The sequence below is a fragment of the Aquarana catesbeiana genome, linkage group LG10 (assembly GCF_042186555.1).
Source record: "Aquarana catesbeiana isolate 2022-GZ linkage group LG10, ASM4218655v1, whole genome shotgun sequence".
Taxonomy (NCBI): Eukaryota; Metazoa; Chordata; class Amphibia; order Anura; family Ranidae; genus Aquarana; species Aquarana catesbeiana.
In genome coordinates, this window is record NC_133333.1 from 175,998,621 (window position 1) to 176,142,799 (window position 144,179).

The following is a 144,179-nucleotide window of genomic DNA, read 5'->3' on the forward strand; positions in this document are numbered from 1 at the left end:
GTGTGTGCACCGCTGATCAAATTCAGCTGCTTAGCTTCACACTTCCCACAGTGCACACAGGAGGAGAGGGGTGGGAGGAGAAGGAGCAGATTGGCTCTCTTCTCTCCCATCTGTGCAAGGGAGGAGGGAGGGGGGGACTGTCAGTGCAGGCTCTGGGCTGTATGGGAGAGATGCTCTCAGGTCAGAGCCCTGTAGCCAGCAACCCCGCTGGGGCCCCCCCAGCAGCGGCGGAACACCAGGGCCCGTTTGCAAGTGTGGCCTTCGCCACCCTGATAGTTCCACCACTAGTTACAAGAATTTCTGGCAAGATCAACTTTTTTTTTGCCATTATTGAACTAATAATACAATTACAATGGTATTTTTTAACAGACCAAAAGGGAGCAGATAAAAAGCTTAATGTTACGGTTTTTATATACACTTTAAAGGATAAGTACACCTTTCATAACATGTTGTATCTTACACTCATATTCAGAGTATAACATGTAACATGTTACTGCTGCAGCTTCACACCCCTCCCCCGAGTCCCTGCTGTGAGGGTCATTCAAGTACCGACACCTGCTTGTAGTTCTCAATGTACTACCAGGGCGCTGTTGACTGCTCTTGGTAGTTAATTGATTTTCTGCAGGGTTAGCCCGGGTTCACACCTATGCAAATTAGATGTGCGTTTCCGCACATCTAATTCCCATAGCAGGAGAATGTGACTGGCTCCCTATGGAGCCGGTTCACATATCTCCAGGGCGGCTGCGGAGCGCACTGCACAAAAACGCTGTGCATCTTTGGCTGCGTTTCAGGGCCGAATTCAGGCATTGAATCGGCCCTGATTCGTCCCTGAAACGTGGAACAGGGACGCACAGCGCTCCTGTGCGATCCGCAGCCCGTTGTGGTGTGAACCTGAGCTAAAACTGCTTGCCTGTACGAGGTATGAGCAGACAGCTTACACACAGAGGGGGTTATTTACGAAAGGCAAATCCACTTTGTACTACAAGTGCAAACTACAAGTGCAAAGTGCACTTGAAATTGCATTGAAAGTGCACTTGGAAGTGCAGTCGCTGTAGATTTTAGCTTGCACATGACTGGATGATAAAATCTGCAGAGCTTCCCCTCATTTCAGATCTACCCCTCAGATTTACAGGGACTGCACTTCCAAGTGCAATTTCAGTGCAATTTCAAGTGCACTTTGCACTTGTAGTTTGCACTTGTAGTGCAAAGTGGATTTGCCTTTCGTAAATAACCCCCAGAGTCTGCAAGAGCTCTGCATTGCACCTTTGATCTTCTGATAGTGGGTGCAATGCTTTACAGGCTCCCAATAAAAAATAAATGCACATTGTTTTACCTGCAAAAAGATGTGCATTTTACCTTTTTTTAAAAAAGGTGAACTTATCTTTTAACTTTTGCACGTGTCAAATTTTTACTAATCAATGTTTTTTCACATGAAACAATATGCTAGATAGCAAACCTCAAATGGTTCAATTTTCTCTTCTCATAAACACCTCATAGGACATATTAATGGCAGTCAAAAGCTGGCGATATTACAAATAAACAATAACGAGCAAAAACAGTGTGGTAATTTTGTTGCACAGAATTTTCCTTATATGTGCTGCCAAAACTGATAATATAATGAGAAAGAATAACGCATGAGAATTGAAAATACTTTTTTTAATCAAAAGAGTTCATAAATAACTCAGAGGTGAAATTACTGCATGGGCTATCGTTTGGTGAAATAAAGCTAATATGTCTTATTCAAGAAGGCAATGAATGATACTGTGCAATGATCCATAGCAACCAATCAGAATAAATCATTATTGGTCTTACCTTAGAGAAAAGAAATCTGGTTGCTATCAGGTACTGCACTGTGAGCATTATTATTACTGATCTATTTTTGATTCATTAATATAGTGAAAACTAATTCTGTAGTGCTTTACAAATGACACGATCCTTTCCCTAAAAGTAGTTTATAGTCTTTAGTTCCTATTTCATTCATGCAGAAACATGTTCCCAATGGCCATGTGATTTTCCTATTCATCACAGCCAGGTAAAAGGTTGCAGAGAAGCCACTGTAGGATGGTCAAGGAGTTCAGTAGTCTTATTACTATGTAAGCAGGTTGAAGTAGTCATTAGGTGCTGCCCTGGCTGGGAGGGTTGTGGTTAATGTTTTGCTTGCATTCCTGACCATTTTGGTCAGTTTTCTGTCTGGGTCCGGCCCACTTGCCCTGTGCAATATAAATTGGGACAGTGGTCTGATTCAACAGCATTCCCCCAAGGGAGTTCAGGGAGCAGTCATTGATCCCATAAGAGAAACTTTGTGAGTACAGTACAGCCTTGAGTGTGAGACCCACAGGGGGTGGAGACGGAAGAAGAGACTCGCAGGAGTAGGAGAATGTCACCTGGCATGGCCTGCAACAAAGACTTTTAACTACAGAACGCTTTGAAGACAACATTGCTGGAGTATGCCTCTGAAGTACTTACACTTGCGTGATAGCGCCTCTAAAGGACTATGGACACTGGAATGTACTTTCCCAGATATGCTGGGGCAGCACACAAGCCTGTAGCCATAGTTAGGGAGCCAGTATCAGGTTTTGACTGTTGGACTATGAATGTCTATTTAAGGCACTTTTTCTAAGTACAGTATTGAAATATTGTCCCTGCCTGGTTTGAAGTTATTAAAGAGGTGTAGCGTAAGTAACCAGCACACACACACAGTTAACAAGTGGGTTTTCAACACATTGGGGTATGAAGACACCAATATGGAGTAGGCAACCTTCGAGAGATGGATATCTACTTGAATAACACTGATGAAGTCAAAGATAACCGGGCACAGTGTCTCATCTCCCCCCCCCCCCAAAAAAAAAGACAGTAAGACCGACCTTTTTTTCTTCTTTGATAAAATATTTTTACTTAGAACAAAAAAAGTATTACAAGAGAGTGCAGGGTTTAGGAGTGTAGTAGACAGAGAATGCAGGGATCACCGGTGCATTACGCTTAGAATGCAAGGTTCAGGAATGGGCTGCGTTTAGAATGCAGGGATCAGGAGTGCATTACGCTCAGAATGCAGGGTTCACGAGAGCGTTGCTCTCAGAATACAGGGTTCAGGAGAGCCTTGCACTCAGAATGCAGGGTTCAGGAGTGCTTTGTGTTTAGAATGTAGGGTTCAGGAGTGCATTATGCACAGAAAGCAGGGTTCAGGAGTGTGTTGCACTCAGAATGCAGGGATTAGGAGTGCGTTGCACTCAGAATGCAGGATTCAGGAGTGTGTTGCAACAAGGGGCGGGCTCCCTGGGTGATGTTATCAGATGGCCATGCCCCATGGCTATATAAGAGTCGGCAGAGAGCTGAAGACAACAAAACAGATGAAGACATCAACAGAACAAGCGCGGCTTTTAAAAAAATGTTAGCGGGTAAGCGGTAATGAGGAAGAAGACAGCAGCGGGAAGAGACAGCTCGAGGAGAAGACTGTGGGAAGGAGAAGACAGTGGGAAAAGACAGCTGAAGGAGGAGACAACAGGGAGGAGAAGATGACGGGAAAAGACAGCTAGAGAAGATAGAGCTATTAATAAAGGATTTGGCAAAAACACTCTCTTGTTTTTTTTTATATTTCTACTACATTTCACTGCTTTTTTTGGTGAATGGGTAGGGGTACGATGTACCCGAAACCCATTCACATGGGGGGATCTGGGGGCCCCCTTCTTAAAGGGGGGCTTCCAGATACCGATAAGCCACCCACTCGCAAACCCCAATAACCACTGGCTAGGGTTGTTGGAAAGAGGTTTTTGTCCTCCTCAACATGGGAGCAAGATGCTTTGGGGTGGGGGCGTAAAGTTCAGGAGTGGTGGGGATTCGCTTGTCCCCTCCCTTCCCTGACCTGCCGGGTGGCATGCTCGGATAAGGGTCTGGTATAGATTTTGGAGGGGACCCCACTCCATTTTTTTTTTAAATTTTGGCATGGGGGTCCCCTCCTAATCCATATTAGACCTGAAGGGCCTGGTATGGACCTGGGGGGAACCCCATGCTATTTTTTTCGCATTTTTTTTTTTACATTCAGCTTTCAGCAATGACAGCTGATGACTCATAGGTTGTTAAGGAATTCCCGGCCCCCTGCTTAGCAACCAGCTATATACAGTGGTAAAACAAGAACTGGAAACCGCAAAACACATCAAAAATTGCATAAAAAATGCACCACTTGCATTTCTGGTGCAGCTCCATTGAAGTCTATTAGCCGCAAATCATGGGAAAAAAGTCCCCGACCCTTTCCAAAGACGCACCAGCCGCAAAATGCATAGATGTGAACTAGTACCATAGGAAACCTTGTTAAATTGACTGTAGTGCATTTCTGCAAACTGCAAAACCCATAGGTGTGAACATAGGGTCAGTGATGATTTGGGGAGCCATGTCATCTGCTGGTGTTGGTCCACTGTATTTTATCAAGTCCAAATCAACACAGCCCTCTACCAGGAAATCCTAGAGCACTTCATGCTTCCCTCTGCTGACCAGCTTTATGGAGATGCAGATTTTTTTTTTGTATAATCACTTTTTATTTTCAGATCAACACATAACAGGACATGTCCAACAAATGTAAGTCATATAGTCATCGACCACGCAGGGTCATGTAGGTGACAATTATTAGGTACCTAGGTTGAACAAAAACAAATATTACCATGTAACAGAGAAAAGTGCTAATCATGGGAAGACTCTAGAAGGCCCACAAAAGGGGCAACAAAGAAGCATCTTAAGTGTTATGTGTCTGTGGGGTATATAAGTATTGCAAGACTAGCCCAAAGGTTCCCCAGGGGTAGACCCCAAGTGGGCTGCTTTCTGGAGTGTGTGAGGCGCGTGGTTCGTTGGCCCACAGTCGGAGCAAGAGGGGGGGCCCAAAGGCCTCCATCAGTCCGCCCCCAGCTCCCACACAAGCCACGAAGACCACAGAGCAGTATTTGTGCCCATATGGAGTCGGCTGAATTCCTAGAGAACCCAGGGTCCATCTCAGAGGGCATTGGAGCCATACTAGTCGACTTTTAACCAACTGTCCCACGTGACTTTCCCACGTAATTATTATAAGTGAACAAAAAGGAATGGTAAAACACAATAAAGAGGGAAAGAACAGTAAGATGAAGAAAGGAAGGAGAAAGGGAGAGAAAGGTGGAAAGGGAAGAAGGGTTGGATCAGGTTACCTGTAAGTAAAGTTGAGCGTCTTCTGCGTCTGCAACGGACCCGCCGTGACTAAGTTCTGGAGTCCATGAGTAGATTTAAATCCTAAGGATGGACCGGGAGGGTTGGGTCTTCACTGTCCTAAGGTCTCTAAGTGCGGGGTCTGCCAAGTCCAACAGTGCAACGTCTAAACTGGAAGGCACCTTGGTAGAGTCTGAAGTGTATTCGGTCCAGGGCGTCCAAGTGTTGTGAAATTGGTCTTTATGGCCTTTATTAGTCGCCACCCAATCCTCACCCTATTGATCCACTCATTTCTTGTAGGGATCGTGGGTTTCTTCCAATAAATTGGAATCAAGCGTCTTGCTGCATTCAACAAATGAGGCAGCACACTTTTCTTATATATTATATTGATTTCGTATGTCTTCCCAGAAGGGTTTAATCAGGGAGCAGTCCCACCATATGTGTTTTAACGTACCTCGCTGTTCGCAGCCTCTCCAGCACAACTCGGATGTGGAGGGGTAAAAGCGGGTCAGGTCCGCTGGTACTCTGTACCATCGGGACAGTAGCTTAAAGTTCGTCTCCTGGGTTTTGGACTCTATCGAGGATGAGTGGGTAAGATGATATAAATGTGTTAAGACCGTCTTTGTAAAAGTTAATCCTAAATCATTCTCCCAACGCCTTATATAGGCAGGTGTAGTATGAGGGAGCACTGATCCTAGTAATTTGTACAGTTTCGAGACCAAGTTCGGTATGGGTTCTTCTGCTATGAAGAGTTGCTCAATGTGGGTGAGAAGCGTAGGGTCTCTAATCTTATTGCCATGTAATTGAAAAAAATGGTGTAACTGCCTGTACTTCCAAAAGTTCATTGATGCGCCCTGTCGACCTATAGGCAAAGCATCGTAACTCAAGAGTCTACCTTCCTTCATGAGCTTACCACAGCTGGCGTCTCCATCTTCTACCCAAGAAGAAGCCCAATTGCTCCCCCGGGGGGAACCAAAGGAAGCCCCCCAGTGGAGCCAGTGGGGACACTGGGGGGGCCAGTTTCAGCAGTGGGTTAATCTTATCCCAGACCGACAGTACTTGAGTCGTCAAGGAGGAAGTCATCTCCGACAATCTCCTATGCTCCGGGACAACCGAGGAGCATATAAGTTTCTGCCCGCTAGACATTTCTCTAAGGACACCCACAGTTTCGAGCGAGTATGGAAACGCCAGTTAAGCATCCTCTGCAAAGCTATGGCTCTATAATATGATCTGACGTCTGGAAGACCCAGACCCCCATTCTGTTTTGAACGTCGTAGAACCCGAAGGGCTATTCTAGGTTTACGTGTGTTCCATATAAAATCTGACAGTAGGCTGGACAGTCTGTCGAAAAAAGGTCGAGGTAGGGGAATTGGCAGCATTTGTAAAAAGAACAGGATGCAGGGTAAAATATTCATCTTTATTATATTTACTCTACCTAGCCATGTAAAAGCTGTCTGCATCCATTGGGAGAGGTCCTTTTTGACCACAGCTAACAGTGGGAGATAATTGGTGATATATAGGCTGTTGAATCTGTGAGTTGCACACCCAGGTATAGTATAGACGACGTAGCCCAACTAAAGGGAAAGGCGGCTTTAAGGTTCGTGACTAGGTGGGGTGCCAGGCAGATGGGGAGAATTTCAGATTTAGAAAAATTTATTTTAAAATTTGAAAGAGACCCAAAGAGCTTCGGTTCCTTTATTAAATTGGGCAATGAGAACAGGGATCTGAAACATGAAACAGGATGTCGTTGGCATACGCCGAAAGTTTATGTTCTGTATTACCAACTTTAAGGCCTTTAATGTCAGGGCTAGCACGTACTGTGTGGAGAAATGGCTCCAGTACTAAAGCGAACAGGAGCGGTGAAAGAGGACACCCCTGTCGCGTGCCATTACCAATGGGGAAGCGAGCTGAAAGGGTCCCATTTACCTTGACCTGGGCACAGGGTGTGGAATATAGGGCCATAATGGAGGACAGCATTCGTGGACCTAGCCTCAGCGACCGGAGCACCTCCACCAAATAAGACCAGTCAACGCGGTCGAACGCTTTTTCAGCGTCTGTTGACAATATAAGATAAGGCTGTGGTTCTGGGCGGGTATGAGCCCAGTGAATGAGGTGCACTGCCCTGAGAGAGTTGTCTCTGGCCTCCCTACCCGTTATGAAACTCCTTTGATCTGGGTGGACAATTTCGGGGACAAGATGTTTAAGTCTATTTGCCAGTATTTTCGCTAAAATTTTATGTCCAGATTAAGGAGGGAGATTGGACGATAGCTTTGGGGGACGGTGGGATCCTTGCCCTCTTTCGGAATCATGATGATATGAGCCAGAAGGGCCTCCGGGGGGACAGTCCCACCTTCTGCTATAGGAGTCTCCAGATGAGTCAGGAAGGCCTTGTGATATGCCCTCGTGAACCCATCGGGTCCAGGGCTCTTCCCATTGGGCAAGGAGTCCACCGTAGCACGAAGCACATTAAGAGTAATTGGGAGATCTAGGTCCAAGGATTGTTCGTCTGTGAGCACTGGGAGGCCAGCCGCAGTCAGTTAGTCTCGGATTGCACGTTGTTTAGTGTCTCGTGAAGCGGGAGGAAGTCCAGAATCTAAGTTATATAGGGCGGCATAATAAGCTCGGAACTCCGCAGCAATTTTAGAGGAGTGTAAGAGCGGGGTCCCTGAAGCATCGTGTAATTTATGTATGTACATCTGTGCATGACGCTTCCGAAGGGCACGAGCTAGCATTCGACCGCGTTTGTTCCCGTGTTCGTAGTATTTATGTGCTATGAATCTAAACTGTTTGCGATTTTGACGGTCCAGTAGGTGCAGGAACAGTTCCCGTAGCTCTGTCAGTTCCTTCAACGCCTCAGGACTCCCATTAGCTTTGTGTCTAAGTTCTGCCTTCTGAAGTGCAGTGTGTACTCTCAAAAAATCTGCCTGACGTATCTTCTTGAGTCTGGAACCTTGAGAAATCAGTGTCCCCCTAACCACAGCCTTATGAGCTTCCCAGACCAACCCCTCATTATGCTCAGCAATTGGGTTTTCCTTAAAATAATGGGATAGGGTGTTTGCGACCTCCGCCATCACTACCGCGTCATCTAGTAAATTATCGTTAAGTCGCCATGTCCATGTTCTCTGCATGTCTGATGGCAAGGTAAAGGCCATCGTTACCTGGACATGGTCGGAAATAGAGATGGAGCCAATGGACGCAGACTCTAAGAGTTCAAGAATGTTATGGTCTACGTAGATGTGGTCAATGCGAGTATATACGTCATGCACTTTAGAATAGTAGCTAAAGTCACGGTCTAGTGGTTGAAGCGTCCGCCAGCTATCAGTCAGTAAATGGGACTGAATAGTCTTGCGGAAGTGTTTAAGAAATGCATAGGCGTGTGAGGGCCTCACATGGGATATGTCTAACAAAGGGTCAGGAGTTACGTTAAAGTCGCCTCCTAGAACTAGGAAGCCTTCTCTAAAATCTGCCAGGTGGTCCAATGTATTGTCAATGAAGGTGAGTTGGTCAGCGTTCGGGGCATAAATTGTCGCAAATGTGTATTTCTGACCAGCGATACTGCCCTTCAAAAAGACGTATCTGCCCAAGGGGTCTGCTACATGGTCCAAGGGTTGAAAGGGGCATGTCTTGTGTATGGCGATAGCTGTCCCTTTAGATTTGGAGGTCGTGCTGATAAACCACTGGTTGAGGTGGGTGGGTAATTTGGGAAGGGATTTCGGTGTGAAGTGAGTTTCCTGAAGGAAGATCACTTGGGTCTTCAGTCGTTTCAATTCCCCCCAGAGCTTATTTTATTTGTGTGGGGAGCAAAGGCCCCTGACATTATATGTACTTACCCATAATGTACCCATGGGGTGACACATAGGTGGTCAAGGTGTGTAGATTGACGGCGAGTCTGTTGCAGATGGCGAGATGAAGTAAACCTGTATTAAGGGGGGAGGGAGAAGAGAAGGCAAAGAAGAGAAGGGAGAGAAAGACAAAACATATACGAGGTAAAAAAAACAAAAGTACAACCATCAAAACATCGCAGATGGTAGCATTCACGCTCGTGTAACAACTAAGGGTCATGTTAAGGGGTCCCCCCCTAAAAAAAGGAGGGAGTCCAGACCATGACCCAAGATCCCAATGGGGAACAATACCCATAAAAATAGGGCGGCCTACGGGGGGTACGTGTGCCATCTTAGGGAGGGGGTGAGAGGGTCTCCGTCTCCGTCTACCGCATCTATCGTGGTGAGACAAGAGATGGAGAAAGTGGGGGAATCCTAGAGGTTCAAAAGCATTTAAGCCTATATATAGCCTAGTAGCTAATGTTGGGAGGAAGTTCCAAGTGCAATATGCAAAGAGACATAGAACTCGTTGTCAGTTTTTTAACCAGAAAGAGTGCTTCTATTAATTCCCAGATGGGGCTGGACCCAATGAGGACTCCGAGGGCTGTCGCCTGCGGTTTCTCCTGCAGTTTTGATTCTTGACGGGTTGCCACGGCTGATGAGTGGGCAGCTTATCAGACACAGAGTCTGAGGAGCACCTCCAATCAGGAAAGTCAACCGGATCCAGATCCAGGGAGGTCAAGAAATGCGGAAGGTCATCTTTGGTGCGAAGGGTCATGGTTCTGCCCTCTTTAGTGACTTGGAGGCAAAAAGGGAACCCCCATCGGTACATTAGGCCTGCGTCCTGGATAGCTGCCAGGAGAGGACGTAGTGATCTGCGCTGCATAAGTGTGCATCTCGAAATGTCTTGGTAAAAAGCCAAGTGTGCACCATCAAAATCAAAATAGGGTTACCCCCTCATCTTCTGCATGATACGGTCCTTAAGCGTATATTTGTGTAATTCACAAATGATGTCCCTTGGGTTGTTTGCATCTTGAGAAGGGGGTTTTAAAGCCCTGTGCGCACTGTCTATTTCAATCGTAGCAGTGGCAGGCAGACCCAGAATTTCTTTAAATACTCCTTCCAGAGTGGGGATAATGTCCCTAGCACCGGTGGCTTCAGGTAAGCCCCTTATCCTGATGTTCGCCCATCGGCTACAGTTCTCTGTGTCATCCAACTGACATAACAGGGCCTCAATCTGGTGGCCCTGCATAGTGCATTTATCTTGAAGCATGGAGATGACAGGGAGGGCATCCTCAAATTTTTGTTCCAGGGATTCAAGCCTGCCTCCCAGGTGAGTTGTATCAGCTTTAAGCTGTGCAATGTCCTCCTTAAGAGCTTTTTCTACTCTGTCAGCAAAGCGTTCAAAATCATCAAGGGACATGATGTGGCGTCTGATACCTGTATCAGCCAAGGTATCTAAGGGGTCTAAGTCAGCAAGATCGCCGTCCTGGAATGTGGGGGATCCCGGGGAGATTGGGGGGGCCGTGTCACTCACCGACCCTGGAGATGGTATGGGGGATTCATCCAGCTGCTGAGACTTGCCGGCGGTGGACATGGCCTTGTGTGCACGCTGTGTCTTCCCGGCCGGCACCATCTTAGAAGGCTCGCGGCCTCCCCGTTGTGCCCGGAGTAAAAGGAATCCAGCTGGGACTGCCGTGATCGGTCAGTCCTTTGTGGCTGGGAGGAAATATTAAGGGACATACTTCGCTGCTGGAGCGGGTAGTTTTCTCCGCTGTAGCGCTGTAAAAGTGTGGCGGTGAGACAGAGCTGGGAAAGCACACGTCTTCACTCCTCCATGGCCAGGACAGGCCCCCTCATGGAGATGCTGATTTCATCTTCCAGCAGGATTTGGCACCTGCCCACACTGCCAAACGTACCAATACCTGGTTTAATGATCACGTGCTCACAAGCAAATTCGTCTGACCTAAACCCCATAGAGAATCTGTGGGGTATTGCCAAGAGAAAGATGAGAGACACCAGACCCAACAATGCAGACGAGCTGAAGGCCACTATCAAAGCAACCTGGGCTTCCATAACACCTCAGCAGTGCCACAGGCAGATCGCCTCCATGCCACACCACATTAATGCATCCTTTTATGCAATGTGAGCCCCAACCAAGTATTGAGTGCATACTATCCTGTACATGGACATAGTTTTCAGTAAGCCAACATTTCGGTATTAAAAATCATTTTTTTTATTGGTCTTATGTAATATTCTAACTTTCTGAGATACTGACATTTGGGTTCTCACTAGCTGTAAGTCATAATCATCAAAATTAAAAGAAAGAAATGTTTGAAATATATCACTCTGTGTGTAATGAATTTATATAAAAAATATGTTTCACTTTTTGAATTGAATTACTGAAATAAATTAACTTTTTGATGATGTTCTAATGCACCTGTATATATACACACACACAGTATATAGACATAGGTGTAACTCTGCATAGAAACCAATCAGCTTCCAGGTTTTATTGCCAAAGCTTAATTGGACAAGCTAAAGTTAGAAGCTGATTGGCTACCATGCACAGCTGTACCAGATTTTGTACTCTACAGTTTTAGTAAATCAACCCCATAGCCAGATATAAACAGAAATACCTCAATTTCTAGAAGAAAGAAACATAAACTTACAAAATGTCTGAGCCCCAGAAATATATAAATATACATACATTATTTCTCAACATATGTACAATCGACATTGATTCCATTGATTAAAAACTAGACTTTTTACTAAACTTTTTATTTTTTTTGTAGCCATTATACCATTTTGGATGTTGAAATCACAGCAATTACAACTGGTTCTAGCTAATTACATCCCATCTTAAAGTCCAGACAAAATCTACATTCTTTTATGATTTAAAATCATGAGCACTGTGGAAAGAACTATTCTATCTAAAACCAAAGGGGAAAAAAGAGAGAGAAAAAGAAAATCCCTTTTTGGTTTCTTAAGCTTTCAAAGCAAACAGACTGTTTCATCTTTCCACTCAGGCAGCCACGGAACAGACAGGCTGGTCAAAATGCCTAATTAGATCAAACAGGATCTTGGCTCAGGGAGAATGTAAGAACGCAATGGGGAAGGTGGCCCAGATGGTTCTGTGATAAGGTTTGTGTATAATTTTTCTGTTACATAGAGTACTTCAGATTAGGATGGATTTAAAATTCCTGTTAAGTGCCCAAGACATGGAATTTTCTATGGCTGACACCCCTTTGTGCCTGCTGCTCATAATAGCACTGGAGTGAATGAACATTTCTGTAGCAGGAAAAAAAAAACGACACAACAGACTTTTACATATTAAGGATAAACAAGGATAAAGGATAAACATATTACATATTAAAGGGGAAGAATAACATTATCCTTTTAGATACACTTGTGATAATCAACTTAAAGTTTAACTGAAGGCAAAATGTTTATTTTTTGTTTTGGATAGAGCAGAGAGGGATTACAACCCCTGTCAGGTTTTTATTGCTCTCTGTGCTCCCTGTTAGGGAGCGTCGCCCTCTCTATTTGTCCTGTTTGCTCTCATCCCCAAGAGTTAAAGTTAAAGAGAATCCCAAATTTTGGGTTGTCACCAGAACAGAAATAGAGGGGAACCTTAGTTCTATAGTGGTATGTTTAATATGACCTTTTGAAATAGTTGGTTTGGGCTGTTTTTCACACTAACCAATTAAAGGAGACCTTGTAATCATTGATAAAAGTACAAGGCTTCTCTTGCATGGTGGAGAAGCATTTTGCCCAACTCTATTTAATTTCGGCAGTCGATAGGAAGTCGCCCATACTGCTTCCGGGATGTGGCGCTACTGACTGTATGTAGCTAAAGCTACTATAGTATATTACATCGCACACTGGATTCATGGTTATGAAATGCAAATAGTTTATTTGGGCCAGTTTGGCCCAAAAAAACTGTTTATAGTCAAATCATACATGGAATTCTGCTAATAATTATGCTAATTACACTTTTTTTTATAATGATTACCACTAGATGGGCAGACTACAGCTTGTTAGCACAATCACTTTAAGGGGACACAGACAGCAAAAGTAAAGTGGCGGTGGGTTTAAGCCTTCCCCACTCTATCAAAACAAAACAAAAAATTGTCCTCACATGTGGACTGGGAGTTTGTATCCTGCAATCTGAAACATTTAGCTTTCTGTCCGTATGATCTATTACCATCCTTAAAATTCTGTGGCATATTGGAATCTAGAATAGTGGTAGTGAGCAGTTTCTGACACAGATTTTTCAAAGTTTCTGTGTGTGCAAGGAGTGTGCAGTGCTTTTAGCCTAGGTTCACACTGATGCGGGTTTGAAATCACGCAAGTTCAGCTGAACTCGCACAATTTCAAACCGGTAATGCAGTCCGACTTGACTTGAAATTTGACAGACATCAGTGCGGGTTCCTGCACAGATGTCTATTCAAATTGCCCCCAAAGTCACCAAAAGTAGTATAGGAACTACTTTTGGGAATCGGTGCTTCGCCGCAAAGTTGGCGCTGCACCAATTCGGACGGTGCCAATGTGAACGTGGGCTTAGGAATATCTCTCCTACATTATGAACAGAAGAATTAAAATTGAACAGGATAGATGGGGAATCACGTGACTCATCAAACTCTCCCTCATTTATAGACTGTGTTACAACAGTGTAATCAATAAAAAAAAGCACCAGAAATTCAGAGATAAAAAGAGAACAGGCATCGCTGCACAGAAGATTTCCCCAGTATCCAGCTGCCTGCACAATGTGGGACATACTTAATTACAGGTAAGTGATGTAACTAAAGTCGTAGAGATTTTTTTTGTTGAAATTCAGCTTTAATATAGCAAAATACACAAACATAATATTTTAACTCCTTGTTTTCTCTGTAGTTGTAGTTGTAATTTGCCTCCTCTTCTTCACTGCCACTTTGGAAAAAAAAGATATCATCGGTGATTGACTCCTTCTTCCACATCTTTGGTGCTAGCCCACTAATGATGCCAGTGTTTGATGGACTAGCCACACTATTGGAAGAGTAACCATCAACCATAGTGATGGACCAGTAATGATGTACAAAAGTTTGGATAGGGCAGAACCAAAAAGTTTTATACTGGTTAGAAAATATTGGGTTCTCCAATATGCAGTGACTAATTGTACTTGACATATACTTAGTGAACTCATGTAGGTATATAGTTACATAGTTAACTATTACTGGTTGAAAAAAGACACACGTCCATATAGTACAACCAATAAAAGGGGAAAATAAGAAGAAATTTTACAATCCTTTATACACAATCCTATAACCACAGATGATCCGGAGGAAGGAAAAAAAAAAAACAACAAAGCATGATCCAATTTGCTCCAGCAGGGAAAAAAGTTCCTTCCTGCTCCACAAGAGGCAATCAAATATTCCCTGGATCAACTTTACCTACAAATATTGTTCTCTAATTATATTATGTACATTTAGGAAAGAATCCAGGCTTTTTTTTAAAGCAATCTACTGAGCTGCCCAGAACCAACTCTTGAGGGAGTCTATTCCACATTTTCACAGCTCTTACTGTGAAAAAGCCTTTCCATATTAGGAGATTACATCTCTTTTCCTCCAGACATAAAGAGTGCTCCCTTGTCCTCTGTGATGACCTTAAGAATAACTCAACGCCAAGTTCACTATATGGACCACTTATGTAATTATACATGGTGATCATATCCCCCTTAATCTCCTCTTCTCAAGAGAGAATAAATTCAGTTCCTTTAATATTTCCTCATAGCTTAGCTTATTCATGCCTTTTATCAGTTTTGTTGCCCTTCTTTGCACTTTCTCCAGTTCCCCGATGTCCTTTTTTGTGAACTGATGCCCAAAACTGAACTGCATATTCCAGATGAGGTCTTACTAATGATTTATACAGGGGCAAAATTATATCTCTCTCTCTGGAGATATGTTCCCTAGTTTAATGTAATCTACTTAAAGGCCAATTCCACCTTTCAAAGCATGTTTCATGTTACACCCATGTCACATGGTGCCATTCCCCAACCCCACATAGTTTAATAGCAGGGTTCTACTGTCCACTGGCTTTAGTCCGATATTGAATTTGCATGACTCTGCCTGCACATCCTGGGGAATGAAGAGGCTGCAATTCCCATCTGCTACCATGGACAAGGGACTAATAGTTCTCAATGGAAGACAAGTGTGTTGATTCCACCACACTCACAGTCCATTGATACTTCCCCCAGCTCCATAACTGGTGGTCCATTCCAAGGTACAGATCTGGGGCTGGAGGAAATGTCTGCAGCAGCCAATCATGGTTACAATGGTTTTTTTGCTCAAATGCAAAATAATAATGAATGCACATTTTTTTTTTCTTTTAACATATGCGCAAATATTCATTTTTTTAAAAGGTAGACTATGCCTTTAAGATCTTTAAATGTGTTTTTCATCATGTCAGGAAGGATGCTTATAAAATATGTATAGCTTAAAGCATCGTAATACTGGCAGAAGCCAAATACAGTACAGTAAGTATGATTGCTGTTTCCTGTATGTAACTCATAAATTCACAATTTCTAAAGTCTCTCAAGCCACAGTAGATTGTGAATCAGATGTTATTCAATGCGTTCACAAGTACATGCAGGAACAGACATTTAAATGGAAACAAATTCTTCATAACTAACAATACCCTGCACTGTCCCTTTCAGAGACCACATGATGACTTCCCTGATTTCCCAGTCAGAGCTCCGACTTCCTGTCATATGATATACTTTTCCAGTTTGTGTCCCGTCACCTTGTTCTCTCTATACTACTCTAACCTAGAGTCTGAAAAGCATAAATACTTCCTTGTCAAATACAGATCATAGTCTTCCATATGCCGTTATATTTTCCTCAAGTAACATTTGTGAAAGTACAGCCAGAAAAATGAAATCTGTATGTAAATACATTTTTTCAAAATGTCATTACCTATGTATTGCAAAATCGTAAAATGCCATTTTTTCTTTATTTATGGAATAGCATTGTGCAAAGGGCAACCAATCAGACTTCAGCTTTCAGCAGTGCAGTGTAATAAGATTATTGACATATAATTTCTGATTGGTCAGTTTGGGTTGCTGCTCTTGGCACATTGATGCCTACTTACCGCTGTGTGGTTTGCAAGATAACTGAAATACATCACAGGTGATATCATTTGCTGCTCAGTGATTGCAGTATTCTAGTCTGCATCTCCCCAAGGTAATACATAAAACCTGGCCTGTTAGTTAGTGGCCTGTTATATATATATATATATATATATATATATATATATACACATTATCTCACAAAAGTGAGTACACCCTTTCACTTTTTTGTAAATATTTTATTATATCTTTTCATGTGACAACACTACAGAAATGACACTTTGCTAAAATGTAAAGTAGTTAGTGTACAGTTTGTTTAACAGTGTAAATTTGCTGTCCCCTCAAAATAACTCAACACACAGTCATTAATGTCTAAACCACTGGCAAGAAAAGTGAGTACACCCCTAAGAGAAAATGTCCAAGTTGGGCCCAATTAGCCATATTCCCTCTCCGGTGTCATGTGACTCCTAGTGTTACAAGGTCTCAGGTGTAAATGGGGAGCAGGTGTGTTAAATTTGGTGTTATCGCTCTCACTCTCCCATACTGGTCACTGGAAGTTCAACATGGCACCTCATGGCAAATAACTCTCTGAGGATCTGAAAAAAAGAATTGTTGCTCTACATAAAGATGGCCTAGGCTATAAGAAGACTGCCAAGACCCTGAAACTGAGCTGCAGCACGTTAAGCCAAGACCATGCAGCGGTTTAACAGTACAGGTTCCACTCAGAACAGGCCTCACCATGGTCGACCAAAGAAGTTGAGTGCATGCGCTCAGCGTCATATTCAGAGGTTGTCTTTAAGAAATAGACGTATGAGAGCTGTCAGCATTGCTACAGAGGTAGAAGGGGTGGGGGGGGTCAGCCTGTCAGTGCATGGCTGTCATCCCAGAAGGAAGTCTCCTCTAAAGATGATGCACAAGAAAGCCTGCAAACAGTTTTCTGAAGACAAGCAGACTATGGACATGGATTACTGGAATCATGTCCTCTGGTCTGATGAGACCAAGATAAACTTATTTGGTTCAGATGGTGCCAAGCATGTGTGGCGGCAACCAGGTGAGGAGTATAAAGACAAGTGTGTCTTGCCTACAGTCAAGCATGGTGGTGGGAGTGTCATGGTCTGGGGCTGCATGAGTGCTGCCAGCAATGGGGAGCTACAGTTCATCGAGGGAACCATGAATGCTAACGTGTACTGTGACATACTGAAGCAGAGCACGATCCCCTCCCTTCAGAGACTGGGCCGCAGGGCAGTATTCCAACATGATAACGACCCAAAACACAGCTCTAAGATGACCACTGCCTTGCTAAAGAAGCTGAGAGTAGAGGTGATGGACTGGCCAAGCATGTCTCCCGGCCTAAACCCTATTGAGCATCTGTGGGGCATCCTCAAACGGAAGGTGGTGGAGCGCAAGATCTCTAACATTCCCCAGCTTCGTGATGTCGTCATGGAGGAGTGGAAGAGGACTCCAGTGGCAACCTGTGAAGCTCTGATGATCTCCATGCCCAAAAGGGTTAAGGCAGTGCTGGAAAATAATGGTGGCCACACAAAATATTGACACTTTGGGCCCAATTTGGACATTTTCACTTAGGGGTGTACTCACTTTTGTTGCCAGTGGTTTAGACATTAATGGCTGTGTGTTGAGGGGACATCAAAGTTACACTGTTATACAAGCTGTACACCATCTACTTTGTAGCAAAATGTCATTTGATGTGAGGGGTGTACAAAATTTTGTGAGATACTGTGTATATATATATATATATATATATATATATATATATATATATATATATATATATATATATACACAGTATAAATAATTATATATTTACAGTATATCCCTAAAGTTCTTTAAAAACAATAAATATAACAATAGAATTGTTTAGTCTTTGGTGATCTGAAGCCATCTGGTTTTCTTACATTTGTTTCAGGCCCAAATGTCATAAAGCTTTTATGGAACAGAGCTTTTCCTCAATTGCAGAAATTGATTCTCTTTATCTGCATTTCTCCTTTTTTTCAGCCAATATTTTCCAAATTCTGGAGACACTGTGCAGTCATTTCTTTCCTTCATCAGATCATAATCCTTTCTCCAAATTCTAATTCAAGAACATTTTTTTTTCATTTTCTGAATACTTTGAACCATCTGCATAACAATTTGTATTTCCTTCCAGCCTTCCCTACAACCCCCCTTGATTTGATATATACGGCGGCAGGAAAAACACAGCATCCAAGACTTTTACAGCTGCAATGCTCCCGCTTCGCCTTTTCATCCATCAAGTCTATTTTTGCTTTTTTGCCAGTAACAAATCTCTTTTACTGACAATATTATCTTGACGGGAGTGGAAAATGCTGCTTGCTAAAGCACGAATTCAACTTTGGGAGCGTGCGTCTGGGATCATTTCAATAATCTAGTAAAATTTATATATATTCAAAAATATCTTATTGTAGTATTCTGGCTTTTACCATAATGAAAATGAATGCTGGGATTTTTCTGGGTTGTGGGGAACTCTATTTACATCAACAGAAATACTTAAAAAATCACGAATTAAAGTGATATGCATCATTAAAGTGTATTTGTTATCAACTAAACAACATACCTGTTGTATAATGTACCGTATATACTCGAGTATAAGTCGACCCTAATATAAGCCGAGGCACCTAATTTTACCACAAAAAACTGGGAAAACGTATTGACTCGAGTATAAGCCTAGGATGAGAAATGCGCAGCTACTGTAAGTGGAAAAGAGGGTCAACAATGCCCATTTGCAGCCTCACTGTGCCCGTTTACAGCCTCACTGTGCCCATTTGCAGCCATAGGTCCCCCGAACTTCAAAGTTGGTAGTTAAGGGTTCCTAGATGCCCCCTAGCTGCAGCCAAAATTTGGGGTCTCTGGATCCAAAGGTTCCCAAAATGACATTGCTGCAGAAGGATACAGTTGACTGACTTTGTTGTGCAAACCCAGTGGAACTAGCACTACAACATATCGAAAGCTGGGGTTCCTAGCACCAAGTGGCCCCGAGATACGGGGCCCCAAAGTCGGTTCCGAAAATGTCAAGCACTTTTCTGCAGCAGAGAATGACATTTTCTGAACCGATTTTGGGGCCCCATATCTTGGGGCTACTTGGTGCTAGGAACCCCAGCTTTGGATATGTTGTAGTGCTAGTTCCACTGGGTTTGCACAACAAAGTCAGTCAACTGTGTCCTAGTGCTAGTTCCACTGGGTTTGCATACCAACTTTGGGATTCCTAGCACCAAGTGACCCCGAGATACGGAGCCCCAAATTCGGTTTGGAAAATGTCAAGCACTTTTCTGCAGCAGAGAATGACATTTTCCGAACTGATTTTGGGGCCCCATATCTCGGGGGCCGCTTGGTACTAGGAACCCCAGCTTTGGGTATGTTGTAGTGCTAGTTCCACTGGGTTTGCACACAAAAGCACCAAGCGGCCCCGACATACGGGGCCCCAAATTTGGTTCAGGAAATGTCATTCTTTGCATCAGAAAAGTGCTTGACTCGAGTATAAGCCACTTTCAGCACAAAAAAAAAGTGCTGAAAAACTCGGCTTATACTCGAGTATATACGGTATTTCTAAATCTAAATTCCAGGCAAACAGTTCAAATCAGTTAAAATATGGAAATTGTTTACCTATTATGATTACAGGATTTATCCTTCTGTTCAGCTGATCTTGTGATTTAGACACTCCCCCAACATAGGCAGACACCTAACCTGTAATGCAGCAGCAGTGCAGCTTTGTTAAAAATACACTCCAACTTGTTGACTAGACAAAGAAGAAAGAGTAGCACACCAATCACGCTACTCTCTTCTCTAGAATTAGGCGAACAGTTCAAGCCGAGCAAAAGTTCGGCCCAATCATCACCTGTTCACTCGTTCTGCGAACACCCTAATTTGCGGGGCGCTCTGTGAGATATTTGCATGCTCCATAATGCATTCTAAGCCCTGATTGGGCAAAACTTTGCCCAATCCGGGCACACTGAATAGCTGGTTCTTATGGAGCATTCTCAACATGGGGGGGTGCTTTGGGGCAGGGGAGGGGGCGCTGCGGGCAGGGGGCTTAACAACAAGGGGGCCCCCTGATCCTGGCCCCCCTATGTGAATGCGTATGGGGTACACTGTACCCCTACCGGATCAGTAAAAAAAAGTGTCAAAAAGGACAAAAGACACAAGGTAGTTTTTGACAATTCCTTTATTAACCATTTCAGCCCCGGAAAGGATTTACCCCCTTAATGACCAAGCCATTTTTTGCGATTTGACACTGCGTTACTTTAACTGATAATTGCACAGTCATGCGACGTACACAAACAAAATTTATGTATTTTTTTCCCCACAAATAGAGCTTTCTCTTGGTGGTATTTTATCACCTCTGGGGTTGTTTTTATTTTTTGCACTATAAACAAAAAAAAAGTGACAATTTTGAAAAAAAAAAACAATATTTTTCTTGATCAGTTTAGGAAAATATGTATTCTTCTACATATTTTTGGTAAAAAAAATTGCAATAAGCGTAAATTTAATTGGTTTGTGCAAAATTTCTAGTGTCTACAAAATAGGGGATATATTTATGCCATTTGTATTATTAATTTTTTTTACTAGTAATGCTTTTTAGTGGGACTGCGACACTGCGGCGACAGATCAGACACTTTTGACACTTTTTTGGGACCATTGACATTTATACAGCAATCAGAACAAAAAATAGCCACTGATTACTGTATAAATGTCACTGGCAAGGAAGGGGTTAACATAAGGGGTCGATCAAGGAGTAAATGTGTGCTGGGGAGGTGTTTCTAACTGTGGGGGGAGTGGACTGACTGGGAGTAGAGAGAGATCGCTGTTCCTGATTACTAGGAACAGCAGATCTCTCTGTACTTCCCTGACAGAATAGAGATCTGTCTGTTTACACTGACAGATCCCCGTTCTGGCTCTCTGATCCCCGTTCTGGCTCTCTGAGCGTTCGCAGGTTTGCCAGCGGACATCGTGGCATCGGCTCCGGGGTTGCACGCCCCCTATAGCTCTTAAAGCGGCCGCCGTACAGCTATGACGATTCATGCAGCCATGCCAACCTGCCACCGTATAATGATGGCAGCTGGTCAGCAAGCAGTTAAAAAACGCAAAAAAAAAATCTATGTCCCCACTGGTAGATCCATCGCCAATCAAGATGCCTGCCGTGCTGGCACCCGAAAAAATAAAAATATTTGGGCAGCGCCCCCCTGCCCCAAAGCACCCCCCTATGTTGAGGGCATGTAGCCTGGTATGGTCTACGGGGGGCACGCGCTCATCCCCCCCTTTCCTGACCTGCTGGGCTGCATGCTCGAATAAGGGTCTGATATGGATTTTGGGGGGACCCCATGCCATTTAAAAAAAAAAAAATTGGTGTGGGGTTCGCCTTAAAATCCATACGCCATTTTTTTTAATATTCAACAGGCCAGAGAGGAGAGGGCTCAGGACTGCCGGAGGTGGCGGAACGGAGTTCCATCACGTTCCAGCTGAAAAAAAAGCCCTGGTCATGTGTAAGTTGTCAATTTGTATTTTTTATTTTACTTTTTCACAGTTCTTTTATTGTGAAAACCCCCTAAAAGGTTAATTAAGGACCATTTTTGGGCACAAAAACAGGTCTAATTAGAATCTTCCACAACCCACAGGGGCCATTTAAAGCTCACTGCACCCTTAAAAACCACCTTTCTTTCATCTTTCCAATTTAACAATACATTAAAGTTGTAGAAAGTGTACAGATGCAAAATGGAATATACCTACTTTCCTGGCCATACCTCACGTCAGCACACAATGGGTTAACGTCTCATCTGACGCCCACAGGACCACCTCTTCTTAGCTAAATAAAAGACAGCCCCTCCCACTGACGTGTTCTTTTTTTTTTGGTCATGCTCCAGGCAACCTGTAGATTGCAGTGGTAAGTACTTTGTTTGCTGCAAGGATATCCCCCCTACCGCATCGCCCCTCCATGTTCGGCCTCTCTTGGAGTTGGTAAACCCTCCTGAAACTGGGTATCCCTTGTGGCGGGTCATGGGCAATGTTGGTTAGATAGCACAAATATTCTACAGGTGTGGTATTAGTGAGCTCTGCAAGGTTACCATTGGGATTTTTCCTGTCTTGTATAGGCAGCGTGCCGCACTGCTCTCCTGGCTTTGTCAGACGGGCGGTGCGGGGTAATGACCTCCAGTCTCCAAGCATTAGCTTAAACAGTCTTAGAGCCGGCAGAGGAACTGATTTCACTCTCTCTACAGTCCTGCCAGTTTTCACTTGTGAGGTAAGGACGTGTTGCTATTCATAGGTGTGCGCAGCCTATTGCATTAGGGTGTGCACCCCAAAGCTCAAATACATATGCATGTGTATATTACTGATGGTGTCAGTAGGGAAGTGGACAGTGTCAGTAGTTTTATTTTTATTCTTTAAAAATTATTTTATTTTGTAACATTTTTTATTTTGGATGAAATATCAGTGGTCTAAACAGGGGGGAATATGCACCACACAAGGCGATTAGGGTGTGCCCACGCCTATGTTGCTATTTACTCCCCTGCTGTGCTGTGTTCCTGGGGATTAGACAGTCTGACTGTTTTTTGTCTCAGATTCTGTGTCTCCTGCCTGCCTCTGGAAGGTTGCCTAGATTCACCTGCTGCTGCTTCTGAAGTAAATGGATGGAAACAGACGGGCCTTAAAGAGACAAGGTACCTGTTTTTTCTTGGTGACAGAATTATGTTTTTTTCCACCATTTTTTTGCAGATATGAACTCACCACACCTGTCAATGACACAGAAGACTAGCAAAGGTACGAGGGGGCGGCGTATGACATATCTTCAAAAGAGTGCTCAAGGAATGCAAAGTATGGTGTTTGGCATGATTTTAGGAGCAGAAGCCCTAAATGCAAACACTCCAGAAAACATAAAACCCGCCACTGGTCATCCCCTGACCAGGACAATCTGCATTCCTCACATTCCCACAGAGTCTTTCAAGCTCCTCAAGCACCTCATGTGGGAATGGCTCACATGCGTTTAAATAAGCGCAATAGAAAATGCCTTGCCCAGCCCTGCATGCATATTGGTCATTAATCGGCATGGATTGTCTCAAATGCCAATAGATAAGGAACAGGCAAGACGAAGGCCCAACCATCGCAAACGCAAGCAGATATTTCCAAATGTTTAAAAGGAAGGACTTCTTTTCCCATAATGAAGGAGTTAAAAGCTCATTGATGAAGAATGGGAGAGATCTGATAAGAAGATCAATTTACAATAAAGGTCTCCAAGCTTTATCCAATGAAGTTGGCTGATGCATGTTTAAGCAACGCACTTCCAGAAGTGGATGGGGCCTGCCAGCATCAGGTGTGCAAGTGTCTTTTAGTACATTAAGGAATCCCACGGATTGAAAAGTGGACTTAAGGCTAGTTCACACCGAATGCAGTCCAATGCGTTTTTATTAGAGTAAAAAATGCATGAACAGTGTATACCAAGGATTCCAATGGCCTGCATCACACCAGTGCAGTGTGTTCCAGTACAGTTAACTAAAGGAGAACATGTTGCATTTTTTCTCTATGGAACGCATCTATAACATGGCAAAATGCATTGAAAAAGCACCTGAACACCTCAAAAGTGTGCATGCAGAAAGACCTCTTCAACTCTTCAACTCTTCAACTCAGAAATTGTGTTGAAATGGCCTGCAGACTTGCAGAAAATGTATACTGTGGCAGGTTTTTGCCTGTGGACTAATGACAGCGCTGTGATTTTTAAAGCATTAAGAAATGGCCTTTGATTCAAGGGGAACCTGCAGGAGTGGGCATGGTTCTGGAGGACTTGAACCTGGTTGTTGACTTTTGGCTGAGGCTTCAATAGACCTAATTCTAGGGCTGGCGCATTCAGTCACAGCCATGAGAGCTTTGTAGATGCGCCACTGGAGGGCGGATGAAGCTTCCACACAAGCCCTTTGTAACATTCTCCATAATGGGAAGTTTTTGTTTGGCAAAGCACTGGACGAAGTGAGGGACAGAAGAAATGTCTAGAATGTGGCCACAGTCTAATAAGAGGAATTAACTGTCTTTTTGCTCATATCGGTCGATCTTCAGAAGGGTTCAGGTGCCAAATCTAATAGGCCAGGCTGAAATTTACCAGATCACAGTAAAGGGGGCTCAAACTTTCTCTTTACAATCCAGAGCAGGCTGCTAGACATTTGGAAAGTCTTTTGAAGGTGGGCCCATCCAGTGTCTTCCAGTGGGAGCCAGGATAGCCTTCTTTTTTGGAGTGTTTGGCTGACAAACATCAAAGACAATTAGCTGGGAGTACAATCACAAAATCCATTCATTCATGAAAAACAGATCTCAAGAAGAAAGAATTACTGCAAGATTACGTATAAGAATTATACTGCAACAAGCCCACAGTGCTTGCGCCACAAAAAGAACATCTCCTTATTCTTTCTAGTACCCAAGGCATCAGGAGCTTTCCCTACTGTCTGGGTTTGAAGAAATCAAATGGGTACATACACAACAAAAGGTTCAAGATAGAGTCCGTGCAAACAGTCATGGTGATAGTTCAGCATGAGGACCGGTTAGAGTCAATCAACCTGCTGGACGTATACTTCTATATACCAATCGGTGTTTAACACCTAGGGATGAGCCGAACACCCCCCCCGGTTCCGTTTGCATCAGAACCTGCGAACAGACCCCGAAAGTTAGCGCGAACTTTAGAACCCCGTTAAAGTCTATGGGACTCGAACGTTCAAAATCAAAAGTGCTAATTTTAAAGGCTAATATGCAAGTTATTGTCCTAAAAAGGGTTTGGGGACCCGGGTCCTGCCCCAGGGGACAATCAATGCAAAAAAAAGTTTTAAAAACGTCCGTTTTTCCGGGAGCAGTGATTTTAATGATGCTTAAAGTGAAAAAAAAAGTGAAATATTCCTTTAAATATCGTACCTGGTGGGGTAGTGTCTATAGTATGCCTGTAAAGTGGATCGTGTTTCCCGCCCGTGCTTAGAACAGTCCCTGCACAAAATGACATTTGTAAAGGAATAAAAGTCATTTAAAGCTGCTTGCGGCTTTAATGTAATGTCAGGTCCCGGCAATATGGATGAAAATCGGTGAGACAAACGGCATGGGTACCCCCCCCCCAGTCCATTACCAGGCCCTTTGGGTCTTGTATGGATATTAAGGGGAACCCCGCACCCAAATTAAAAAAAGGAAAGGCATGGGGCCCCCAGGCCCTATATACTCTGAACAGCAGTATACAAGCGGTGCAAACAAGACAGACACTGTAGGTTTGTTGTTAAGTAGAATCTGTTTGTAATTTTGAACTGGTACATTTTTAAAGTTTAGCTCCAGCCAAAAAATCTATTTTTAAGCTTTTTGGAAAACATAGGGAAGGGTTATCACCCCTGTAACATTTGTTTTGCTGTCTGTGCACCTCTTCAGAAGATTTCACCTCACTTTCTGTCCCAATAAAAAATGTTTTTTTGAAAATTTGGGTTTTTTAGTGAAACAGGGATTGGTGATAAAGCATCAGTGGAGAGGAGACATGTTTTTCCCATATTAACTCTTATGCCCCGTACACACGGTCGGATTTTCCGATGGAAAATGTCCGATCGGAGCGTGTTGTTGGAAATTTCCGACCGTGTGTGGGCTCCATCAGACATTTTCCATCGGATTTTCCGACACACAAAGTTGGAGAGCAGGAGATAAAATTTTCCGACCACAAAATCCGTTGTCGGAAATTCCGATCGTGTGTACACAAATCCGAAGGACAAAGTGCCACGCATGCTCAGAATAAATAAAGAGATGAAAGCTATTGGCCACTGCCCCGTTTATAGTCCCGACGTACGTGTTTTACGTCACCGCGTTTAGAACGATCGGATTTTCCGACAACTTTGTGTGACCGTGTGTATGCAAGACAAGTTTGAGCCAACATCCGTCGGAAAAAATCCTAGGATTTTGTTGTCGGAATGTCCGAACAAAGTCCGACCGTGTGTACGGGGCATTTCAGGAGAGAATTTCCCTTCCTAGGGGTAGCTTTCATCTCACTTCCTGTTGTCTCCTTCCGTTTGCAAGTAGGAGTCATTTGTAAGTTGGATGTTTGAAAGTAGGGGCCTGCCCTATATACTCTGCAGAAATTGGTGCCTTAGGTGTTGGTGTTGCCACAACACTGTAAGCCCTCACAGTTACTCTTGGTGGGTGCAGGAACGGGCCCTGCTGTGAAATATTAGATCAAGAATTGTAATTACATGCCATTGCTGAACAGTGGTAGAAAAATTGGGCCTTTGGTGGTGGTGGTACTGGTGCCACAACTCTGTAAGTCCTCACAGTTACTCTTGGTGAGCGCTGGAACGGGCCCTGCTGTGAAATATTATATCAAAAATTGTAATTACATGCACCTGTTGAACAGGGGCAGAAAAATTGGGCCTGTGGTGGTGGTGGTGTTGCTACAACACTGTAAGCCCTCACAGTTACTCTTGGTGGGTGCAGGAATGGGCCCTGCTGTGAAATATTAGATCAAGAATTGTAATTACATGTCCCTGTTGAACAGGCAGACAAATTGGGCCTTAGGCACTGGTGCCACAACACTGCAACCCCTCACAGATACTATAATTGAAGCGCAGGAATGAGCCCTGCTGCAAAGTATTGCATCAAAAATTGTAATTACACGCCCCTGTTAAACAAGGGTAGAAAAATTGGGCCTTGGGCACTGGTGCTGGTGCCACAACACTGGAACCCCTCACAAATACTCTAGTTGGAGCGCAGGAATGAGCCCTGCTGCAAAGTATTGCATCAAAAATTGTAATTACACGCCCCTGTTAAACAGGGGCTGAAAAATTGGGCCTTAGGCACTGGTGGCGGCACCCAGAACCAAAAATGTTCTTACAAGCTATCAACGTGATCATTGAGGAGGAAGAGGATAATTACTCAGGATAGTATAGGCAGTCTTTGAAGGGATCTGAGATTTCAAAAAAAATTATTCGGTTACATCAGCATCAGGTGCTTGGTGGCTGGTGATCGAAGACTGATTCATTTTTATGAAGGTCAGCTGATCGACCGATTCAGTGGACAGGTGCACCCTGTGATCAATTACAAAGCCTCCAGCAGCACTGAATGTGCATTCCGAAAGAACGCTGCATGCAGGACAGGCTAGTAGCTCAATTGCATACTCTGCAAGCTCTGGCCAGTGATCCATCCTCAAGACCCAGTAACCCAGAGGATTTTCGGGGGGAAAGGTGTCCAAGTCTGATCTTGCCCCTAGGTATTCCTGCACCATGTGAATCAGATGCTGGCGATGGTTGCTGGAACCGATCATACCTTGGGGCTGTGGACTAAAAAATTGTATGAACGCATCGGTCAGACGGCCACCTTCTCCACCGCTCCTTCTGTGACTGACCGAAGCCTCAGCAACATGTTGTCCAGGAGGACCAGGAAATTGTAACCTCCCAGGCTCTGCAAACGCGTTGCACAAACTTTTCTGCAAGGCCTCCTGAAGATGTTTCATCCCCCTCTGCTACCGCAAGATAAGGTCCGCAACCTTACCCTTGTAACGTGGATCAAGGACGACATGATCCGCAGCCACCTCATCCCAGCCACGTAAAAGTCCATGGGTTTCTTCTGACTGTAAGTGATCCCTTAAAGACTGCTGCTGATGCTGAGTGCCAGGCTCCACCTCCATGCTGATACAATCCTCCTCCTCCTCCTTGTCCTCTTCCTGTGTGATCGGCGGGCACGCAGGAACACTGTCTGGATAAAGGCCTTGAGAGGTAAAGAAGTCCTTCTTCCTCCCTCTGTTCTGCCTCAAGTGCCCTGTCCATTATTCCACGCAGAGTGTGCTCCAACAGGTGGACAAGAGGGACAGTGTCACTGATGCATGCACTGTCACTGCTCACCATCCTCGTGGCCTCCTCAGATGGTGACAGGACAGTGCATGCATCCCTGATCATAGCCCACTGGCGTGGGGAAAAAAAAACAAGCTCCCCTGACCCTGTCCTGGTGCCATAGTCACATAGGTACTCATTGATGGCCCTCTGCTGCGTGTGCAGCCGCTGCAGCATGGCCAATGTTGAGTTGCACCTGGTGGGCATGTCACAGATTAGGCGGTTCTTGGGCAGGTTAAATTCCTTTTGGAGGTCAGCCAGCCGAGCACTGGCATTATATGACCTGCAGAAATGCACACAGACTTTCCTGGCCTGCCTCAGGACATCCCGTAAGCCCGGGTACCTGCCCAAGAACCGCTGCACCACCAAGTTAAGGACGTGAGCCAAACAGGGCACATGGGTCAGTTGTCCCTGTCAGAGGGTGGAGAGGAGGTTGGCGCCATTGTCGCAAACCAACATTCCTGGCTTAAGCTGGCGTGGCATCAACCACCTCTGAACCTGCCCCTGCAGAGCTGACAGAATCTCTGCCCCAGTGTGGCTCCTGTCCCCCAAGAACACCAGCTCAAGCACCGCATGGCATCTTTTTGCCTGCGTGCTTGCGTAGCCCCTTGAACGCCTATGGAGCACCGCTGGTTCTGAGGACAAATCAGCACAGGAAGAGGCCATGGAGGAAGAAGAAGAGGAGGGGGTGGAGGAGAGAGGTGTGGCAGAATCACCACTAGTAGAATTTTGTAGGCGTGGTGGCGGAACAACCTCCAACACTACTGCACCCTGTCCTGTATCCTTCCCAGCTGCCAGAAGAGTAACCCAGTGCGTGGTGAAAGATAGGTAACGTCCCTGTCCATGCCTGCTGGACCATGAGTCAGCGGTAATATGCACCTTACCGCTGACTGCCCTGTCCAGCGAGGCCAAGACATTGCCTTCCACATGCCGGTAGAGAGCCGGAATGGCCTTCCGTGAGAAAAAGTGGCACTTGGGAACCTGCCACTGAGGAACCGCACATTCCACAAACTCACGGAAGGGGGCAGAGTCTACCAACTGAAAAGGCAGCAGTTGAAGTGCTAGCAATTTAGCCAAGCTAGCATTCAACCGCTGGGCATGTGGATGGCTGGGAGCGAACTTCTGCAGCAGCTGGGGCAGGGAAATTTGCCTGGTACAATCTGACTTCAGTGTACCGATAGCAGATTGCCCACAAGTACTTGGCTGTGACACACCTAATTCTACACCTTCATTCCTCTCAGTGCAGGTTTCAGAGAGGACTGAAGGTATAGTGGGGTTGGAGATCCCAGCTGATGAGGAGCAAGGAGAGGTCCGCTTTGTTCTTTGGTGTGGGTCTTTTAGGTACGATTGCCAATGAACTGCATGGCCGGTTGACATATGTCTGGTCAAGAATGTGGTGCCCAAGCGGGTGATGTTTATACTGTAGATACTGTGTAAATACTGCAGCTGCCTGCCTGTGGTATTAATAGGATCAGAACAGCAATTGTCTTCAGGTAGCTTTAGGTGCACGCTGTGCAGAGGACACAGTACACTAACTGTAAATGCTGCAGCTGCCTGCCTGTGGTATTAATAGGATCAGAGCACCAGCAATTGTCTTCAGGTAGCTTTAGATGCACACTGTGCAGAAGACACAGTACACTAACTGTAAATACTGCAGCTGCCTGCCTGTGGTATTAATAGGATCAGAACAACAGCAATTGTCTTCAGGTAGCTTTAGGTGCACACTGTGCAGAGGACACAGTACACTAACTGCAAATACTGCAGCTGCCTGCGTGTGGTATTAATAGGATCAGAACACCAGCAATTGTCTTCAGGTAGCTTTAGGCGCACACTGTGCAGAGGACACAGTACACTAACTGTAAATGCTGCAGGTGCCTGCCTGTGGTACTAATAGGATCAGAAGAACACCAGCAATTGTCTTCAGGTAGCTTTAGGTGCACACTGTGCAGAGGAAACAGTAAAGTAACTGTAAATACTGCTGCTGCCTGCCTGTGGTATTAATAGGATCAGAACAACAGCAATTGTCTTCAGGTAGCTTTAGGTGCACACTGTGCAGAGGACACAGTACACTAACTGCAAATACTGCAGCTCCTGCCTGTGGTATTAATAGGATCAGAACAACAGTGATTGTCTTCAGGTAGCTTTAGGTTCACACTGTGCAGAGGACACAGTACACTAACTGTAAATACTGCAGCTGCCTGCCTGTGGTATTGATAGGATCAGAACACCAGCAATTGTCTTCAGGTATCTTTAGGTGCACACTGTGCAGAGGACACAGTACACTAACTGTAAATACTGCAGCTGCCTGCCTGTGGTATTAATAGGATCAGAACAACAGAAATTGTCTTCAGGTAGCTTTAGGTGCACACTGTGCAGAGGACAAAGTACACTAACTGTAAATGCTGCAGCTGCCTGCCTGTGGTACTAATAGGATCAGAAGAACACCAGCAATTGTCTTCAGGTAGCTTTAGGTGCACACTGTGCAGAGGACACAGTACACTAACTGTAAATACTGCAGCTGCCTGCCTGTGGTATTAATAGGATCAGAACACCAGCAATTGTCTTCAGGTAGCTTTAGGTTCACACTGTGCAGAGGACACAGTACACTAACTGTAAATACTGCAGCTGCCTGCCTGTGGTATTAATAGGATCAGAACAACAGCAATTGTCTTCAGGTAGCTTTAGGTGCATGCTGTGCAGAGGTCACAGTACACTAACTGTAAATACTGCAGTTGCCTGCCTGTGGTACTAATAGGATCAGAAGAACACCAGCAATTGTCTTCAGGTAGCTTTAGGTGCACACTGTGCAGAGGACACAGTACACTAACTGTAAATGCTGCAGCTGCCTGCCTGTGGTATTAATAGGATCAGAGCACCAGCAATTGTCTACAGGTAGCTTTAGGTGCACATTGTGCAGAAGACACAGTACACTAACTGTAAATACTGCAGCTGCCTGCCTGTGGTACTAATAGGATCAGAAGAACACCAGCAATTGTCTTCAGGTAGCTTTAGATGCACACTGTGCAGAGGACACAGTGCACTAACTGTAAATACTACAGCTGCCTGCCTGTGGTATTAATAGGATCAGAACAACAGCAATTGTCTTCAGGTAGCTTTAGGTGCACACTGTGCAGAGGACACAGTACACTAACTATAAATACTGCAGCTGCCTGCCTGTGGTATTAATAGGATCAGAGCACCAGCAATTGTCTTCAGGTAGCTTTAGGTGCACACTGTGCAGAAGACACAGTACACTAACTGTAAATACTGCAGCTGCCTGCCTGTGGTACTAATAGGATCAGAAGAACACCAGCAATTGTCTTCAGGTAGCTTTAGATGCACACTGTGCAGAGAACACAGTACACTAACTGTAAATACTACAGCTGCCTGCCTGTGGTATTAATAGGATCAGAACAACAGCAATTGTCTTCAGGTAGCTTTAGGTGCACACTGTGCAGAGGACACAGTACACTAACTATAAATACTGCAGCTGCCTGCCTGTGGTATTAGTAGGATCAGAACACCAGCAATTGTCTTCAGGTAGCTTTAGGTGCACACTGTGCAGAGGACACAGTACACTAACTGTAAATACTGCAGCTGCCTGCCTGTGGTATTAATAGGATCAGAACACCAGCAATTGTCTTCAGGTATCTTTAGGTGCACACTGTGCAGAGGACACAGTACACTAACTGCAAATACTGCAGCTGCCTGCCTGTGGTATTAATAGGATCAGAGCACCAGCAATTGTCTACAGGTAGCTTTAGGTGCACACTGTGCAGAGGACACAGTACACTAACTGTAAATGCTGCAGCTGCCTGCCTGTGGTATTAATAGGATCAGAGCACCAGCAATTGTCTTCAGGTAGCTTTAGGTGCACACTGTGCAGAGGACACAATACACTAACTGTAAATACTGCAGCTGTCTGCCTGTGGTATTAATAGGATCAGAGGAACACCAGCAATTTCCTTCAGGTAGCTTTAGGTGCATACTGTGCAAAGGACACAGTACACTAACTATAAATACTGTAACTACACCTGCCTGCCTGTCAGTATATTAGGAAGAGAATAACAGGAACGGATCTAGCGAAACTGAATACAGTATATATATATATATATATATATATATATATATATATATATATATATATATATATATATATATATATACACAACACCTAGGATGCATATATATATATATATATATATATATGCACAATACACTGTAAGTGCAGCTAACTGACTCGCCTGCCTACTCTATCTAACTTAAATCAAATTACACTGTCTCTCTGTCTATCTCGTTTGCAATTCAATGAACAATCCAACATGCGATGTTCGAGTCTAACATGGGTTCGACTCGAAATCGAAGCTCATTCCTAGTAACACCAGAGACATTTAAGATTTGCAAGGACTGGCTGACACTTCCAGTTTAGGTGTTTGCCATTTTTAGAATTGGCACGGCAGCAAGAAACTTTTTGAACATTTTGTTGGCAGTAGTGGCAATAATTCATCGTTGGGGATAAGGCTCTGCCATTACTTGGACAATGTTTTGATTGTCCAAGGTGTAAGCCAGGAGCTGACAAAGCATCACAACCTTGTCCTAGAAATCCTTTTTCATGTTCAGTCAACTAGTGAACAAACAGGAAAAGCAGTTAACCCCTTCTTAAGCTATGAAGGATCTTGGAGTAGTTTTTCATGCCCAAATATGTCAAGTGGTTTTCCAAAATGGCAAAATTTAAATCTGCGTATGAAGAGTCATGGAGACAGCATTTATGTCAGTGAGGGATTGCATTGTTCCCATTCCAGTGCTGCCTTGGGCCAGGTGGCACATGGGGGCTTTTCAATTTGCCTTTCTCAGTCAATAGGATGGGCTGCCTATAGATCAGAAAGTCTTTGTGTCTGCACAAATTAGCAAGAACTGGAGTTTTCGATAGCAGTGTGCCTCTTTTGTGGCGTGCCTCTCAGCCCAGGAGATGGAATAATTCTGACGTCGGATGCCAATCTGCCTCCAGTCTGAAGAGACAAGTGCAAGGCCATTGGAGCTTAGTGGAATGCAGTTGCTCTGACTGACTTAAATGTAAGGCAGTTTTTTTCTAGCATTGCAAACCTTTCAGGATCTTTCTACAAAGGGGTGGAGTGAAGTTGATGATTGACAACAAGACAGCAGTAGCTTACCTTGCCCACCAAGGGGACACCAAGTGTCTGTCTTTTCCTGTTACTTTTCGTAACATACATTTTTTGCTGGACGGAGAGCCACTTACAGGCAGTTAAAGGCAATCTACTTACTGGGAAAGCAGGACCCACTAACGGATCAGTTAGGCTAATTATTTTCCAACAATAAGTACCTCAACTAGTATTGGCTTTTTTTAATACATTCCAGCGGTAGTTCTCATAGAGAGTCCACTGAACGCACAGCTACTGGTATTTGCAACTATGGATGGGCCGAACGGACCCCTGTTCAGTTCGCACCAGAACTTTCGAATACCACGAAAGTTCGGACCCGAATAAGGAACCCCATTAAAGTCAATGGGACCCGAGCGTCAAAAATCAAAAGTGTCCATTTTGAAGGCTTACATGCAAGTAATTGGGCATACAATGGTTGTAGGGGTCTGGGTCCTGCCCTGGGGGACATGTATCAATAAAAAGAAAGTTTGTGAAAAAATGTAATTTTTAAATGAGCAGTAATTTTTTTATTTTTAAAGTGAAAGCATAAATGAAAAATTCCTTCCAATATAGTGACTTGGGGGGTCCCCTTAGTCTACCTGTAAAGTGGCAGATCTGTACCATCTCTAGAATCTGCTGCAGCATTAATTGCATTAATAAAGCCAAAAAAATGGCATTTTGTTTTTCCCTGCAAGCTGCCTTAATTTTGCTCAGCAACAGCTGGGGAGCCAGTGTGTATGATGAGGCCACAATGTAGTTCACTGGGAACAAGTTTAGAGATTTCTTGGATACATTCTGGTGTCACTTTGACTTTGGATAGAAGTAACGGGTGCGTAAAAATTGGTCTTTGGGTGTCAGTGGCACCTTCCCACCGTAACCCTATAGAGGTAATCTTGATGAAAGCAAGAATTGGCCTTGCTGTAGAAAATTGCAATGATATGCACCTGTCAAACAGGTGCAGAAAAATTACTCTTTGGGTGTTGGGGGCGCCTTCCCACTGTAACTCTATAGAGGTACTCTTGATGAAAGCAAGAATTGGCCTTGCTGTAAAAAATTGAAATGATATGCACCTGTCAAACAGGTGCTGAAAAATTGGTCTTTGGGTGTTAATTGTGTCCATGAAACCTATACCAAAAACATTCTTCCAGATGAAATGATTAAACACCCTCAAAGCTAGGCAGCCTCGAAGTCCTGCAGAGATTCCACATCCCAAAAAGACTTAATCAGTGATATCAGCATCAGGGGCTTCATAGCTGGTAATCCAGGACTGATTCATTATTATAAAAGTCAAATGGCCCACAGAGTCTGTGGACAGACGCATTCTATAATCAGTAACATAACCTCCTGCAGCACTGAATGCCCATTCTGAAAGCACACTGGATGCAGGGCAGCCCAACAACTCAATAGCATACTGGGCAAGTTCTGGCTAGTGGTTTATTCTTATGACCCAGTAAGTCAGTGGATCCTCAGCTGGAAAGCTCTCCATCTGTGTTTTGGCCCCGAGGTAATTGTCCACCATGTGATGCAGACACTGCCGATGGGATGTGGAAACTGACAGCCCTGGGCGGCGAGGAATAAAAAAATTCCAAAATGCCTCACTTAGGCGGACGCCTTCTCCAACGCTCCTCTCTTGACCAACAGAAGACTCAAAATGATGTTTTCCACCACACTGTAACCTACTGGAGTCAGGAAAAACGTTCAATAAAATCCTCTTTAATGTGTCCTCAAGATATTTTATCTTATTCACTCTCTGTGGGGACGGGATGAGTTCTGAGACCTTCCCCTTATAAAGGTGGTCAAGGAGGGTTGCCAACCAGTAATCATCCTTCTCCTTTATGCCACATATTCTTGGGTCCTTTTGCAGGCTTTGAAGCATGAGGTTGCCCATGCTGCACCTCAAATTTGCCGAGGCTTGAGAAGCAGACTCCTCGGGGTCACTCAGGATGACAGCGTATGGAACTTCCTCCTCCCAGCCACGTACTACTCCCAAGGGTCCTGGGGTTGGAAAGCCATCGATTACAGATTGACACATGTCTTCCTCTTCTTCGAAGCCTATAAAAGTGCCAGAATCCTCCTCCTCATCCTCCTCCCCTCTCTCCTCCTGTGTGTTCTGTGACATAGGAATGATGGTGTCTGGATAAAGTGGACCTTGAGAGGAAAGGAAGTCCTCCTCTTCCTCCTGCTGCTCTGCCTCCAGTGCCCTGTCCATAATGCCATGCAGAGTCTGCTCCAGCAGGAACACAACAGGGATTGTGTCACTGATGCATGCACTGTCACTGCTCACCATCCTTGTGGCCTCCTCAAATGGTTACAATACAGTGCATGCATCCTTAATGATCAGCCATTGGCGTGGAAAAAAAATCCAAGGCAGCCTGAGCCTGTCGTCGTGCCGTACTGGCACAGATACTCATTGATGGCCTTCTGCTGCATGTATAGCTGCTGCAGCATTCCCAAAGTTGAGTTCCACCTGGTGGGCATGTCACAAATCAGGCAGTTTATGGGCAGGTGGAATTCCCACTGAATGTGAGCCAACCGAGCACTGGCTGTGTATGACCACCTAAAATGGCTACAGACTCTTCTGGCCTGTTTTAGTACATCTTGCAACCCTGGGTATGTACTTAGGAAACACTGCACCACCAAATTGAGGACATGTGCCAGACATGGCACATGTGTCAACTTTCCCTGTCTAAGGGCGGACAGGAGGTTTGAGCCATTATAAGACACCACCATTCCTGGCTCCAGCTGGCGTGGTGTGAACCACCTCTGGGCCTGTCCCTGCAGAACTGCAAGAATCTATGCTCCGGTGTGGTTCCTGTCCCCTATACACACCAGCTGAAGCACTGCATGGCACCTTTTAGCCTGGCTCTGGGAATAGCCCTTAGATACGCTTAGGGGGTACCCGATGTTCATAGGACAATTCTGCAGAGGAGAGCATGGAGGTGGCGGAGGAGGAGCAAGAGGAGGAGGGGGGAGAGCTCACAGGTCTGGCATCATCACCACCAGCCATATGGAGATGTGGGGGCACAACAAGCTGCAGCACCGAGCCCTGTCTTGTATCCTTTCGAGTTGCAAGTTACCCAGTGTGCTGTGAACTAAACATATCGTCCCTGCCCATGCTTGCTGGACCATGTGTCATCAGTAAGCTGGATTTTACGGCTTACTGCCTTGACCAAGGATGCCAGAACATTCCCTTCCACATGAAGGTATGATGTGCCTGAGACACAGTTTGCAGATAGCAACAGTGCGATCTGCTGCAGATGTGCTGAAAAATGCCCAGACAGCTGAGCTTTGGGGAGTGGGTCGGGAGATAACAGGTGCAGAATGTGATTGAATAGGGTGGCTGCTCTCTACTCTTTCTTGATGTCGGCCTCCTTGGGGTTGTGCCGCCTCACCTTCAGTTTTCTCCTCTGCTCTATCTGGCACCTAAGTCACATCAGTGACCTCATCATCATCATCATTATCATCATCATCTCCATCATCATCTCCATCTTCATAATTACCACTGGAGACAACTTGGCAATACGCTGCGGCTTGGGGAACATGAATGCCAATTTGTCTACCAGCGTTCCCCCCTCTCTCTGGGCTCATGTTCCTATCATCCTCAACCTCAGAACCGACATCTGAATCCAGTAATGGCTGGTCATCATCAAGGAGCATGTGGCTTACGCTGTGGTCAAATAACTCAGCTGACTCCTAAATGGCTGATGTTGGGGATATGGCAGGAATAGATGTGGACAAGGAGACCGGTTTATCCACTCTGGCAACTGCAGGGGACTGCACACTTGTCTCTACTTGCGTGACAGAGAATGAGGAGGATGAGGAAGGTTTAGTAAGCCAGTCCACCACCTCCTCTGCATGCTGTGGCTGGATAGCATGGGCAAACTCACTAAACAGAGGAAATGATGCCCTGCCTGAGAACTGACCACCATGTCCACCTTTGCCTGTGGACACATTTGTTGCTGGTCCCCTTACAGTGCCAAAGGAACGTCTGCCTCTCCTTGTTGTCCTCTCAGACATTATTGGGAGGGAGGGGGCAGTGCTTATAAGCAAATGTAAAGAAGAAGTTGAAATCTGTGCGTATATGCACTTTAATCAATGTAAAGAGGTGTTTGGTACACTTTAATTTGAGTACTCACACTACACAGACACACTCCACGGATACACTATATTAAAACTGCAATATATTGCGCCAAACATACAGTGACGCACAGAACTATATGGCGTTAAACTTGCAGTAACGCACGCAACTATATGGCGTTAAACTGGCAGTAACGCACGCAAAACTATATGGCGTTAAACTGGCAGTAACGCACACAGAACTATATGGCGTTAAACTGGCAGTAACGCACACAGAACTATATGGTGTTAAACTGGCAGTACGCACGCAAAACTATTTGGCGTTAAACTGGCAGTAACGCACACAAAACTATATGGCGTTAAACTGGCTGTAACGCACGCTAAACGATATGGCGTTAAACTGGCAGTAACGAACCCAGGACTATATGGCGTTAAACTGGCACGCAAAACTATATGGCATTAAACTGGCAGTAACGCACACATAAGTAAATGGCGTTAAACTGGCAGTAATGCACACAGAAGTAAATGGCATTAAACTGGCAGTATCGCAATCAAATAGACGGAGTTCAACCGTCACTACACTGATGCTATCTTAACTGTCCCTACTCTAGCTATACACTAATGTCAAGATTACTGACACAGTCTAACTACACTACACTGAAACTATATGAGCTGTCCCTACTCCACACTAATGTATGTATGAATGACATGGTCTCACTACACTACAGTGAAACTATCCGAGCTGTCCCTTCTATAGCTGCACACTATGCAAAGCGGAATGATAGTCCTCCTCACTACACTCACACTATCCCTAGATTGACACTAAACTAATATTCTACACTGACAATTGAAGCAAAATAGCACAGTATAGCACACTAACTAACTGATAGCACTGAACAGAGCCCTGTTCTATCTCTCTCCACGCCAAAATCACACTGAAAATGGCTGCCATCGAATGAATACTTTTATACTGTGGGGCGGGAATGAGACATGATTGGATAAAGTCATAATGACAGTGTCCAATAATGACTTTGACAGTGCTCTGTGCCCTGATTGGCTGAAGTTTTCACTGCTTTAGCCAATCAGGGCTTGCAATGCACTGTTCAGCACAGAAATGCAATGTGGTCGGTTCAGAGGGGCGAACAAATGGTTGAACATCACGTTTGTTCTGCTGTTCGCCGAACAACCAAACAAAAAAAGTTTGGCCCGAACTTATGCTTGGCCCGAACCGTTTGCCCATCCCTATTTGCAACAAGGTGAAGTGATAGAAAGTGGATTCAGTGCCATGGGTTTTTTCCATTGGTGTTTGTCTTCCTCCAGTGTCCTTGATTATGAAGATTGGGACTGAATACGTTTATGTCAACAGGTGCTTTCCACCTGCCGAAGAGACCTTGGTTTTCATTGCTCCCCCAGATGTCATTCAGCACCACCAATCCTGTTTCCGGTCACACAAGATCTTTTATGTCAATGTCAATGGCAGCAACCCCAAACCAGTGAGACTCTTAATAGCCTGGCTATTGAATCGGCCAGACTAGAGGTGCAGGGATTCTCATCCGAGATGAGGATATGAAGGAAATTTGTTTTTGTTTGCTCAGCAAAGTTTTCTCTCCTGTGTCCCCAGCTCTAGATATTTTTACAATCGCCACTTGAGATTGGTCTGACATACAACTCCATTGAATAAATGCTTGATGAAGGCCATAATCCATATATGACCACCAATGAAATTCTTGTTCCCTTCATGGGACTTAGGCTTGGTTCTGAAAGCACTCGTACAGGTATCCTTTGCTCAAATAGCTTCATTTCCATTCCGGTTCCTAGTGGTAAAACTAGTTTCTCCGACAGAAGTTGCTTCAGACAGAAGGGTGTTGGAGGTTGCTGCACTTTCCTGCAAAGATCCCTTTTGTGTCTTTTTACCAGGAATAGTGATACTACGTCTATCTCCGGGTGGTATCCAGTTTCCAGAAAAACCTGGGGGCAGTCCCTCCAAGCATTCACATGGAGTCACTGAGTAAACAGGAGGAAGACTTCAGGTCCTTACACAAGTTGTTAACAGTGTACATGCAAAGATCAAAGATGTGAGGAAAGCGGACAATCCTCTTCATTTTGCCATAAGGTTCTTGAGTCATCTTCTATTGGTTCACCAGGGTGATTAGATTGGTATGCAGGAAGTGGACCTTTCTGCATAGGAACAAGGGCAAGCTCCTTTGACCTGAGAGATGGCAGCCTTTCGGGCAGTTATGCCAGGATGTCAGTGAAGGATATATGAGAGATGGCTAGCCCTTCATTTACCTTTACAAGCTAGGTGTGCAGTCGGCAAGTTCTGCAAAGTTTGGGCTGAGACATATAAATTATTTTTGTCTTTGGCAGCTTTACTTTGATTGTCAATGTTTCTTTTCATGTGTTCTCTCCTGCCCATTTATTCAGCTAGTTAAATCCATTTGTGTGCTGATGTGAGGTATGGCCAGAAATATGGAAAATTGTTATCAAATGCTTACCGTAATTTTCCTTTCCTAGCCTGTCTTCACATGAGCACAAGACTCCCTCCCAAGTGGCCTGTCGCAGGCTAGATTATAGAACACGTCAGTGGGGGAGGGGCTGTCTTTTATTCAGCTAGGAGGTGTTCCTGTGGGCACCAGATGAGGCATTAACCCATTGTATGCTGACATGAGGACAGGCCAAGAAAGGAAAAATATGGTATTTGATAACGATTTTCCATAATCTCCCTCAAAATATATCATCAAAACGCAAATAAATTAATTTGTGTTGACTTGCCAATTCATATATATATACACTACTAGGGCCAATTTACCTACCAGCATGTCTTTGGAGTGTGGCAGGAAACCCACACAGGTACAGGGAGAACATGAAAACTCTCATAATACTTCCCAGCGTTGCCTTACCTGTATATAAATATGTTAATTGCTTAGCAAGGTCTAGTCTGGACTAAAGTTTGACTTTTCCATCAATTCTCACCCAGAATCATTCTTCTAATCAATGAAACCACGAACCTACAATCTATAAGAAAATCCATTATCCATGTGTAAAACAAGAAATCGTTTGTGTTACAAATCACAGTCACAATATGGGTTCATGTGATTGTAGAGCTGATAAATGGGACCTCAAGGGGATAGCCACATTTTTAAGCAGAATCATAGGAAGTTGTTTCAATCCATGGATGTATGGCTGTAGTCCTGGGAACTGTATTTATGTGTATTTGTTGTAAGATAGATTGTTGCCTAAGGATTTAAGTTACATTACTATCAGCCTCAGCTGTACACTGCATTATTGGGTTAAAGTGTAGCTAAACCCAAAAACAAAAATGTTATACCATATAGTAACAGCTTACTGGTCCTTAGATGTCATGGCTACATTATCTTTCTTTTTTATTTTTGCCTGGTGATCCTTTAACTAACATGCTTTTTTTTTTGTCCTATACCTCATTCACATGGCAAACTAAAGCGTATGCCCGTGGAGGGTTGTGATTAGTGTAGGGGTGTACAGATGTGCTGTGCATCCCTGTGCAGGCAGTCCCATTGATGTCAATTGGGAGGCAGTGGCTACATGGATATGGGCCCTGCTTCCAATCTGACTTCTGTGGAGTGTGGGTGCACGGCCCTGAATACATACTGTCTGTGCCTGGGGCCATGCGCCCGCATGCGAATGGATGTCAAATTGGGAGCAGCATCAGTGTCCATGCAGCTGCTGCTTGCACAGGGGTGCACAAAACATCTTTGCATCCCAGTGTGGCAAAACACGGCCCTCTATGGGCATACACATTAGTACACCCGCATGAATGAGGCTTTGAGCTGGCCATACATTATACAATGTTGTTGTTCTTTTGTTAGATTTACTTTCAACTATGTAGTGCAAGGGCCTGCTTGATTGCATACACATTGAAATTGTTTAGGTTTAACCTCATATTATATGGCTTTGGTAAAGTTCACTGTTGGCGCTTACTGCATGTTAAATTATGTGTGGGTAAGAGACTGCATTTACCATAATAGCACTCATGGACCATTACCCTAGGCAGGAGATTAAGGAGAACAGCAGCAAAATGTGGTAACACTTTTCATATTTTGTCTCCTCCTTTTGACCACCACTGGACATCTGTGGCTAAATTCAGCAATGGAACCCAAGGGAAAGCGGTTGTAGGGGATGCTGAGGAGAATCAGAAGTCTCTTTATATTTTAGGAAACATGAATACATCGCTTTTTTCTCTTGTTTGCTCATCTGTACAGTTGAAATGTACCATAAAAGTAGACCCCATGGTGCCTCCAACAGTGTATTTTGACAATAGTATTTACTAAAAATATCCATATGATGCAAGAGGAGGAGCTTTTGCAAAAGTATACGGGAGATTCAAGGGTGGCCAGGGCAGCATAATGTCTAAATACAATCCTGCCAAGGAGACTTTATTCTCATGATGGTGAACAGCTCAACCACTTGCTGACAATTGCCTTACTTGCAATCTATTGAAATAATCTCACTGAAATCAGTTGATTGGCAGCCCTTGGTTAAATTGCTCAGTAGAATAAGTGTTGCTTTGTCCAGGTAGTGTAGCCAATTGTATCTGATGTTACTATAATTGCAGCTGTCATCGTGAACAAACAGTTTCGGTTAAACAGTAGACATAAAACACTTCCATGTCATACAAGCCTTTTGATTTAGAAATGTTTACAGTATGAACAAGATGATTTTATTTTTCATTTTTCTTCATCTCTTTTCTTTTATGCTCTTGTCATTGCATATAAATTAGGTGTAGGAAAAGATTTAGAGAATGTTTTGATTTATGTTTTAAATAAAAATGAGCCATTGTTCTTTTACATAAAGTGACTCTGTCACTTTAACACTATAGGGAGAGCTGCTAGAAGTGTAAAGAGCTGGCATCTCGAGGTACATGCACATATTTGAAGCGGCTTTCATTCACTACTACTATGACCCAATACCATCCATTCTAAATGAGAAAAGACTTGACATTTCCTAGTAATGATGGACTGGGCCCACACCACCACCTCTTCACACACATTTCTGTTAACCAAGGAGGAAGTTCATCACAGTGATTGGCCAATAGGAATGTGGAAGGGCAACAGGAAGTAGGAAAACTCCTGCGCTGCCTAGAAGTGTTGGGGCTTTGCCAATTCAGACTGGTTGATATTTGGCCATAGCAGAGGTAGAATGAGAGCTGCTGAAGGTACATGTAGTTATTTCTACATGTCTGCACCTTTTGCTTGTTTTTAAACAGTGACAGAGTTACTTTAAAGGTATATTACAGTCCAACCTGATATACAAACCCATTACATTTGAACAAGGACTACACCCTACTTTCACAGGGTTTTGGTATTCAAAGATTAATTCCAGGTATAGCTATTTTTGAATAACTACAATGGTCCAGTTTGAAGGAATATAACTATCCATGTGCCATATCTGGTCTTTCTCCATGGATGTTGGAAATTACCGTAGTAGGTAGCAGGTAATAGCAGGTAGTAGTAGGCCAAATAATTAAATTTTAGTCTCATCTGACACAACACCTTTTTCCATCTCACCTCAGAATCTTCAAGGTGCGTTTAAGGTGGTCAGATGAGACTAAACACCAAACAAATCCAATATAACTTACGATCCAAATACCACCATTCCTACAGTAAAGCATGGGGGTGGTAATATCCTGTTATGGGGGTGTTTCTCTGCAGCAGGAACTGGAATGGGGCAAAATCCGTCAAATTCTTGAGGAAAATCTGCTGTCCTCTGCCAGAGAGTTGTCAATGGGAAGAAGGTTTACCTTCCAACATGACAATGACCCAAAGCACACGGGAAAAATGAGCACACAGTGGTTGAAGGAGAAAAAGGTGAATGTCCATGGATGGCTTAGTCAGAGACCCAGACTTAAACCCCATTGAAAATCTGTGGAATGACTTGAAGATTGCAGTCCAAAATTGGTCACCATCAAATTTAAAGCATAAGTTAACCCAAAAAAAAAAAGAAAAAAAGGATCCTGCTCCTTTAAAATATGTTATATAACACAGTGCTTGTCCTGTGTCATTTGACCACCTGCAACATCTAAAAATCCTGGCTGATCCTTCCAGTTTCTCACCTTCCCTCTTTAAAATGACCATGGTAATCATGGCTGCTGGGCCCTGACACCATGATCAGTTTGTGTGCCTCCATCATCCGCAGCCCTGCTGTCTCTCCTCTCTGCTCCTGTGTCCTCCTCCCCCCTCCCCTCCCTGCATGTCAGCTACTGTGTTAGGGTCCGCCCACCCACTCCCCTTGCTGCTGCTGTAATAACATTATGTACTTTATATAATCTGCTCTGCCTTATAATTATGTGTCCCACTGTATGTGTGTTGTATAAAAATAAGCCGTATATACCTTATCTGTGAGCGCTGATCAGCGGTCACGTGATGCGTCGGCTCTCTCTTCTTCTCTCCTCATCCCCTCCTCCTCCCCTCCAGAATGACGTCAGTGGGGGAATTCGGCCCCTCCCGCTGCATCTGTCAAACAGGAAGAGTAGAGACGTGACCACTGATCAGCGCTCACAGATAAGGTGTATATATAGCTTTTTTTTATACAAAACGCACACAGGGGGACATATCATTATAAGGCAGAGCAGATTATATAAAGTACATGATGTGGGTTAACAAACCCTTTAACTGAACTTAAGCAGTTCTGCAAAGAAGAGTGGGTAAATATTGCAAAGTCTAGATGTGCAAAGTCAGTAGAGACATATCACAACAGACTAAAGGCTGTAATTAAAGCAAAAGTCGGTTCAACAAAATACTGACATAAGGGGGGTGATCCTTTTTCCAAATCAGTGATTTTGTTTTTGAATTATTCTTTTTTTCCCCTAACAGGTTGGTGTTATATCTTTCACTTAAATGCTATAAGTTGCACTAGTAAATACAGCTGGATAAAACAAAAGCTGTCTCTGTATTCATTTCAAGCTGCAAAGCAACAAAATGTGATTATTTTAAAGGGGGTGATTCTTTTCTATACCCATTGTAAATGCCATAGTTTTTGGACTCTATAACATTCCTACAGACTAAATGTTATACACTGATTTGGGTTATTTTCACCAAAGAAATGTAGCAGTATACATTTTGGTCTAAATTTATTTTAAAAAAAGATTATTTATTTGCACAATGTTATCACAAAAAAAATGAAGAAAAACGCATAAACAAAAAAAATCTGTATTTTTTCGGTTATTTAGCAAAAAATATAAAAACCCAATGGTGATATAATAACACAGATAGAAAGCTCTATTTGTGTGAAAAAAAAAAAAAAAATGTCGCATGGGTACAGTGTTGCATGGCCACGCAATTGTGACAGTGCTGAAAGCTGAAAATTGGCCTGGGCAGGAAGGGGGTGAAGGTGCTTTAAAGCGGAGTTCCGCCCAAAGGTGGATCTTCCGCTCGTTGTACTCCTCCCCCCCTCCGATGCCACATTTGGCACCTTTTGGGGGGACGGGACGGGATACCTGTCTAATACAGGTATCCTGATCCGAATTCTGGGAGCCTCAGTCGCGGGTATTGACGCCACCGCCCGAGCTCCCTCCTCCTCCCTTCTCATTTCCTGGCCACCGGGCCAGTAGGAGAGAGGAGCAGAGCCGCGCGCATGCACAGTAGGGTTCCCGGCGTAAGGCTTCACTGCCGGGTTCCCTTACTCGCAATAGAGGTGGCATGCACCCAACATCTGATGGAAACATCAGCTGTGGTGCCGACATCGCTGGGCTCCAGGACAGGTAAGTGTCCGATTATTAAAACTCAGCAGCTGCAGTATGTGCAGCTGATGGCTTTTAATTTTTGCAGCGGTGGGCGGACCTCCACTTTAAGAAAGTGGTTAAAGACAATTTAAAGCCTGACTCCAAGATCCTGGTTCCCCAGGTTCTTGTCTTGGTGCTATTTGAATAAAACTTGAGGGGAACAAAAGCTGATAGACACTCTAATTTAGTTTTTCTCAACCTTCTTAAAGCGCAATATAAGTCTCCAAATAAAAAATTGTGAGCAGGCAGACTCTTTATTGCAAAAGAGATGTGCAATTTGTCTTCTCTAATACAAGAAACCTACCCTTCCTCTTTAGAATGAACACTGACTTGCGCAGATACAGGAGTGGTGTCATCTTGTGGAGGCCAATGAAGACAGCCACATGCCAACACTTGAAGAAACCAGGCAGAAGATGTCAGTGGGGGCATCAAAGGGGAGGTAAGTGTTGCAGGCTTTAATTTCACTTTATTCCTTCTTTCATGTAGGAACCCTTACAATAATTTTCTGGTCTCAGAGAACCCCTGATAATAAATATTGTATCTAGAACTCACTGCACATTAGCGTAGTGGTCAGAGGGAAGAATGTTCCTTTTGTGGCCATTGGAAAAAAATACTTTCTTACAGATAGGGACGCCATTGACTATATATGCTATGTGGCCATATTAGGTCAATGATGTCATGAGCATCACCAATCCTTTGTGTACATGCAACTGAGGGGGGGGGGGTGGAAATCCTGGCTGCAGCTGTTTGGGCGGCAGTGTGTGTGATTGGCAGCTTCCTCCTGGGTTCAGTCTGTACCCGAGTTCGGACCAAACCCATGCTTATCACTACTTACAAATAGCTGAAAAGATCATTGGTGCCAGTGGTTGCTTTTTTGAGAGGCAGAAATTGCTAATTGCTCAAGGAACCCCTGTCAAACCTCTGGAGGAACCCTAGTTGAGACAGGCTGCTCTAAATGTGTCTGCTCTCTACCCAAAACTGAAAAAAGGTTTGGGCTGGAGTAGAACTTTATTATAAAAAAAATGTTTACTCAATAATTTCAATCATAGTATTTTTTTTGCTCTTACAATCATTTTATTACTTTGTACAATAGATATATTGTTGTCATACTGCTCATAAAAATAACAACCGCATACGGACCGTTTTTCATCCATCCGTTGACAGATGAAAAACAGAGATCAATGCATTCCAATGGAAAAACGGATGACAACGGATGGTCATCCATATTCATTCGCTTCCATCAACATCCGTTTTTATGAACGTATGAAAGCCCTATTTTTCATCCGTTAAAAAACGAATCGGACGAAAATCAGATGTAAACTGACAAATGGTCATCCATTTTTGCATTGGTTGTTAAGGGCAACCAGTCCCTTTTGGAGGAGGGGGGGGGGGGTTGTGGCAGAGAAAGGCAGGAGAGCAGTATAGCAGTATACACAGTGAGGGGGCAGTCTGTACAGACAGGCTCCCTCAATTGCCGATGCTGACTGTCATTGTCAGCTTTTAAATCTAATTGTCGGCTCTTTTTCTCTATAAACAGTGCAGAGACAAAGCTGTCAACGAAAAAAAAGACATTCCTCAGCGCAGAGAGATAATGAAGAGATACATTGTATCTCTCGGTTCTTAGATCAAAGGGATGAACTTTGGTCTGTAGATGAGGGCAGTTTAACCACCTAAAGACTAAACCTTTTTCTGACACTTGTTGGTTACAAGTTAAAATTAGTATTTTTTTGCTAGAAAATTACTTAGAACCCCCAAACATTATATATATTTTTTTAGCAGAGACCTCAGAAAATAAAATGGCGGTTGTTTCAATACTTTATGTCACACGGTATTTGCGCAGCGGTCTTTCAAACACAATTTTTTTGGGAAAAAATACACTTCCATGAGTTTAAAAAAACAAAACAGTAAAGTTAGCCCAATTTTGTTTTTTTTGTATAATGTGAAAGATGATGTTATGCCGCAAGAATTGTGATCTTTATTCTAAGCAAAAAAATCGTGATTCTCATTTTATCCAGAATTGTGCAGCTCTAATGTATACCAAAAATTTGATTCAAGTGGTTAGGCGGATGTAAAGAACTGATCTAAAAACTGATGTAAAAACTTATCAAAACTGATTTTAATTTGAAAAAACGTGACTGAACTGATGAAACAAACTGAAGGCATGTGTGAAATGGGCTTAAGAAGAACAATGCAAATATTATTCATGTCTTTAACCTTCAGGTTTGAATGAAGTGGCCTTCTGCCAATGGCAAGAATATAAACACACCATTGAAACTGGTGAAGTACATCTTCTGTATTAAATAAAGATAACACACAAATAGACAACAGCAACAGAATATAATAGACTAAAGTAGTGGAATAAACAGTTCTATGAAAGCCCCCAACAAAACAAAGTATTATACCTTTTGACCAAGATTCATACCACAATCAAGGCAAGGTGTTAGATTTGAAGGTTATAATATTAGATTCGCTTTTGTTTTAAAAAGACATACACTAAGAACAATTTTTATCCAACTATAGGAATCAAATTATGATTATGATAATTGATGATGATCATGATTATGATGATTGAGTAAGGCATGACAGGTTTTTTGAAGTTGTAATTTTTTGTCATAATTTTTGGAAAAATTAAGAAATGAAAAAAAAAAAAAAAAAAAATTTTTTTTTACACACTGTCACCAGTGCAGTACAGCATCATCATATAACTGGTGTGGCAGTGATCGGGTACACTCACTGATGACAGTACAAAAAAAAGTTATAATTTTTTTATTTAATTTTTTTAGCACATTTTCTTAATTTTTTTTAACACACTGTGACCAGAGCAATATAATGTTACCATAGTAACATTGTATTACTCTGGGGAAGTGATCAGGATTTTTTTTTTTACACACATCATATTTGCTTATAGCATTGAATCACTTTGCTATAAGAAAGCATTTTATCGAATGAAACAAAATCATTTCGTGCATTTTGTTGCAATTAGCTGTGATTGGACAAAGCTAATCACATGGTGCAGATGGACTGTGATTGACCCTGACTGTACCATGTGATAAAATTGACCAATCACAGCTAGCAACACAAATTGTACACAAAGAATGGCATGAAAAGAAGCCATCCATTGTGTACAACTGTCATGTGATTTGCTGTGATTCGTTATAGCGGTCACATATTACCGACAGCGAGTCGGTACTCTGATCAGTCATCGGCTGTGTCCTTTGGACGCGGCTGGTGACAGATCTCGCCATTAAGTGATTGGCACTTCCTGAGAGGACGTCATTTGATGTCCACTCAGGATAAGAAAGCCACCACCTGATTGTAATTTGTCTATAGGCCAGGCGGAAAGTGGTTAACAGTATTTTCAAGCAAATGGTTTAAAGTTGTTGTAAAACCTTACACACAACTTTTACCTACAGGTAAGCCCATTAATAAGGCTTACCTGTAGGTACTGTAAATATCTCCGAAATGTGCACCGTTTAGGAGATATTTACTATATATGCTTGCGCGGACGTCATCGGCGCATGTGCAACAAAGAAAAGGCACGATTGTGCCGTTTCTATAGGGCCCGTGCCGTGACCATCAGCTGCCGCGCATATGCGTGGGAATGATGTCACGCGACTCCGGCCAGTCACAGAGCCGGAGTCCACGGCCCCAGGAGGAAGAGGAGTGAAGGTGGACGCAGCCTCCAGCGGGGACCTCTGGGACATTGCGGGCTTCGTTTGCAGGTAAATGCAACATAATGGGCTAAAGTATGCTATGCATACTAGCCCATTATGCTTTTACTTTGCAGGCGAATAAAGAGGAAGTAAAATCCATCAGGGTTTACTTCCTCTTTAACTAATCCTAAAATGCAGGGTATAAAAGATAAAAGAGCTTCGACACTTCAGTTCATCTTTTTGCTCTCCAGCATCTGCTCAGCATTGAAATATCAGTTTTGAGTTGACATACCCTTTAAGCTAGTTTTATGAAAAATATATTTGATAATTATGTTTTTATATGTGCCTGGAGTCCAGCTTTAAACATACATCTGCCTTCATAACATGATGCAGTATATGACTCAGTTGCCTGCCTGGGTATGGTGTGCGCAGTCTGTGCAGGCTTCTACTAATGATTCTCTCTGCTGATCCTTGATGACTCCTGGCTCTGTTCATACCTGGAGGAGTGTTAGAAGACATTGTGGGAAAGATGATAACAGGAAATAGCCATAGCAATGTGGAAGACATATTAGGGGAGCTCTTCACAAGCTCTATGGAACATTAACTGCCACCGACTCTAATGATTCCCCAGCAGATCTCTCCTGCCATTCCTAGCACATTACATTATTTTTGCCCACCTTCTGCTTAACTTCCAGGCTTCTATAAATATAATTGTCAGATGAACCAACAAAAGCCATTTATTTTGCATTCGCTAATTATTCGCTGCTCAGTGTTTTTTTGCCTCCTGCAGTTATATTTCAGATTTCACTTGATTGCTAATTTGAGATGTAATATTTATGGACAGTGATAAATTATATTTTAAATTATAATTCCGTGTTAATGCTTCAGAATCATATGTTTTTTGTCAATATAACAAAATTGAAAGATGGAAAAATTTTAAGTTAACTTAAAGTGATCCTTAAAGTGAGAAGCACAGGGCTGCTATTTTTGTCCTCTTTTTTTAAAAAAAGCTGGTGGTTGTCTGACTTAAATACTTTTTGAGTCACAGATTTGGAAAAGTATGCTGCAAATGAACGTCAAAAAAGTAAAAAAAATCTATACTAGTTATTGAATCAGGAAGCATTGAAGCCAATTTATCAGCATGACAGTCAGGTATTTAGTATTTCCAGAAAAAATGGAGGCACCTCATGACAGCTCTCCCTAAAAGTCCCCCCTTGCAGTGGGACTGCAAGGGATAACTGCTTGTTTCTATTTAGGTGATGGGAAAAGCACTTTTCCTTATCCAATCCAGCAGATGATGCTCCCCTATGCTCTGGTGGTGAACTGTCCCTCAGCATGCTCTCATCCATTACAGAGCTATAGGACCTGCATGGGTCTTGATGACATAAGAAGATCGAGACTGCTGAAGTGTAGGGGAAAAGAGACAGCAGGGATCGGTCTAGCAGTGCAGAGAAACCTGCGGAGGCAGAGGATCAGGAAAGTAAAAGTGCCTAACCTGGTCCACAAGGCTTAAACAAGTAGTTAACCCTTGCAGTGCAGCCCCACTTTTATGACTTTTGTTCAGCTTTAGGCTGCTAGGTGTAAATCTATACGGTTGCAGACGATGCGGTTTTTCGGCACGTTTTGTGTTTTTTGAACCCACGTTTTTGATGCGATTTGCGTTTATTCAAACTGTGAATAGCTAATTGCTATAAGGACAGTTGAGTCATCAGCTGTCGGCGGGGTTCCCGGCTGACAGCTGAATGTTTAAAAAAAAAAGGATTCCAGGCACAAAAAAAAAATGGGTGGTGGTTTAAAAGGAATCCAATGGCAAAAAATGTTTAAAGAATGGCGTAGGGTCCCCCCTAAAACCATATCAGACCCCTATCTAAGAATGCAGCCCGGCAGGCCAGGAAAGGGGGGGACAAATGAGTGCCCCCCTCCTGAATCATACCAGCCCACATGCCCTCAACAGGGGGGGTGCTTTGGGGCAGGGGGGTCTCCACCCCCCCGCACCCCAAAGCACATTGTCCCCATGTTGATGGGGAAAAGGGCCTCTTCCCCACATCCCTGGCCGGTGGTTGTGGGGGTCTGCGGGTGAGGGGCGTAACGGAATCTGGTAGCTGCCTTTAACAAGGGTGCTCCTATATTCCGGGCCCCCCCTCATGTGAATGAGTATGGGGTACATTTGTACCCCTACCCATTCTAAAAAAAAAGACTGTGTGGAGACTGTGTAGATCCAGCGTCAATCACAATGAACGCGGCTGCCACCCCTGACCTGAAAAGAAAAAAAAACAGCTCTGCATCTGTCACCAGGTGGCCTCTGCTCCTTGTGACATCATCGACCGGGGCATGCATTTTTTTTCAGGTCGGTAGTGACGGCAGTGTTCATCGTGATTGACGCTGGCTCTGCACAGACCAGCATTCGGGTCACCTTGATAAGTGCCTTTCACATTTGATATCTTCAAGGATCCTCACCTTTACAAGCCTGATTGACACAGTGGGTGTACACCCATCTGTGTCCAATTGTTCTGGTAAGCCCCCCTCTAAGAACGGTGGTGGATCTTCTATCAACACTATACTACTTTTCTACACTTCCTGGTGTTATATATTTATTTTTAAACGTGTCACAAAATACTTTCCGAGTATTATGGTCACAATGTATATCACTTAGTATGCCTACCATTATGATATTGCATACCTATTGAATTTATGTACCAACATCGTATGATATGAACTAACGTCATTCATTACCCATTTAATTTTTTAGCACTGCACTTCCCTTTACACTATATTATTTACAGGTTTAGATCACTTGTTTGTGCTAGCTGCTCACATTTCCATGACAGTGCGATATTAACACTTATACTTTCTATACTGTATTTTATATTTTATATAATATTGTACATGCAATGACAATTTTTATACTGTATGTAGCATCTCATCAGCTAGGCATTCATTCGTGCTGTTATGTATGTATGACATTTTTGAATAAATCCTGCGACTGTATTTATTCTTGTTATGTTCATTGGCTAACCGTATTCACCTCATTTATAGTCCCAGGGTGACCTTTCTGGGTTTTTTTGTACATTATTGGGATGGAGGCCATTTCTCTCTTTTGTCATTTACTGGAGGAGGAGGGCAGAGCTGTCATTAACTGGAGGAGGAGGGCAAAGCTGTCCTGCACTGGAGCCAGAGGCTGGGGCAGAGCTGTCCTACACTAACAAAGATACTACACGGCTCCTCTTACCTGGCAGGACCTGCTGACAGGCAGGAAACCGTAGGCCGCAGCAGAGCTGTGAGTAGCTTGAATCCGGGACTCCAGCTCAGATCTGCGGGACCCCAGGACTTACTTTAAATCACGGGACAGTCTCGCAGAATCCGGGACAATTGGGAGGTATGCAATATGCTGTCTCCTTTATCTCCTCCATTTCTTGCTTGATATGCAGCCGTGACTTGTGCAGTGTTATCACAACAGTGAAAAGTTGGAGGCTTGTCATGCTATTAAGAAGCAGGCACTTACAGAAGCAGGAAGCTAGCTTGGTGATGAACATGGGTCACTAGACTTAGGAACGCTTGGATTTTTCTCACCCAAACGTTGATTTTTCTTCCTACGTTGAAGTGCTAATCTGTCTTAAGAATTTTGCTGTATTCATTTTTCAAAATGGACTTCTTCTTAATTATTTAATTTCTTATTCAACTTTTCAAAAATGTTATATTTGTAGCCAGGTGCTGGCATATCATTCCTCGAGTAGAGACAATTGTTTGCATCGCTCGCAGAACTCCACGGAAACTGCCTTACTAAAACTCACTAACGATTTACTAACTGCTAAAACCAACAGCCAGTACTCCATACTCCTACTACTTGACCTCTCTGCGGCCTTTGATACAGTTGACCACCCGCTCCTTCTCAATAAACTACATTCCCTTGGCCTCCAAGATTCTTCTCTATCCTGGTTCTCTGCCTATTTATCACAGCACTCCTTCAGTGTCACCTACAACTCTGTCTCCTCCTCTCCATTGCCCCTTTCTCTGGGGGTCCCCCAAGGCTCTGTTCTTGGACCCCTTCTCTTCTCTATCTACACCTCCTCCCTTGGTCACTTGATAACCGCCCACGGCTTCCAATACCAATTATACGCTGATGACACCCAAATCTATCTGTCTACTCCTCACCTCACTCCTTCAGTCTCCTCTCGCATTACTAACTTACTAACTGACATATCAGCATGGATGTCACACCACTTCCTTAAACTAAATCTCTCTAAAACTGAGCTAATAATATTCCCCCCCGCCCGTGCCCCCCTCCATGACTTTTCCATCAAAATCAACATGCAATCATCAGTCCCTCCCCTCACGCCAGGGTACTAGGTGTAATCCTAGACTCTGACTTGTCATTTCAGCCTCAAATCCAATTGTTGTCAAAAGTTTGTAGAATTCACCGCCGTAACATCTTTAAAATTCGCAAATTCGCCCCTTTTTAACAAATGAAACCACCAAGCTCCTCATTCACTCCCTTGTTATCTCTCGCCTTGACTATTGCGACTCCCTTCTCATTGGCCTACCTCTCCATAGGCTATTCCCTCTTCAGTCTATCATAAATGCTGCTGCCAGACTTATCCACCTTACCAACCGCTCAGTGTCTCTACTCCAATCCCTACACTGGCTCCCAATCACCCAGCGAATTAAATTCAAAATACTAACCACAACATACAAAGCCATTCACAACTTTGCCCCGAGCTACATCACCAATCTTGTCTCCAAATATCACCCAAATCGACCTCTCCGCTCTTCTCAAGACCTCCTGCTTTCAAGCTCTCTCATCTCCTCCTCCCATGCTCGTCTCCAGAATTTCTCCAGAGCCTCTCCCATCCTCTGGAACTTGCTACCTCCATCTATCCGGCTATCCCCTACACTTGCTACCTTCAGGTGATCCCTGAAAACTCATCTCTTCAGGAAAGCCTATCACATCTCCAACTAATCTCCTACCACTTCGAACAGCTCATTCCGTACAACCTTTTGTACCACCTGCCCCACCCTATTAGATTGTAAGCTCTTCTGAGCAGGGCCCTCTTAATCCTCTTGTATTTTATTGTATTATAACTGTATTGTCTCCCTTTTATATTGTAAAGCTCTGCGTAAACTGTTGGCGCTATATAAATCCTGTATAATAATAATAACTGTGGGACAGCAAGTCCCAGTATGTCTGCACATTAAGTTCTCATTGACTTACATTATCCCCTCCTGATTTGCTCAGACCAGATGCCAAGGGGAGGAGAGTGTTAAAGGTAAGAATCACGGGATATGTTGTTGCATCAGATCTCAGTGGGACTGTTCTGCTAGGAAAATCACTACAGCTCCCAAAGGCTTTTGCAACCAAAGAGAGGGAGAAAGGAGACTTTTATAAAGCCACCCAAGAAAACTAGGGGTACTTGGCGCCAGATCAGAGACAGAGATAGAGAGGAAAGCAGAAAGTGGAGTCTGCCGCACCTGCTTCCTGCACAGCCAGTCCCTAACCTGTCCAGTGATACAGGGAGGCATTGCGCATTTGTTTGCAGTTGCATCCATAGCACGCAGTGTAGCCGCTGGTTCAGTGTTCCAGAATAGCACAGCAGAGTCACCGGTCTACCTGCAGTGTTCTGAAATTGCACAGCAGAGTGGCCTGTCTGTCCCCATTGAGGTATAAGGACACCAATCGAGTTGTGGAATCATTCTGAGTATGCGTATAAGGGACCCCTTCACCGACAGGACCTACTACCCTTCCATTGTTTAACATATTGACATTTTAGTTTACCACAATTTGCTTCTACCATCCCTTCAAGAACCCAACCAGCCAATCACACCACTTGCAGATAATTTAATTGACTTTGCTAGTCCACCACCTGAACCTTCATATTGATACATGGATAATCTCCCTTCCTCCTCGCACCTGTTTTTGTTTCCTTTCACACTGAACTTGCTATACTACTGAAACTGACTTTAGTCATCTGCATAAGTACCCAACAGTTTAATCTGTTTAAAGGCCTACTGATTTTGACTAGAAGAGAACCAGTAACCATCATCAGACATGCACCGCCGTAAAGGGCCCCAGACAAGCCGGCAAATTATCCTTTTTGTCCTCTGTCACAATAGTTTTTTTTTCTTGTTTATTTAAGGACATTATTAAATTCTGGTATCCCTACATGGAGAATCTGTTATCAATTGCATTGCAAATACCCATAGGCAGACTAGGGCTTGTTGGGGTCATGTTAGGGGGACTTGGTAACCAATCCAGCTGTCACCAATGTGCCCTCAGTGTCACTGCTACAGTTTAAGCTGATTTAATAATTGGTAGAAATTTGCGGTCCCAGTTGTTCATTATCTATCCTGTTACTAGTAGCGCAGTAGATCTTTGTATAGAGTTAAGGGTTTTGCTATTTCCTGCTGGATTGTTACCTTTGTGTAAGCTGCCTTTTGTGAATATAATCACAGCTTCACTTAAAGCAAAACATCTTGGGACGTGTAGTCCAGAGAGCCAAGATTTGCATTCAAATGGACTGTTTTGAACTACGAATACCAACCGGCTGAGAGAAACAAACAGGATGCTGGGAGAGGAGAAAAAAGGATTGTGAGTGGGCCGGATCTTCCTCTTGGAACCCCGCCCTAGATCTGAAAGAAAGGACTCATTGTGTGTGCATAGAAGAGCATCCATTGCCAGCCTCTTCTGGAGGCCATTTCTACTCCATTCACACCAGATCCAGCTTGGCAGCGCCATGGCGCCACGTCAGGTCGGGCGCCTTTCCTGAGCCAGGACCCTGAGGGGGTCACTGCAGAGCCTTTACACCTTGTCACCAACACCACCAGTCACAGGGATCAGTGAGTGGGCACCTGCCCATCCTCTTCTGATAAGAGACACTGCATGCAGACAACGTTGTCTTTCTTTCTACTTACATTTGTAGGACTCTGTGCCACACTTACACCTTGTCAAGCAGCTACAGTGTTCATCTTGTGTCAGGATATCGCAGGCACACTCTGCATCCCCCGCTTGCCAGGATACACCAGCCTAATTTGCTTTACTCTGCTGTTCAGGACATCTTCAGACAAAAATCACCTAAGTGCTAGCTAAAGATTCAAGGGCTTCTTCTCTTCAAAGGGACTACATCTAACCTCCCCCTCTCCCCACCAGGTATTGATATTTGTAGTGCCAGAAAGGCCTTGTTTTTACCTGGGACTCTATTTCTTAAAGGAGCAGGTTAAGGTTCTATAGGTTAAAGTGTTTGTTAAGGCACAAGTAGAAATCACTGGCAGCCCCCTATTATACTCAAGTATACTCGCGGCCACTTTTCAGCTCCGATACATGGCTTCTGCAGGAGGGGCCAGGATCTCCCACTCAGCCCCTCTTGCACAAGCCCTGTCTCGGAGATGTAACGTGTTACATGACTGGCCTGAAGATATCTCTAGATAGGTATTTACAAGCCTTGTTTTTAGAAAAGACATATACAGTGTGGTATGCCTGATTATCCTAGAGGGGCTGGCAGTGACCATTTAAAAGTTTTGGATTTCTACTAATAGCGGCGGGGGGGGGGGGGGGCGGAGACAGAGAAACAAAACACAGAGCTGACAGGCAGGGAGGAGGGGGTGAGGGGGAGAGAGGAGAGCTCTGACCATTGTGGTCAGGGTTTAGCAGCCCTGATTATTGTGGTCATTACAGAGAGGGGGATACAGGAAGTGGCAGGTTCAGCCAGGTTTTTTTACAGTTTAGAGGGGGGCAGATTAGACAGCACAAGCATGGTACTGTTTAATCTGCTTTAAGTGGCCAGGATATCTATAATTTTTTTTGTGGGTTAACAAACACTTTAAGCTATTTGTGTTAGATTGCATACAATATTATATTTAATCTGGACCTGTGGAGTTGAGGTACAGAAGGGGGTGGTCTGACATAGTTAAAGGTCATTCCTCTGCCCTCCTTCTGCCTGTTCTCATAGGTTCTTTGTCTAAACAGGGTTTTGACTGTGTCTAATTGCTCTAAATATTCTGCCATCAGTTATTATCTGTTGCCATTATTGTCTCTGTCATCAGCAGTACTTTTCAAGAGGTTCTACTGTAAGAAACAAGTTTAGGTCATTAAATTTTAATGTCTTTATTACTTCAGTAAACACAGTTCAACTGTTTTACCCAAGTTGAGTGTGTGCTTCCAATTGTCTTGATTACTGCTAAAAACATTTCTGAACCCATTGTGTCAGAGGTGTTGGAGGACATGCAAGGTCAGGGCAACCTATGGGGTACAGATTCAATAAGCGGCCCTCACGGGGGTAGCGCTATAATAGGGTGCACATGCAGGGCAGCCATCAGACATTTTGGGACCCTTTACATAGATTTAGGCCTGCTCCCCCCCCCCCGGGCTGACCACTAACATTCACCAGTGCCCACCCACTAGCCATCTCATCAGTGCACCTATCAACCTCTACATAAGACCCCTGGACACCTACCAACCTCTATATAAGACCTCCCCAACACCTACCAACCTCTATATAGGACTCCAGAAACATATTGACCTCTATATAAGACTTCCAAATACCTACCAAACTCTATATAGACACCCTAAAATTTACCAACCTCTATATAAGACCCCTGACATCTACCTACCTCTATATAAGACCCCTAAAACCTACCTACCTCTACATAAGACTCCAGACACCTACCTACCTCTATATAAGACCCCCTGACACCCGAATGGTCAGTCAGCCCCTGTATAACACTGATATCTGTACACTGAGTGCCACTCAGTGTACAGATATCAGTGTTATATATAGGGAATAGCACTCAGTGAACAGATATCAGTGTAATCAGTGTGCACTCAGTGTATAGAAATCAAGGTTGTTAGATAGGGAATAGCACTTGGTATATGGGCACTGGGCAGGAACACATAGCCTGGCTGGTGAAGATTTAAACAGAGTGACACACTATGCTGCTGGGCTGGTGATCACTGTCACTGCTTTACACAATTGAGGTTCCACTCTGCAGTGCACTCTGTCTGCCACCTCCAGCTCTCTTCAGCGCTGAGTCTGACTTGCTGCCCCCATGGCCGTAATGTGGATTGTGGCCCCGCCCCTCTGCTAAAACCCCCAGCAGGAGAAGTGCCCAGAGCGGCTGCTGCTGCACTCGTCCCAATGGGTCCACTATCCTTATCTCATCCCGGCCAACATCAGAGTCCTCTCCCAGCGCTGCATCAACCACAGGCAGGGATGCCATGTTCTACTACCTCCTCCAGACTTAACCCTCCTCTTATCTGCATCATAATCTGTGGACACCTCCAGGGGCAGACTGAGCCTCCCATGGGGCCCCCTACAGACCAAATCTGAATGGCCCCCTACATGTGTATGAGCTGTCCCCCTCATGTGGCCCTGTGCACATAGAATGTATTTAGCTCATTTAAACTGAGGGTTCAATTAAGGTTTAACAAGTAGATTTCATAAACCCTGACTTAAGTTTTACACCTGGGCCCAGAGAAGAACCCAACACTGCAAGCTCAGTTTACTTAGTGCTTTGCCAAACTTCTAACCTTGGAACCATATTTTTACTGTTGCCCCATACCTGAAATGTATACCAGAGCTGCATAAAACATTGGATGGAGTGTTACCAGAGTCTTCAGTAAGGACTTGTAGGCCCACACACATACCAGGACCAATTTAGACAATAGATAATTAACCTACCAGCGTGTCTTTAGAATGTGGAAAGAAACTGAAGTACCTGGAGCAAACCTACACAAGGACAGGGAGATCATTTTCTGGCTGGGACTTAAACCAAGGAACGCATTGCTGCAAGGCTGTACTTGCTCCTATCTCATATCTGTAAACTTAAAAAAAACACATTCTCAGTGTGTCATGTTTGTAGTCCAAATCAGGGAGCAACCTAGGGTAAAAACATTATTCCTCCATAGCTACAATACAGTGAGGGAGTGTTGTCAGCTTATGAAAGGAAGTGCTAAACTGGTTGAATCACCAGTAGGAATGAGCTTAGGTTTAGCCTGAACCAGGTTTTGTCTGCGCTTGGCATTTGGTCAATGAACTGTGGGCAAGAGATTCCCCTCCTTGCAGCTGCACATACACAAAAGGACAGGGATGCTTGTGACATCATTGACTTATTATGGTGGCATAGCCATATTAAAAATGACATTGACCTAATAAGGCTATGTGCCTTTATTCAGTCAATGGTGTCATGAGCATCCCTACCCTTTTGTGTACCTCAGCTGTGGGGTGGGAAATCTCAAACCAGTAGCTCATTGACCTAGCACTCACAGCTTCTAAGTTCGGATGAACTTGGGTTTGGAGTGAACCCAAGCTCACCACAAATCATTCAGTGAAAATAGAGAAAAATAGGGAAAAAAATCGAATGCAGCTACCACATGTAATCAATAATACGTTGCATTGTAATACCTTTTTGTTTGTGAGTTTCTATACGGTTTAAAAAGAAATCCTGTGAGCATTAATAGGCTATCATAACAGATGTTTTTTTCTACACCAAAAAAAAAAAAACCTTTTAATGGTTAAAATGTTATAAATTTGATCATTCTGCATGTTTTACGCATTGAATTCAGAATCCAGGCTATTCACAATAAACAGCCTTGTGGAAGCAGGAACAGGTAAGCACGTACACAAGGTATTATTCATCAAGATGATTAAGATGCTTCTCCCTACAGTGGCATACGGCAGTGTTCATAATTCATCCAGCTCCACTTGTGTGTTTCCCATGAAATCTGTTTTATACCATGAGTGTTCTGAATACCTCCTTCCTGCCATGGCGTACATTGTGTGCGGCAGATGGGGAAAGGCATTATAAATCAAGATTACAGGTGTGTTATTGCTCTGCAGCTAGGCTGGCATGTCGACTCACCTCTATCTTTCTGCAAACTCTGCTTACTAACTGGAACATGTCCCTTTAAAACGAGCCTATTTAGAGCACAGATGCTCAATGAATTCAGCAGACAGACGGTATAATGGAATGTCAGTGTTCTAGTCTGCTGCCTGCAAGCTATGGCACTCTCTTTTTTTATTATTATTAATTTCTTGACAGTGTTTCCAGGGCTGCCTCCAGGCTCCAAGCTTTAGATTTCATATCCTTGACAGTTTCTTCATCTGTGTTTGGGCAGCAATTAAAAATCTAGGGACGGGGAAGAAAGATGGATGAGACGTACGGCATTAATACAATTACGACATGTGTTTTACAGACAAAGGCAACAATATAGCCAGGTGTAGGTAAAGGAGCATATAGCAGATAGAGATCTTATAAGTCTTCCAGTAAGGGTGATTACTTTTTATATAGAAATCTGATGGATGGCTGGCTATTAACTGATCTCTTTTGTATGTCATGAGGCACATGTCCATCATTTATTCTCTCTGGATGAATGGAAAACTGCAAGCTGCTAATCCAATTCAGAAGTCTGCATGGAATAAAAAACAAAACAAAGCACCAAATAATCATCTTAAGAGTCTAATTCTTTATTGTTGATTACAATGTGACAAAAAGAAGAATACATTATCCAACTCGTTTTGGGGGTCAAGAGATTACCCTTCATCAGAGCTTGGGCAAAATAGCAAGGTTTCTTAAATGGACTTTATATGTTGAACCGCCTGAGGAACAATCTCTATTAGAAGAGGAATCCTTTACATCTCAAACATCTACAGTAGGTGACCGCGATATTGTGTCAATCTCGCCGCAGTTATCGGCGAGATTTGACACCTGCGAGCCCCGTCGCGGGAGCCAGCGCCGAGATGGCTCACTCATCGGGAAAGGAAAACTTTTTTTCCTTTCGCGATGAGCGACAGGCAGTGCTGACAGCTGTCTGGTATGAATCCTGAGGTGGAACGCCGCGCCAAATTTTAAATGAAAAAGCCGGCGTGGGTTCCCCCCCAGGGGCATACCAGGCCCTTAGGTCTGGTATGGATTGTAAGGGGAACCCCCTATGCCGAAAAATCGGCGTGGGGGTCCCCCCCAAAGTCCATACCAGACCCTGACCTGGTCAGGACAGGGGGTGGGGATGATCGAGCGCCCCCCTCCTGAGCCATACCAGGCCGCATGCCCTCAACAAGGGGGTAGGTGCCTTGGGGGAGGGGGGCGCCCTGAGGGCCCCCCCACCCCAGAGCACCTTGTCCCCATGTTGATGAGGACAAGGGCCTCTTCCCGACAACCCTGGCTGTTGGTTGTCGGGGTCTGCGGGCGGGGAGCTTATCGGAATCTAGGAGCCCCCTTTAATAAGGGGGCCCCCAGATCCCGGCCCCCCACCCTATGTGAATGAGTATGGGGTACATCGTACCCCTACCCATTCACCTAGGGAAAAAAGTGTCAATTAAAAAAAACACAGTACACAGGTTTTAAGAGTAATTTATTAGGCAGCTCCGGGGTCTTCTTCCGACTTCGGGGGGGGGTCTTCTTGCGACTTCTCCCGGTGTTCTGCCTAGCGGAGGGGCCCGGGAGATGAGACGGAACACCAGGAGAAGTCGGAAGAAGACCCCCCCGAAGTCGGAAGAAGACCCCAAAGCTGCCTAATAAATTACTCTTAAAACCTGTGTACTGTGTTTTTTTTTTTATTGACACTTTTTTCCCTAGGTGAATGGGTAAGGGTACGATGTACCCCATACTCATTCACATAGGGTGGGGGACTGGGATCTGGGGGCCCCCTTATTAAAGGGGGCTCCCGGATTACGATAAGCCCTCCGCCCGCAGACCCCGACAACCAACGGCCAGGGTTGTTGGGAAGAGGCCCTTGTCCTCATCAACATGGGGACAAGGTGCTTTGGGGTGCATGTTGAGGGCATGCGGCCTGGTACGGCTCAGGAGGGGGGCGCTCGCTCGTCCCCACACCCTTTCCTGACCGGCCGGGTTGTGTGCTCGGATAAGGGTCTGGTATGGATTTTGGAGGGACACCCACACCGATTTTTCGGCGTAGGGGGTTCCCCTTACAATCCATACCAGACCTAAGGGCCTGGTATGCCCCTGGGGGGAACCCATGCCGGATTTTTCATTTAAAATTTTGCGTGGCGTTCTCCCTTTCCCGATGTGAGCCAGCGCGACATGCACAGTACCCCGTCGCCGAGAACCAGCGTGATGGGATCACACTGGAAACACAATCTCGCGGTCAGTACTGTAGTAATGAGAGTCCTGGAATCCAATGCAGAAAGAATGGACTCTGTTACTGTTGAAGTTATAAAGCCCACTTCATTGACTGATAATTTTGGTTTAATAGCTTGACCTCTGGAAGATTTCCCCCCGTCATGACCAGGCCATTTTTTTGTGGTATGGCACTGTGTTACTTTAACTGAAAATTTCACTGTCTTACAAGGCTGTACATAAATGAAATTATTTTCCTTTTTTTCCCACAAATAGAGCTTTCTTTTTGTATCACCATCAAAGCAGCTTCATTATTATCCCATTAAAGAAGAAGAGAATGTGCGGTACATTTCGACATTTCATAATTTGCCATGTCACGAATGTTAATTCTCCGTTACTAGCGCTAGTTTACAAGACCGACCGCTTCTGGCTCGTCCTTGCTTCCGAGCATGCATGTTTGTACTTTGGACTTTTGTCCGACAGACTTGTGTACACATGTTCGGAAAATCTGACAACAGACCATTGTCTGCGGAAAATTTATAAACCTGCTATCCAAAATTTGTCCATGGAAAGTTGGCCAACAATTGTCTGATGGAGCGTACAACCGGTCGGATTTTCCGCCAACAGCCTGTCATCACACAATTCCCGTTGGAAAATCAGATCGTGTGTACGAGGCTTTAGTCTGGAATTGCTTCACTTCTCTCTTCTGTTGCTGGGTGGCCGGGTACCTGGTGACATTAGATAAGATAAGGGCGATTCAAGGACAGATTAGGACTATAAGGAGTGTCTCAGCAAATAGGCAGGGGTTTTCTTGGCACCTTGACAAAAAGAAATTTTTACTCAGTGCTGCCTCTCTAAATCATAAATGTACATCTACCCACATCAAATGTGTATCATAAAACAACATATACAACAAAGTGCCGATATAGTGCCAACAATTGCATACAATCAAGTTCAATAAAGTGCAATAATAAGGTGCAATCAATAAAGTTCATCTATTGTGAGGTATGGGGCTGGTGACACGTTGATGCAATCTTGGTGACTTCCTGTGCTCCCCTCCTGGGTCCCCACTCACCAGATAGAGATGATAAATACGCCTGTAGATATTAGGATGGTGTCTCCTGTCCAACAGATATGTAGATATTTGTACCTCAGAGAATTGGATATCCTCTCCTTCACCATTTATTGTAGGTCCTACTTGCTTTACTCGGTCAGAGGTGATCGAAGTAGTGACATTTTGGACAAGTGAAGAGAGAAGGGACATATAGTGTAATACTGCAAGGTTTATTAAAAGGGTTTAAAATCATTATACTTACAACAGAAATCTTTAAATGTGCAAAAATTGCTGCCTTGGCATCCAAACAGCCTTCACAGATTATCCTTAGCTTGACATGTTTCGCCCCTCCCACTGGGCGTCATCAGAAGCTTTCTTGGCACCTTAGCCTGCTGGAAGAACCTATATATTTGGGTGGGGTCAGGTGATCACTGTTCGGTGCCACCTAGATGGCTGTCTGGGTGGACGTGTGTTGAGGTGCCTGGGCTGCTAGGCCGGAGTTTGGGCCTATCTCGGATACATATGGCTACTAAGCTGTCCAGGGGCCTACCCAGAAGCAAGAGAGCAGTGTAGGGTTGGGACTGCGGCTTGCAGTCCAACCAGAAGTGACGGTTCTGCCGGTTGGAGAACCTGTCGTGGTCAGAGGTAGAGGGGAAGTTGTCGTCACTAAGGGACCAACCACCTTATTACCAGGGACCACAGTGAGTAGCTGAAGCAAGTACCATTTAATAAAAGTATGGTCCTCATCAACTGGAAGCCTACTTGTTAAATATTGCATTTTAGCACTTGCTCACTCTATTCTGCAGTTTAGCAATCATCCTCCCTGCTGGTCCTAGGCGGCCCGATGAACCCACCCTGCATTTTAGTTTTTGACCTCTCCTCTCTTATAAATCATCATGCACTAAAATCAATGCAGGATTAGTGTTCATGACAAATTTCTCTTCATTTCCTGTTCTGCAGACACAACAGGAAGTATGAGGATTATCACAAAAAATCCCTTCTTGGTTGTCAACTCAGCAAGTGTCCTCCTTGGAAGGCTTCTCCATGAGGGACACTGATATCCAAGGACTGGCAAGTTCTACAAAATGCACATATACAGTAATGTGCAAAAGTTTTAGGCATGCTTGAAGAAATGCTGTAAAGAAAAAATGCAAAGTGAGGGAACAGAAGAAAAATCGAAATCAAATTAATATTTGATGTGACTACCCTTTGGCTTAAAACCAGCATCAATTCTTCTAGGTACACTTGCACACATATTTTGAAGGAACTTGGCAGGTAGGTTTTTCCAAACATCTTGGAGAACTAAATACAGATCTTCCATGGATGTAGACTACCTCAAATCCTTCTGTCTCTTCATGTAATCCCAATGGAACTAGATGATGTTCAGATCAGGGCTCTGTGTGGGTAAAATTAAATTGTGAAATAGTTGGCTGTAGCAGGAGGCAGTTAAGTTTACCAAAGGGCTGGAGAGAGGTACAATAATGAGTGTCTACAGGCAACAGTGAAGCATTGTGGAGGTTCCTTGCAAGTTTGGGGCTGCATTTCTGCAGCTGGAGTTGGACATTTGGTCAGGATCAGTGGTGACCTTAATGCTGATAAGTACAGGCGGATACTTAACCTACATGCTATACCATCAGGGAAGCATGCAATTGGCCCCAAATGTATTCAGCAGAAGGACAATGACTCCAAACATACAGAAAATGTCATTAAGAACTATCTTCAGTGTAAAAGAAGAACAATGAATCCTGGAAGTGATAGCTTGGCCCTCCCAGAGCCCTGATCTCACCATCATCGAGTCTGTCTGGGACTACATGAAGAGACAAAAATATTCAAGGCAGCTTACACCCACAGCAGATCTGTGGTTAGTTCTCCAAGATGACTGGAACAACTTACCTGCCAAGTTCCTTTAAAAACTGTGGGGTTTAATTACTAAAACTGGAGAGAGAAAAGTCTGGTGCAGCTTTGCGTGGTAGCCAATCAGCTTCTAACTCCTGCTTGTTCAATTAAGCTTTGACAAAAACCCTGGAAGGTGATTGGTTGCTATGCAGAGCTGCAAGAGATTTTGCTCTCTCCAGTTTTATAAATCAACCCCAGTGTGCAAGTGTACCTAGAACTAATCAACTGGTAAAGCCAAATATTGATTTGATTTGGATTTCTCTTCTGTTCATTTACTTTCCATTTTGTTAATTGATAAAAATATGTGGAAAATGAGTGGAAAATGAGGGCTGACAAGCGTGGGCTGCCTGAGAGTGGGGGGGCGAGCACCTCTGGCAGGCGGGGTTGAATGGGAGCTCTTCTCCCAGTGATCGCCCATAGAATGAGAGAAGAGAGAGCCAGCCGGATCATCAGAGCGCGGAACATCGCTGTAAAAGCTTTCATTTTAATTTCAGTGTTCAGTGTTCCCCGCACCTGCTGTCACATACAACCCAGCTGCCTGGCCCGGGTACTTTTGATAGACAGAACACCCGTCCAATCCCGTGTGTATATCAAAGTCCCCGGGCCAGTAGGCAGGGCTGTATGTGACAGTGAGCGCACGACAATTGAAATGAAAGCTGTTAAAGAGATGTTCCTCGGCGCTCTGATGATCTGGCCGGCAATCCCCTTCCTCTCCTCTCTTTCCCTGCACAGGTAGGCTGCATTGATGGGCACAGGTAGGCTGCATTGATGGACACAGGTATGCTGCCATGTTGGGCACAGGTAGGTTGCATTGATGAACACAGGTAGGCTGCATTGTTGGGCACAGGTGAAGCTGCATTGTTGGGCACAGGTGAAGCGGCATTGATGGACACAGGTGAGGCTGCATTGCTGAACAGAGGTGAAGCAGCATTGATGGACACAGGTGAGGATGCATTGCTGAACACAGGTGAAGCTTCATTGATGGAATCAGGTAGGCTGCATTGTTGGGCACAGGTGAGGCAGTATTGATGGACACAGGTGAGGCAGCATTGATGGACACAGGTGAGGTTGCATTGCTGAACACAGGTGAAGCAGCATTGATGGACATAGGTAGGCTGCATTGTTGGGCACAGGTGAAGCGGTATTGATGGACACAGGTAGGCTGCATTGTTGGGCACAGGTGAGGCTGCACTGATGGGCACTGATAAAGTTGTTGTTAATATTTATTTTATTACTTAATTCTGCATAAAACATTTAAAGGAGAAGTCCAGCCTGATCTTTTTAGGCTGGGCTTCTCCTAAGGGTCACAGGAGTTCAATTCGTTTTGCACTCCTGTGACCCGTTTTCATCCTGACTTCCCAAGTCTGGATCTGCCAGCTGCCTTGACTGATGGCAGTCTCAGTGTCTTAGCGAGCCGCTGAAACAGCTGCTCCCCACCCCTCTACAGCTCAGCGCGCCAATGAGCGCGGAGAAGCAGAGCAGGAGTGATGCTGACTGAAAGTCGGCATCGCTCTGCTTGGGGAGGAGTGAGAACCGAGCCATGGGGGGTGTTCGTTGGCTCGGTTCTCAGTGCAGAGACGCCGGAGGACAGCTGCAGCATCAGTCTGATTCTGCATTCACCTAGGTAAGTATGATTAGCAAAAAAACAAACAAACCCATACTTCTCTTTTAAGTGTCATTTCATAAGATAATTTATGAGGGCGTGTTTAGGAACGAAATTAGGGGTGGAGCAGGGCAGGGGTTGAGTGGGGCAACTGGTTGCGAGTAACCCTTGAGGCCTGGCTAATAGCTCAGGACTTGAAATTTTAAGCTCTGTATATATACTGTATATATAAAACATAGCCAGACACATCACATAATTTACATACACGCACATAGAGGAAATAGACACTACATATTCGATTTATGAATTACCTTCCGGATGAGAACAGATTATGTCTGGAGTAGGGAATTAAAAGAAAAAAGAAACAATCCTGAAATAAGCCAAAGGAAAGAAGGAAGAAGCCAGTGTTCTCTAATTCTAATATGACGAATAAGCAGAGTGGATGGGTCAATTGGTTCTTATCAGCCATCAAATTCCCTGTCTTGTGTAAGACAGATTAAAGGATAAGAGGCACAATGAGAAAAACGCCATTAACAATGCAGCGACTGGATGTATTATTTGGAGGATGAAACATATCAGAAGGAGACTTCCAGTAAATTCATAATTGCTTGATCTATTAATAGACAAAAAGAGCAATAACGGTCTTCAAATACATAAGGCTGTATCACTGCACTTATCCACTAATACCTTATGGGACGTGCACACAAAGGCTATTTCAGTCTAATAATGGTATTTCCAGCAAGTGTCCCCTTTTATAAAACTCTTTGTTTGAGTCACCACTGGAGCAAATAGGTTCGGCCCCAATTTCAATCACCTACAATTAGGTCACACAATCCAAAGGTGCTAAAATGTTAGGGGATGGCAGTTTGCCCCTGCTTCATGATTCAATAGACCAAAAACTGCCATTTTTTTTTTTTTTTGCCCAATGGAATTTTTTATATTTCATGGATTCTGATGGTGTGACCTCGTACAGTACGTGGGTTCCCAGGTTTCACTACCTGCAAATTATCCAATACAAAACATGTTCTTTGTTGTAGTTGGATTTTCCAATTACTATTACTGGAAATTTTAATATCTTGAGCAGCTAAACAGTTCTAACCTTACCAATACATAAATACGCATATACAGTATTGCATATAAATTATATTCAAATAAGGAATATTCAAATAAAGAAAAAGTATGGGTCCATGTGTCAAAAAGCCCTCTTAGTAAGTGTTCATATCAAATTCACAGCCTCAAAGTGGTTCTCCACCACCAATGCGTTGGAAAATCCGTGCACCAAAGGCCACCACCTCAGTGGTAAAAATACAAGCTTACCAGCAATACATGATTAGAGAAAGGTCACAAAGAGCCCATTAAAATTGTGTTGGAGTCACCACACATCCGTTGGCACTCTCCCAGAGTAACAAGGATTCTTATAGAGATCGTCTACACATCGCTATTCCAGCAACGTTCAAATGGAAACATGGAAGTAAACACTCCACATACTCCAGTGTAAAAAAAAGCTTCTTACCAAATTTATTGAGATTAAAAATGTAGTTGCACAAAGATTAAAATATTGGACAATGTAACTCACCTTTTCCCTGGCAGATACTGCAAAACACCCACGCTTCTGGGACTGTAGGAAAGTTATGATGTTAGCGCGTAGTTCCGCCCTATGCGTTTTGTCATCGGTGACATCTTCCAGGACATGTACACCATGCTGCATCATCACCTTATATACTAAAATGGCTTCAACCAAGCCACGTTCTGAGCTACAATATACCCACAATATTCTAATAACCAAGCTCAAATTGAATAATTACTCCAAAAATCACTAGTCATATCAAACTCTTAATAGGATGGTAGTTGTTTCTTTGACATTAAGGCTGCAGAGATGACTAATGTGCCATCTAGTGGAAAATAATTATATTAACTGTAAAGTATTGATTCTATAGACACTCAGGCAGGCAAGGAGGAAAGAAATGGCCAATAAATACATGATTATATAAAACAACTGCTAAATGCATGATTACATATACAGTATATAAACAGATATAAAAATACATATAAAATAACACAAATAAATGGAAATAAGTTAAAAATGAATTAAAAGTAAACTCACCCAATCTACTAACTCAATGATTCTGAATTCTTAAATGGACCAATTAGTAAATCCAAGGTTACATAAACTAGCCTCATTAAATGTTTTAAGAATAATTCCTAAAAAATTATAGAGACATAACCCAGAAATATCTAGGCATTCTCAAAAAAAAATTCACATTCCAATTGACATTCAGGCTAAATCAGGTGTATAATTTAATACTATGAATCCATTTGGTTTCCAATTTAGAAATGTATCTTTTAGTTGCACTCCCTCTACAATGTGGGGTGAACTTATCTATACCCAAAAAGGTGGTACCTGAAGGGTCATTATTATGCACAGCTGTATAGTGTCTGGTTACCGAATGGCCTTTGTAATCCCTTCTAATGTTGCTAATTAGGGATGGGCCAAACAACCCCCTGTTCGGTTCACAGCAGAACAGGCAAAAAATTTGTTCGAACACGTGAACACCGTTAAAGCCTATGGGACACGAACGTAAAAAATCAAAAGTGCTAATTTCTTTCTCGGACATCACGGGACACAGAGCCACAGTAATAACTAATGGGTTATGTAGGTACCACTAGGTATTGGACACTGGTCACACCCTAATCAGGAAGTTCAACCCCCTATTTAATCCCTCCCCTTACAGGGATACCTCAGTTTTTACGCCAGTGTCTTAGGTGTTGGACGTGTAAAGATGTCCTGTGCTGAAGCTCCAAAGGGAATATCCTGATATCCTATACTGGGGTAAGCTAGGCGAACTGGATCCATTCAAAGTGTCTTTTCATGGCCGAATTGGATGGTACCCGGGCCTCGTGTCCGAAGAAACGAGGTTTTACCTGTAACGCTTCTCTTTTTAGAGAGCTGGACCCCGCATATCAGAAAAGGGTCTTTAACACCTTATTTCTGGCTGGGTGCTTTACAGGGCCAGAGCTGTGGATAGGGGGCCCCAGTCTCTGAAGGTTTTTTCAAACGGAGCCCACCGTGAGAGTTGAAGATTGGGTCTGTATATACAGAATCCTGCAGCTGGATAAGGTAAGAGGAGATTCCACAGAATTTTTGAATTCTAGTAGGTTTTCTCCTTTAAGGTAAATGCATGCTATGCCTATTGTGACCACCGGGGGCTGCCAAGAGCACATACCTTTTTATGCTGATTTCTGTCCCAGCGTTCGACACTACACAGGCTCCTCCGACCGGCTCCAGGTAGGATGGGATGGGGGGATTTCTCCTCTTGGATATTCCCCCCAGGCTAGGGGGAGGCCGCGGGAGGACTGTAAGGCGGTTTTACACAGTACTGTCACCGCCGCTGCCGCCGCCGCCACCAGGCCGCCATTGCTTCATGCAGGCTCCATCTCTGCCAGCCTCTCTCCTTCCTCCTCCGCCCCCAGCCTTCCTCCATGCTTGTCCCGGAAGCGGCTCGCCCGGGAAGCACACATTTTTCGAAAAAGACGAGGGGGGCGGTAGGGGGGGGGGGCGGGACGTCAGCACACTGTCAGCATGCTCAGACGCCCACATTGCCTGAAACAGGGCTATTTAAAGCACACTTTACAGGTGCTCTGAGCCTTTGGAGGGACACAGAGCTGACAGTCGCATGTAAGGTGGGACACAGGCATTCTCTTAGGCTGCATTTACTAAGGTATCACCAGACTGGGCATTTGGTAGCAAGGCTTTTGCCAGACTACATCGCTCAGCAGTCAGTGTTCATTTTGGATACCTCCACCTTGTTGCTTTGCACTATGGGTAGAAGAGGTTCAAATACCCCCAGAACCAGATAGGGGATAGACACTAGGGGATCTCAGTTGGGTTCTGAGGACCCCCTGTCTGCAACATCCTCCCCCACTGAGGGGCCAGGGACGGCTAGCCAGGGAGAACCGTTGGGGTCAGGGGCTGTACCCGCTTCTGGCACTTCAGCCCCTGTATACATTACACAAGAGGTTTTTTCCTCAACCATTATTGGTTTAGAGGAAAGATTAATGGCCGTGATCACATCTTCACTCAGTGGAAGAAAACGCACTAGGCCTTCCTCTGCTCCCCAAGACCCTCAGGCAGAGGAGCTCTGGGATAAAGGAGAAGAATCCCTTTCAGAGGATCAGGACGGGATGGATTATTCCTCTTCGGAGGAATCAGGTGGAGAGGGACCCTCTTCGACTTCCCAAGAGGAGAAAGTCTTCGTACAGATCCTTACTGGATTGGTCCGCTCCACATTTAAGTTGCCCGTATCTGAATCTGTTAGGGAACCATCTTCTTCTTTGGGGTCGCTGAAACCTTCTCAAACAGCACATGCTTTTCCTGTTCATAATTTGCTTGAAAAGCTCCTTTATTCTGAGTGGGATCACCCAGATAAGCGTTTTCTTCCGCCGAAAAAGTTTTCAACACTTTATTAAGATGTGGGGAATGCCGGCCATTGATGCGGCCATTTCCTCTATAAATAGTAGTCTGACTTGTCCTATAGACAACGCTCAGATGCTCAGGGATCCTGTGGATAAAAAGATGGAATCCTTATTGAAGGATGTTTTTTCCCTAGCAGGATCAGTGGCTCAACCTGCAGTAGCAGCGATTGGAATCTGTCAATACTTAAGAGACCATGTTAAGCAGGTCATCAAGGTTCTACCTGAACAGCAGGCCCAGGGGTTAGCTAAACTTCCAGCGGCCTTATGTTATGTTGTTGACACCATCAGAGATTCTATCATGCAAACCTCTCGTCTTTGACTTGGGTTGGTGCATATGCGTAGGATCTTATGGTTGAAAAATTGGTCAGCCGAAGCACTATGTAAGAAGCTCTTGGCTGGGTTTCCTTTTCGTGGTGCAAGGTTGTTTGGAGAAGACTTGGATAACTATATCAAGAGAATCTCTTGTGGGAAAAGCACTCTCTTACCTGTTAAGAAGAAGAGTAAGCATCCCTCTTTCAAACGGACTCTATCCCCAGCGCCAGGGGCATCAGCCTCCAGGCAGTCACGACGGCCTCCTCCGTCTGGGGCAAGAAACAAGAGTCAACCCCCGGGACAAAAGAAGTCCTGGGGGAAGAAGTCTTCTAGACAAGACACTAAGGCCTCTTCCTGAAGGGGCGCCCCCGCTCGCTCGAGTGGGGGGAAGACTGCTGCAGTTCTCAAGGCTCTGGCAGGAGGACTTCCAGGACAGATGGGTAATCTCCACGGTAACCTTAGGGTACAAGCTGGAGTTCCAAGAATTTCCCTCTCCTCGTTCCCTCAGATCAAGTGTTCCCAGAGACCCAGAGAAGAAGCAGTCACTCCTTCTAGCGTTAGAGCGACTTTTGTCGCAAGAGGTCATTATGGTGGTTCCCACAAAGGATCAGGGATTGGGCTTCTATTCCAACCTTTTTACGGTTCAAAATCCAAATGGGGATGTCAGACCCATTCTGGATTTAAGAGATCTGAATCGATTCCTAAGGATTCAGTCCTTCCGCATGGAATCAGTTCGGACAGTAGTCTCCATCCTGCAGGGAGGAGAATTTTTAGCATCGATAGACATCAGAGATGCATATCTACCTGTGTCCATTTTTCCTGCTCATCAGAAGTTTCTACGCTTCGAGATAGGAGGGCGCCATTTCCAGTTTGTGGCTCTTCCCTTTGGGATAGCCACTGCACCTCGAGTGTCCACAAAGATCTTGGCTCCTCCTCTGGCCAGATTAAGGGCTCAGGGTATAACTGTCATAGCATACCTAGATGACCTGTTCTTGATAGACCAGTCAGTAGCCTCCTTGAACGGGAGCTTGAGGACCACGGTCAAGTATCTGGAACACCTAGGTTGGATCCTTAACCTAGAAAGGTCTTTCCTAAGGCCAGTAAGAAGACTGGAGTATTTGGGTCTGATCATAGATACAAGCCAGGAGAATGTATTTCTTCCTCAGGCAAAGATTACTGCTTTAAGGGAACTGATTCTAGCAGTCGGGACCAAGAAGGGTCCTTCTGTCCGTCTTTGTATGAGGCTGCTAGGAAAGATGGTGTCTTCATTCGAAGCAGTTCCCTATGCTCAGTTTCATTTGAGACTGCTGCTGGAACAAGAGGGTTCAGGCATTAGACTTTCCGATGCACCTGTCTCATGCGGTGCGTCAGAGCCTCAATTCGTTACTAATACCCGAAAACCTGCAGAAGGGGAAATCCTTTCTACCGGTTACCTGGACGGGGGTAACAACAGATGCCAGTCTGTCAGGTTGGGGAGCAGTTCTGGAACAGTCTGCGATCCAGGGGCTATGGTCCAAGACCGAGAGGACTTTACCCATCAACATTCTGGAGATCCAGGCGGTATATCTAGCCCTAAAAGCCTGGACTATCAGGCTACAGGGTTGCCCGGTCAGGATTCAGTCCGACAAGCAGTGGCTTATGTCAATCATCAGGGAGGCACCCGAAGCCGGGCTGCTCAAAAGGAGGTGAACCAGATCTTAATCTGGGCAGAGATGCATGAGCCATGCATATCGGCAGTTTTCATTCCAGGGATAGAGAACTGGCAGGCAGACTATCTAAGTCGCCAGCAGTTACTTCCAGAGGAATGGTCTCTGCATCCCAACGTCTTTTTGGCCATATGCCAAAGATGGGGGGTTCCAGATGTAGTTTTCTTTGCTTCCCGATTCAACAAAAAGATAGACAGATTTGTGGCAAGGACAAGGGATCCTCTTGCATGCGGGACGGGTGCGTTGGTGATTCCGTGGCATCGGTTCTCACTGATTTATGCATTCCCGCCTACTCTGCTACTGCCACGACTCCTTCGCAGGATCAGGTAGGAAAGGAAGTCAGTACTTCTGGTGGCCCCCGCCTGGCCCAGAAGGACTTGTTATGCAGAAATAGTAAGGATGACGGTGGGTTCCCCGTGGACCCTACCGGTACGCCCAGACCTGTTATCTCAAGGTCCAGTGTTCCATCCTGCCTTACAAACGCTAAATTTGACGGTTTGGCTATTGAGACCCACGTTCTGAAGAGTGGTGGGCTTTCAGGTCCTGTGATATCTACCTTGATCAATGCAAGGAAGCCAGCTTCCAGAATGATTTATCATAGAATCTAGAAGGCTTATATATCCTGGTGTGAATCCAGGGGTTGGCATCCCAGAAGATAGGTAGAATTCTTGATTTTCTACAATTAGGATTAGAGATGAAGCTGGCCTTGAGTACCATCAAGGGCCAGGTCTCGGCCTTATCAGTATTGTTTCAACGGCCACTTGCTTCGCATTCTTTGGTCTGAAACTTTATGCAGGGGGTGATGCGTCTTAATCCTCCGGTTCAGGCGCCCCTAAACCCCTGGGACTTGAACTTGGTTCTGTCGGTGTTACAGAAACAGCCTTTTGAACCAATACTTGCTGACAAGGAAACTAATTTTTCTGGTAGCCATCTCTTCTGCTAGAAGAGTATCAGAATTAGCATTTCCCGTAAAGAGCCTTATTTGATTGTACACAAGGATAGAGTGGTACTGCGCCCTCATCCTAGTTTTTTACCGAAGGTGGTTTCAGATTTTCATCTAAACCAAGACATTGTTCTGCCTTCCTTTTTTCCAGATCCCTGTTCTCCGGAAGAAAGAGTGCTACATTCTTTGGATGTAGTAAGAGCAGTCAAGGCCTATCTGGAAGTAAATGCTCAAATTCGCAAAACGGACGTTTTGTTCGTGCTGCCAGAGGGTCCCAGTAGAGGACAGGCAGCATCAAAAGCTATCATTTCTAAATGGATTAGACAATTGATTATTCAGGCTTACGGTTTGAAACAGAAGATTCCTCCGTTTCAGGTCAAGGCACATTCCACAAGGGCTATTGGTGCTTCTTGGGCAGTGCATCACCAGGCCTCTATAGCTCAGATCTGCAAGGCCGCAACCTGGTCTTCAGTCCATACAATCACCAGATTTCAGGTGGATGTGAAAAGGCATGAGGATATCGCCTTTGGGCGTAGTGTGCTGCAGACAGCGGTACAAGGTCCTCAGGTCTGATTGCGCCCTACTTGGTTGTGATTTCCCCCCCCTCAGTTGGCATTGCTTTGGGACATCCCATCAGTTATTACTGTGGCTCTGTGTCCCGTGATGTCCGAGAAAGAAAATAGGATTTTTTATAACAGCTTACCTGTAAAATCCTTTTCTTTCGATGGACATCACGGGACACAGAGGTCACGCCCCTCTTCTAATACACTTATATTGCTTTGCTACAAAACTGAGGTATCCCTGTAAGGGGAGGGATTGTATAGGGGGTTGAACTTCCTGATTAGGGTGTGACCAGTGTCCAATACCTAGTGGTACCTACATAACCCATCAGTTATTACTGTGGCTCTGTGTCCCGTTATGTCCATCGAAAGAAAAGGATTTTACAGGTAAGCTGTTATAAAAAATCCTATTTTTAAGGGTTAATATGCAAGTTATTGTCATAAAAAGTGTTTGGGGACCTGGGTCCGTTTTTTCGGGAGCAGTGATTTAAAAAACGCTTAAAGTGAAACAATAAAAGTGAAATATTCCTTTAAATTTCTTACCTGGGGGGTGTCTATAGTATGCCTGTAAAGTGGCGCATGTTTCCCGTGTTTACAACAGTCCGAGAGCAAAATGACATTTCTAAAGGAAAAAAAAGTCATTTAAAAGTACTAGCGGTAGCGCCAGCAGCTATAATGAATTGTCGGGTCTCTGCAATACTCATAAAAGTCATTGAAGAAAACGGCCTGGGGTTCCCCCACAGTGCATTACCAGGCCCTTTGGGTCTGGTATGAATATTAAGGGGAACCCCGAACCAAAATTTAAAAAGAAAATGCATAGGGGTCCCCCCAAATTCCATACCAGGCCCTTCAGGTCTGGTATGGATATTAAGGGGAACCCCACGCCAAAATAAAAAAAATGGCGTGGGGGTCCCCCTCAAAATCCATACCAGACCTGAATTTAAAGGGGAAACCCCTTGCCAAATTTTTTTTTAAAAATGGCATGGTTTTTGACAATTCCTTTATTAATGTCTTTTTCTTCCATCTGCTTCTGGTCTTCATTTGGTTTTCTTCCTCCATCTTGTTCTTCCCCACTTCTTCCTCTTCTTCCTCTGATCCTCTGCTTCTTCCTTCGGTCTTCTCGTTCGCACCTTCCTCCGGCTTCTTTTTCCCCACTTCGTTCTCCGGATGATCCGCATCCATGGGAGGTTCCCACTGTGTGATGCTTCTGTTCTTCTGACAGTTATTATATAACTGAGGGTGACCCCGCCCCCCTCTGAGGCACGGGGACATGTGGCTGGTATAGTTCAGGAGGGGGGCGCTCTTTCGTCCCCCCTCTTTTCCTGCGGCCTGTCAGGTTGCGTGCTCGGATAAGGGTCTGGTATGGATTTTTAGGGGGGACCCCCACGCCATTTTTTAAAAAATTTTGGCACGGGGTTCCCCTTAATATCCATATCAGACATAAGGACCTGGTAATGCACTGTGGGGGAATCCCAGGCCGTTTTCTTCAATGACTTTTATGAGTATTACAGAGACCCGACAATTCATTATAGCTGCCGGCGCTACCGCTAGTACTTTTAAATGACTTTTTTTCCTTTAGAAATGTAATTTTGCTCTCGGATTGTTGTAAACAAGGGAAGCGCCACTTTACAGACATACTATAGACACCCCCCAGGTACGAAATTTAAAGGAATATTTCACTTTTATTGTTTCACTTTAAGCATTATTAAAATCACTGCTCCATTTTTTAAAACTTTTTTTGCATTGATACATGTCTCCTGGGGCAGGACCCAGGTCCCCAAACACTTTTTATGACAATAGCTTGCATATTAACCTTTAAAATGAGAACTGCGATATGGAACTGTTCACCACTGCGGCTGGTTCTGGCGGTTTTGGGGCCTTTTACTAGGGAAAGTGGAGCGCCGGGGAGTGGTCGGCAGCCTGGAAGGAGGCTGGTTTAGTACGCAATCTGGCAGCGTTGGAATTATTCCCCATAGTGCTAGCAGTGGAGCTATGGGGGGAAGAATATAGGAATCTATGCGTGCGTTTTCATTGTGATAATCTGGTGGTTGTACAGGCCATCAATAATAACACATGAGACTTTTAAAGGGTGTTCTGCGGCTTTCGAATTTGCTGCGAACACCCCAAATTGTTCGCTATTCGGCGAATGGGCGAACAGCCAATGTTCGAGACAAACTCATGTTCGACCCGAACAGACAACCCATCCCTATTGCCAATATGTTCACCTAACTGAACACTTAGGGCCCATGTGGTCCTCCCCATATATTAAAGATCACACAGACACTGCAACAACAGCATTTGTAGTAATGAAAGGTTTAAAAGACTGTGTTTGAGATAGAGTCTCATAGAGACAAAGGAATCAGTCCGTCTGTCTCTATAGCCATTGATAGTACAAACCAGACATCTTCTACATGGATAGTATCCTGTCAGATTGTGCCAATAAGAGGCTCTCTTAGGGGGATCAAGTATATTAGAAGCGATCTGATCCCGCAAAGATGGAACCCCTCTATATACAGCTTGGGGCCTGACAAGTAGCAATGGCACCAGAATCCTATTGTTCTGTAAAATATGCCAATGCTTATAAATCAATTTCTTAATCGAGTAATCTTTAGTGGAATACGTAGTAATAAATGGCAGCGTGAAGTCATTAGTATTTCTGCCACTTACTTTAGGTTTTTCCACAAGCAATTGGCTCCTATCCATTCTTTGAACAGAAGAAACAATGTCCTCCAAAGATTCAGCACTATAGTCTTTTTCCATAAATCTAAATCTTCATAACCCCAGCCTAAACTTTAAACTCATCCAATCTGGTACAGTTGCATCTTTAGTGCATACATTAACTTGGAGGTACTGACTTAAACCACGATTGGTAGCGGCAACTATCAAGGGAAATAAAAGAGTTGCGGACTGTAGAGTTGAAGTAGGTGGAAGTAAAGAAATGTCCCTCCTCTACAGAGATCTTAAGGATTTTTAAAGGATCTCAAGTTTTTTTAGTTTATTACTGGGAATGCAGAAGAAGGAGTGAGATTTCGCTTCTTGATAATATACAGTATTTTCCATTTTTGTACAGTACAAGAATGGTGATGAAAAGCTCAATAGGATTCATGCAAGAAGCACAACTTTGAAAACAAATGGCCCAAATGCATGTGAAGAGTTAAAACAAAACAAAAAAATGAAAATCAGAAGCCAGCCCTCGAAAACCCATAGGTCCAAACGGATGATGTTACCAGCTTTCAGGGGACAGAACCCTCTTCCTCAGAGCAAAACCCCTTTTGTTTTTTTTTGTTTATACAGTTAAAGATTCCCCCAACTTACGAGGGTTGCAACGTCTTAACCATCCAGTCCTGGTTGCATAGTGGTCATTACATTTAGATATTTTATGTTCAGCTTCTCTGGGAATTCCTACCGCTAAGCTGTCAAGTTTTCACTGTTATAACTCATGCGAAGAGTTGAGAGTGATTCAGGAATCTATAAAGAGGCAGCAGTTGACCCTGTACTGACACATTTAGTCTAACTAGACATCATCAACCCCGGATGATGTCTAGTTAGACGAAACGCGTCGGTACAAGCTCCACTGCTGCCATTATACATGTACCAAAAGCGCTGTTTATCTTCCTAAATCATTTTGTTCTCCTCTCCAACTATAAATATGAATGCATGAGAGAATCTATCCATCTTGCTTCATAAATACCTATCTTGGAGGTCACTACCCTTGAGAGCCGTTTGAGGACTTGTGGGATTACCTGATTTGTTTGTTAAAGGTCGCCAGATCTGAAGCCTCCATCTTTGGTGTACGTCACCACAACCCTGTTTGACTCATAGGGCATATGCCCTTTTGGGTTCAAACATTCTGTTAAGCCTTGATCTAATTAGTGGTGGATTATCTAAAATGTTCTTCACAAGTTCTTTTCACTTTTGATGTCAAATGGATGTTATGAGCCACTGGCTTCTATTCATTAGATTTTTGGCTCACTACGCATTGGGCTTCTACAACTTATGGATTTCATATTTGTTTATTTGCTTTTCATTATTGATGTATTATCACTGTGAACATATTTAATAAAGGTTCCACACATTCCTTATTTTTGAATGTGAGATTCACAACATGGTCTTAGTTCATTTTGAGGTGTGTTTTTAGCGCTGCACCTCTATCTTTATGTTATTATCTTTGCAATTGTCTATTTTGCCGTGCTAGCGGCTGTTTACCATTTATAGGAACAGCGCTGTATTACACTTCCACAGTACATGGACCACAAAGAATAAAATCATATCTGTGGTTAAAATGTAAAATTAAATATTAATTTCCATATTGTATTTCAATCATTTCTAGCCTACTCTTATTAATCTTAATGATCTTGGAACTTGTAAACTTATTTTGTGAAGATCCTCACACATTTACATCCTTGAATTTTGTCACACCTATTCATTATGCACTGTGAGTAGGCGCCGCTGTGTCACGCATTTCACGGAGCCTGCCTTCTGGTTAATGGGAAGAGGATTTAAAGGAGGCAGAGTCAGTACAGGAATCACTGCTTGCAGCAGCAAGGTACCATGGGATATGTAGTCATTAGAAATTGAAACTAAACAGCCTAGCAGAAGCTGAAAAGCATACAGGAAAATGTGGAAAGAGAATGACAGCAGACAGGCATCACTGTGATGAAAGGAGATTCTTCAAGTAAGCGTATATTGGATTGTTAAATATAACTATTGGTTATGTTACTAATATAATGCTGATGTTAGAAATTGGAAGTTTAACCTGTGTCCATAGATCTTCTATAAAGTGTAGGCAAACTTCAAATTTTCTTTCATTTTGGATAGTGTAGGGATGGAAGAGAACACCTTTTATCTTTGTTGTCTGTGTCCCGTTCATTTTCTGTACCGGAGGTATGAAAAAAAGTCACAGGAAATTCCTTAGAAAATTGTGTCTGGAACAGATGTCCCTATTGGAACATTTATTCTCAATTCTTGTTTTAGTCACAACTCTAACATTTTGGTTTTTCCATCACTTTCTGTCTTGATGACAATGGTCAACAGGACAAATAAAGAGGATGACTCTAATTTATGGGGACACAGTCCATTGCAATTTGAAGACTAGTGTATAAAGATTAGGGATGAGCTTCGTGCTCGAATCAAACGCATGTTCGACTCGAACATTGCCTGTTTGGTCGTCCGCCGAATTACGAACGATATGGGCCATGCCTGCCTGTAGTATTATTAGTATGAGAACACCAGCAATTGTCTTCAGTAGGGATGAGCTTCGCATTCAAGTGGAACCCATTTTCGACTCGAATGTCGGCTGTTTGATCATTCGCCGAATTGCGAACGATATGGGCCGTTCGCCCAAATTCGAGTGGCGCATCACGGCCCATAATTCACTGCGGCATCGCAGTGCATTGCTGGCTGATGATTGGCCAAGCATGCACTATGACCCACATGCTTGGCCAATCACAGCGCCGTCTGTACAGAGAGCTGTAATTGGCCAAAGCCAGGGTGGCTTTGGCCAATTATGGCTCAGGGGGTTTAGTACATGCCCCACACTATATAAGGCCGCCTGCACGGCGGCCCTGTGTAGTGTGTTCCGGCGTTGAGAGAGAGATAGATAGAAAGAGAGACAGTGTCATTTGATTTAAGTTAGATAGAGTAAGCAGGCGAGTCAGTTAGCTGCACTTACAGTGCATTGTGATTATATATATATCCTAGGTGTTGTGTATGTGTGTATATATATATATATATATATATATATATATACACTGTATTCAGTTTATCTAGATCCGTTCCTGTTATTCTCTTCCTACTACTGACAGGCAGGCAGGTGTTTTTACAGTATTTACAGCTACCTGAAGAAAATTGCTGGTGTTTTCTGATCCTATTAGTCCTATCCTATTAGCTACAGTATTTACAGTTAGTGTAGTGCGTCCTCTGCACAGTGTGCACCAAAAGCTACCTGAAGAAAATTAGTGGTGTTCTTCTGATCCTATTTGTACAGTACCGCAGGCAGCTGCAGTATTTACAAGTTAGTGTAGTGTGTCCTCTGCAAGGTGTGCACCTAAAGCTACCTGAAGAAAGTTAGTGGTGTTCTTCTGATCCTATTAGTACAGTACCGCAGGCAGCTGCAGTATTTACAATTTAGTGTAGTGCATACACTGCACAGTGTGCACCTAAAGCTACCTGAAGAAAATTAGTGGTGTTCTTCTGATCCTATTAATACCACAGGCAGGCAGCTACAGTATTTACAGTTAGTGTAGTGCGCCCTCTGCACAGTGTGCACCTAAAGCTACCTGGAGACAATTGATGTTGTTCTGCTCCTATTAATACCACAGGCAGGCAGCTACAGTATTTACAGTTAGTGAATTGTGTCCTCTGCACAGTGTGCACCTAAAGCTACCTGAAGAAAATTAGTGGTGTTCTTCTGATCCTATTAATATCACAGGCAAGCAGCTACAGCATTTACAGTTAGTGTAGTGCGTCCTCTGCACAGTGTGCACCTAAAGCTACCTAGAGACAATTGCTGTTGTTCTGCTCCTACTAATACCACAGTCAGGCAGCTACAGTATTTACAGTTAGTGCACTGTGTCCTCTGCACAGTGTGCACCTAAAGCTACCTGAAGAAAATTAGTGGTGTTCTTCTAATCCTATTAATACCACAGGCAGGCAGCTACAACATTTACAGTTTGTGTAGTGCATCCTCTGCACAGTGTGCACCTAAAGCTACCTGGAGACAATTGCTGTTGTTCTGCTCTTATTAATACCACAGGCAGGCAGCTACAGTATTTACAGTTAGTGCACTGTGTCCTCTACACAGTGTGCATCTAAAGCTACCTGAAGAAAATCGGTGGTGTTCTATTCCTATATTAATACCATAGGCAGGCAGCTACAGTATTTACAGTTAGTGTACTGTGTCCTCTGCACAGTGTGCACCTAAAGCTACCTGAATAAAATTGCTGTTGTTCTGCTCCTATTAATACCACAGGCAGGCAGCTACAGTATTTACAGTTAGTATACTGTGTCCTCTGCACAGTGTGCACCTAAAGCTACCTGAATAAAATTGGTGGTGTTCTTCTGATCCTATTAATACCACAGGCAGGCAGCTACGGTATTTACAGTTAGTGTACTGCGTCCTCTGCATAGTGTGCACCTAAAGCTACCTGAAGACAATTGCTGTTGTTCTGCTCCTATTAATACCACAGGCAGGCAGTTACAGTATTTACAGTTAGTGTACTGCATCCTCTGCACGTCCTAAAGCTACCTGAAGACTAGGGATGAGCCGAACACCCCCCCCCCCCGGTTCGGTTCGCACCAGAACCTGCAAACGGACCGAAAATTTGCACAAACGTTAGAACTCCATTGACGTCTATGGGACTCGAACGTTCGAAATCAAAAGTGCTCATTTTAAAGGCTAATTTGCATGGTATTGTCCTAAAAAGGGTTTGGGGACCCGGGTCCTGCCCCAGGAGACATGTATCAATGCAAAAAAAAACTTTTAAAAGCTGCCATTTTTTCGGGAGCAGTGATTTTAATGATGCTTAAAGTTAAAAAAAAAGTGAAATATTCCTTTAAATATCGTACCTGGGGTGTGTCTATAGTATGCCTGTAAAGTGACGCGTGTTTCCCGCGCTTAGAACAGTCCCTGCACAAAATGTCATTTTTAAAGGAAAAAAAGTCATTTAGCTTGCGGCTTTAATGTAATGTCGGGTCCTGGCAATATGGATGAAAATCAGTGAGACAAACGGCATGGGTACCCCCCAATCCATTACCAGGCCCTTTGGGTCTTGTATGGATATTAAGGGAAACCCCGCACCCAAATTAAAAAAGGAAAGAGCAGTATACAGGCTCTGTACTCTGAACAGCAGTATACAGGTGGTGCAAACAAGATAGGGACTGTAGGTTTGTTGTTAAGTAGAATCTGTTTGTAATTTTGAACTGGTACATTTTTAACGTGTTTAGCTCCAGCCAAAAAATCTATTTTAAGCTTTTTGAAAAACATAGGGAAGGGTTATCACCCCTGTGACATTTGTTTTGCTACCTGTGCTCCTCTTCAGAAGATTTCACCTCACTATTTGTCCCAATGACAAATGTTTTTTGAAAATGTGGGTTTTTTTGTGAAACAAGGATTGGTGATAAAGCATCAGTGGAAAGGAGAAATGTTTTTCCCATATTAACTCTTACAGTAGAGAATTTCCCTTCCTAGGGGTAGATTTCATATCACTTCCTGTTGTCTCCTTCTGTTTGCAAGTAGGAGTCGTTTGTAAGTTGGATGTTTGAAAGTAGGGGCCTGCCCTATATACTCAACAGAAATTTGGGCCTTAGGTGTTGTTGTGGCCACAACACTGTAAGCCCTCACAGGGCCCTGCTGTGAAATATTAGATCAAGAAATGTAATTACATGCCCAACAGGGGCAGAAAAATTGGGCCTTTGGTGGTGGTGGTGGTGGTGCTGGTGCCACAACACTGTCCTCACTCGCTCTTGGTGGGCGCAGAAATGGTATTGCATCAAAAATTGTAATTACACGCCCCTGTTAAACAGGGGCTGAAAAATTGGGCCTTAGGCACTGGTGGCGGCGCCCAGAACCAAAAATGTTCTTACAAGCTATCAGCGTGATCATTGAGGAGGAAGAGGAAAATTACTCAGGATAGTCACTCAGCATCAGCATAGGCAGTCTTTGAAGGGTGCTTAGTAGCTGGTGGTGATCCACGACTAATTCATTTTTATGAAGGTCAGTCGATCGACCGAGTCGGTGGACAGACGCAATCGTAATCGGTTACAAAGCCTCCAGCAGCACTGAATGTGCTTTCCGAAAGAACGCTGGACGCAGGACAAGCCAGTAGCTCAATTGCATACTGTGCAAGCTCTGGCCAGTGATCCATCCTCAAGACCCAGTAACCCAGAGGATTTTCGGTGGGAAAGGTGTCCAAGTCAGATCTAGCCCCTAGGTATTCCTGCACCATGTAAAACAGACGCTGGCGATGGTTGCTGGAACTGATCATACCTTGGGGCTGCGGACTAAAAAATCGTCTGAACGCATCGGTCAGATGGCCACCTTCTCCACGGCTCCTTCTTTGACTGACCGAAGCCTCAGCAACACGTTGTCTAGAAACAGGAGTTTGTAACCTCCCAGTCTCTGGGAACGCGTTGCACAGACCTTTCTGCAAGGCCTCCCGAAGATGTTTCATTCTCTGCTCCCTCTGCGATGGCAAGATAAGGTCCACAACCTTACCCTTGTAATGTGGATCAAGGAGGGTTGCCAGCCAGTGTTGGTCCTTCTCCTTGATACCACGAATACGAGGATCCTTACGCAGGCTTTGCAGGATCAGGGAGGCCATGCAGCATAAGTTTGCTGAGGCATTCGGTCCGGAGTCCTCTGGGTCACTAAGGACCACATGGTCCGCAGCCACCTCCTCCCAGCCACGTACAAGTCCATGTGTTTCTTGGGACTGATCCCTTAAAGAGTGCTGCTGATGCTGAGTGCCAGGCTCCACCTCCATACTGACACAATCCTCCTCCTCCTCTTCCTGTGTGATCGGCGGGCACGCAGGGATACTGTCTGGATAAAGGGGGCCTTGAGAGCTAAGGAAGTCCTCCTCTTCCCGCCTCTGTTCTGCCTCAAGTGCCCTGTCCATTATTGCACGCAGCGTGTGCTCCAACAGGTGGACAAGGGGGACAGTGTCACTGATGCATGCACTGTCACTGCTCACCATCCTCGTGGCCTCCTCAAATGGTGACAGGACAGTGCATGCATCCCTGATCATGGCCCACTGGCGTGGGGAAAAAAAACAAGGTCCCCTGACCCTGTCCTGGTGCCATAGTCGCACAGGTACTCATTGATGGCCCTCTGCTGCGTGTGCAGCCGCTGCAGCATGGTCAACGTTGAGTTCCACCTGGTGAGCATGTCACAAATTAGGCAGTTCTTGGGCAGGTTAAACTCCTTTTGGAGGTCTGCCAGCCGAGCACTGGCATTATATGACTGGTGGAAATGCACACAGACTTTCCTGGCCTGCCTCAGGACATCCTGTAAGCCCGGGTACCTGCCCAAGAACCGCTGCACCACCAAGTTAAGGACGTGAGCCAAACAGGGCACATGGTCAGTTGTCCCTGTCGGAGGGCAGAGAGGAGGTTGGTGCCATTGTCGCAAACCACCATTCCTGGCTTAAGTTGGCATAGCATCAACCACCTCTGAACCTGCCCGGGCAGAGCTGACAGAACCTCTGCCCCAGTGTGGCTCCTGTCCCCCAAGCACACCAGCTCAAGTACCGCATGGCATCTTTTGGCCTGCATACTTGCGTAGCCCCTTGAACGGGTACGGAGCACCGCTGGTTCCGAGGACAAAGCACAGGAAGAGGCCATGGAGGTAGAAGAAGAGGATGGGGTGGAGGAGAGAGGTGTTTCACAATCAGTAGTGGCATTTTGGAGGCGTGGTGGTGGAACAAGCTCAACCACTACTGCACCTTGTCCTGCATCCTTCCCAGCTGCCAGCAGAGTCACCCAATGCGTGGTGAAACTTAGGTAATGTCCCTGTCCATGCCTGCTGGACCATGAGTCAGCGGTAATATGCACCTTACCACTGACCGCCCTGTCCAGCGAGGCATGGACATTGCCTTCCACATGCCGGTAGAGAGCCGGAATCGCCTTCCGTGAGAAAAAGTGCCATTTGGGTACCTGCCACTGAGGAACCACACATTTCACAAACTCATGGAAGAGGCAGAGTCTACCAACTGAAAAGGCAGCAGTTGAAGTGCTAGCAATTTTGCCAAGCTAGCATTCAACCGCTGGGCATGTGGATGGCTGGGAGCGAACTTCTTTCGGCGGTGCAGCAGCTGGGGCAGGGAAATTTGCCTGGTACAATCTGACGTCGGTGTACTGAAAGCAGATTGCCCACAAGTACTTGGCTGTGACACACCTAATTCTACACCTTCATTCCTCTCAGTGCAGGTCTCAGAGAGGACTGAAGGTATAGTGGGGTTTGAGATCTCAGCTGATGAGGAGCAAGGAGAGGTCCTCTTTGTTCTTTGGTGTGGGTCTTTTAGATATGCTTGCCAATGAACTGCATGGCAGGTCCACATATGTCTGGTCAAGCATGTGGTGCCCAAGCGGGAGATGTTTTGGCCACACGAGATACGCTTGAGACATATGTTGCAAATAGCAATGGTGCGATCTGATGCACTCGTCTCAAAAAAGGCCCACACCAAAGAACTTTTGGAATAACGCGCGGAGACAGCAGCGCCCTGCACATGCGGAGCTTTGGGGTGTGATGCAGTCAGTGTGCTGCCCTTAGGCTGGCCCCTGAAGGGCATCCTGCCTCATTGGTGATGTGCCTCCTCCTCCTCCTCCTCTCTCCTATCAGGCACCCACGTTGAGTCAGTGACCTCATCATCCCCTCCCTCCTCATCACTGGAGCAAACCTGGCAGTATGCTGCAGCAGGGGGAGCATGACTGCCAGATTGCTGTCCTTCTTGGGCACCCCCTCTGTCCGTGCTCACGTTACTGGCTTCATCTAGCTCAGTATCATCATCAGAGCCTTCTAAACGCTTGGCATCCTCCTGGAGCATGCACCCAACACTGTGGTCAAACAGTTTGAGGGACTCCTCAGGAGGACATGGTGGGGCTAGGGAAGGAGTCACTGATGCCATTGAGCTGAGGGAAGAGGCTGCGTTGGCAGCTGCTTTGCCAGACAAAGTATCCTGAACATGGGTGAGAGAGGATGAGGAGGATGAGGATGGCTTGGTCATCCACTCGACCAAGTCTTCCGCATGTTGCGGCTCAACACGGCCAGCTGCCGAAAAAAAGGCCAAGCGTGTCCCACGGCCAAGTGCTGATGAGGATGCACCGTCTCCACGACCAGCACTGTTGCCTCTAGACAAAGAGCCTGCTTGCTCTCTTTTATTGGCTTGTGACTGTCTGCCTCTCCAGACATACTAATGGCCTGTAGCTGCACTAAGCTGGGATATATATATATATATATATATATATATATATATATATATATTGTAACATCGGGGGTTCATTTAGCTTAAAGGTAGAGCTTACCAGTGAGCTGAGTCCACGCCAGATATGCAGTTTCAAGGGCTTGTCAGCCCACTTTTATTAAAGAAAGAAAATGTCCGATAACAGAAGTGTTGCCCACACAGGGGTTTCAGCTTTCCACAGCAACAATGTAAGTTCAATCAGAAATACCAAGCCACCTGGCTCTCTTTAGCAGCACTGCTGCTCAAACTTATGCTTCAGCCCTCTCGGCTCTATAACAGATTTCCTGTACACATGCTTCAGCCCTCTCGGCTCTATAACAGATTTCCTGTACACATGCTTCAGCCCTCTCGGCTCTATAACAGATTTCCTGTACACCCAGTACCTCAGCACTCTTTTCCAGCCCACAGGCTTAGACCCTCTGTCTGCTCTGACAGACAGACCTGTGCAGACATGCACACTTCTCCCTTGCTTGCCTGGACTCCTCGGGAGGGTGGAGCCCAGAACTATGGTCAGGTGTCTACAAATAGCCCAACACACACCTGACCAGTCAATCTGCTGGTGGATCTCAAAACCTGGAGAAAGCTGCAAAAGCAGTTTTCTCCAGTCCACATTCATGCTCTGAAGCCCTGCCCCAAGCAAACGTGCATACCCCATGTCCACCTCAACCCCATTTTCACAGTGACAGGGACTCTCACTATTACATATCCCCCCCCTTTGTTTCGATCCGGAGGGAGGAACACCAGCACCCGTCATGGTTGGGACACCTCTGCGCTGGCTGTCAGCCACGTAGGCCCAACCTTTTTTTCGGGTGCGCTTCCAGGTACGTCCCACCCTGGATCTTAACAGGGTCCTACATTTCCCTATACTCAGCCTACTCCCTCTGTCCTTGGGGTTCCTGAGCTCACATTTCTTTTCTGTTGGCCCCCTGCCTTTCCTGCTACTTCCTTCCAACTCAGTTTCCTGATTCTGTAGAGAACCTCCTCCAGACACTACGCCTGATGAGTAACCACCTTTTCCCTCACTGGTACCCGTTTTCCCCATCACAATAGGTCTCTTGGGTTTACCAACTCTTTTGCCTCCCTGCTTCAAGTTTCCTGGTTTCCCAAAACCTCTCTCAGCATTACTGTTCTGAGACTGTAGGGGGCCTATTTTTATGGTGTTTTTAACGGGACTCCTCCTCTTATTTCTGGTACCTGACTCAGCAGTCACTAATTGTTTACCAGGTTTACCTGTACCTTTGGACACCACATTATAATGTACCATTAACACATTACTTGATTCATCATTGACAGACATTTTCAAACCAACATTACACCTCTCAATGTTGCACATGTCACCAATGCCTTTTTTTTCAGCATTTGCTAGGGCAGAGTCTGCAGAGGGCACACATACCGGAGGGCCGCCATCACCCACAGGAACCTCACAGGATGTCACCTCCCCTGGGTTCACCCACTCTGCAGACAGCTGTCCTACCACTTGACCTTTAATACCACCTGGATTTCTATCCAAAACCAGAACAGGCGAGCTCTCGTCTGATCTGCGTACCAACCTTATTGCACTTTTTACCCATTTCCCTGTCTCAGGGACCATATCAGGTTTGTCACATAAACCTATTATTGGACTGGTGACCCCAGTCTCTTTAACCACCTCTGTCTGAGCCCCGGTCAGGATTTCTGCTGTTTTCTGGTCCATGCTCGGCCCTTCCATCTCACGTGGTTTTTCCACCGGTGCAGTATACGCGCCCTTCACCGACAACTGACCAGCACCACCCTGGACCATAACCGCAGAAATGCTTCCCATCGGGCTGTTAGGAGGTGAAACCTCAGACATTGACTCATTTTTAGTTTCTCCAAAGCATCTCCCATATACCATTTTTTCAGGAATTAACCCAGCAGCATACCCAGAAGCAACTTTTAACAAGAGTAATACTTTCAAGAATAAACCATTCCTGTCTTGTTCTCCTTTGTTCTGTACAGCCTGCCATTTAGTGCTCCACCTAGTGGTACTCCACAGTACCAGGCCATCTGACTGTGGAGGAGACACCCCAATATAGATTGGCTGTACATCCCAAAGTTTAAGCAGCTCCTTTAATGCTTTGGTTACAGACCAGACCCTTAATCCCAGACCCAAGTCCGTTCTGGGGACTTTCATTACATTGGGAATGCAGAGAGACTCATTGGCTGAGACTTGAGAAGTTGCAATTGTCAAACCAACATCCTCCCAGCTGGAGGTAACCACAGCCTGGTGCTCACCCAGAGCGCTGCCAGGTGCTGGACTCATACCCAACTTCTCAGGTTCAGCATCAGTGAACGGCTCCAGAACATTACCAGTGACAACGTCACTTTGACACTCCATGACAACCTCAGTTTTGTGCATAAAAACCTCATCTATCAGGGAGATAAGATTTTTACTCCAACTATCCCAATCCATTGTTTGTGCGCTCCATTCACCTGTACTCCTCAGAACCGATCCATCCGCCCAAGGGGACACATAACAGATGGGCTCAGGCTCATTACACAAATCATTATGAATCATGTCAGACTGTGGTAATACATGTTTTAACACAGAAGGTTGCAATATACCATGTTCACCACCTTGCTCGGCTGGTGCTTCATAAACCTCACACACCTTTGCATTTTTCACAGGTTGTGTTAACCCACCATTTACCTGCACATTTTTAGTACTAGCAGTTTGCACTAACACATTACCATTACACGGTACAGTTCCACACTGTCCCACCAGAGTGACATCGCAGTTGTCCAGGGCAACCTCCGGCTCCAATAAATGAAGTTCCCTGGAGATGTCTAGGGACAACTGTGATGTCTTACTACCAGTTGCTATGGGCAATGGCCCATTTTTGACTACAGCTTTTGCTCTGCAAGAACCTGGGGGTTTCCCAACAGCAATACATTTTCCATAATCATCAACATTGACAGCATTTGTACCTCTTGCAGGCTGTCCTAGCCCACCGCCAACTTGAGACTGGCAGACATTAGACACATCACTATTTTCCTCTTGAGATGCACACACAGGTGCAGGTTTGACTTTAACCCCTGCCTCCCCACGGCACAGGGTACTGCACAGGGACAAGTCACCCTCAAGAACACATTCAGTGGCCCCACTAACTGGGGTCACTCTCACATCATAAGGGACAGTCTTGTAACCAGTCCTTTTATACCGGAAATCAACAGTTCCAGCCACCATTTCATTAAAGACAGTCTTACCCACCGCAGTAGTTGGGGTCACCATCTTCATTTGAGTACGTTGTCTTATGAACCAATCCTCTGCTGCACTTTTACTGGCCAACTCCCCCTGGTGGCCACGGGATGAAACTACAGCAGGCATCTCCCACTGTTTAGCACCACCTGCCGACACAACAGGAAACTCCTTCTTGTTGCTAGGGGTGACTGCAAACATATTTTTACAGGAATCTGGGCCCGCAGATAAAGACCTTTTCTCAGCAATATTATCTCCAGCTGAATTCCAGAACCTAGGACAAGAAAACATGCCACGCCCCAGCTGGCCACATTCCAGGCATGGTACTGGACGACTTTTTCCCAGAGCGCTTCTCTCCTGGCGATTCCCAGCTGGCTGGAACGCACAAGCCTCGTTGCGGGGGCGCTGAGCCAAATCTCCTCTGCAGCTTCTCCTGTCCGGCACCACTTTCACTCTCATCGCCATGGGAGATCGCGCTCTCCCAGCAGAACTTTGCTGGCTCTCTCCAACATGATGTCTCGGCTTCTCCTGAAGCCACTTACCACGATCCTGGTTAGACATACCCAATGGTACACAGACAGCCCGACTGGCTTCCTCTCTGTTGCTACGGGCAACCACTCTTGGTCTCAGCCTTTGATCAGCCTCTCTCTTTGTAAATAGCATGGGCTTCTCTCTGCTGGATCCTGACACGTTGACATTTTTCACAATAGCTACTGTTTTAACTGCAGCAGCGTTACCAGGGGCAACAACACCCCTCTTCCAGTTATGGACATCCAGCCGCTCTCCCCTTACACTGGGGGTTGGCTTTCTTTCCTCTGTAGCTTTGTCCAGCGCTGCCAGGTGCCGTTTGCACCAGTCCACAGCCGATTCAAACACTGGTGGACTTTCCATATTCGCAGTCATTCCACTGCACTTTTGCGGCCTCCAGCAAAAAATGAAGTACTGTCACTTTAGAGCAAGTTGCTTTTCACTTCATGCAAGCTTTCCTCACCTGCACAGTGCACACACAGATTGTGCTGTCTCATGCACACAAACACAGTTCATAGCAGAGAAAAAAAAAAATTTGACTTTTCATTCACAGGTACACCACCTGCAACACGCAATGCCTTTTGCCTGGCTGCACTTCCACACACAGCCAATAGTTCCTGACTTGAACTCACTGTGGAGCAAGGACCCGGATTCCACCGTCTTCTGCCCGCATTCTCCACCACTTGTAACATCGGGGGTTCATTTAGCTTAAAGGTAGAGCTTACCAGTGAGCTGAGTCCACGCCAGATATGCAGTTTCAAGGGCTTGTCAGCCCACTTTTATTAAAGAAAGAAAATGTCCGATAACAGAAGTGTTGCCCACACAGGGGTTTCAGCTTTCCACAGCAACAATGTAAGTTCAATCAGAAATACCAAGCCACCTGGCTCTCTTTAGCAGCACTGCTGCTCAAACTTATGCTTCAGCCCTCTCGGCTCTATAACAGATTTCCTGTACACATGCTTCAGCCCTCTCGGCTCTATAACAGATTTCCTGTACACATGCTTCAGCCCTCTCGGCTATATAACAGATTTCCTGTACACCCAGTACCTCAGCACTCTTTTCCAGCCCACAGGCTTAGACCCTCTGTCTGCTCTGACAGACAGACCTGTGCAGACATGCACACTTCTCCCTTGCTTGCCTGGACTCCTCGGGAGGGTGGAGCCCAGAACTATGGTCAGGTGTCTACAAATAGCCCAACACACACCTGACCAGTCAATCTGCTGGTGGATCTCAAAACCTGGAGAAAGCTGCAAAAGCAGTTTTCTCCAGTCCACATTCATGCTCTGAAGCCCTGCCCCAAGCAAACGTGCATACCCCATGTCCACCTCAACCCCATTTTCACAGTGACAGGGACTCTCACTATTACAATATATATATATATATATATATGTACTGATACTGCAGCTAGCAAAATCAACTGCCTGCCTGTAGTATGAGAACACCACCAACCTTCTACAGGTAGCTTTAGCTGAACACTGTGCACAGCTCGCAAAAAACTAACTTGTAGCTTATTTAGCTGCCTGCGGTAGTGATAGGATCAGGGGAAAACACCACCAACCTTCGACAGGTAGCTTTAGGTGAACACTGTGCAGAGCTCGCAAAAAACTAACTTGTAGCTTATTTAGCTGCCTGCGGTAGTGATAGGATCAGGAAAACACCACCAACCTTCAATAGGTAGCTTTAGGTGAACACTGTGCAGAGCTCGCAAAAAACTAACTTGTAGCTTATTTAGCTGCCTGCAGTAGTGATATGATCAGGAAAACACCAACAACCTTCGACAGGTAGCTTTAGGTGAACACTGTTCAGAGCTCGCAAAAAACTAACTTGTAGCTCATTTAGCTGCCTGCGGTAGTGATAGGATCAGGAAAACATCACCAACCTTCTACAGGTAGCTTTAGCTGAACACTGTGCAGAGCTCGCACTACACTAACTTGTAGTTTTAGCTGAACACACTGAGGAGGTTGCACTACAGTAACTTGTAGTTTTAGCTGACCAATGTGCACAGGTCGCACTACACTAACTTGTAGTTTTAGCTGAATACTGTGAGGAGGACACACTACACTAACTTGTAGCTTTAGCTGAACACTGGGCAGAGGTCGCACTACACTTACTTGTAGTTTTAGCTGAACACTGTGAGGAGGACGCACTACACCAACTTCTAGCTTTAGCTGAACACTGTGAGGAGGACGCACTACCCTAACTTGTAGCTTTAGCTGAACACTGTGCAGAGGTCACACTAAACTAACTTGTAGCTTTAGCTGAACACTGTGAGGAGGAGGCACTACACTAACTTGTAGCTTTAGCTGAACACTGGGCAGAGGTCGCACTACAATAACGTGTAGTTTTAGCTGAACACTGTGAGGAGGACGCACTTCACCAACTTGTAGCTTTAGCTGAACACTGTGGGGAGGACGCCCTACCCTAACTTGTAGCTTTAGCTGAACACTGTGCAGAGGTCACACTAAACTAACTTGTAGCTTTAGCTGAACACTGTGAGGAGGACGCACTACCCTAACTTGTAGCTTTAGCTGAACACTGTGCAGAGGTCACACTAAACTAACTTGTAGCTTTAGCTGAACACTGTGAGGAGGAAGCACTACCCTAACTTGTAGCTTTAGCTGAACATTGTGCAGAGGTCACACTAAACTAACTTGTAGCTTTAGCTGAACACTGTGAGGAGGACGCACTACACTGACTTGTAGTTTTAGCTGATTACTGTGAGGAGGACGCACTACACTAACTTGTAGCTTTAGCTGAACACTGGGCAGAGGTCGCACTACACTAACTTGTAGTTTTCTGCTGAACACTGTGAGGAGGACGCACTACACCAACTTCTAGCTTTAGCTGAACACTGTGAGGAGGTCACACTAAACTAACTTGTAGCTTTAGCTGAACACTGTGCAGAGGTCGCACTACACTAACTTGTAGTTTTAGCTGAATACTGTGAGGAGGACACACTACACTAACTTGTAGCTTTAGCTGAACACTGGGCAGAGGTCGCGCTACACTAACTTGTAGTTTTAGCTGAACACTGTGAGGAGGACGCACTACACCAACTTCTAGCTTTAGCTGAACACTGTGAGGAGGACGCACTACCCTAACTTTTAGCTTTAGCTGAACACTGTGCAGAGGTCACACTAAACTAACTTGTAGCTTTAGCTGAACACTGTGAGGAGGACGCACTACACTAACTTGTAGCTTTAGCTGAACACTGGGCAGAGGTCGCACTACAATAACGTGTAGTTTTAGCTGAACACTGTGAGGAGGACGCACTACACCAACTTGTAGCTTTAGCTGAGCACTGTGGGGAGGACGCACTACCCTAACTTGTAGCTTTAGCTGAACACTGTGCAGAGGTCACACTAAACTAACTTGTAGCTTTAGCTGAACACTGTGAGGAGGACGCACTACCCTAACTTGTAGCTTTAGCTGAACACTGTGCAGAGGTCACACTAAACTAACTTGTAGCTTTAGCTGAACACTGTGAGGAGGAAGCACTACCCTAACTTGTAGCTTTAGCTGAACATTGTGCAGAGGTCACACTAAACTAACTTGTAGCTTTAGCTGAACACTGTGAGGAGGACACACTACGCTAACTTGTAGTTTTAGCTGAACACTGTGAGGAGGACGCACTACACTAACTTGTAGCTTTAGCTGAACACTGTGCAGAGGTCGCACTACACTAACTTGTAGTTTTAGCTGAACACTGTGAGGAGGACGCACTACACTAACTTTTAGCTTTAGCTGAACACTGTGCAGAGGTCGCACTACACTAACTTGTAGTTTTAGCTGAACACTGTGAGGAGGACGCACTACACTAACTTGTAGCTTTAACTGAACACTGTGCCGAGGTCGCACTACACTAACTTGTAGTTTTAGCTGAACACTGTGAGGAGGACGCACTACACTAACTTGTAGCTTTAGCTGAACACTGCAGAGGGCGCACTACACTAACTTGTAGTTTTAGCTGAACAGTGTGAGGAGGACGCACTACACCAACTTGTAGTTTTAGCTGAACACTGTGAGGAGGACGCACTACCCTAACTTGTAGCTTTAGCTGAACACTGTGCAGAGGTCACACTAAACTAACTTTTAGCTTTAACTGAACACTGTGAGAAGGACGCGCTACACTAACTGTAAATAGTCTAGCTGCCTGACTGTGGTACTAATAGGATCAAAAGAACAGCAGCAATTTTCTTCAGGTAGCTGTAAATACTGTAACAAGACAAGCCTGCCTGTCAGTAGGAAGATAACAGGAACGGATCTAGCTAAACTGAATACAGTGTATGTATATATATATATATATATATATATATATATATATATATATATATATATATATACAACACCTGGGATGCATACATATATACACAATACACTGTAAGTGCAGCTAACTCACTGACTGTCCTGCCTAATCTAGCTAGCTCAAATGAAATGACACTGTCTCTCTGTCTATCTAAGCATGCTGGAACATACTACACAGGGCCACCGTGCAGGCGGCTGTATATAGTGTGGGGCGTGTTCTAAACCCCCTGAGCCATAATTGGCCAAAGCCACCCTGGCTTTGGCCAATTACAGCTCTCTCTACTGATGGCGCTGTGATTGGCCAAGCATGTGGGTCATAGTGCATGCTTGGCCAATCATCAGCCAGCAATGCACTGCGATGCCGCAGTGAATTATGGGCCGTGACGCGCCACACGAATTTGGGCGAACGGCCCATATCGTTCGCAATTCGGCGAATGATCAAACAGCCGACATTCGAGTCGAAAATGGGTTCCACTTGAACGCGAAGCTCATCCCTACTGAAGACAATTGCTGGTGTTCTCATACTAATAATACTACAGGCAGGCAGTTGATTCTGCTAGCTGCAGTATCACTATATATATATATACATCCCAGCTTTGTGCAGCTACATCTCACTGCAGGCCATTAGTATGTCTGGAAGGCCAACAAGGAGAGGCAGACAGTCACAAGCCAATAAAAGAGGGCAAGCAGGCTCTGTGTCTAGAGACAACAGTGCTGGTCATGGACACGGTGCACATGGCCGTGGGACACGCTTGTCCTTTTTTTCGGCAGCTCACCGCGTTGAGCCGCAACGTGCGGAAGACTTGGTAGAGTGGATGACCAAGCCGTCCTCATCATCCTCATCCTCTCTCACCCAGGCTCAGGGTACTTTGTCTGGCAAAGCAGCTGCCAACGCGGCCTCTTCCCTCAGCTCAATGGCATCAGTCACTCCTTCCCTAGCCCCACCATGTCCTCCTGAGGAGTCCCCGAACTGTTTGCCAACAGTATTGGCTACATGCTCCAGAAGGATGCCCAGCATTTTGAAGGCTCTGATGGTGGTACCCAGCTAGAGGAAGGCAGTAACGTGAGCCCAGAGAGAGGGTGTGCCCAAGAAGGACAGCAATCTGGCAGTCATGTTCCCCCATCTGCAGCATACTGCCAGCTTTGTTCCAGTGATGAGGACGGAGGGGATGATGAGGTCACTGACTCCACGTGGGTGCCTGATAGGAGAGAGGAGGAGGAGCAGGAGAAGGCACATCACCAACGGGGCAGGATGCCCTCCAGGGGCCAGCTTAAGGGCAGCACACCAACTGCATCACACCGCAGAGCTCCACATGTGCAGGGCGCTGCTGTCTCTGCGCGTTATTACAAAAGTTCTTCGGTGTGGGCCTTTTTTGAGAAGAGTGCATCAGATCCCACCGCTGCTAGTTGCAACATATGTCTCAAGCGTATCTCTCGTGGCCAAAACATCTCCTGCTTGGGCACCACATGCTTGACCAGACATATGTTGACCTGTCATGCAGTTCGTTGGCAAGTGTACCTAAAAGACCCACTCCAAAGAACAAAGAGGACCTCTCCTTCCTCCTCATCAGCTGGGATCTCCAACCCCACTATACCTTCAGTCCTCCCTGAGACCTGCACTGAGAGGAATGAAGGTGTAGAATTAGGTGTGTCACAGCCAAGTACTTGTGGGCAATCTGCTATCGGTACACCGATGTCAGATTGTACCAGGCAAATTTCCCTGCCCCAACTGCTGCACCGTTGAAAGAAGTTTGCTCCCAGCCATCCACATGTCCAGCGGTTGAATGCTAGCTTGGGTAAATTGCTAGCACTTCAACTGCTGCCTTTTCAGTTGGTAGACTCTGCCCCCTTCCATGAGTTTGTGGAATGTGCGGTTCCTCAGTGGCAGGTTCCCAAACGCCACTTTTTCTCATGGAAGACGATTCCGGCTCTCTACTGGCATGTGGAAGGCAATGTCTTGACCTCTCTGGACAGGGCGGTCAGCGGTAAGGTGCATATTACCGCTGACTCATGGTCCAGCAGGCATGGACAGGAACATTACCTATCTTTCACCGTGCACTGGGTGACTCTTCTGGCAGCTGGGATGGATGCAGGACAGGGTGCAGTAGTGCTGGAGGTTGTTCTGCCACCACGCCTCCAAAATACTACTAGTGGTGATTCTGCCACACCTCTCTCCTCCACCCCCTCCTCTTCTTCTTCCTTCATGGCCTCTTCCTGTGCTGATTTGACTTCAGAACCAGCTGTGCTCCGTAGGCATTCAAGGGGCTACGCAAGCACACAGGCCAAAAGATGCCATGCAGTGCTTGAGCTGGTGTGCTTGGGGGACAGGAGCCACACTGGGGCAGAGATTCTGTCAGCTCTGCAGGGGCAGGTTCAGAGGTGGTTGACGCAACACCAGCTTAAGGCAGGTATGGTGGTTTGCAACAATGGCACCAACCTCCTCTCCGCCCTCCGACAGGGACAACTGACCCATGTGCCCTGTTTGGCTCACGTCCTTAACTTGGTGGTGCAGCGGTTCTTGGGCAGGTACCCGGGCTTACAGGATGTCCTGAGGCAGGCCAGGAAAGTCTGTGTGCATTTCTGCAGGTCATATAATGCCAGTGCTTGGCTGGCTGACCTCCAAAAGGAATTTAACCTCCCCAAGAACCGCCTAATCTGTGACATGCCCACCAGGTGGACCTCAATGTTGGCCATGCTGCAGCGGCTGCACACGCAGCAGAGGGCCATCAATGAGTACCTATGTGACTATGGCACCAGGACAGGGTCAGGGGAGCTTCTTTTTTTTTCCCCACGCCAGTGGGCCATGATCAGGGATGCATGCACTGTCCTGTCACCATTTGAGGAGGCCACGAGGATGGTGAGCAGTGACAGTGCTTGCATCAGTGACACTGTCCCCATTGTCCACCTGTTGGAGCACACGCTGCGTGGAATAATGGACAGGGCACTTGAGGCAGAACAGAGGCAGGAAGAGGAGGGCTTCCTTAGCTCTCAAGGCCCCCTTTATCCAGACAGTGTTTCTGCATGCCCGCCGATCACACAGGAAGAGGACAAGGAGGAGGAGGAGGATTGTGTCAGCATGGAGGTGGAGCCTGGCACTCAGCAGCAGTCTTTAAGGGATCATTTACAGTCCCAAGAAACCCATGGACTTGTACGTGACTGGGAGGAGGTGGCTGCGGATCATGTTGTCCTTAGTGACCCAGAGGACTCCGGACCGAATGCCTCAGCAAACCTACGCTGCATGGCCTCCCTGATCCTGCAAAACCGGCGGAAGGATCCTCATATTCGTGGTATCAAGGAGAGGGATCAATACTGGCTGGCAACCCTCCTTGATCCACATTACAAGGGTAAGGTTGCGAACCTTATCTTGCCGTCGCAGAGGGAGCAGAGGATGAAACATCTTCGGGAGGCCTTGCAGAAAGGTCTGTGCAATGCTTTCCCAGAGACTGGGAAGGTACAAACTCCTGTTCCTGGACAATGTGTTGCTGAGGCTTCGGTCAGTCAAAGAAGGAGCAGTGGAGAAGGTGGCCATCTGACCGTCAGACAATTTTTTAGTCTGCAGCCCCAAGGTATGATTGGTTCCAGCAACCATCGCCAGCGTCTGTTTTACATGGTGCAGGAATACCTAGGGGCAAGATCTGACTTGGACACCTTTCCCACCGAAAATCCTCTGGGTTACTGGGTCTTGAGAATGGATCACTGGCCAGAGCTTGCACAGTATGCAATTGAACTACTGGCCTGACCTGCATCCAGCGTTCTTTCGGAACGCACATTCAGTGCTGCTGGAGGTTTTGTAACCAATCACAGGGTGCGCCTGTCCACCGACTCAGTCGATTGCCTGACCTTCATAAAAATGAATTAGTCTTGGATCACCACCAGCTACCAAGCACCTGATGCTGATGTAACCGAATCATTTTTTTTAAAATGTCAGATCCCTTCAAGACTGCCTATGCTGATGCTGAGTGACTATCCTGTTATGCTGAGTGACTATCCTCTTCCTCCTCAATGATCATGCTGATAGCTTGTAAGAATATTTTTGGTTCTGCGCACCGCCACCAGTGCCTAAGGCCCAATTTTTCATCCCCTGTTTAACAGGGGCATGTAATTACAATTTTTGATGCAATATTTTGCAAGGAGGGTTCGTTGCTGCACTCAACTAGAGTATTTGTGAGGGGTTGCAGTGTTGTGGCACCAACACCAGTGCCTAAGGCCCAATTTGTCAGCCCCTGTTTAACAGGGGAGTGTAATTACAATTTTTGATGCAATATTTTGCAGGAGGGCTCATTCCTGTGCTCCAACTAGAGTATCTGTGAGGGGTTGCAGTGTTGTGGCACCAGTGCCTAAGGCCCAATTTTTCTGCCCCTGTTCAACAGGGATATGTAATTACAATTCTTGATTTAATATTTCACAGCAGGGCCCGTTTCTGCGCCCACCAAGAGTAACTGTGAGGACTTACAGTGTTGTGGCACCAGCACCACCACCACCAAAGGCCCAATTTTTCTGCCCCTGTTCAACAGGTGCATGTAATTACAATTCTTGATCTAATATTTCACAGCAGGGCCCGTTTCTGCGCCCACCAAGAGTAACTGTGAGGACTTACAGTGTTGTGGCACCAGCACCACCACCACCAAAGGCCCAATTTTTCTGACCCTGTTCAACAGGGGCATGTAATTACAATTCTTGATCTAATATTACACAGCAGAGCCCGTTCCTGCGCCCACCAAGAGTAACTGTGAGGGCTTACAGTGTTGTGGCAACACCAACACCTAAGGCCCCAATTTCTGCAGAGTATATAGGGCAGGCCCCTACTTTCAAACATCCAACTTACAAACGACTCCTACTTGCAAACGGAATGAGACAACAGGTAGTGAGATGAAATCTACCGCTAGGAAGGGAAATTCTCTCCTGTAAGAGTTAATATGGGAAAAACGTGTCTCCTCGCCACTGATGCTTTATCACCATTTCTTGTTTCACTAAAAACCCCAAATTGTCAAAAAACATTTGTCATTGGGACAGAAAGTGAGGTAAAATCTTCTGAAGAGGTGCACAGACAGCAAAACAAATGTCACAGGGGTGATAAGCCTTCCCTATGTTTTCCAAAAAGCTTAAAAATAGATTTTTTGGCTGGAGCTACACTTTAAAAATGTACCAGTTCAAAATTACAAACAGATTCTACTTAACAACAAACCTACAGTCCCTGTCTTGTTTGCACCGCCTGTATACTGTTGTTCAGAGGGCCTGGGGCCCCTCGCCTTTCCTTTTTTTAATTTGGGCCTGGTAATGGACTGGGGGGGAGGGTACCCATGCCGTTTGTCTCACTGATTTTCATCCATATTACCGGGACCGGACATTACATTAGAGCCGTAAGCAGTTTTATATGACTTTTATTACTTTAAAAATGTCATTTTGTGCAGGGACTGTTCTAAGCACGGGAAACACGTGCCACTTTACAGGCATACTATAGACACCCCCAGGTACGATATTTAAAGGAATATTTCACTTTTTTTTTCACTTTAAGCATCATTAAAATCACTGCTCCCGAAAAAACGGACGTTTTTAAAACTTTTATTTGCATTGATACATGTCCCCTGAGGCAGGACCCAGATCTCCAAACCCTTTTTAGGACAATACCATGCAAATTAGCCTTTAAAATGAGCACTTTTGATTTCGAACATTCGAGTCCCATAGACTTCAATAGGGTTCTAACGTTCGTGCAAATTTTCGGTCCGTTCGCAGGTTCTGGTGCGAACCGAACCGGGGGGTGTTCGGCTCATCCCTAATAAAGACCCCAAGGGTTACCTGCAGATCAACAACGCACAAAACCAGTTACCTTTTGCGTAGGTGATAAAGATAAGAAAGTAACAAATACTAAAATTCACAACAGAATGACAAAAATCAATGCTTTGAATTAAGTGAATGGGTAGCCCAAATACTAAATAGCAAATAACCCATCTGACTAAATGAATGATGCAGCTAAAGAAAGGGCACTCCATCTAGATTAAAAAAAGGAGAGTATAAACTCGATGGTGTATTAAGTGATAAAACCTGAAGTTTAATAAATCAATATGAAAGCACTCACAAAAGTGACAAAGAGCAGGCAGATAATTGTGAATAGGTTAGGATCAGGAAGCCGGTGCCCTCAGATTAAACACATACAACCTTGGCAACAGGCATGAGAAGGGAGAGTAGAATGGGGTGCCAGTGCCATTGCTGGATCCCCTGTACAGTGTCCAGTCCTGGAAGTGCAGCCACCACCCTTGAGACCTCCTCCACCTCAGAGGCTGACCAAGAGATGTGTATGCCTCGAAATGTGTTCCTGACTTCTCATTTGCGAGGAGTCATGTCAGACAGAGGAGGTCCTCAGGCTGGTGGCTGCACATCTGGGCTTGGACGCTGTACAGAGGATCCCACAGTGGCACTGGCGCCCATTTCCACTCTTCCTTCCCATGTCTGTGGCCAAAGCTGGATGCATTTCATCTGAGCGTTCCGGGTTCCCGATCCTACCAGAGTCACATTTATCCGCTTGCTCCATGTCACTTTTGTAAAAGCATTTATATTGATTTAATACATTTTATGTTTTTATTACTTATTTTGCCATGGAGTGTTTTTGCTGTGTCCCCCTCTTCTGCTATCAATTGCAGGGGGTTCTAATCCTTCCCTACTCTATCAAAAACAAATAAAAAAACTTTAGAAAATCATAAAAAATTAAATAATTTAGAGTTTGGGTAAAAGGTTTAGTATGTAATAATTCTTTTGGTAGTGGAATAGTAATTTTCATAGAGGTCCATATTACAGATCAAACAGAGGAAAACTGAGTGGTATAGAGGGACAGACGGATTTGGTTCCAAAATAGGGACATTCTGGAAACTATGTAGTTAGCATGGGGTAACCTGTAGCCATCTGCTATCAAAGGTAGGCATTAGGGTCATAGTTTGAACCTAGTGTTAGTAGCAAGTACAATTCCATCTCCTCATTGGCTGAAAACTATGCCACCAGCTCTCCTTTTCCTATTTGATACATAGTCATGCTGGGCTAAACTTGTACATAATGTGCACTTTTTCCATTGTGTGCAAAATCCTTAACAGGGAACCCCAGGCTGATATAATAAATGCAATGTATTACACTTATGAATTTTTTAAAGATCTCCACATGTATTTTTCATAAAAACTAGTATACAGTGCATATGGAAAGTATTCACTTTTTCCACATTTTGTTATGTTACAGCTTTATTCCAAAATGGATTACATTCATTATTTTACTCAATATTCTACAAACAATACCCCATAATGACAATGTGAAATAAGTTTGTTTGAAATCTTTGCAAATTTATTAAAAATAAAAAACAACAAAAATTCCATGTACTTAAGTAGTCACAGCTTTTGCCATGACACTCAAAATTGAGCTCAGGTGCATCCTGTTTCCACTGATCATCCTTGAGATGTTTCTACAACTTGATTGGAGTCCACCTGTGGTAAATTCATTTGTGTGGACATGATTTGAAAAGGCACACACCTGTCTATAATAGGCCCCACAGTTAACAGTGCATGTCAGAGCACAAACCAAACAACGAAGTCCAAGGAATTGTCTTTAGACCTCTGAGACAGGATTGTATCGAGGCACCGATCTGGGGAAGGGTACAGAAAAATGTCTGCAGGAGTGAAGGTCACAATAAGCACAGTGGCCTCCATTATCTATAAATGGAAGAAGTTTGGAACCACCAGGACTCTTCCTAGAGCAGACCGCCTGGTCAAATTGATTGATGAGGGGAGACGGGCCTTAGTCAGGGAGGTATCCAAGAACCCAATGGTCACGCCGACAGACTTCCAGCATTTCTCTGTGGAGAGAGGAGAACCTTCCAGAGGAATAACCATCTATGCAGCACTCCACCAATCAGCCCTCTATGGTAAAGTGGCCAGACAAAAGCCACTCCTCAATAAAAGGCACATGGCAGCCTGTCTGGAGTTTGCTAAAAGGCACCTGAAGGACTCTCAGACCTTGAGAAACAAAATTCTCTGGTCTGATGAAACAAAGATTGAACTCTTTAGCCTGAATGGCAAGCGTCATGTCTGGAGAAAACCAGGCACCGCTCATCACCTGGCCAATACTATCCCTACAGTGAAGCATGGTGGTGGCAGCATCATGCTGTGGGGATGTTTTTCAGTGTCAGGAACTGGGAGATCAGTCAGGTTCGAGGCATCCTTGATGAAAACCTGCTCCAGAGCACTCTGAACCTCGGACTGGGGTGAAGGTTCATTTTCCAACAGGACAACAACCCTAAGCACACAGCCAAAATAATAAAGGAGTGGCTACCGGACAACTCTGTGAATGTCCTTGAGTGGCCCAGCCAGAGCCCAGACTTGAACCCGATTGAACTTTCCTAGAGAGATCTGCAAATGGCTATGCACTGACGCTCCCCATCCAACCTGATGGAGCTTGAGAGGTCCTGCAAAAAAGAATGGGAGAAACTGTCCAAAAATAGGTGTGCCAAGCTTGTAGCATCATGCTCAAAAAGACTTGAGGCTGTGATTGGTGCCAAAGGTGCTTCAACAAAGTATTGAGCAAAGGCTGTGAATACTTATGCACATGGGATTTTTTCATAATTATTTTGCAAGGATTTCAAACAAACTTCTTTCATGTTGTCATTATGGGGTATTGTTTGTAAAATTTGGGGAAAATAATGAATTGAATCCATTTTGGAATAAGGCAGTAACATAACAAAATGTGGAAAAAGTGAAGCGCTGTGAATACTTTACGCATGTACTGTATGTACCTGAATCATTCTTGATATCAGCCTTCTGTAATCCAATAAACACATGACTTACATGTACATGAACAGGGCCGGACTGGCCTACCAGGATACCGGAAAATTTCCCAGTAGGCCGCCTGCAATGGGGCCACTTTGAGATGCTGCTGCAGCAGCACCCAGGGCTGATCCAAGTGTGGCCTTAGACCCCAGCTCCATGACACTGTGGGAGATACCCGATGTGTGTAACCAAGGTACTGGCGAGGCTGCAGATGAGCACAGGTGAGGCTGCATTGCTGGAACAGTGAGGCTGCAGATGGGTACAGTGAGGCTGCAGATGGGCACAGTGATGCTGCTTAGATGGGCACAGTGAGGCTGCAAATGGGCACAGTGATGCTGCTTAGATGGGCACAGTGATGCTACATTGATGGGCACAGTGATGCTACATTGATGGGCACAAAGAGGCTGAAGATGGGTACAGTGAGAGTGAGGCTGCTTAGATGGGCACAGCAATGCTGCTTAGATGAGCACAGTGATGCTGCATTGATGGACACAGTGAGGCTGCAGATTGGCACAGTGAGGCTGCTTAGATGGACACAGTGAGGCTGCAGATGGGCACAGTGATTCTGCATAGATGGGCACAGTGAGGCTGCAGATGGACACAGTGAGGCTGCAGATTGGCACAGTTATGCTGCTTAGATAGGCACAGTGAACCTGCTTAGATGGGCACAATGATACTGTTTAGATGGGCACAGTGAGGCTGCATTGATGGGCACTTACTAGGCTGCAGATGGGCACAGTGAGGCTGCACTGATGAGCACAGTGAGGCTGCAGATGGACACAGTGATGCTGCTTAGATGGGCACAGTGAGGATGCATTAATGGGCACTGACGAGGCTGCAGATGGGCACAGTGAGGCTGCAGATGGGCACAGTGAGGCTGCTTAGATGAGCAAAGTGAGGCTGCTTAGATGGGCACAGTCATGCTGCTTAGATGGGCACAGTGAGGCTGCTATTGGGCACAGTGATGCTGCTTAGATGGGAACAGTGATGCTGCTTAGATGGGCACAGTTATGCTGCACTGATGGGCACAGTGATCCTGCATTGATGGGCACTGATGAGGCAGCAGATGGGCACAGTGAGGCTGCATTGATGGGCACAGCGGGGCTGCAGATGGGCACAGTTAAGCTGCCAATGGGCACAGTGATGCTGCTTAGATTGGCACAGTGAGGCTGCATTTATGGGCACTGACGAGGCTGCAGGTGGACACAATAAGGCTTCTTTGATGGGCACAGTGATGCTGCTTAGATGGGCAGAGTGATGCTGCTTAGATGAGCACAGTGAGGCTGCAAACGGGCACAGTGATGCTGCTTAGATGGGCACAGTGAGGCTGCAAATGGGCACGGTGATGCTGTTTAGATGGGCACAATAATGCTGCTTAGATGGGCACAGTGAGGCTGAAAATGGGCACAGTGATGCTTCTTAGATGGCCACAGTAAGGCTGCAGATGAGCACAGTGAGGCTGCAGATTTGCACAGTGGGGCTGCTTAGATGGGCACAGTGAGGCTGCAGATGAGCACAGTGAGGCTGTTTAGATGGGCATAGTGAGGCTGCAGATGGGCACAGTGAGGCTGCATAGATGGGCACAGTGAGGCTGCAAATGGGCACAGTGATGCTGCTTAGATGGGCACAGTGATGCTGCTTAGATGGGCACGGTGAGCCTGCATTGTTGGGCACTGACAAGGCTGCAGACGGGCACAGTGAGGCTGCATTGATGGGCACAGTGAGGCTGCAGATGGACACAGTGAGGCTGCAGATGGGCACAGTTATACTGCCCAGATGGACACAGTGAAGCTGCTTAGATGGGCACAGTGATGCTGCTTAGATGGGCACAGTGATGCTGCATTGATGGACACAGTGAGGCTGCTTAGATGGGCACAGTGAGGCTGCTTAGATGGGCACAGTGATGCTGCTTAGATGGGCACAGTGATGCTGCATTGATGGACACAGTGAGGCTGCTTAGATGGGCACAGTGAGGCTGCTTAGATGGGCACAGTGATTCTGCATAGATGGGCACAGTGAGGCTGCAGATTGGCACAGTTATGCTGCTTAGATAGGCACAGTGAACCTGCTTAGATGGGCACAATGATACTGTTTAGATGGGCACAGTGAGGCTGCATTGATGGGCACTTACTAGGCTGCAGATGGGCACAGTGAGGCTGCATTGATGGGCACAGTGAGGCTGCAGATGGGCACAGTGAGGCTGCTTAGATGAGCACAGTGAGGCTGCTTAGATGGGCACAGTCATGCTGCTTAGATGGGCACAGTGAGGCTGCATTGATGGGCACTGACAAGGCTGCAGATGGGCACAGTGAGGCTGCATTGATGGGCACAGTGAGGCTGCAGATAGGCACAGTGAGGCTGCAGATGGGCACAGTAATGCTGCTTCGATGGGCACAGAGATGCTGCTTAGATTGGCATAGTGAGGCTGCTTAGATGGGCACACTGATGCTGCTTAGATGGGCACAGCGAGGCTGCATTTATGGGCACTGACAAGGCTGCAGATGGGCACAATGAGGCTTCTTTGATGGGCACAGTGATGCTGCTTAGATGGGCACAGTGATGCTGCTTAGATGGGCACAGTGAGGCTGCAAATGGGCACAGTGATGCTGCTTAGATGAGTACAGTGATGCTGCTTAGATGAGCACAGTGAGACTGCCTAGATGGGCACAGTGATGCTGCTTAGATGGGCACAGTGAGCCTGCATTGTTGGGCACTGACAAGGCTGCATTGATGGGCACAGTGAGGCTGCATTGATGGGCACAGTGAGGCTGCAGATGGACACAGTGAAGCTGCAGATGGCACATTTATGCTGCTCAGATGGACACAGTGAAGCTACTTAGATGGGCACAATGATGCTGCTTAGATGGGCACAGTGAAGCTGCATTGATGGGCAGTGATGAGGCTGCAGATGGGCACAGTGAGGCTGCATTGATGGGCACAGTGAGGCTACAGATGGGCACAGTGATGCTGCTTAGATGGACACAATGAGGCTGCTTAGATGGGCACAGTGAGGATGCTTAGATGGGCACAGTGAGGCTGCTAATGGGCACAGTCATGCTGCTTAGATGGGCACAGTGAGGCTGCAAATGGACACAGTGATGCTGCTTAGATGGGAACAGTGATGCTGCTTAGATGGGCACAGTTATGCTGCACTGATGGGCACAGTGATCCTGCATTGATGGGCACTGACGAGGCAGCAGATGGGCACAGTGAGGCTGCAGATGGGCACAGTTAAGCTGCCGATGGGCACAGTGATGCTGCTTAGATTGGCACAGTGAGGCTGCATTTATGGGCACTGACGAGGCTGCAGGTGGGCACAATAAGGCTTCTTTGATGGGCACAGTGATGCTGCTTAGATGAGCACAGTGATGCTGCTTAGATGGGCACAGTGAGGCTGCAAACGGGCACAGTGATGCTGCTTAGATGGGCACAGTGAGGCTGCAAATGGGCACGGTGATGCTGTTTAGATGGGCACAGTAATGCTGCTTAGATGGGCACAGTGAGGCTGAAAATGGGCACAGTGATGCTTCTTAGATGGCCACAGTGAGGCTGCAGATGAGCACAGTGAGGCTGCAGATTTGCACAGTGAGGCTGCTTAGATGGGCACAGTGAGGCTGCTTAGATGGGCACAGTGAGGCTGCTTAGATGGGCATAGTGAGGCTGCATAGATGGGCACAGTGAGGCTGCATAGATGGGCACAGTGAGACTGCAGATGGGCACAGTGATGCTGCTTAGATGGGCACAGTGAGGCTGCAAATGGGCACAGTGATGCTGCTTAGATGGGCACAGTGATGCTGCTTAGATGGGCACAGTGAGCCTGCATTGTTGGGTACAGTGAGGCTGCAAATGGGCACAGTCATGCTGCTTAGATGGGCACAGTGAGGCTGCAAATGGGCACAGTGATGCTGCTTAGATGGGAACCATGATGCTGCTGAGATGGGCACAGTGAGGCTCCATTGATGGACACAGTCAGGTTGCATTGAGGACACAGTGAGGCTGCATTTTATGGGCACTGGTGAGGCTGCATTGATGGTCACTGACGATGCTGCAGATGGGCACAGTGAGGCTGCATTGATGGGCACAGTGAGGCTGCAGATGGGCACAGTGAAGCTGCTTAGATGGGCAGAGTGATGCTGCTTAGATGGGCACAGTGAGGCTGCATTGATGGGCACTGGCAAGGTTGCAGATGGGCACAGTGAGGCTGCATTGATGGGCACAGTGAGGCTTCAGATGGGCACAGTGATGCTGCTTAGATGGGCACAGTGAGGCTGCTTAGATGGGCACAGTGAGGCTGCTTAGATGGGCACAGTGAGGCTGCTTAGATGGGAACAGTGATGCTGCTGAGATGGGCACAGTGAGGCTCCATTGATGGACACAGTTAGGTTGCATTGATGGGCACAGTGAGGCTGCAGATGGGCACAGTGATGCTGCTTCGATGGGCACAGAGATGCTGCTTAGATTGGCATAGTGAGGCTGCTTAGATGGGCACACTGATGCTGCTTAGATGGGCACAGCGAGGCTGCATTTATGGGCACTGACAAGGCTGCAGATGGGCACAATGAGGCTTCTTTGATGGGCACAGTGATGCTGCTTAGATGGGCACAGTGATGCTGCTTAGATGGGCACAGTGAGGCTGCAAATGGGCACAGTGATGCTGCTTAGATGAGCACAGTGATGCTGCTTAGATGAGCACAGTGAGGCTGCCTAGATGGGCACAGTGATGCTGCTTAGATGGGCACAGTGAGCCTGCATTGTTGGGCACTGACAAGGCTGCATTGATGGGCACAGTGAGGCTGCATTGATGGGCACAGTGAGGCTGCAGATGGACACAGTGAGGCTGCAGATGGCACATTTATGCTGCTCAGATGGACACAGTGAAGCTACTTAGATGGGCACAATGATGCTGCTTAGATGGGCACAGTGAAGCTGCATTGATGGGCAGTGATGAGGCTGCAGATGGGCACAGTGAGGCTGCATTGATGGGCACAGTGAGGCTACAGATGGGCACAGTGATGCTGCTTAGATGGACACAATGAGGCTGCTTAGATGGGCACAGTGAGGCTGCTTAGATGGGCACAGTGAGGCTGCTAATGGGCACAATCATGCTGCTTAGATGGGCACAGTGAGGCTGCAAATGAACACAGTGATGCTGCTTAGATGGCAACAGTGATGCTGCTTAGATGGGCACAGTTATGCTGCACTGATGGGCACAGTGATCCTGCATTGATGGGCACTGACGAGGCAGCAGATGGGCACAGTGAGGCTGCAGATGGGCACAGTGAGGCTGCATTTATGGGCACTGACGAGGCTGCAGGTGGGCACAATAAGGCTTATTTGATGGGCACAGTGATGCTGCTTAGATGAGCACAGTGATGCTGCTTAGATGGGCACAGTGAGGCTGCAAACGGGCACAGTGATGCTGCTTAGATGGGCACAGTGAGGCTGCAAATGGGCACGGTGATGCTGTTTAGATGGGCACAGTAATGCTGCTTAGATGGGCACAGTGAGGCTGAAAATGGGCACAGTGATGCTTCTTAGATGGCCACAGTGAGGCTGCAGATGAGCACAGTGAGGCTGCAGATTTGCACAGTGAGGCTGCTTAGATGGGCACAGTGAGGCTGCTTAGATGGGCACAGTGAGGCTGCTTAGATGGGCATAGTGAGGCTGCATAGATGGGCACAGTGAGGCTGCATAGATGGGCACAGTGAGACTGCAGATGGGCACAGTGATGCTGCTTAGATGGGCACAGTGAGGCTGCAAATGGGCACAGTGATGCTGCTTAGATGGGCACAGTGATGCTGCTTAGATGGGCACAGTGAGCCTGCATTGTTGGGTACAGTGAGGCTGCAAATGGGCACAGTCATGCTGCTTAGATGGGCACAGTGAGGCTGCAAATGGGCACAGTGATTCTGCTTAGATGGGAACCATGATGCTGCTGAGATGGGCACAGTGAGGCTCCATTGATGGACACAGTCAGGTTGCATTGAGGACACAGTGAGGCTGCATTTGATGGGCACTGGTGACGCTGCATTGATGGTCACTGACGATGCTGCAGATGGGCACAGTGAGGCTGCATTGATGGGCACAGTGAGGCTGCAGATGGGCACAGTGAAGCTGCTTAGATGGGCAGAGTGATGCTGCTTAGATGGGCACAGTGAGGCTGCATTGATGGGCACTGGCAAGGTTGCAGATGGGCACAGTGAGGCTGCATTGATGGGCACAGTGAGGCTGCATTGATGGGCACAGTGAGGCTTCAGATGGGCACAGTGATGCTGCTTAGATGGGCACAGTGATGCTGCTTAGATGGGCACAGTGAGGCTGCTTAGATGGGCACAGTGAGGCTGCTTAGATGGGCACAGTGAGGCTGCTTAGATGGGAACAGTGATGCTGCTGAGATGGGCACAGTGAGGCTCCATTGATGGACACAGTTAGGTTGCATTGATGGGCACAGTGAGGCTGCAGATGGGCACAGTGAGGCTGCAGATGGGCACAGTGAAGCTGCTTAGATGGGCAGAGTGATGCTGCTTAGATGGGCACAGTGAGGCTGCATTGATGGGCACTGGCAAGGTTGCAGATGGGCACAGTGAGGCTGCATTGATGGGCACAGTGAGGCTGCAGATGGGCACAGTGAGGCTTCAGATGGGCACAGTGATGCTGCTTAGATGGGCACAGTGATGCTGCTTAGATGGGCACAGTGAGGCTGCTTAGATGGGCACAGTGAGGCTGCAAATGGGCACAGTGATCCTGCTTAGATGGGAACAGTGATGCTGCTGAGATGGGCACAGTGAGGCTCCATTGATGGACACAGTTAGGTTGCATTGATGGGCACAGTGAGGCTGCAGATGGGCACAGTGTGGCTGCAGATGGGCACAGTGAGGCTGCTTAGATGGGCAGAGTGATGCTGCTTAGATGGGCACAGTGAGGCTGCATTGATGGGCACTGGCAAGGTTGCAGATGGGCACAGTGAGGCTGCAGATGGGCACAGTGAGGCTTCAGATGGGCACAGTGATACTGCTTAGATGGGGACAGTGAGGCTGCTTAGATGGGCACAGTGAGGCTGCAAATGGGCACAGTGATGCTGCAAATGGGCACAGTTAGGCTGCAAATGGGCACAGTGATTCTGCTTAGATGGGAACCATGATGCTGCTGAGATGGGCACAGTGAGGCTCCATTGATGGACACAGTCAGGTTGCATTGAGGACACAGTGAGGCTGCATTTGATGGGCACTGGTGACGCTGCATTGATGGTCACTGACGATGCTGCAGATGGGCACAGTGAGGCTGCATTGATGGGCACAGTGAGGCTGCAGATGGGCACAGTGAAGCTGCTTAGATGGGCAGAGTGATGCTGCTTAGATGGGCACAGTGAGGCTGCATTGATGGGCACTGGCAAGGTTGCAGATGGGCACAGTGAGGCTGCATTGATGGGCACAGTGAGGCTGCATTGATGGGCACAGTGAGGCTTCAGATGGGCACAGTGATGCTGCTTAGATGGGCACAGTGATGCTGCTTAGATGGGCACAGTGAGGCTGCTTAGATGGGCACAGTGAGGCTGCTTAGATGGGCACAGTGAGGCTGCTTAGATGGGAACAGTGATGCTGCTGAGATGGGCACAGTGAGGCTCCATTGATGGACACAGTTAGGTTGCATTGATGGGCACAGTGAGGCTGCAGATGGGCACAGTGAGGCTGCAGATGGGCACAGTGAAGCTGCTTAGATGGGCAGAGTGATGCTGCTTAGATGGGCACAGTGAGGCTGCATTGATGGGCACTGGCAAGGTTGCAGATGGGCACAGTGAGGCTGCATTGATGGGCACAGTGAGGCTGCAGATGGGCACAGTGAGGCTTCAGATGGGCACAGTGATGCTGCTTAGATGGGCACAGTGATGCTGCTTAGATGGGCACAGTGAGGCTGCTTAGATGGGCACAGTGAGGCTGCAAATGGGCACAGTGATCCTGCTTAGATGGGAACAGTGATGCTGCTGAGATGGGCACAGTGAGGCTCCATTGATGGACACAGTTAGGTTGCATTGATGGGCACAGTGAGGCTGCAGATGGGCACAGTGTGGCTGCAGATGGGCACAGTGAGGCTGCTTAGATGGGCAGAGTGATGCTGCTTAGATGGGCACAGTGAGGCTGCATTGATGGGCACTGGCAAGGTTGCAGATGGGCACAGTGAGGCTGCAGATGGGCACAGTGAGGCTTCAGATGGGCACAGTGATACTGCTTAGATGGGGACAGTGAGGCTGCTTAGATGGGCACAGTGAGGCTGCAAATGGGCACAGTGATGCTGCAAATGGGCACAGTTAGGCTGCAAATGGGCACAGTGATGCTGCTTAGATGGACACAGAGATGCTGGTTAGATGGTCACATTGATGCTGCATTGATGGGCACTGACAAGGCTGCAGATGGGCACAGTGAGGCTGCATTGATGGGCACAGTGAGGCTGCATTGATAGGCAAGGTGAGGCTACATTGATGGGCACAGTGAGGTTGCATTGATGGACACAGTGAGGCTGCAGATGGGCACAGTTAGGCTGCAGATGGGCACAGTGATGTTGCTTAGATGGGCTCAGTGAAGCTGCTTAGATGGGCACAGTGATGCTGATTAGATGGGCACAGTGAGGCTGCATTGATGGGCACTGATGAGGCTTCATTGATGGGCACAGTGATGCTGCTTAGATGGGCACAGTGATGCTGCTTAGATGGGCACAGTGATGCTGCTTAGATGGGCACAGTGATGCTGCACTGATGGGCACTGACAAGGCTGCAGATGGGCACAGTGAGGCTGCATTGATGGGCACAGTAAGGCAGCATTGATGGGCATAGTGAGGCTGCATTGATGGAAACAGTGAGGTTGCATTGATGGACACAGTGAGGCTGCAGATGGGCACAGTGATGCTGCTTAGATGGGCACAGTGATGCTACTTAGATGGGCACAGTGAGGCTGCTTAGATGGGCACAGTGAGGCTGCTTAGATGGGCACAGTGAGGCTGCTTAGATGGGAACAGTGATGCTGCTGAGATGGGCACAGTGAGGCTCCATTGATGGACACAGTTAGGTTGCATTGATGGGCACAGTGAGGCTGCAGATGGGCACAGTGAGGCTGCAGATGGGCACAGTGAAGCTGCTTAGATGGGCAGAGTGATGCTGCTTAGATGGGCACAGTGAGGCTGCATTGATGGGCACTGGCAAGGTTGCAGATGGGCACAGTGAGGCTGCATTGATGGGCACAGTGAGGCTGCAGATGGGCACAGTGAGGCTTCAGATGGGCACAGTGATGCTGCTTAGATGGGCACAGTGATGCTGCTGAGATGGGCACAGTGAGGCTCCATTGATGGACACAGTTAGGTTGCATTGATGGGCACAGTGAGGCTGCAGATGGGCACAGTGAGGCTGCAGATGGGCACAGTGAGGCTGCTTAGATGGGCAGAGTGATGCTGCTTAGATGGACACAGTGAGGCTGCATTGATGGGCACTGGCAAGGTTGCAGATGGGCACAGTGAGGCTGCAGATGGGCACAGTGAGGCTTCAGATGGGCACAGTGATACTGCTTAGATGGGGACAGTGAGGCTGCTTAGATGGGCACAGTGAGGCTGCTTAGATGGGCACAGTGAGGCTGCAAATGGGCACAGTGATGCTGCAAATGGGCACAGTTAGGCTGCAAATGGGCACAGTGATGATGCTTAGATGGACACAGAGATGCTGGTTAGATGGGCACATTGATGCTGCATTGATGGGCACTGACAAGGCTGCATATGGGCAAAGTGAGGCTGCATTGATGGGCACAGTGAGGCTGCATTGATAGGCAAGGTGAGGCTACATTGATGGGCACAGTGAGGTTGCATTGATGGACACAGTGAGGCTGCAGATGGGCACAGTTAGGCTGCAGATGGGCACAGTGATGTTGCTTAGATGGGCTCAGTGAAGCTGCTTAGATGGGCACAGTGATGCTGATTAGATGGGCACAGTGAGGCTGCATTGATGGGCACTGATGAGGCTTCATTGATGGGCACAGTGATGCTGCTTAGATGGGCACAGTGATGCTGCTTAGATGGGCACAGTGATGCTGCTTAGATGGGCACAGTGATGCTGCACTGATGGGCACTGACAAGGCTGCAGATGGGCACAGTGAGGCTGCATTGATGGGCACAGTAAGGCAGCATTGATGGGCATAGTGAGGCTGCATTGATGGAAACAGTGAGGTTGCATTGATGGACACAGTGAGGCTGCAGATGGGCACAGTGATGCTGCTTAGATGGGCACGGTGAAGCTGCTTAGATGGGCACAGTGATGCTGCTTAGATGGGCACAGTGAGGCTGCAGTGATGGGCACTGATGAGGCTGCAGATGGGCACAATGAGGCTTCATTTATGGGCACGGTGATGCTGCTTAGATGGGCACAGTGATGCTGCTTAGATGGGCACAGTGAGGCTGCAAATGGGCACAGTGATGCTGCTTAGATGGGCACAGTGAGGCTGCAAATGGGCATGGTGATGTTGCTTAGATGGGCACAGTGATGCTGCTGAGATGGGCACAGTGAGGATGCATTAATGGGCACTGACGAGGCTGCAGATGGGCACAGTGAGGCTCCATTGATGGACACACTTAGGTTGCATTGATGGACACAGTGAGGCTGCATTTGATGGGCACTGGTGAGGCTGCATTGATGGGTACTGACGATGCTGCAGATGGGAACAGTGAGGCTGCATTGATGGGCACAGTGAGGCTGCATTGATGGGCACAGTGAAGCTGCTTAGATGGGCAGAGTGATGCTGCTTAGATGGGCAGAGTGATGCTGCTTAGATAGGCACATTGAGGATGCATTGATGGGCACTGGCAAGGTTGCAGATGGGCACAGTGAGGCTGCATTGATGGGCACAGTGAGGCTGCAGATGGGCACAGTGATGCTGCTTAGATGGGCACAGTGAGGCTGCTTAGATGGGCACAGTGAGGCTGAAAATGGGCACAGTGATGCTGCTTAGATGAACACAGTGATGCTGCTTAGATGGGCACATTGATGCTGCATTGATGGGCACTGACAAGGCTGCAGATGGGCACAATGAGGCTGCACTGATGGGCACAGTAAGGCAGCATTGATGGGCACGGTGAGGCTGCATTGATGGGTACAGTGGGGTTGCATTGATGGACACAGTGAGGCTGCGTTGATGGGCACGGTAAGGCTGTATTGATGGGCACAGTGAGAGTGCATTGATGGACACCGTGAGGCTGCATTGATGGGCACTGACGAGGCTACAGATGGGCACAGTGAGGCTCCATTGATGGACACACTTAGGTTGCATTGATGGACACAGTGAGGCTGCATTGATGGGTACTGACGATGCTGCAGATGGGCATAGTGAGGCTGCATTGATGGGCACAGTGATGCTGCAGATGGGCACAGTGAGGCTGCTTCGATGGGCACAGTGAGGCTGCTTAGATGGGCAGAGTGATGCTGCTTAGATGGGCAGAGTGATGCTGCTTAGATAGGCAGGATGAATTGATGGGCACTGGTAAGGTTGCAGATGGGCACAGCGAGGCTGTATTGATGGGCACAGTGAGGCTGTAGATGGGCACAGTGATGCTGCAGATGGGCACAGTGAGGCTGCTTAGATGGGCACAGTGAGGCTGAAAATGGGCACAGTGATGCTGCTTAGATGAACACAGTGATGCTGCTTAGATGGGCACATTGATGCTGCATTGATGGGCACTGACAAGGCTGCAGATGGGCACAATGAGGCTGCACTGATGGGCACAGTAAGGCAGTATTGATGGGCACGGTGAGGCTGCTTTGATGGGTACAGTGGGGTTGCATTGATGGACACAGTGAGGCTGCGTTGATGGGCACAGTAAGGCTGTATTGATGGGCACAAAGAGGCTGCATTGATGGGCACAGTGATGTTGCATTTGATGGGCACTGGTGAGGCTGCATTGATCTCTTGTATCATGTCCGCAGTCTCTAACCAACTTTTGTATCTTGTCTGCAGTCTCTGACCATCTCCTGTAGTATGTCCACAGTCTCTGACCATCTCTTGTATCATGTCCGTAGTCTATGACCATCTCCTGTATCATGTAAGCAATCTCTGACCATCTCCTGTATCATGTCCACAGTCTCTGACCATCTCCTGTATCACATCTGCAGTCTCTGAGGTAGTCGGAAGAGGAGTCAAGAGTGGGAGTGCCACCGGGATGGGGGTCATGGGAGAAGTCAGACGTGTGTGGACTGTGGAGAGGAGACTATAGGATAAAACCCAGAGCCACCAACCTGGAGCCGTCTGATCCCTGCACAGTGCACCTGAGAGGAGGTCAGTGACAGCGCAGCCAGACCAGTCTGAGGGGGGGTCACTGATGTAAGGGGGGGGGGTGAATACAATAATGTAAGAGGGCACTGATATAAAGGTTTCCCCCTTATATCAGTAACCCCACCCCCTTACTGTAGTGTATTCTTTCTGTGGAAGATGGTCTCTGTGCTTTAAAATGTATGGTTTTTCCCTTTTATGAACAAGAAAATAATGACGTTTGCTGTTGGGCTGGTATAAAAATGCCACGGGGCTGGTGTGAAATTTTTTCCAGGGCTATTTATTCCCAGTCTGGCCCTGTACATGAACGTGATTACAGGAAATGTGAGCATAGGGATGATTTCATTAGTAAGCTTTGGCTACTTCATTGTCAAATTACAGAAATAAACTGCTGATGAGCAAGCTGTATTGGCATTGCTCCCTGGCAGGAATAGCTGGATCACAAGAGCAGCTGAACAGAATCCTTTGGGAGTAAGCTGCATAATTAGCTGTTTGTTTGGAGTTCAGCTTTCTTGTAGCACAGGTAGGGGCTAGTACTGTAACCTGACCTCACTAGGGTCATGGGGTATTATATATGAATTATCCTATTTCTATGTGTCCATCATCCCCCCCCCCCCCTCAAAAAAAAACAAAAAAAAAACACACTGTGGTCAAATAACCGGCTTCCACCTTCCGAGGGGTCAATAATCTCTCCGGTATGATGGTGATGTTGGAGTGTGAGCACCTTGATGGATAGGTCTGATGTGATTAGTCAAATAATCTCAGAATATCTTATAACACTACAAATGAATACACTAAATAACTCATCTATAGAATGCAAAGAGAAACGAGCAATGCATCCGTGTGTATATTTTTCCTTTAATTCTTAGAAAGAAGTCACTTTGGACTAGAATCGTCTTCCTAATATGATAAAATAGGCTGGGATGTTGCCTTGAGTCAGCACAAACTCATTTGAAGAATTTTTTTTTGTGCCTGCTGGCTTTAGCGCATTAATGGCTTTGTTTTTCCCCATCAAAATCTAGTCTCCGGTGGCTTGTTTTCCACTGCTGGCTGCGCTGGGATGCACAGCAGATGCTAAATAGGGCACAAGGGACATATCAAGGCCTGTGGCATATAGATATTTTTTAATCAAATAGTAAAAGATCTTGAAAGAATCAACCTGCTGTTTCAGTGACTTTTCAAGATGGAAAACTTCTTCTGTCTTCTAGGTATTGAAAAGAAAACAGAACATTGTTGACTCAGAATAACTGATTGTGAAAAATGACAAGAGACACATGCAAATGTCTAGCTCACTGGATAGACAAATGATTCCCATGCCAGTCTTCTCCTTCACTGAAAATAAAAATGGAATGGAGCAGAGATAAGAGAGAGATAGGGCCCTACAGTGGCAGCTGGTGAAGTTTTTGGATGGGGGGGCGCCAGACCCTGCCCTTCTTTTTTGACCCCTACCACTTGGTGAAAATGGGTGTGGTTTCAGCAAAATAGTGGGTGTGGCTCTAAGGTGGTGTGGTTAGCGTCTGAGATGAACGAGGGATGGAGGGAGAGGGAGGAACAGCAGGCCCAGATCCTACACAACAATAGAAGTATGTGTATTCTAGAAAGTTTAACAATCAGCAGATAAAGATACTCCAGACACCTGGTGTTAGCACTTCAATCATCCGGGCACCATGGTTGTTATATTATATTATGTAATATTTCTATTATTACAGTCTAATATAAATTGAAATCATTCAATTCATAATGCAGAATCACTGGGAGCCCTCAGTGTGTCACTTGCCAGGTCGCCTGCCACCAGATGCCATCAGGTGTCCCCAGCGGAGCCCCTCTATACATCTGTGTCCCCAGCAGAGTCCCTCCTTACATCTGTGTCCCCAGCAGAGCCCGTCCTTACATCTGTGTCCCCAGCGGAGCCCCTCCTTACATCTGTGTCCCCAGCGGAGCCCCTCCTTACATCTGTGTCCCCAGCGGAGCCCCTCCTTACATCTGTGTCCCCAGTGGAGCCCCTCCTTACATCTGTGTCCCCAGTGGAGCCCCTCCTTACATTTGTTTCCCCAGCAGAGTCCGTCCTTACATCTGTGTCCCCAGTGGAGCCCCTCCATACATCTGTGTCCCCAGCAGAGCAGCACGGTCCTCCTCACATCTGTGTCCCCAGCAGCACAGCACTCCTTCAAGCCGCCCCTGTGCTATTTCCTGGCTTTCTCCATGTGTTCAGTGGAGAGGGGAGGGGCCTCCCCTCTCCACTGAACAGAAGGGGATTAGTCCTCACGGCAGCCATCTTTTTGTAGCCCGCCAGAAGTGACTTTGTTCTCACACTGAGAAGAAAGCACCTGGCCAGGCGCCGGGCGGATGCTACTCTGCACAATCAATTGCGCCGGAAAGCAGCTACAAACCCAGCCAATGAAGTGTCATGTCTGCAATCTCGTGATTGCATTGACGTTGCGCTTCCCATAGTGCACTGTCTGGCACTTAGTTAAAGGACTTTTTTTAGGTGCAGTTTTTAAAAAAAATTTTTTGTGACTACAGGAGGGGGGGGGGGGGGGGGCAGCGCCCGGGCGCCCCCTATGGATGGGCCACCACTGGGGCCCTAAGGTGTTGTAGAGTATGTGACAGCAGAGTGCACCATGAACATGCAAGGTCAGCTCTTCAGGGTTAGAAGGATTGATTCACATCGTGTGAGTCAGTGAAGGTGAAGGCAGAGGAAGAAGCCACCCTGATATATGAGGGTGGCACAGTGGTGAATGGGACTGGATTTCTAATCTGTCCGACTGTTCCCACTGTCAGTAACTTTGGGAAGGGCCCATATACATGATATCATGAAACAATTTCTGCTTTTTCTTATAAGGACTGTCTTATCCTATTGGTATCTATTATGAAAACACATTTAAAATTCCTTTACTTGATTGTTCAATTTTTACCTCACAGAGTCACTTTGAACCCTTATTGCAACTGTGCAAAAGTCATTTGGAGTTGGAATTTTTACATGATTTAAATATGCATGTACAATAAACTCTTTACGCCAGCTTTTCAAATGGGCTGTGATGTCCAAGCCTGGTAGGAGGCGGAGCCAGTCTGTATGATGAAGCCACAATGTAGTGCACTGGGAACAAGAATAGAGATTTTTAAATTCTGGTGTCTCTTCCACGGACTTTGGATAGAAGTAACAGGTGTGGAGAAATTGGTCTTTGGGTATTGGTGGCGCCTTCACACCATAACCCTATTCCGGTACCCTTGATGAAAGCAAGAATTGGCCTTGCTGTCAAAAATGAAAATGATATGCACCTGTTAAACAGGTACGGAAAAATTGGTCTTTGGGTGTCATTGGCGCCCTCACACCGTAACCCTATAGAGGTACTCTTGATAAAAGCAAGAATTGGCCTTGCTGTCAAAAATTGCAATGATTTGCACTTGTCAAACAGGTGCGGAAAAATTGGTCTTTCTTTGGGTGTTAATTGTGCCCATGAAACCTACACCAAAAAAATCTTCCAGATAAAATCAACACCCACAACAATAGGCAGCCTAGAAGTCCTGCAGAGAATCCACATCCAAAAAACACGTAATTAGCGACATCGGCTTCAGGGGCTTCATAGCTGCTCTTAATCCACTGATTAATTTTGATAAATGTCAGGTGGTCCACCGAGTCTGTGGACAGATGCATTCTATTATCAGTAACAAAACCTCTAGCAGCACTGAATGCAAGTTCGGAAAGCATGCTGGTTTCATGGCAGCCCAGCAGCTCAATTGCAAACTGGGCAAGTTCTGGCCAGTGGTCTATTCTTATGACCCAGTAAGCCAGTGGATCATCAACTGGAAAGCTCTCCATCTCTGTTTTTGCCCCTAGATAATCGTCCACCATGTAATGCAGAGACGCTGCCGATGGGATGTGGAAGCTGACAGCCCTGGGCGGATAGGACTAAAAAAATTGTAAAATGCATCACTTAGGCCAGTGTTTCTCAAGTCCAGTCCTCAAGGCGCACCAACAGGTCATGTTTTCAGGATTTCCTTCAGATGAAAAGGCTGTGGTAATTACTAAGGCAGTGAAACTGATCAAATCACCTGTGCAAATTAGTGGAAATCCTGAAAACATGACCTGTTGGTGCGCCTTGAGGACTGGAGTTGAGAAACACTGACTTAGGCAGCCGCCTTCTCCGCCGCTCCTCTCTTTGACCAACAGAAGCCTCAAAACTAAGTTTTCCACGACACTGTAAGTTACCAGAGTCAAGAAAAGCATTAGATAAAGTCCTCTTTCAGGTGTCCTTAAGAGATTTCATCTTCTGCACTCTCTGTTGGGATGGGATGAGTTCTGAGACTTTACCCTTGCAACGGTGGTCAAGGAGGGTTGCCAACCAGTAGTGATCCTTCTCCTTTATGCAACGTATTCTTGGGTCCTTTTGCAGGCTTTGAAGCATGACGGAGCCCATGCACCGCAAATTTGTGGAGGCATGAGAAGCAAACTCCTCGGGGTCATAGTATCTGGAACTGCCTCCTCCCAGCCACGTACTACTCCCAAGGGTTCTCAAAACCATCTCTTACTGTTTGACGTATGTCTTCTTCTGCTTCAATGCCTCCAAAAGTGCCAGAATCCTCCTCCTCCCTCTCTTATTGTGTGTTCTTTGGCATAGGAACAATGGTTTCTGCATAAAGTGGGCCACTGCTCTGCCTAAAGTGCCCTGCTCATAATGCCACGCAGAGTCTGCTCCAGCAGGAACACAACAGGGATTATGTCACTGATACATGCATTGTCACGGCTCACCATCCTTGTGGCCTCCTCAAATGGTGACAGTACAGTGCATACATTCTTTATGAGCAGCCATTGGCGTGGGGAAAAAAAGGTGAGCTGGCCTGAGGTTGTCATTGTGCCATACTCACACAGGTACTCGCTGACGGCCCTCTGATGAATGTGCAGCCTCTGCAGCATTGCCAAAGTCAAATTCCACCTGGTGGGCTTGTCACAAATCAGGCAGTTTATGGGCAGGTGAAATTCCCACTGAATTTCAGCCAACTGAGCACTGGTTGTGTATGACCGCTTGAAATGGCTACAGACTCTTCTGGCCTGCTTTAACAGATCTTCCAACCCTGGGTACCTACTAAGGAAATGCTGCACCATAAAATTGAGGACATGTGCCAGACATGGTACATGTGTCCACTTTCCCTGTCTAAAGGCGGACAGGAGGTTTGTGCCATTATCACACACAATTCTAGGCTCCAGCTGGCGTGGTGTGAACCACCTCTGGGCCTGCCCTTGCAGAGCTGCAAGAATCTCTGCTCCGGTGTGGTTCCTGTCCCCTAGACACACCAGCTAAAGCACTGCATGGCCCCTTTTAGCTTGACTCATTGAATAGCCCCTTGAACGCTTAGGGGGTACTTGTGGTTCATAGGACAATTCAGCAGAGGAGGAAGAGGAGGAGGAGGAGGTGTAGAGATGACAAATCTCGCAGCATCATCACCACTAGCTGTGTGGAGACTAGGGATGAGGCGAACACCCCCCTGTTCGGTTCGCACCAGAACATGCAAACAGGCAAAAAATTTGTTCGAACACGCGAACACCATTAAAGTCTATGGGACTCGAACATGAATAATCAAAAGTGCTAATTTTAAAGGCTTATAGGCAAGTTATTGTCATAAAAAGTGTTTGGGAACCTGGGTCCTGCCCCAGGGGACATGGATCAATGCAAAAAAAAGTTTTAAAAACGGCCGTTTTTTCGGGAGCAGTGATTTTAATAATGCTTAAAGTGAAACAATAAAAGTATAATATTCCTTTAAATTTTGTACCTGGGGGGTGTCTATAGTATGCCTGTAAAGGGGCGCATGTTTTCCATGTTTTATTGATAAGAGGTGTTCATTGATAAAAACGGCATAGGAATTCCCCACAGGGGACCCCCGAACCAAAAAAAAAAAATGGCGTGGGGGTCCCCCTAAATTCCAATACCAGGCCCTTCAGGTCTGGTATGGATATTAAGGGGAACACCTGGGGGGCGTCTATAGTATGCCTGTAAAGGGGCGCATGTTTCCCGTGTTTAGAACAGTCTGACAGCAAAATGACGTTTCAAAGGAAAAAAAGTCATTTAAAACTACTCGCGGCTATTAATGAATTGTCGGTCCGACAATACACATAAAAGTTCATTGATAAAAACGGCATGGGAATTCCCCAAAGTTGAACCCCGAACCAAAATTTAAAAAAAAAATGGTGTGGGGGGACCCCATAAATTCCATACCAGGCCCTTCAGGTCTGGTATGGATATTAAGGGGAACCCCGGCCAAAATTTTTTAAAAAATGGCGGACCCCCAGATCCCACCCCCCCTGTGTGAAATGGTAGGGGGTACACAAGTACCCCTACCATTTCACAAAAAACTGTCAAAAATGTTAAAAATGACAAGAGACAGTTTTTGACAACTCCTTCCTACTATCTTCTTTCGGTTTCTTCCTCCATCTTCTTCTTCTGGTTCTTCTGGTTCTTCCTCCGGTGTTCTCGTCCGGCATCTTCCTCCGCGGCGTCTTCTTCCCTTTTTCTCGGGCTGCTCCGCATCCATGATGGGAGGCTCCCGATGTGAACTCTTCTCGTCTTCTGACGGTTCTTAAATAATGCAGGGCGGGGCCACCCAGTAACCCCGCCCCCCTCTGACACACGGGAACTTAACGGGGACTTCCCTGTGGCATTCCCTGTGACGTCAGAGGGGGCGGGGTCACCCGTTACGTAATGGGTATGTAATGGGTATGTAACGGGTGACCCTGCCCCCCTCTGACATCACGGGGAATGCCATAGGGAAGTCCCCGTCACAAGGAAGTCCCCGTCACAAGGAAGTCCCTGTCAAGTCCCCGTTCATCAGAGGGGGCGGGATCCCCTGGAGGCCCCGCCCTCCGTTATTTAAGAACCGTCAGAAGACGAGAAGCGTCACACAGCGGGAGCAACCATCATGGAGCAGAAAAAGAAGAAGATTGAGGAAGAAACCGAAGGGAGATAGAAGATAGAAGAAAGAAGATGGAAAAAGAAGACTTTAAATAAAGGAATTGTCAAAAACTGTCTCTTGTCATTTTTAACATGTTTGACAGTTTTTTTGTGAAATGGTAAGGGTACTTGTGTACCCCCTTACCATTTCACACAGGGGGGGCCGGGATCTGGGGGTCCCCTTGTTAAAAGGGGCTTCCAGATTCTGATAAGCCCCCCGCCCACAGACCCCCACAACCACCGGGCAAGGGTTGTGGGGATGAGGCCCTTGTCCCCATCAACATCAGGACAAGGTGCTTTGGGGGGCTACCCCAAAGCACCCTCCCAATGTTGAAGGCATGTGGCCTGGTACGGTTCAGGGGGGGTGCTCTCTCATCCCCCCCTCTTTTCCTTCGGCCTGCCAGGTTGCATACTCGGATAAGGGTCTGGTATGGATTTTTGGGGGGACCCCACGCCATTTTTTTTTTTTAAATTTTGGCGTGGGGTTCCCCTTAAAATCCATACCAGACCTGAAGCGTCTGGTATAGATTTTGAGGTGGACCCCCACGCCATTTTTTTAAAAATTTTGGCCGGGGTTCCCCTTAATATCCATACCAGACCTGAAGAGCCTGGTATGGAATTTAGGGGGACCCCCGCGCCATTTTAAAAAAAAAATTTGGTTCGGGGTTCCCCTGTGGGGAATTCCCATGCCATTTTTATCAATGAACTTTTATGTGTATTGTCGGACCGACAATTCATTAATAACCGCGAATAGTTTTAAATGACTTTTTTTCCTTTGAAATGTCATTTTGCTGTCAGACTGTTCTAAACATGGGAAACATGCGCCCCTTTACAGGCATACTATAGACCCCCCCAGGTACGAAATTTAAAGGAATATTACACTTTTATTGTTTCACTTTAAGCATTATTAAAATCACTGCTCCCGAAAAAACGGCCATTTTTAAAACTTTTTTTTGCATTGATCCATGTCCCCTGGGGCAGGACCCAGGTCCCCAAACACTTTTTATGACAATAACTTAATAATTTTAAAGGCATATAAGCCTTTAAAATTAGCACTTTTGATTTCTCCCATAGACTTTTAAAGGGTGTTCCGCGGCTTTCGAATTTGCCGCAAACACCCCAAATTGTTCGCTGTTTGGCAAACTGGCGAACAGCCGATGTTCGAGTCGAACATGAGTTCGACCCGAACTCGAAGCTCATCCCTAGTGGAGACGTGAGGGCACAACAAGCTGCAGCACTGAGCCCTGTCCTGCATCTTTCCGAGTTGCAAGCAGACTTACCCAGTGTGCTGTGAACTAAATATATCGTCCCTGACCATTCTTACTGGCCCACGTGTCAGCAGTAACATGAACTTTGTGACTGACTGCCTTGCCCAATGATGCCACAGTATTGCCTTCCACGTGATGATACAGAGCTGGAATGGCCTTACCTGAAAAGAAATACTACTACTGGGAACCTGCCATTGTAGTACAGGACATTCTGCAAATTCATGGAAGGGGGCAGAATCCACTAGACGGAAAGGCAGAAGTTGAAGAGCCAGCAGTGTTGACAAACCTAAATTTAGACGCTGGGCATGTGGGAGGCAGTGACTGTATTGTTTTTTCACTGCAGCAGATGGAGCAGAGAAATATGCTGACTATAGTCTACAGCTGGTGGTGTGGACCTGTAACACCCCGCGCATATACCCTTGCAGTAATGCACTGAACTCTACTGTGTTAAACGGAAGGTAATGCACTGCAATATATGGCGTTAAACTTGCAGTAATGCACTGAACTATACTGTGTTAAGCTGAAGATAACGCACTGAAATATACGGTGTTAAACTTGCAAGAAAAGAACTGAACTATACTGCGTTAAACGGAAGATAACGCATTGAAATATACGGCGTTAAACTTACAGTAACGCACTGAACTGTACTGCGTTAAATGGAAGCTAACACACTGCAGTATACGGCGTTAAACTTGCAGTAATGCACTGAAATATACTGTGTGTAATAATGCACAGAAATGTACTGCGTTAAATGGTCTTTCGGCGGGCCAAACAAACGGTCGAACGCCCCGATAATTTGGTTGTTCGGCAAACATGCAAACAGCCAATGTTTGCCCATCCCTTTCACATGGTGAGTCCATAGCCATGTGTCAGCTGGGACTCACAGCAACTCACAGCTCACCAGTGGTTTTCCTTTGCCCCAGGTAAATGAAATGAATAGAGTGGTGGGGGAGTGAAAAGAAGGGTAAATATATGCATATGTGGAGGTCTTTATTAAAGGTACACGTACCCCCACTGATGTCAAATTGGGAGCAGCGGCTGTGTCTGTGCAGCTTTACAGTTACAAATTTACAATTATTGGACTACCTGCATGGGGAACACCTGTGCATCCCCGTGTGGGTAAACACACCTATATGCTGTAGTACGCCCCATGTGAAGGAGGCCTAAAACTGCTCCCTAGCCTTGTAAAGTGTTTCTGCATATGCCTTATTTCCCTTGGATCCTTGTATGTGTAAGAACTGTATAATTATACTTTTCTGTTACTTTGTACACATTTTAATTTTAGCCCCGTGTGGAAGTGGGATGAGGGTTGCACAGTATTTCTGTGTGATTGATTAGTGATGTGTGATTGATTTGTCCACTTTGGTTGTTTACCTGTATAGTATAGCCTGTATAGTATTATTTAAATATTTTTCCATCCCCATTTTGTATAAAATTGTTTAAATCTTGCTCAATGCCCTTTATGAAGCTTAAATTTTTTAATCATGTGTTCATTTTTTTTTTTTTTTGTCTTCAAACAATATAGCTAAGTCCAACAGCACGCAACCCCTGAAAACATCAAAATGTGTTGGCTTATTTTTTGTCTGAGTTAACACTATTGTGAATTAGATGTGGGTTTCCCCACATAGCAGGAGGTTGTGACCTCTATGAAGCCGGTTCACACATCTCCGCAGCAGCTCTGGTGCAAATTACAAATTGTTCAGTGGAAAAAAGACATAAATTAAAGCTTTGTGTTTAGCCTTTCATCTGAAATGCAGCTTTAAAGGATAAGTGTACTTGAAGACAAAATGCACCTATCCTTTTTGTCCCTTTGCATTGACCTAAAATAACCCACTCTCACAAATGCATACTTACCTGGATCTGACAACCTTGGCCTCTGGTGTTTGTTTACATTCAGCACTGCAATTCTCCCTCTCCTAGCCATACCTGTGCATTACAGCCACTTAGCCTATTATGGGGCCATTCTCTTTCATCTCTGGCCTTGGGACACACCAATATAGAAGTCTATGGGGTTTATTTACTAAAGGCAAATAGACTGTGCACTTTGCAGAGGGCAGTTGCCCTCTGCAAGTGCAATTGCTCCAGAGCTTAGTAAATGAGGTAAGGCTTGACTTTGCAAATAGTACCCAATCCCGTGCAAGGAAAATTAAAAAAAACAGCATATTTGCTTGCACATGATTGGATGATGGAAGTCAGCAGAGCTTCTGCTCATTTACTAAGCTCTGGAGCAACTGCTCTTGCAGAGGGCAACTGCAAATTGCACAGTCTTTTTCCCTTTAGTAAATCAACCCCACTAAGTCTTTAATGTGCAGGCACAGCCAGAACTTGTGGGGATGGATGTAAACAAAATATATAACAACTTTTTTTTTTTTTTTTACATAAAAAAAGATTAGCATTTCTGTCCTTCTAGTCCTAACATTTATACAGCTCTACTACACAGTACAACCCTGTCTGGCAGGACAGGAGACCTGATTTTTCTATGCTGAAGTTCAGTTACATTTACTGGTCTTCTTCCCATGCCCAAGAAAACTGTACAATACAAAGGAGAAGCAGAAGACAGATGCGCTCATCTCTCTGTCACTCTGCTGCCTCCTCCTAGCAACATGTTCCTTGCACTGTAGCACAAACCATTGGCTCCTTGTGCTGCTTATCCCTCCCCCAATCTGAGTTCTGCTGTACGATGGACTGCAAGATGCTGAAACCGATCCCTTATTCAGGTACTTACACACCTTACATTTTAAAATATGCTTATTATGTATTAACAAGTACAGAGTTGTACTTGCTGTTCTTTTTAAAGTCTGCCTGGAGTTTGGCTTTAAAGGAGTACAGCCAAAGCTTGCTTGGTTGTACTCCTCCTATGTATCACAGGAGTGCAATTCGTTCTGCAGTCCTGTGACCCGTTTTCAGTGACAGCAGGCTAAAGTCCACTGTCTGCTGACGTCACAGACGTTGCAGATGACAATGGAGTCAGGATCGGCTCACATGCCTGGACCAGCACCCGTCTCAGCCTCTCAGTGAGCCACCAAGAGCCTGAGCAGGCCACTTCCGCCCCCTCCACAGCCCAGCGCTCCAGTGAGCGAGGAGGGGGCAGAGCAGAGAGCTGTGACTGACAGAGCCCTGAGAACCAAGTGATCAGCAGAGTTAGATCGCTCAATTCTCAGTGTTAGAGCCAGCGGGGGGACAGATGCAGCATCGGGCCGATGCCGCATCCACCTAGGTAAGTATGATTCCCTTGCATCTCTTTTAAGAACTATGTTATAAGCAAAGTGGCTAAACATGTACAGTATATTGCATATAATTATGTTAAGCTGATAAAATGAACAACCATAATCCTCTAAGTTTGTGTAATTATTGCAGCAGTCCATATTATGTTCTTATTTTGTGCCCAAGAAAACTTTAGGGCTTTTTGCATGGTTACCATTGCATTTGTTTCTGTTACTCTAGTAAATAGTTCCTACTGGATATCAGATTTGAACTTTGATGGCTAGTATGCAAATGTCCAATTGATACAATGTAACAATATAGTCTTGCAAATTTCATCATAAAAAAAAAAAACTGCGGAAGGTCCAGCTGTGTTTTTACAACGCTTAGTGTATCAGGAGGTTAGCAGGTCTCATTACATAGGTCTTGTGGACTATGACATTGTAAAAGCTTGTAATGAGTATTACAGATCTCTTAATCCTTGTGCTTGCTAAGATATATCCTATTACATCACTAGAGTGACCTCTAAAGTTTTCCAAAGTATTTTTTAAACCAAACGATATATCCCGTTCCTGGGGTCAGTAGCGGTTTGATGTGATAATAATGGTTTTTGCTGGGATTTTCATGATCCGCATAGGCAATGTCATGAAAGGGGAAAGTGTTACATTTTGGGCTATGAGGCTTTAAAGAAAAACTCAAGTGAAAACCCCAAAAAACAGAACATTCATTATACTATGTGATGTGCATTTGCTATCTTTTTATTATTTTATTATATGTTTAATGCAATCATGTGCTTTGCCTATTCATAGCAACACATATGGTTATCTTTAATTCTTCCCTATACTTCCAACAAAAAATTATCTTTCATTTGTTCCCCAGCTGCTTATTTGAAACCAAAGGAAATAGCCAATCTTCTATCTATGGAGGAACGTCTAACTGTTTTTGTATATTCCAAAGTTAGAGAGGTGAAAAACTGAACTCCAAGCTCGAGGAGATTCCAAATGATTGCTAACATGTGACAGCATTCTAATGCCCAGTAGAACCCTGACAGTGTCCCTGGGAAATTCATCTTATGATGAGTGATAGGTCAGTTAGTGCTATTGTGTGGAAAGTCTGCAGGCCTGTATAAGCTACAACTGCAGTGACTCTCAAAGGGTTTTCCTTTCCTGAACCTGAGTGTGGGGTAAGTGAAAGCATGGTAAGTAAATGCTGCTAGGGAGGGGGCTGTGTTTAGGAGCAGCTGTTGCTTTGCTCTGCATGGGCAAAGCACAGGCTCACTTTAAGAAAACTCTACAGGGAAGTATAAAAATCAGTACACTATGCCTGTATGGAGCAGATAATGATGAAACAAAATATTTCCCATCAAACAGCACTACTAACCCCCACGTCATCCCACCCACTTTCTTTAAGCCCTGGCTATCAAGGGAAGTTGCTTTGGGTAACAAATTTCATCCAACCCAAGGCTCTAGTGATCAGAATCTGGCCCTGCTTCATGGATTGGAACACATAGGGATTACAATTCAAATCTGTACACATTTTATAGAATCTTTGTCATAGAAAGGGTTTCTAAGATAAAAAAAAACACAGTTTCAGACCTTTTTGGCTGGAATGGATGCATTTAGTGGTGTTCTTCTTTTTAAAGAGCACCATATGTGCATATATTAAACCCCTTTATAAAATTTAGATCTCAAGCAAATCTTGGAAGAGATGTGTCTGGACTCATAGTGACAACACATTGGCATGCTACCCGAGGTTACTAGCAGTACATGTGTGCTGCTGAAGGGCATTAAGCACTTAGACAGCTTGGGTAGCAGTCTGCAGTGCCCAGGGGTTACAAAGAGCCTGGCTTTGCCAGCCAAGTACAGATCAATCCTGTTTGCCTTGACCATTGCAGCCAAAGTTTAGCCACAAACTTGGTGAACCTCCACTCTGCACAATTTTCCATTTTATTCCTTGAAGCAAAGGCTGCCAGCTATGTATACCAGCTTCATTTCCTGGGGCCATTTCCCATTCACTAGGCAGCTTAGCCCCTGAGCATCTTGGCATGCCACATAAAGATTGTCACTCATTTAAAGATTACTGTCGCCACCTAAAACCCCATCAAACACTCTCAGTGCTTGTAAAGGGTCTTTGGGTTTTCATCGCGTCCCGGTGTCAGCTCAAATTCGGCTGAAAAGAACGATTAACATGATGAGTTCATTGATGCCAAGCTGTAATATGCCAGCTACATTTTGGAAGGCATATGAACCCAACAGCTGGCACTGAGGTCAGCAACGTAGGGCTGCAAACTGGCGGCAAATCAGTCCATTAAAAATAAAAAAAAAAACACACACACTCATCATCCCATTTGCTGGGAGTGGAACTTTAATTTCTACTTTTTAAATAATAATAAAACCTGATCTAATTTTTTATGTGTGAAAAGGTAGTACCACTAATTTAAAATTCTCACCACATTTAAACTATTTATGAAAAGATCATTTTATGCATAGTCATACACTTATTTTATGTTTTTGTTTTATGATTTGACACTGTTGATGTTTTTGACGGACATAAAGTGGATCTACACTGCATCTGAGCAACATAAACCAAAAACACTATTTAATTCATTTTCAATATTCAAAGCAAACGTTCCTATCCATCCATATCGCCATGATTTATTTTGCTGAGAAATCACTTTGAAAAACACCCCTTATGCCGCGTACACACGGTCGGACTTTTCACCTGCAAAAGTCCGACGGACGCCGCCGGACCAAGTCCGGCGGACAATCCGACCGTGTGTGGTCTCCATCGGACTTCCGACGGACCGTTTCGGGCGGAAATCCGACGTACTTTAGATTTGAAGCCTGCTTCAAATCTTTACGTTGTACCTCCGCCGGACTCAGTTCCTGACGGAAAGCCCGTTCGTCTGTATGCTAGTCCGAAGGACCAGATACGACGAAGGAGCAGGTTACTGCATCTCGCGCTCGCTGCAATAGGAAAAACTAATTTTCCCATTGCGGCGAGCGCGGGGGGCATCCCAGGCCCTTAGGTCTGGTGTGGAACTTTAAGGAGAACCCCCTACGCCGAAAAACCGGCGTGGGGGTCCCCCCAAAATCCATACCAGACCCCGATCCGAGCACGCAGCCCGGCCGGTCAGGAAAGGGGGTGGGGAGGAACGAGCCCCCCCCCCTCCTGAACCGTACCAGGCCGCATGCCCTCAACATGGGGGGGTGCTTTGGGGGAGGGGGCGCCTTGCGGTGCCCCCCCACCACAAAGCACCTTGTCCCCATGTTGATGAGGACAAGGGCCTCTTCCCGACAACCCTGGCCGTTGGTTGTCGGGGTCTGCGGGCGGGGGGCTTATCGGAATCCGGGAGCCCCCTATAATAAGAGGGCCCCCAGATCCCGGCCCCCCCACCCTATGTGAATGAGTATGGGGTACATGGTACCCCTACCCATTCACCTAGGTAAAAAGTGTCAATAATAAAACACAACACAGGTTTTTAAAATAATTTATTAAACAGCTCCGGGGGGGTCTTCTTCCGTCTTCGGGGGTCCCTCTGGTTCATCTTCTCCCGGCGTCCGGTTGGTTCTTCTCCGTTCTCAGGCCTCTTCTCCCGGTGTCCCAGGTCTTCGGCCGGCCCCTCCGCTGTCTTCAGGTAGCTCTATTTCCAGCGGAGGTCCGGACTTCTTGGCTTCTTGGCTTCTTGTGTTCTCTTCTCTTCTCTTCCCCCAGATGTTGACACGACGCTCTCTCCGGCTGGACTGGTCTCTGAGGGCTGCGTTGTGACTTATATAGGCGGAGACCCCGCCCCCATATGATGTCACAGTCCCTGGGCATGCTGGGACTGTGACGTTTTAGGGGGCGTGGTCGACCACGCCCCCTAAAACGTCACAGTCCCAGCATGCCCAGGGACTGTGACATCATATGGGGGCGGGGTCTCCGCCTATATAAGTCACAACGCAGCCCTCAGAGACCAGTCCAGCCGGAGAGAGCGTCGTGTCAACATCTGGGGGAAGAGAAGAGAAGAGAACACAAGAAGCCAAGAAGCCAAGAAGCCAAGAAGTCCGGACCTCCGCTGGCAATAGAGCTACCTGAAGACAGCGGAGGGGCCGGCCGAAGACCTGGGACACCGGGAGAAGAGGCCGGAGAGCGGAGAAGAACCAACCGGACGCCGGGAGAAGATGAACCAGAGGGACCCCCGAAGACGGAAGAAGACCCCCCCCGGAGCTGTTTAATAAATTATTTTAAAAACCTGTGTTGTGTTTTATTATTGACACTTTTTACCTAGGTGAATGGGTAGGGGTACCATGTACCCCATACTCATTCACATAGGGTGGGGGGGCCGGGATCTGGGGGCCCTCTTATTATAGGGGGCTCCCGGATTCCGATAAGCCCCCCGCCCGCAGACCCCGACAACCAACGGCCAGGGTTGTCGGGAAGAGACCCTTGTCCTCATCAACATGGGGACAAGGTGCTTTGTGGTGGGGGGGCACCGCAAGGCGCCCCCTCCCCCAAAGCACCCCCCCATGTTGAGGGCATGCGGCCTGGTACGGTTCAGGAGGGGGGGGGGCGCTCGTTCATCCCCACCCCCTTTCCTGACCGGCCGGGCTGCGTGCTCTGATCGGGGTCTGGTATGGATTTTGGGGGGACCCCCACGCCGGTTTTTCGGCGTAGGGGGTTCCCCTTAAAGTTCCATACCAGACCTAAGGGCCTGTGACGGGGCTCGCAAGGTTTCAATCTCGCCAAAAAAAGCGGCGAGATTGAATTCCTTTTCTAGTCCCGTCGTACCCAAGTCACGTTCAAAATGAACGGACTTGTCCGTGTGTGGGAAAGTCCGTTCATTCTGAAAGTCCGGCGGAAGTCCGTCGGGAAGACCGTATTCCGGAAAGTCCGGCCGTGTGTAGGCAAGTCCGGCCGTTCAGAAAGTCCGGCGGTAGTCCGCCGGAAGTCTGGTGGCAAGTACGTCGGACCTAGCTTTCTAGAAAGTCCGACCGTGTGTATGCGGCATTAGTGTTTCTGGCTGTGGCCATCTCGAGGAAGGGCAGATGATTCATGTAGCATTTAGTTCCTGGAATTCATCTGCCCTTAGCTCAGCTATGCAGACAAGAGGGTGTGTCTAGCTGAGAAAATCCCTTCTCCCCTCCTGAAGACTCATGGATTGTATGACACAATTTACCTAGGCCTGGAAACCAGGGAGTAACTGATAAATTCTAAGAAAAAAGTTTAAGGCTGTGTTCACAGTGCAGCGGATGCTGCTGACAGCAGGGGTCCGGCGTGTCCCTGTTCTCTGTTTCAGGGACGAATCAGGCCCGAACTTCTGGCTGAATTCAGACCTAAAACAGAGCCAAAGACGCACAGGACCTCTGTGCAATCTGCTCCGCAGCCGCCCCGGAGATATGTGAACCAGCTCCATTGAGAGCCGAGAACACTCTCCTGTCATGCAAATTGGATGCTGGGAAATCCTCATCCAATTTGCACTAGTGTGAACTCAGCCTAAAACAAGTCAACATAGGCATGCGCAAGGGGTGTGCCAAGTGTGCCTGGGCACACTCTAATCACTCTGTGCAGTGCCGATTCCCCCTACTGCCCAGGCTTCCCCCGTGTTGCCCCCCCCCAACTGCAGTGCTGCTGGCTACCCTCCTTTCCTCTCCTCTCCCCCTGGCTACTGCAGGGGATGTCTCAGGATGAACAGTGGGGGAAGGGGCTAATCAATATGTCAGTTATCAGCCCCTTCCTTTTCTAAATTAACACAGTGAACACACTCATTCACTGGGGGTTAGTTATGAAAGGCAAATCCACTTTGCACTGCAAGTGCACTTGGAAGTGCAGTCGCTCTAAATCTAAGGGGTAGATCTGAAATGAGGGGAAGCTCTGCTGATTTTATCATCCAATCATGTGGAAGCTAAAATGCTGTTTTTTTATTTTCCTTGCATGTCCCCCTCGGATCTACAGCGACTTTACCTCCAAGTGCACTTGCAGTGCAAAGTGGATTTTCCTTTAGTAAATAACCCCCACTGTGTTCAATCATAACTGAAGCATGAATGCATGTGTGTTTGAGCTTTGGGGTGCACACCCTAATGTAATGGGCTGCGCACACCTATGCAAGTAAATATGATATTCTTTCCTATCTGTTTACTAATGCTAGCAGCATATGGAATAAAACTAGTCAATGTTAATTAACGGAGTGAAGTTTTGCTTTAATTGCAGACCTCTGTTCCAACATGGCTTGCTAACTTGCACATAGTGATTAGGGATGAGTGAACCTGGTTGGGTCTGGTTCGAATGGGGTTTCTGTGAACATAGCGGGAAGTCTGCGAACCGGAACTCAGGAAGCACCTAACATTCCTTATTTCTAATAGGCAAACCGTTGTAGAAAAATAGGACACTGTGAACTGGTCACTGCCATGACAATCAAGTTCCAATGCAAATAAGTTTTTGAAAATATTATTCAGTGGGGAGAGTTTTTTTTTTTCATGTGGCCAAAAGGGCAATATTTGACATACACAAATCCTTTAATAAAGATTCTTGGGGAAATGCCTTAAAGATGTATGCTGTAGTAATTTAAAAACAAAAATGTGCATTGTTGTTAAACGGAGCACACGTCAGGGGTGTCCATTATCCCCATTGTTATTGAAATAGAAACAGTAGCTATAGCTATTCGGGAATAACCAGATATTAAAGGAGTGTCTTGCAGATCGTGTGCACACAAATGTGCACTATTCGTGGACGATATGTTGTTATTTGTAACTTTTCCCCTTACCTCGATTCCGAATATACTCGAATACAAATACTACATGATTTTGGTAGGGTATCTGGGCTCAGGGTAAATGAGACAGTCTTCTGCTATGAACATTAATATTTCTGCATGCATCCATATCTGGGAGTTAGTCTTTCTCCCTCTTACGCATTGTTATACACAGGTAATTATCCTTCCTGCTATAAACGTTTAGAACGGTTGTTCTCTGGTTGGGCCCTTTACAATCTCTCATGGCTGGGCAGAATCCACGCGGCCAAAAGGACCCTCTTACCTAAACTCCTTTGTTTGTTTTGTTCCTGCCAATTGCTGTATCCAAGATGGATATTCTGCGCTTTCAAACCAAAGTGCTGAACTTTATCTGCAGTTTCAAGGGTCCTAGATTGGCTTGTGCCCCTTTGTACACACCTAGATCCAAGGGGGGTTTGCGTGTCCCTGATTTCTATGCGTATTACAAGGCAGCACAATTGATGCAATTGTCCATTGGTTATTCTTGCCACGAGAGACAGGACTGGGTTCAGTTGGAGCAGCAGGCCATATCGTTCTATACAATTGATTACTTACTATGGCATCCCCTTAAGGATAGACCCCTGATACAGTCACCTACGTTATCAAATTCTTTGGCTCTATGGGATCACTTAAAGCACAATCCTCTGCTGATTTTGAAATATATCCCTTTGGTACACATATTTCATAATCCTGATTTTCCTCATGGTACGGATATTAGAGCATTTAAATAGTGGACAGACAAAGGTCTGTATGGTATAGGTCACTTTTTTTACACATCCCGGGCCTTTCACCTATCTCATTGTTGTTCAGAGATGCCCTCTTCTGAGAAAAATTTTTTTTTTTCAAATATCTCACTTTTTACGATCTATCTGGCCCTCTGGAGAACTCCCCTCAGTGACCACATATGAGCAATGGTGTAATAATGATCAGGGTACGGGAGGTGGTATTTCTATGGAGTACGAGTCGCTACTCAACCCGGTTCAGAAACAGCCATACATGCCGACTTGGGAAAGGGACCTTAATGCCGAGGTTGATCTGGATTCCTGGTCATCTAGACTCCAGGTCTGCTATAAGGGGGTCCTGAATGTTTCACTGATAGAAGCTAGTCTTAAAGTTCTAACCAGAAGGTATTTGGTCCCTGCTCGCTTAGCCAGGATGTATGCTACGACTCCCACAGAATGTTTCAGAAATTTCAAACCAAGAGGTTCCATGCTGCATATGTGGTGGGAATGTCCTCAGCTTAGGGATTTCTGGAACAGGGTGTTTTCGATGCTCCGCAAGTTGACTGGGTTGCCTATTGACCTACAGCCCAGTTTAGTGCTGCTCAAAGAATTCCCACCTGGATGGCCTCGTACACTGAAGCGTCTGGTGCTAAGATCGTTATAGCTGGAGCATGGAAGACACCCTCAGTGTCCTTTAGAAGGTTGAAGCATAAAATATTGTGGATTATGATTCATGAAAATATTGCAAGTATTATTAATGTCAGTCTCTCTTTGAACGTACCTGGGAACCTTGGGCAACATACTTCCACATTCCTCTCTCTCAGACTACTAATGTAATAAGGTCTCCAGGCTCCTCTTCCCAGGCCTCACCCCCTCATTTTACCTAGTTCTCCCTTTCTAAAAGACACATGCTCCCTTCCAGCCCAGCCCTCTTAGGCTCCATTCACACTAGCGCGTTTTTTGATGAATTTTGCATTTTGCAGAAATGCACGGAATTTTTTAACATGGGTTCCTATGGAACATGTTCACATCAATGCCTTTTTGTTTCTCTGCATTTTTGGAAAGGGTCGGGGACTTTTTTTCATGCAAAAAAGCAGCGTTTTGCATGTAATGGATTTCAATGGACAAGCATCAAAAACGCAAGTGCACCGTTTTTGCAGCGTTTTTGCAGCGTTTTTGATGCGTTTTTGATGCGTTTTTGCCGTTTTCTTTTTTTTTTTACATTTTTTTTTAGACTGTAAAAAAAAACTGTAAAAAAAAAAACAAAAAAAAAAAACGGAAAACGCAAATCGTGGGAAAAACGCGACAAAAACACTGCTCAAAAACGTGGCAAGCATGAAAAAAAAACCTCCAAAAACGCCCAAAAGCAACATGCATAGGTGTGAATCGAGCCTTAATTAGAAGGAAAACACATGGGTTTATGGGTATAAGGTTTACCCATAATCCTATGTTTTTCTCACACAGTTAAGAGGGAGAATGAGAAGTGGTAGTGGTAGTGTTTTAATCAAGCTAAATCATATATTATTATGCTATATGTTATAACATAATAATTTATTATTTATCTATTTACTGTGAAATTACTGATTGGAAGTTATTATTTCAAACTTCAGTAATTTGTCCGTTAAGCCACCACCTGCTTGAGTACAGATTTTGAAAATATAGTAAATTACTTTATATAATATATAATAATTATTTGTATATTATTTACTTATGGAATTAACCCCTTGCCACCCAGGCCAATTCTGACACTTCTCTCCTACATGTAAAAATCATAATTTTTTTGCTCAGAACTCAGTACTCAGAACCCTCAAACGTTATATACAGGCAGTTCCCGAGTTACGAACGGGTTAGGGACTGCCGGTTTGTTCTTAAGTCGAATATGCTCGTAAGTCGGAAGTGCATGCGCAGAACGGCAGAGATGTCATTTTCTGATGTTTTCCGATGTTCTGTCAAGTATCCGCGCATGCGCAGACGTTATTTTCCGATGTTTTCCGATGTTCTCCGATGTTTTCCTGCCGTCGAAAAGTGGCCGCGCATGTGCAGAACGGCAGAGACGCCCCATTCGTAAGTAAGAGTCGTTCGCAAGTGGGATGTTCGTAACTCGGGGACTGCCTGTATATTGTTTTAACAGACACCCTAGGGAATAAAATGGCTGTCGTTGCAACTTTTTATGTTACACAATATTTGCGCAGCAATTTTTCAAATGTGTTTTTTTTGGAAAGAAACTGTTTCATGAATAAAAAAAAACACTAAAGTTAGCCTGATTTTTAGTATACTATAAAAGATTATGTTACGCGCACACTTGTGGAATGGTGCCAAACTTCAGTACTTAAAAATCTCCATAGGTGACGCTTTAAAATTTTTTATAGGTTACATGTTTAGAGTTACAGGGAGGTCTTGTGCTAGAATTATTGCTGTAACCTGTGTATCTGGCTCTGATAATAGCCAGTGCCTCACCAGCCACTGACCTCACCGCATGTCCCTGACCCAGGGACATGCGGCTGGACAGGGCTGTACGAATGCCATAGCTGTGATGCTTTACTTTGACAGCATCCCCTGTCAAACTCGCCTTCTGATTTCAATGGGGCCACTGTGCAACTGCAAGCCAAACCTGCTCGCAGAAGCAGCATAGTCCATCAATGTAAAAAATACCATTCAGCAATTTAAAAAAAGAAAACAAGGAGGTGGCAGTATAACCTCATGAACGCCTGTCAGCTGCTGCTATACCACTCGTTAAAAAGCAATCCACCACAACTCACTTTTCAGAGGGCAGTAAGCATTACCACAAATTTCAAAGAAACTTGAAACACATAATCCATTTCACACTCACCACCAACCAGGTCACTCCCCAGCCACTTCCCATGTTAGCCACCTTCCTACAACTTATATCACAGGTGACCATCTCCCAGCCTGCAGATGTCAGACACCACTCCAAAAGATATCACCCCCAGTTACTCCCCCCACCCGCTGATTGATATCCCTCCATGACTACCTCACACCCCCCCTGCTGACAGAAATCTCTCCCCAGCCTGTCCCCACACACCCTCTCACCTGCTGACCTGTGGATGGGGGAATCACTACCGCAGTGCTATGGGCCGTACACACTATAGGATTTTCCGACAACAAATGTTGGATGTGAGCTTGTTGTCGGACAGTCTGACAGTGTGTAGGCTCCATAGAACATTTGTTGTTGGAATTTCCGCCAACAAATGTTTGAGAGCAGGTTCTCAAATCTTCCGACAACGAGACTTGTTGTCGGAAATTCTGAGCGTGTGTACACAATTCCGACGCACAAAAGTCCACGCATGCTCGGAATCAAGCAGAAGAGCCACACTGGCTATTGAACTTCATTTTTCTCGGCTCGTCGTACGTGTTGTATGTCACCGCGTTCTTGATGTTCGGAATTTCCGACAACATTTGTGTGACTGTGTGTATGCAAGACAAGTTTGAGCCAACATCCTTCAGAAAAAAATCCAAGGTTTTGTTGTTGGAAAATCCTATGGTGTGTACTTAGCATAATTGTGTTCTGTCAGTGGGGAGCCTTCCCTACCCACAGAATACAATGATCAGTGTTGCTAACTATAGCTGACAGCACTGATTGGTTTGGGAACAACCTGACAGGCTGGTTATACTCACGTCTATTAATAGATTGACTTGTGTACAACCAGCTAGCCCATACATAGATCAACTATGGCTGGTTTCTGCTTAATTGGCTTAATTTCAATCCATATATGGCCTGCTTAACCACTACACAGTCCCTAAATATCCTTCCACAAACCTTTACATGTTTCCTTCCCAGATTCCTTCATCCTCCTCACCTTAACATAGTGCCCGCTGTCATACACTCCATACTCCTCTCCTGTACATACTGCTCACTGTCATACCCTCCACACTCCTCTCCTGTACATACTGCCCTCTGTCATACACTCCACACTTCTCTCCTATACATAGTGTCTGCTGTCATACACTTCTCTCCTGCACATAGTGCCCACTGTCATACCCTCCACATTCCTCTCCTGTGCATACTACCCACTGTCATACACTTTGCTCCTGTTATAATGCCCGCTGTCATATGCCCCACAATCCTCTCCTGTTCATACTGCCCACTGTCACATACTTCTCTCCTGTACATAGTGCCCACTGTCATACCCTCAACACTCCTCTCCTGTACATACTGCTCACTGTCATACCCTCCACACTCCTCTCCTGTACATACTGCTCACTGTCATACATTTCTCTCCTGTACATACTGTCCGCTGTCATACCCTCCACACTCTTCTCCTGAACATACTTCTTACTATCATACACTTCTGTCCTGTACATAGTGCCCACTGTCATACCCTCCACATTCATCTCCTGTGCATACTACACACTGTCATACCCTCCACACTCCTCTCCTGTAAATATTGCCTGCTGTCATGCCTTCCACACTCCTTTCCTGTACATACTGCCCACTGTCATATCCTCCACACTCTTCTCCTGTACATACTGCTCAGTATCATACCCTCTACACTGCTCTCCCGTTAATACCACCCACTGTCATACCCTCCACACTCCTCCCTTGTAAATACTGCCCATTGTCACACCCTTCACACTCCTTTCCTGTACATACTGCCCCCATCATACCCTCCACACTCCTCTTCTGTACATACTACCAACTGTCTTTCTCTCCACACTCCTCTTCTGTACATACTGCCCCCGTAATACCTTCCACACTCCTCTCTTGTACATACTGCCCCCATCATACCTTCCACACTCCTCTCCTGTACATCCTGCCCAACTGTCATACCCTCCACAATCCTCTCCTGTACATACTGCCCACTGTCATGCCCTCCACACTCCTCTTCTGTACATACTGCCCACTGGCATACCCTCCACACTCCTCTCCTGTACATAGTGCCCACTGTTATACCCTCCACATTCCTCTCCCTCACCTGCACATACTTCCCGCTTTTATACCATCCATACTCCTCCCCTATGCCGTTTACCCACAAAAACAGTTCTTTAAAATTATATTGAATATCCCAATGATACCAGCTCTAGAATGGGCACACTTTTGTTAGTTCAACTAAAGGAAATCTTCTCAGTCCTCATATTTGTTCTGCCCATTATTAGTACTCATTTAATTTTGTGATTACTATTGTGATGTATAGGGGAACACAGGGGATGTCAGCTACTCTAAATGTACCACTGGTAAAGAATAGTGTCTCTCAAAATATTTTTGAAATATTGGCAACTATGCACTTGGGCACTGCCCAAGGGCCATCTGGTCAGTAGGGGGCCCCATGAGAAGCTCCTAGGATCCTGTGATATTAAAGCAGTAGTAAACTTTGCTAACATTACTACTTTTTAGTAGGTAGGTTATGCCATAATGTACAAGTATGCACAGCATGTTAGCACATTAGGGTACACTTACCTGTCAGACTGAGCCCTCCAGCGCTGCGCTGTGATCAATCCGGCGGGTCCCGGGCGCTTCCATCTTCACCCAGTCTTCCTTCCGGGTTCTGTGCCTTCGGTCACTTGCCTTGGTCGGGCTGCGTTGATGTCACTCCCACACATACTCATGCGCATCCTCTCTCCCTCTCTCTCTCATCCCCCCTCTTTCTCATCCTCCCTCCTTTACCCCTCCCCCCTCTCATCCCCTTTCTCTCTCTCTCTCATCCTCCCTCTTTCGATTTAATTGAATTAAAAGAAAAATGTTTAAATTAAAGAAAAATAAAAAAAAGTATTGTTCTTGCACATGATTGGATGATGGAAGTCAGCAGAGCTTCTGTTCATTTACTAAGCTCTGGAGCAACTGCTCTTGCAGAGTACAACTGCCCAGTCTATTTGCCTTTAGTAAATCAGCCCCAATGTGAGGTAGTTTGGGTGCAAACTGTTCTTGCGCTTAGCTTTTTCCTTTAAATTTTAAATGATGCAACAGCTTACTGAAATTAAAAGGCAGCCCCAAGAACAAATGGTTAATAACAAGTAAATTTTCTGCCTTAAGTACTCTAAACTTAAAAAAAGGCCCTATCAACATTAAAAAAAAAAAAAAAAAAACATTAGAAATACCCCAAAACAAAAGGGAAACCATGTACAAAAATATAAAAAGTTTGCTATGGATGGGACAGCGGTTAAACGTGGCTATACTGACTATAGTTCAAAGGCCATGCATTGCATTATAGTTTAAGAACAATTCTCCTGGTAAATCTGCACTGAAGTTTGCTGAGACGGTGAATCTTGAACCTGCAGGAATCACCTTGAACCCCTTGATAACATCAAACCTCATCCCTACTTGCAGAGAAAACTACGTTCATAGAGCTATAGCATTTAGGCAATTACGGGGAAATTTAGGAAACAGCGATCACAGGTCAGTTGGCTTCAGTATAAATCACACAAATAGGAAACATAAGGGAAATACAAAGACACTGAATTTCAAAAGAGCCAACTTCCCCAAACTACGAACCTTGCTAGAAGAAATAAATTGGGATAAAATCTTAGGAACAAAGAACATGGAGGAGAGATGGGTTCGCTTTAAGAGCATATTAAATAAGGGCATTAGCCAGTGCATGCCATTGGGTAATACATTTAAAAGAGCAAACAGAAGTCCTGGATGGCTTAACGTCAATGTAAAAATGCAGATAAACGCAAAAGAGAAGGCCTTCAAAAAGGCCTTCAAAACATACAAGGTCGAGGGATCATCATCAGCATTCAAACTTTATAAAAAACGCAACAAGAAATGTAAGGGTGAAATTAGGGCAGCTAAGATAGAACACGAAAGACACATAGCGGACGAGAGCAAAAAAAAATCCCAAGAAATTCTTTAACCACTTCCCGCCCGGCCCATAGTAGATGACGGGCGGGCGGTGGTTCAGTTATACTGACTGGGCGTCATCACTGCAGGGGCATCACTGCGATCGGTGGAGCGGTGTGTCAGTCAGCGGAGGCTCTTTACCACGTGATCAACCGTGTACAATCACGGCTGATCACGATGTCAATTTTTTCTATGTGTATCTCATAGTTTTAGCAGCTTCTCTTTTTATAGATTATTCACCTATATGCTTTAGCGAGGTATTTTTTCCTTTTTTTCATCTGGTTACAAAGGATGGGGAGATGGTGAAGGTATTGAATTTATTCTTCTCCTCAGTCTTCACGAGAGAATGGGGGGCTTCAGTAATCAAAACTGCAGTGTTTATCCTTGTGACACATCACAGGAAGCACCTTCATGCCTAACAGAGGACAGAATTAGAATTAAACTTGGGAAACTTAACATTAATAAATCACCGGGACCGGATGGCTTGCACCCGAGGGTACTTAGGGTACTCAAGTAATTGTCAGACCATTGTTCCTAATTTTTACTGACAGTCTACTGACTGGAATGGTACCAGCGGATTGGAGAAAAGCCAATGTAGCACCAATATTTAAAAAGGGCCCAAAATACATCCCTGGGAATTGCAGACCAGTTAGCCTAACATCAATAGTATGCAAGCTCTTGGAGGGGGTGATAAGAGACTATATATAAGATTTTAGTAATTAAAACGGTATCATTAGCAGTAATCAGCATGAATTCATTTAGAATCGTTCTTGCCAAACCAATCTATTAACCGTCTATGAGGAGGTGAGTTGCCGTCTAGATAAAGGAAGGCCCGTAGACGTGGTGTATCTGGATTTTGCAAAAGCATTTGACACAGTTGCCCATAAATGTTTACTGTACAAAATAAGGTCCATTGGCATGGACCATAGGGTGAGTACATAATTTTAAAACTGGCTACAAGGGCGAGTTCAGAGGGTGGTGATAAATGGGGAATACTCCGAATGGTCAGGGGTGGGTAGTGGGGTCCCCCAGGGTTCTGTGCTGGGACCAATCCTATTTAATTTGTTCATCAAGGACATGGAGGATGAGGTAAACAGTTCAATCTCTGTATTTGCGGACAATACTAAGCTAAGCAGGGCAATAACTTCGCTGCAGGATGTGGAAACCTTGCAAGAAGATCTGAACAAATTAATGGGGTGGGCAACTGCATGGCAAATGAGGTTTAATGTAGAAAAATGTAAAATAATGCATTTGGGTGGCAAAAATATGAATACAATCTATACACTAGGGGGAGAACCTCTGGGGTAGGGATGAGCTTCAAGTTCGAATCGAACTCATGTTCGACTCGAACATTGGCTGTTCACAAGTTCGCCGAACAGCGAACAATTTGGGGTGTTCGCGGCAAATTTGAATGCCGCGGAACACCCTTTAAAAGTCTATGGGAGAAATCAAAAGTGCATGGATCAATGCAAAAAAAAGTTTTAAAAACGGCCGTTTTTTCAGGAGCAGTGATTTTAATAATGCTTAAAGTCAAACAATAAAAGTGTAATATCCCTTTAAATTTCGTACCTGGGGGGTGTCTATAGTATGCCTGTAAAGGGGTGCATGTTTCCCGTGTTTAGAACAGTCTGACAGCAAAATGACATTTCAAAGGAAAAAAGTCATTTAAATCTACTCGCGGCTATTGCATTGCCGGTCCGACAATACACATAGAAGTTCATTGATAAAAACGGCATGGGAATTCCCCACAGGGGAACCCCGAACCAAAATTTAAAAAAAAAATGACGTGGGGGTCCCCCTAAATTCCATACCAGGCCCTTCAGGTCTGGTATGGATATTAAGGGGAACCCCGGCCAAAATGTAAAAAAAAATGACGTGGGGGTCCCCTTAAATTCCATACCAGACCCTTATCCAAGCACGCAACCTGTCAGGCCGCAGGAAAAGAGGGGGGGATGAGAGAGCGCTCCCTCCCTCCTGAACCGTACCAGGCCACATGCCCTCAACATTGGGAGGGTGCTTTGGGGTAGCCCTCCAAAACACCTTGTCCCCATGTTGATGAGGACAAGGGCCTCATCCCCACAACCCTGGCCGGTGGTTGTGAGGGTCTGCGGGAGGGGGGCTTATCGGAATCTGACCCCCAGATCCCGGCCCCCCCCAGTGTGAAATGGTAAGGGGGTACAAAAGTACCCCTACCATTTCACTAAAAAACTGTCAAAAATGTTAAAAATGACAAGAGACAGTTTTTGACAATTCCTTTATTTAAATGCTTCTTCTTTCTTCTTTCTTCTATCTTCCTTCATCTTCTTCTTCTGGTTCTTCTGGCTCTTCTGGTTCTTCCTCCGGCGTTCTCGTCCAGCACCTCCTCTGCTGCGTCTTCTATCTTCTTCTCCTCGGGCCGCTCCGCACCCATGGCATGGGGGGAGGCTCCAGCTCTTCTCTTGATCTTCTTCTCTTCTTCATCTTCTTCTTCATCTTCTTCTCTTCTTCTCTTCTTCATCTTTTTCTCCGGGCCGCTCCGCACCCATGCTGGCATGGTGGGAGGCTCCTGCTGTGTGATGCGTCTCCTCTTCTGACGGTTCTTAAATAACGGGGGGCGGGGCCACCCGGTGACCCCGCCCCCCTCTGACGCACGGGACATGACGGGGCTTCCCTGTGGCATTCCCCGTGACATCACAGGGAAGTCCCGTCAAGTCACCATGCATCAGAGGGGGCGGGGTCACCAGGTGGCCCCGCCCCCCGTTATTTAAGATGGAGTTGTGGGGATTAGGCCCTTGGGTTGTGGGGATTAGGCCCTTGTGGGGATTAGGCCCTTGTCCTCATCAACATGGGGACAAGGTGTTTTGGGGGGCTACCCCAAAGCACCCTCCCAATGTTGAGGGCATGTGGCCTGGTACGGTTCAGGAGGGGGGGCGCTCTCTCGTCCCCCCCTCTTTTCCTGCGGCCTGCCAGGTTGCGTGCTCGGATAAGGGTCTGGTATGGATTTTTGGGGGGACCCCCACGTCATTTTTTTTTTTTTATTTTGGCGCGGGGTTCCCCTTAAAATCCATACCAGACCTGAAGGGTCTGGTATGGAATTTAAGGGGACCCCCACGTCATTTTTTTTTTAAATTTTGGCTGGGGTTCCCCTTAATATCCATACCAGACCTGAAGGGCCTGGTATGGAATTTAGGGGGACCCCCACGTCATTTTTTTTTTTAAATTTTG